The sequence below is a fragment of the Panthera leo genome, chromosome D2 (assembly GCF_018350215.1).
Source record: "Panthera leo isolate Ple1 chromosome D2, P.leo_Ple1_pat1.1, whole genome shotgun sequence".
Classification (NCBI taxonomy): domain Eukaryota; kingdom Metazoa; phylum Chordata; class Mammalia; order Carnivora; family Felidae; genus Panthera; species Panthera leo.
Window position 1 is genome coordinate 30,004,230 of NC_056689.1, and position 141,878 is coordinate 30,146,107.

General features: G+C 49.3%; 3 protein-coding genes and 1 long non-coding RNA gene across 7 annotated transcripts; 2 read left to right on the forward strand and 2 right to left on the reverse strand.

Moving 5' to 3' along the window:
* Positions 1–4,236: 4,236 nt before the first annotated feature.
* Positions 4,237–55,915, forward strand: TSPAN15 (tetraspanin 15). 2 transcript variants are annotated; one of them, XM_042908453.1, is made up of 9 exons: positions 4,237–4,457; positions 31,391–31,576; positions 32,844–32,918; positions 43,520–43,615; positions 45,813–45,929; positions 51,046–51,093; positions 52,462–52,578; positions 53,104–54,611; positions 55,500–55,915. In XM_042908453.1, exons 1-8 carry the CDS (start codon positions 4,362–4,364, stop codon positions 53,251–53,253), a joined length of 885 nt encoding a protein of 294 aa, XP_042764387.1. In that variant the 5' UTR covers positions 4,237–4,361; the 3' UTR covers positions 53,254–54,611; positions 55,500–55,915. The 2 variants fall into 2 exon arrangements, with proteins under 2 accessions (XP_042764387.1, XP_042764388.1); XM_042908454.1 differs by lacking the exon at positions 32,844–32,918.
* LOC122202178 lies at positions 21,901–22,592 on the reverse strand. Its single transcript, XR_006194500.1, has 2 exons — positions 22,395–22,592; positions 21,901–22,177 (listed from the first exon to the last, which is right to left on the reverse strand). It is a non-coding gene; the product is annotated as an uncharacterized LOC122202178 (long non-coding RNA).
* Positions 55,916–97,505: 41,590 nt separating the features above from the next.
* NEUROG3 (neurogenin 3) lies at positions 97,506–98,153 on the reverse strand. Its single transcript, XM_042908021.1, has one exon. The coding sequence runs from the start codon at positions 98,151–98,153 to the stop codon at positions 97,506–97,508; it is 648 nt and encodes a 215-aa protein (XP_042763955.1).
* Positions 98,154–138,411: 40,258 nt separating this feature from the next.
* Positions 138,412–141,748, forward strand: FAM241B (family with sequence similarity 241 member B). Of its 3 annotated transcripts, none has more exons than XM_042908573.1 (3): positions 138,412–138,452; positions 140,130–140,269; positions 140,970–141,748. In XM_042908573.1, exons 2-3 carry the CDS (start codon positions 140,177–140,179, stop codon positions 141,237–141,239), a joined length of 363 nt encoding a protein of 120 aa, XP_042764507.1. In that variant the 5' UTR covers positions 138,412–138,452; positions 140,130–140,176; the 3' UTR covers positions 141,240–141,748. The 3 variants fall into 3 exon arrangements, with proteins under 3 accessions (XP_042764507.1, XP_042764506.1, XP_042764505.1); XM_042908572.1 differs by lacking the exon at positions 138,412–138,452 and adding an exon at positions 138,738–138,824; XM_042908571.1 differs by lacking the exon at positions 138,412–138,452 and adding an exon at positions 139,348–139,401.
* The last annotated feature ends 130 nt before the right edge of the window (positions 141,749–141,878 follow it).

Sequence of the window (141,878 nt, forward strand, 5' to 3'; positions counted from 1 at the left end):
CACCTGGATTTCAAAAAGATATCTCAAAAAATTAAATGGCCAAACAAAGTAATGGATTTCCAACCCAACCTCCTCCTACCCCTACTCCCCCTGAGCTTCCTCACCTTTGTAAAGGACAGCAGCATTTACCTAGCTGCTCAAGGCAAAAACCCTTGGGATCATCCTTGATTCCTCTTTTCTTCACATTCCACAGCCAATTCCTGTTGGCTCTACGTCCAAGATGCATCCCCGCTGCCAACACTGGTCACCGTTTCCACTGCTGTGCCCCAGCCCAGCCACAACCTTTTTGCTCTGAGATTGCTACAATGACTTCCTCACCAGCCTTCCTCCCTCCCAATGCCGACACCCTCCTGTCCTCGCTCCGTGCAGCAGCCTTCTAAAGCATAAATCGCATATATTTTGTATCACAGCCCTGTTGAAAACCTCCCGGTGGTCCTCAGTGAAACTGGAAATAAGTCTAAACTCCTTACCAAAGCTGCAAGGTCCCTTCCTATATCTGACGTCACCCCGTCTAGCCTCCTGAGGTCCCTTGCTCGAGCCCCAGGGAGCTCTCCAAGCCAAGACCCTCTCTTACAGTCCTCACACTTGCTGTCTTTTCCATTAGGAAGCTTTTCTTCCAGATCTTTAGCACATACCAGTGCCTGAAATTTCCCTTTCGTGTGTTTGTTCATCTGTGCGATATGTCCCCACAACTCCCTCCCCAAGATAAGAGAACAGAGATTCTTATCTGTCTTGTTTCCAGATGTATCCTCAGAGCCTGGGGCAGGACCTGACTCACGGGAGAGGCTCAGTTTACATTTGCTCGCCAGTTTGACTCTGAGGACTATAGCAAAGGTTGTTAGAGCTAGAAGAGAAGCCTATGGTTTCACAGATGGGGAACCAGAGGCACAGACAATCATTTGGCCAGTGGCATGAATGTAACCTTGTTCAGGCCAGGTTGGTCATGCATATCCTTAGGTTCTTTTTCGTAAACAGTAGGAGCCACAAAAGGTGAGGGTTAGTTATTTCCTCCTACGCTCTCCCTGCCAGGTTATCATGACAACAGATCTCAGAACAAATTGTGACATCCGCACGAATATCAATAAAACAAACACTTATTACCAAGTAGCCGCAAAATTGTTTCGTACGGTGCGTTCTGTAAACTCAGTGAAGGCCCAGCTCTCTGTGCTCTATCACCTCGATGAAGGGTCCACTCAAGGAAGACAAAACATTCTAGGGACAGGATCACCTAGACTGATGGTCCCATCAGGCAACCAGATATCTTGGGACATGGGCTCCTCAAGGACTGAGCCCTGTGCATCATCCCTAAGTGAAATTCCTTCACTCTGAACAAGAAATGGGTGGGGTCTCACTTTAGATAATCTACGCATCTTACAGGCTGCTAATTTCACCCAAGGAGAGCTCATTTCTAATGCCTGTCATGTTAACTGATGAGCCGTGAATTTCACGGATGCATTCTGTCATTATGGGAGGGGTTCTCTGTGCTAATCGGTAAAGCTTCAGGAGTGCACCGAGGGGCGGACAGCTACAGAGGTGTTAGGAGCTATTTGTGTGATCGAGTCTCTTCTTAATGGCCCAGGTCCACGGGTGGAAGTATTTACACACTGGAAACCGGCACTAGGAGTCCTCCCATCCACCCCCCAGCAATAGACACTTATTAGACCTTTACCAGCACCTCCCTGGAAAGCCGAGTGACCTCTGGAGTGTGGCCTATCTGATGAAATGACCACCTCGCCCGCATGATTACCGCTAGGCCGGCGATTCTCCATCCCGGCTGCACTTTAGAAATCACTTGGGACTTTAAAGATAGTACCGATTCCCGGGTTGCTGTTGGTGGAGATTCTGACTTAACTGAACCAGGGTGAGGCCTGGATATAAGCATACATTTAAACCTCACCAGGGGGTTGTAAACTGCAGCCAGGGCCACACTCACATTTGTACGTTACACAATCTACGCCCCACATTCTAACAGTTTTGCAAAAAGTTCACAGCAAAACCAGGATGAGCCTTAGGCCTGCTGACCCCCCAGCCCAGAGCTCCTGGCAAAAGGATGGAAAAGTTACAAAGTAAGGGGTCACTTCTTCGGGGGTCTCAGTGTTCACAAATGTGGCTGCGGGCAGCCCACAGTACTTGGGGCAGGTTAGAGGTGGGGAAGGACAACGAAAGAGCTTAGGAGCCCAGGAAAGGGTGTGTTAGTCCCAAAGAGCTCCAGGCTCCCTGGGTGGTGTTGTCATAGTCTCATCACTGAGTGCGCTACTTATAGGGGCTCAGGGAGAGCCCAGAGGGGCTGCAGACACGCATGTCCCGAAGGAAGACTTAAAATAGGAGACAGAGTGCAGCTAGCTAGATGCCAGAACAGAGGCCAGGGGCAACCGGAAAGAACACCCCAGTGGGGAGGCTAACCCTCTGGGAGAGAGAGACAGACAATCCCTCAGGGGGGTAGGGGATGAGACCAGGACCTCAAAGAGAGGGTATAAGGCTAGCTCTCCAGGGCTGGGTGGGGGAGGCTGGTTCCCCCAAAGAAGTTTCCTCTTCCTTAAAGGACAACTTTTTAAAAGACGTCTTTGTAGCCCCTGGCTATTCCTTCCTGGTTCCACGTCCCTACCCATCACAAACACCCTTGACTGACTCGCTCCCATTGTACCAGGAAACTGAATTCCTTTTACTTCTCTGGGCAAGGCATTGCCTTCCACCTGTAGGGGCCAAGGGCTGGCTGCCCCAAGATAGGCCACTTTGGCATGAAAATTATTTTGAATTAAAAAGCATCGCAGCCCAGCAGGTTCAGGAAAAGCTCTTTACCTCCCCCTCAACTGCCTAAAAAGAATGTGGATGGAGAATCGGCTCCAGGAAGACACAGGTAACTAACTACATTATGACATAAACTAGGTACGGCAGACAGGGAGGAACTTAGCAAGGCCTGTTTGATCCAAGTCCTCTTTGTCCCTGAGGCACCCTGAAAACATTTGTTTATCAAACATTTACTCTTTTTCATCTTCCTGTGAATTGCATTTCTTCTCTTTGAAGTCCCAGACCCCTGCCCCCTTGTCCTTAGTTCAGAACGACACCTATATCTCATTTTGCCTGTCTTTGGAATTTTCATGTCTATGTGGGTTCTCTATACGAATGTGATTTTCACCTGTTTATCTGTGTCATGTCAGTTTGATTCTTAGTCTGGCTAGCAGGACCTTGAAGGGGACAGGACCTTCCTGCTCCCCAACACTTCTGCACCCCAGTCTTACTTTCTTCCTTCTAGGGCAGAGCCTGGGGGGCTGGGGCTGGGGCTGGCTCTGGCTTGGTGTCTCTCTCTGGGTGGGGTGTAAAAAAGGGACCTGGACTAGGGTGCCATTCCTACAGTCACCACCAGGGACCCCATCCAGCACTGCCTTGAGCTCGTGACCTCTGGGCCACACATTTAATTACCGAATGCCACAAACGGTTGTCTGACTCCCGAGCCCCAGGCTGAGCTTGGCAATGAAACAGCGATGAGACAAGATGGGGCCATGGGAGACAGATTCTGACCCCAGGCAGAGGAAACGCAGGGAGGGAAGAGGCTGGGTCAGCTCGGGGGCCAAGCTTGCGCTAGGGGTCTCGGACCTGGCCGGAGGATGGATGGGGGAGCGCTTCCCAGAGGAGGGGGGCCCTCGGGGCAAGGTTGGGAACTCCACCGGCCTCAGAGAAGGTGGTTCCCGGAGGCTTGCTGGAAAAAGGCTGGTGGAGATCTGTGACAAAGGTGAACTCGTGGCCCCAGCTCCAAGAGGACCCCTCAGTCCCACCCTGGTTTTGCCGCACCTTCCCAACTAATTTCTGTCCTCCGCCCCACTCAGGCTGAGCGCCTCCACTGCCTTATTCCATTCACGTTTTGCACATTCATCTGCACACTTTTAACACCTTCGCGGTTAGTTCCTGCCCTCTTCGTACAGTCTTCTCTCCTGACAACATTGGGAAGCACGCATTTCTTTGTACCCCGAATTAGGTACGCCTGGTCTCTCCCCAGCGTCCAACCGTGCACGCTCTCCTACGGCCCCCTCCGCTCACTTCGCACAGGCTTCACCCGAGTTGCACGGGACCCGGTTGGCCTAACCCTTGTCCCCTCCGCTCCCTTTTCCTCGGGTGGGCCCCGGCCTCAGCCCCGCCCCCTGCCCGCCCCCTTCCAGAGGGCGGGGCCGGGGCCTCGCGCCCATTGGCCGCTGGGCCGGCTGGTCCCAGCCGGGGCTGTGATTGCGGCTAGCAGATGTCAGTCCCGGAGCGAGCGCCGGTGGCGGGGCGCGCGGCCCGGCTGGCAGCCGCAGGTGGGGCTGCTCACGGCGAGGGACCTAACTCGGGAGCCCCGGAGCCCCGCAGCCCCGCGGACAGTATCCAGGATGCCCCGCGGGGACTCAGAGCAGGTGCGCTACTGCGCGCGCCTCTCCTACCTCTGGCTCAAGTTCTCGCTGGTCATCTACTCCACGGTGTTCTGGGTGAGTGACCCCACAGGGGTCCTGAGATGGAGGAGGGGTTGCCGACACTCCCTGGATCGCTCCCACGCCGAATCGGGGTTGGGTCCAGACTTGGCTGCTCCAGGGAGGGCGCGGGGAGGGCACGCCTAGTTTCTCGTCTCACTTTCACTGGGAACCAGGAAATTCTGGCACCCGGCTCAGCCTGAATTTCAGCAGCCGGTGGGACCAGAGCAATAGAGACAGTTGACTACAACGAAGGAGCGCTACCTGGCTCACCTGTGTGCACCTGCCCAGAGCGTTGGTTTTCCGCGTCTGTTGCGCATGGGGTGCGCTAGGCCTGGGTTAGCTGGTTGGCCGCGCCCACCCGCCCGGCCAGTGTTAGACTTTGCCTCCCGATCAGCTTGTGGTCCGGATTGGGCGGGAAACCTGGACTCCCCGTCCTGTCCGCACTAGCTTCTTGCAGATGCCTCAGAGCGAGATGCTTCCCCACTGTGCCTCGGTTTCCTTTTTCGGTGGAAGTAGAATGGGCGTGACTTGTCCTTGGTGAGGAGTGGTTAGGAGGATTCCACCAGACCACGTCTGGGGAGGTCTCCAGCAGCTCCTGGATGCTGGGTAACTTCTCGCAGCCACTGAGTTTTACCTCCTCTTGTGTATTGCTGGGAGGCAGGGTGTTAGTGGTCGGACATGAATCAGGCTTCAAACCCTGCCACTATCACTTTCTGGCTGAGTGATCTTGGGGAAGTTACTTAAACTCCCTAGGCCATAGTTTCTTCATCTGCAAACAGACACAGTAATTATATTTAACTTTTAGGATGGGCGTGGAGATTAAATGAAATAGGCCAAGTTATAGTGCTGAGCCCAGGGACCAGTGAAAAGCTCAAGTGTGAGCCATGATTACTCTTGTGGCCTGGGAAGCTGGGCCCTCCTGGTAAGTTGTCCCCAGAGACTGATTTCTTCATGAAGATTTCAGACTAAGCTGGACCCTCACCTAGAATCGAGGACCTCTTTCTAGAGGCCAGCTTGAACCTTGCCTTTCTAGGATAGTCTCCTGCCCCCCCCCCCCCCACACTATGCTACAGGGATTGCAGGGGAGATCGCTCACTCCCATCCCTCCTGAAATATATGCACACCCCATTCTCCTCTTGGGGCCCCTCGCTGGATCTATTCTGCTAGCAGGAACAGCTAGATCTGCCTGATAGCAAACAGGTCTGGCTTTCCACTTGACCCCTCAATGGATATGATGATGCCTGGTGGTCAAGAGATCCAGATTCTAGTCTTGCTCTGTTATTGACTCACTGGGAGATCTTAGGCAAGTCACTTCCTTGCTTGGGGTCTCAGCTGTTCAATACTTGCCTGTCTGGAGGACGAGGCTCAGCCCAATTCCCAATCTGGTTCCCTGGTTCTAGGTAATGTGGAAGAGAGATGAGCAGTACATTTGGGGGCCAGAGGATGGAGCAGAGGAAGATAGAAGCTCCAGGGAGGCAGAAGGTTGTATGTGGGATTGGGGTGGGGGTCATTCTCTCCCAAAGGTGCATCAGCACCAACCAGAGGTTTTTAAAAACTCTACGGATACCTGGGCCATGGCACAGATATTTATTTAAACTTATTTAAGCTCCCCAGGTAATTCTGATTTGTAGTCAGGGTTATAAACTGCGGGGCCAGATGGTCTCATAGGCCCCTTGGTTCTGATTCTTGGATTCTTTGCCTGCTCCTTGCTTGTCAGGCCACAGGAGCTCTACTCTCTGAAGGTCACATTTGAGAGAAGGCTAAGGTCGATGGTGGGGGGGAGGTGGGAAGATCAGAAGCCAGAAGGTGGGGACTGTGTTTCTGGCTTCACTGCCACCCTCCCGATGTAATCATTGACCAGTCTCTTACTCTTAACCTCCTTTGCACCTCCATGTTCCTATCTATAAAATGGGCAATTGATACCCTGCCCCACACCTCATTGGATTGTTTTTAGGATTCGTGATATGGGAGATAGTGACATGTGGGTGTGACTAGTGCTGTACAAAAGAAAGTTACACAGGTACAACTGAACTCGAATTTTCTTTAAAAAAATTTTTTTTAATGTTTATTTTTGAGAGAGAGAGAGAGTGCAAGCAGGGGAGGGGCAGAGAGAGAGGGAGACACAGAATCCCAAGCAGGCTCCAGGCTCTGAGCTGTCAGCACAGAGCCCAACGCAGGGCTGGAACTCAACAAGCTGCAAGCTCATGACCTGGACCAAAGTCAGATGCTTAACCAACTGAGCCACCCAGGCGCTCCAGAACTCGAATTTTCAAGGCCTTGTTCTGTCTCTGTCCCTGTAGCCTGGAGAGAAGACCACTCAATGGCCCTTGCTTTGCTTCTCTTGGGGCCAGCTGGGACTCAGAACTCAGAATCTTTCCTCTCTAGTCAACTGAGATTGCCTTACTAAATCCTTGACTTCCCATTCCTGGAAGTGTTTCTGCTTAAAAACCTCCCCGACCCATGCCAAGAGGTCAGCCACCTGCCGGCTGTGCCAGGGCAGCTCCAGGTGCCAGATTTTCTCTGCAGGGCAGAGGCCAGTGTGAGTGAGTAATTTGTCCTAGACTGGCCTTGCTGTTAATCGGAGACCCATTTAGGAAGGCCCATTAGCTCTGGTACCATCCCTTGGGATGTGGGTGGGGTCAGGGGTTACTTGTTTTATAAGCTCAAAGTAGTAACACTTTCAACTCAGTCTTTAGGTCTAGAAGGGACCATAAGTTTCACCAGAGGCAGGCACCTTCTGTAAGACTTTTTGCTTTAGAACTTATTATCAGATAAGAAATGCAAGGGCACTGTGCAAAATTTTATACTATCAAAGAGCAGTCATTGGTGATAAGCCTCTCTCCCGCCCCTCTCCCCTGTTCTGCCCTGGTCAGTTTCCTGTCACTTTCTTCTAAGATAATACTCTAGCCATGGGATGCCCTAGGCATGAACATGTGCATGTATTATATATTCTTTTTCCCCCGTACAAGGTAGCACATTATACACAGTTTTGCCCTTCCCTTCTCACTTAAATTGAAGTCTATGCGAATTCGGGAGCGAATTCGGGAGTGGTTGCCTCATTCGGTCTGATGACGAGATAGAATTCACTGTAGGCTGTGCCCAAACTCATTCAATCAGTTCTCAGCTGGGGAACTCGGGGTGTTTCCAATCTTTGGTTACTGCAAACAGCAGTGCAATGAGCAGCTTTGAATGTGTCATTTTGCACCCGTGTGTGTCTATCTGCAGGGTAGTTTCTAGAAGGAGAACTGGCCTGAGGTATATGTGAACGTACAATCGACGTACAGAAATGCACCGATGATAAGTGGACACAGCCTGATGGATTTTTACTAAGTGAACACACATGTATCATCAGCCCCCAGGTCAACCGCTAGAACCGGAAGCAGAAGCCAGAAGCCCCTCACTTGCTCCCACCCCCGTCACCACCCCTTCCCTCCGGCGGTAATCACAGTCAGAATATCAAATAGCCTAGAACCGCTTTGCCTGTTTTTGTATGTGTGTTTAAAATTTTGATGTTTGTTAAATTGCCCTACATAGAGTTCATACCAATTATGGTGTTATCTACAATATTACTTTAAACTGACTCACTTTTTAATGTTAAAATTTTTTCCAAAGGAGGCTTTATGTATGTCATCACTGCCAATGGGAAACCAAAATGCATCATCAAAAATAGCATGTAACTGTAATGGTAAATAGTGCAGGGAAAACAAAACGTTATTAAATCCTGGCTGGGTATTTCGGGTGATGTAGGCTGTGGACCTGAGTTCTGTGTTCAAAAGGCAGGCTGGCAAGTGTTTGAGAGGCGGAAAGACAAACTGACACCAAGACAGATTTGCTCCTGGATGCGGCGGGCAGGATGGGCAGGGCAGTGAGCCATGAAGACGTTTCTCGGCCTATGAGTCAAGGTGAATATGACCTTGATCACTTATAGGAGCTCCTGTCCCACACCTGGGGTCCCCCTTGTTTTCAGATGGGGACCTCGGGGCCCAGGGCGTGTTTCAGGGTCCCTCCGCAAAGCTGGTGTGAGTCCCCACATCTCCATATCCCCAGTTCAGTGCTCCTTCCTGTAGGTCTCTGAGCATGTCTCCGTGAGGAATGAGCTCACCCAGAGGCACTTTGGAGCCTCCTCTTCCGACCATGCAGTGTGAATCATTCTGACACATGTGCCCTCAACCCACTGGGGACACATCTCTAATTTTAGCGTTGACCACAGGGTATCCTAGAGATCCATTTACACGACTGTTTTTCCTTGTTGGACTGTGGGCTCGTAGAGGTCAGGGACGCAGCTCATTCATATCCTTTTCCGTATGCTGGTCTTGGGGCTGGGGACACAGGAAGTACTCGGGAAAAGCTTGTTGCATTAAGGTGGTCAGGTCCGAACTTGTGTCTTGTAAGGACCTGAGGTGAGGGCACCTGGATCAGGGGCTGAGCTGGGTGTGTAGCCAGCGGTGGTCAGAATTGCTGAGGCTTTGAATCTGCAGAGTGGGCTGGGCTGATCATGGAGACACGGGCCATCTAGAAAGCATGAGCCTGTTGCCTTGACAATGCGGTAGAATTTCCAGTCGGGTACAAAAGGGTGTCAGGGCTGGGGAATGTTGACTAACCAGGAAGAAAAGGAGTTGGGGGGTGAGTGGGAAGGAAGTGGGCATGGCTAAGTGGGGGAGGTAAGAAGTGCCACGGGCAGTATTAATTCTTTGCCTTCTCCAAGGATGGATGCCGTTATCATAGCTTGGCTTGTGATTCTTTATATTTCCTATAGTTTTTTTTTTTAATTTTTTTCCCGTTTTTTAATGTTTATTTATTTTTGACAGAGAAAGAGAGAGAGAGAGAGAGTGAGAGAGAGAGAGACAGAGCATGAGCGGGGGAGGGGCAGAGAGAGAGAGGGAGACACAGAATCCGAAGCAGGCTCCAGGCTCCAAGCTGTCAGCACAGAGCCCGATGCGGGGCTCGAACTCACAAACCGCGAGATCATGACCTGAGCCGAAGTCGGATGCTCAGCTGACTGAGCCACCCAGGCGCCCCTATATTTCCTATAGTTTAATGTTTGAGAGTGTGGACTCTATATCAGGCTGCATGGGTTCAAATCCCAATTCTAGCATTTATAATTTGAGTGACTTGGGCACTAATTTCTATGTGCCTCAATTGCTTTATCTGTAAAATGGGTGATAGTAGAGAGTTGCTGGGACCATGAAATGGATGAATATGTAGGAAGAGCTTAGAACAATGCCTGGCACGTGATAAACATGATGTCAACTACTTAAGGATTAGCCAATCTTTTCCCATCTCTGTTTTCTTAGGTACTCAAAAGCCAAAGACTGAGCATAGAAGGGTCCTTAAAGGCACCTCTAGAGTGAGCTTTTCACTTTACTGAGGAAAACAGGGGCATAGAGAGAGGATGTAGGTTGCTTTAGACCCCATAGCAAGTTCGTGACAGACCAAGAACAGGACCGGAGTTGCCTGATTGAAGTTTCTTCATTGGGTCACCATGACCTTCACCAGCCACCCCCCTTCCCCCCATACCCGTGGTCTCCCCCTGCTGTCAGGGCTCGGGGTGTGGGTGGAGGGTAGCATTTCTGGAAGGAGCCGTGTACCTGGCCTCCCAGTTATGCATTAGATGAAGCCAGATGAAGAAGAAAGTAGATTTAGTTTCCAGCAGGAATTTCCAACTTTGGAAAAGAGCCGTATTGTTTTTGTGAAAATAATATGTGCATATAGTTAAAAACCTTTCAGGCAATTCAGGTAAGTGCACCGAAGACAGTAAAAGTCACCTTTGTTCTGTCACTGGGAGAGAACCACTGTTACGTGCTGGCAAACACTCATTTGGACATCTCCTTGTACGCATGTGTACCTACTTTATTTCCTGAATTATTACTTATCATTGTGCTTGAATCCTCAGGCAGGTCCATTTTCCTCTTGTTCTAGGCAAGCATTTCAAAGAGAAAATAGTGAAATTCAAGCAGAAAGTGACTTCACCCTGGAGAAGCAGCCACCATGCCTAAGAGGCTGTCAGAGAAGACCCGGAAGCAATGGGACTGGGGTCCCCTCCCCCAGCCTGGCCGAGGGGCCTTAAAAATCCAGAGAATCAAGAAAGCAGACCTGGAAGGGATTTGGAGAGCCTTCCAATGCACTCCTTTTACCGATGAGCAAACTAAGGCCTCGAGAAAGTTCCTTTGCTCTTAGCTCAGGCTTCTGTGCACCAGCCCTTCTCTCGCTGTAGGAGAGGCATTGTTTTAAATTGGGGGACTGGACTGGGACCTCGCCATCTTTGGTTGTTTGTTCCCGAGAAGCTGAGAAGCAGGAGTAACCACCCGCCCTCCTCCGTGCCCCTGCCTGGCGCCTCTTCTCTCCAGGTGACTCACAATGCCAACCTGGGGTGGGGCTCAGAGTAAACCAGATAAGAGACTGATAATGAAATTTCTGTACCCAACTGGCTCCACAGACAGGGGAAAGACGTCTTCTGGGTTAGCCCAGGACACACAAGATTGCGAAGATTAACCTTTTCCAGAGAGAACCTGTGGCTGTGAGTGGGTTTGAACCTCCATCTTAGTGGCAGGTGGGAGAGTCTGGTCCTGACCTGCCATTCTCTCCAGGGTGAAGAAGGTTCTTTGCTTATTCAGTCAACAAATAGTTACTTGATGCCTAGTGTCTATGCCAGGCACTGTGATGTTTACTGGAAAACAGCTATGAACAAGACAGACTTAGTCCAGGCCTTGGAAGACAGACAAACCAGTAAATAAGTGTAGCTTGTGACTGGTACTAAAAAGGAAATTAGGGAGCAAGTGGGGGGAGATGGGAGTTCCTACTTGGGATGGTATGGTCAAGGAAGGCCTTTGTGAGGAGCTGACATTTCAGCTGACGCCCAAGGAATGAGATGGAGCCAGCCATTAGAAAAGGCCTATAGAGAACGTCGCCGACAGAGGGAGTAGTATGCACAAAGGCCCTGAGGTAGGCAAGTATGGCTGAAGCAGATGGGGAAGCTTAAGAAGGGCCATGTTGTGAGTGGAGAGGGTGGCTCCTGGTTCTCTAAGGAGTATGGGGTCTGAGTGACTGAAAGGGAGGTTTCATTGTCAGGACCCAATGGCAGGGCCAGTTGGAGACAGATCAAGTGCTCGTTCTGCTGTGTGACCCTAGCTAGAGAGGACTGACTCTCTGAGCCTCTAGACTTCTCATCTGTGGATACCCGAGAGGCCTTGGGGAGGCTTCTGCAAGAGGAGAGATGCCAAGGCACCATGCACACTGTCGGGCCTGGTGTCCACTGGGGCCTTGCAGAGCTCAGGGGGGCTGGGATAGAAGATGTGAGAACTTCCGGAGTCTGTCTTATTAGAGGAGGCCACTTCCTGCTGGTGATGCGCTGTCTGCTTAGAGCAGATGGACCTGGCCATACTCTTAGGTGGAGAAGTCTGACCCCTTGGGAGTGCAGATGGCCTTTTACAGGAACCCGGTCCTTCCCACCCCTTAGTTCTTGGGCTGTAGTGGTGTACCTATCGGCAGAAGCTGTGTGCCACCTGATGGGCACGTGGGTCCAGGCAGGCCGTCATAGAAGTGTCCCGCAAGGCTGAGAGCTGGACAAGTGGGGCTGGGAGAAGCACTTCCAGGAGCCCAGGTGCAGGGCGTTCCTCCGCCCGGGAATGTCAGGCAGGTGGCAGATAGAACTCAGGTTCACAGCCTATATAAACCACACTACCCAGCTAGGATTTAATAAAGTCCCCCAACAACTCCTGTCTTCATCTTTTTTCTGCCCTGATCATGAGTCCCCCACTCTTGGGGATGGAAAGAGTCAAGTGGCCACTGCCACCCCTTTGGGAGCCCAACTGTTTGTCCACCCCTAAGTGTCCCCGCCAGAGCCTCCTGGGAGCCGCTGGCCGGCCCCGCCCCCATCACAGGCTGTCTGCAGCTGCCCTGAGCTCTCTGCTAGGACTCCATGAGTGACAGCCTCTCAAGGGACACGGACAGTGCTGGCTCATCTCTCCCCCCAGCCCAGCGCAGGGCCAGCCAAACAGTGAGCCTGGGCCAGAGGCTGGGCAGAACCAAAGTCAGAGGCCTGAGTTCCAGGCGGCTGCCTGAGTTCTCTCTGGCCCTGCAGGGACCAGCCTTCCCTGCTACACACAAGGCCACACATCAGACCTCTGTCCCCGGGCACAGCAGCAGTCCCGTTTACGGTGTGGACACCGGTACCCCAGATGGAAAGGGTAATACCGAGTGAAATCACCGACTGGTGCCCATCGTCCCCCCTGAACGCTCAATGGAGGTTGTCCCATTGGCCGCAGAGTTTTAGCACCAGAAGCTGTTGCTGTGTGGTCTGGTGTATTTCCTCCCCTTTGAAAGGCAGGGGTTGCATCAGATGCCCTCCACGGTCCTTGGAAGTTTGGCCCAAATGGCAGTCCAAGTCACCTTCTAACTGCCAAGTAACAGGTGACACTCCTGTTCTGAAAGTCTGTAAGAGAATCCTAAATGTTTTACAGCCCCGCTTGGCAATTTCGATTAAACTGCTTTTACAACCAGGAAGTCCTTCCTGAGAGCTAACTCACATTCCTTTCCCCTGTTTTCCCCTCTTTCCATCAGGGCTTTCCTTGAAGACCGGAATCCCCTAAGAAAGCAGATGTAGAGCCCAGCCATTGGCCTGTGGGGCAGGCAGGGACCTGGAGGGGGCGGGGCCGAGGGAGGGGCGGGGCCAAAGGCCTCACCCCAAGCCGGCCTTGCTCCTCCCCCAAACCCTATCCGGGTCTTCTCAGGCTTCAGCACAGCCCACTAGAAGGGAAAGAGATTTTGTCTGCTCAGTTGGGCCTCTCCCTAGTGAGACCGCCTGGTGCAGCCGAAAGAAGGGGCTTGTGTTTTGTTTCCACAAATCACAAGTTCCCCGGGACTGCCGTAACAACTGGGTGGCTTACGGCAACAGAAATATGTGCTCTCGCCATCCTGGAGGTCTGAAGTCTAAATCCAGCGTGTCACAAGGCGCCTCTACCTCCAGAGGCTGTGGGGGAAATCCTTCCCCGCCTCTACAGGCTTCTGGTGGCTTGCCTGCCTCTGCCTCCACTTTTACGTGGTCTTTCCCTCTGTGCCTGTGTCTTTCTTCTGTCTCGAAGCTCCCTCTGCCTTTTCTTGCAAGGACGCTTGTCATTCGACTTAAGGCACACCCAGGTGATCAGGATGGTTTCATCTCAAGATTCAGAACCTAATTATACCTGCCAGGACCCCTTTTCCAAATAAGGTTACGTTCACAAACATGAACCTATCTTGTTTGGGGAGGGGGCATTCAATCCACAGCAGAGCTCAGTGGTCAGAGTCAGAAATGGAGTCCCCATCCTTTCACTAACTAAAATCACCATGACCCCAACCAAGTACATCGCGCCTATCTGGAATTGTTTCCCCATCTGGAAAATGGGGCTAGGCCACCCCCTGCCACATCTCTCCTCCTGGGGACAGAGCTGCAGGTCAGCGAGATCACAACCGGTGTTCCAACATGATGCCCGGGTGTCAGTAGTTCTCAAGCTGAGGACATAATTTAAGGGGGGAAAAATCATAGCTCGACTCCCCAAGTGTGAATTCCCGACTCAGAAAGACCCCTCAAGTCTGGTTCTGTAGAAACTTCTTTAAGTTACAAAGTTAACTACAGAGAAGGGTTACCTTTAGAACAGATAAAAGAACGTTGTAAAGATAACCAAAAGGAAAACAAAATTCTAGAGCTCAGCCACCCCCACTCCCTGGGCACATCCCAGTCCCCTGGAGAAGCCTGGCCTCGCAGGTGATCTCCTACATCCCCTAGCTCTCCCTTCACCATTTGAAGAAGCAAGCCTCTCCCGCGTGGTGCGCTAACTTCCCAGACGCTGTCCAGATGGTCCAGGAGGCTGGGGAAGGCTCAGCGCGTCACTCTGGATTCACACGGAGAGAGTGTTGGCTTGGAAACCTAGCTGGTTTCATCAGAATTCCCTCGCGGGCACCATCAGAGCAGCATCTTCCACGCCAACCTGCATGCTTGAATCACCTGGGGAGGTTTAAAAAGGATAGGTGCCTGGGTCCCCCCCATACCCACTGCATCAACTCTGAAGATGGGGCCTGGTGTGTACTCGTAAAATCCTCCAGGATCAGAAGCCTCCAGACACAGTCAATGAGGCCCACTGATCGACAAGGTCCTTTTGACCTCAGGAAGTGACCCAGGCTCAGAATTTGGCACCAGCCCCAGAAGCCAGCACCCGACTCCACTCGAGCAGGGGATTTGGCCCCTGTCTGCAGTGGGAGGGCCTGGGGGCTGGCCTCTGCCCTCTGCCAAGCACACTGCACCCAGCACAGCACCCAGCTCACTGTGGGTGCGCAGGAACTGACTGCGGGACCCCAAGCACCTCTGTGGCCCCACTGTGCTGCAACCAGCACAGCCCATCCGTTGGTAAGGGACAGGAAGGAGCACAGAAAGCCGATGTGACTTGTCCAAGGCCACACATGGCATCCTGGGAGGGGCTTCCAGCAGTGGGGAGAGTAGGTGGTTCCGGCTCTCCCAGCAGGAAGGAGGAGGGCTCTGAGCCCCCGGAGTCCTGACCAGGCCAAAGCTGTTTCCCTTCTACCCTCCAAGCAAATGTTTATTTCCTGCAGGCCAAGATGCAAATGCCTGCGTTGATGAGAAAGTCCCCTTTGGGAAAAACGAAAGAAAACACAGCAGGCACTTTTCCACAGTGAAATAGTCTGGTGGGGAAGGGGGGCGATTTGCAAATGGTAGGTTGTGCCGGTCACTTCCCTCATGGGGGCCTGAGTCTCCTCAGCTCTAGAACGGGACAAGTGCCCCTGTCTGCCAGGCTCACAGCAGTTGTTCTGAAGATCCAAAGAGGTAAAACAGTGTTGGTGAGGCAGGGCGCATGATGGCACCCCTCCCTCTGGGCCACATCCTGTGAGCGCAGGGCTCCTGCCCAGGGACGCCTGCTCCGGGCACCTGTGCTGATGCCCGGTGCATGAGACGCTCGGAGCCCAGTGGGCACCGCCCCACCTGCTAGGCCCCTGTGGGAGGTACAACGGTGTCCGCTTCCCACCGACAAGGAATCTGAAGCACAGAGAGTCGAGGGTGACGTGTCCGTGGTCATGCAGCCAATCAGACTCTCTCCTCTCCCATCCATCGAGAAGCGCTCTTCCCCCAACGTGCTGCCTCCAGGCCCAGCCTTTGCAGAGGGGGTGTCCGACCTCCACGTCCAGGCCCAGCAGTCACCCTCTGCAGGGACCCGCCCTCCCTCCTGTGAGCTCCCTTCTGCACTCCTCTCTGCCCAGCCCCCTCCTGGTCCTTCAGGCCCCTTTCCTACCTCCTCAAGGTTATCCCCGAAGCTCCTCTACAGTCCAGGCCATCCAGTGGGACAGGAAACCACACATCACTTCTGGCTGTGTCTGCGGGAGGTCAGCTCCATCTCTGTCAAGGGCTGACCCTCTAGGTGGAAAAATGACACCTTAGTCTTCTCTGTTTCCCCCCTCGGGGCCCAGGCCAGAGAGGACATCTGGTGCGACCTGCTCTTTTCAAAGGGGAGGAAATACACCAGACCACACAGCAACGGCTTCTGGTGCTAAAACTCTGCGGCCAATGGGACAACCTCCATTGAGCGTTCAGAGGGGACGATGGCCACCAGTCGGTGATTTCACTCGGTATTACCCTTTCCATCTGGGGTACCGGTGTCCACACCGTAAACGGGACTGCTGCTGTGCCCGGGGACAGAGGCCTGATGTGTGGCCTTGTGTGTAGCAGGGAAGGCTGGTCCCTGCAGGGCCAGAGAGAACTCAGGCAGCCGCCTGGAACTCAGGCCTCTGACTTGGTTCTGCCCAGCCTCTGGCCCAGGCTCACTGTTTGGCTGGCCCTGCGCTGGGCTGGGGGGAGAGATGAGCCAGCACTGTCCGTGTCCCTTGAGAGGCTGTCACTCATGGAGTCCTAGCAGAGAGCTCAGGGCAGCTGCAGACAGCCTGTGATGGGGGCGGGGCCGGCCAGCGGCTCCCAGGAGGCTCTGGCGGGGACGCTTAGGGGTGGACAAACAGTTGGGCTCCCAAAGGGGTGGCAGTGGCCACTTGACTCTTTCCATCCCCAAGAGTGGGGGACTCATGATCAGGGCAGAAAGAAGATGAAGACAGGGGTTGTTCAGCGACCTACAGTCCCTGTGGTAGGAGTAGGGCCTGTTTCTGTCTTCTGTCTCCACTGTGGTCTCCTCTGGTGCTGGCCTCTCTTAGAACTAAACTTTCCTTTTTGCAGTCGGGAAGTCCCCCCATGCTGCCCGCTGTCTAATCTGGTCATCTCTTCTGGATCCTACTGTTTTGTCTTTTTAAAGCTAACAATCGGGGCTCCTGGGTGGCTCGGTTGGTTGAGTGCCCCACTCTTGATTTAGGCTCAGGTCATGATTGGTTATGGAAGTGCAGGAAGGCAGAAATGGAGCTGGCATCACTATCCTTCAGTGTCCATCCCTGTCCTTTTAACTTTTCCATCGGGAGAGGGTAGGCCAGAGCGTGAGAACTCTTTCCTGACAAGAGAGGCCAGCTTGTGGTGGTGAGAGCACTGGCTTGGGAGTCTGGAGACCCGGGTCACAGCTGCCGTCCAGCGGCTAATATGCTGTGCGACCTCATGGGAGTGATAACCTCTCTGTGGGCCTCAGATTCCCATCTGCAAAATAAGGCGGTTCGGCCAGAACAGCGTCCATCTGCTTATTCCTGGTGGTTCACAAGAGGTTTTTAGGTGGTCCCTGGGGGAACATTTTGAAGTGTAATATGTGCGTAAGAAAATAATTTGTATCTCAAGTCTATGATTTCATGCATGTCGGTAGGTTAGGTCAGGATCGTGTTTATTTTAATAAGAAACGGCAGTTGTTTGAAAGAAATATAGTAGGTACCTCCTGGTCAGGTGAAGGCACTTAACACGGTCTTTGTATCTGCTGACTTTTAAAGAAAAAATGGGGGTTCTCATGTTGTGTTATAGCACCTTACAGTTTACAGAGGAGTTTCTCTTTCTCCTGGGGTCCTCTGAGTGACCGTTGGTGTTAGCATTCCTGTTTAGCGCTCAGAGAGGGAAGTGGCCTGTCCAAGGTCACACAGCTCCTGAGTGGCCGAGGGCCTCCGGCTGGCTGCACTCTTTGCCGGGTGGCCCCAGGCCAGCCTCATCGAGTGGTGAGCGACCTTCACCTCCTCCCTCAGCTGGCAGTTGGAGCGCCAGGATTGCGTCGCGATGGTTTGTTGTGTGTGTTCTCTGGTCCTAATTTTTTTCAAGCAGAGGAGGAGGAACTGAAGATGAAGAGTGACCCCCTTCTCCCTTCCTCCAGGCCTCTCTTCCTACATAGGCAGGAGCTTGTCCCGGAGCCCACGGGGGCCTGTTTTCTAGTCAGCTTTCTTGGAGGGATAATAGGTAGGTTCCTGTTATAGCCTATATTTAGCCCTGGTTAGCAGTTACTGATACATTTGGTTAGGGCATTCATTCCAGGCCAGAGAAGGCTCTTGCCCGCTTTCTCAACGGTTTATAGTGAAAAGATTAAAACATTAGAGATGGTGAAAGAACGATACAAAGAACTGCATTAAAAATAATCAGGCTACAGCACCACAGTTCGTGCATTGCATCAAATCTCATTTTGGCAAAAAAAAAAAAAAAAAAAGTTTCCCGGTGCACCTGAAACATGAGGGTAAGTACCTCTGAATCCCTGAAGGTTGTATGTTCTGGAATCCCGGCAGGACGATCGTGAGTTACTTGCCCGCCCCATCCACCAAGACCTACTGGGGCCTTGCTCTCTGCTTGTTTAGGGAAATTCACAACGCAGCTAGGGCAAGGCTTGCTGGGCCTGGGTAGTGATGTGGAATGCAGGGGTGGAGGGGGCCTGCGTGAGCCCTCTTCCTGTTGGAAGCCGTGCTGGGGACTCCCTGAGCGTTCACCCTTAATCACCAGCTGCACATGCTGGGCCCTGCGCCAGGCACTGGGGGAGGGGCTCCAAGTTGCTGCAAACCCCGGGGCTGGCTGTCCACAGTCCGCTTGGGCAGACCCGACATGGCCTGGCGTTGCTACATCACTGGGCACTCCGCAAACAACCAGTGCCTACAGCAGGTTTTCAGGAAGTCCGCGTGCCCAGGGGCATGTAGGGCGCACTCTTTTGTTCCCTGGTTCTGATGCCTGGGGCGTGGTTGGGTGGGGTCAGGAGAGGCCCTTTCTCCCTTGCAAGCTGGAGAACCCTGGTTGCTAGAGAAGCCTCAGATCAGTAGTCCCACAATCGAGTTGTGAAAGGGGAAATGAACTTAAACATTTATTTATTTATTTTGAAGTTTACTTATTTACTTTTTAGAGCGAGAGCGAGAGCGAGAGCGAGAGCGAGAGCGAGAGAGCATGAGCCGGGGAGGGGCAGACAGAGGGAGACACAGAATCTGAAGCAGGCTCCAGGCTCTGAGCTCTCAGAACGCAGGGCTCGAACTCAAAAACTGCGAGACCTTGACCTGGACGAAGGCGGATGCTCAACCGACTGAGCCATCCAGCCACCCCACCCCCCGCCCCAATTTTTTTAAACCCACAGAAAAGTTGAAAGAGTTTCAAGAACACCTGCATGCCTTTGGTTACCAATCGTTAACATCTTGTCTTAACATTTCTCTCTCTCTCCCTCATCTCTCTCTCTCTCTCTCTCCGTGCAATGCTTTTTTGCCAACCCAGCTGAAAGGAAGCTGCAGCCTTGTGACCTCACTCTTAGATACTCCAGCGTTCAGCTTTCCAAAAAAGGCATTCTCCCACACGCTGCCACTCTCCATCTGAAAAAAAAAAAATCACTGTAAAATAAAACCTCATCTAATCTGCGGGTCATATCCACAAATGTCCCAGTTCCTCAAATGTCCTTTGGGACAGATATTTGACTCGACCAGGATGCACTCAAGGTTCACACATTATCTTGGCTGTGGCGTGTCTCTGGAATCCCCCAATCTAGTTCAACCCCACTGCTTTTGATTTTTTGATGCCTTCCAGGCTGGTGATCTGCAGAACACCAGCGTTCTGGATTCGTTTCACAGGTTCCTTGTCGTTGGGCTCAGGCCACACACATTTCCCGTATAAGCGCCGCACAGGGGATGTGGCAGAAGGTCCGGGATGCTGCGTTCAGAGGCATATGATGTCTGGCCGCCGCACTGCCAGCCGTGCCAAGCCAGACCGCCAGCCCCCCTCTATTGCTAACGCGCATTTCCCCCTCGATGGCAAATGGGCCATGTGAATGTTCTGTTCGGTGAGAGAACTTCTGAAAGCAAATCTGAGCATGTGACTCCTCGTTTAAGTTATTTCAGCTATTTCCCTATTGCAACTTCAAAATCTATCTTGAGTCTGCCTGCTTCTCGCCACCTCCCCCTGCCCACCGTGGTCCCGGCCACTGCCGCCTGGCATCTGGGTGACTGCAGGAGATTCCTGACTGTTCTCCCTCTGCACCTCCACCCCTCCCCCCACTCCCCCCAATCCCCACCCCTACCTACCCTGTCTCTTCCCAGCCCAGCAGTCAGTTAGAGTAACTCATTTAAAAATCAAAGTCAGGGAGTGCCTGCGTGGCTCAGACTCAGAGCCCCACATCCGGCTCTCTCCTGTCAGCACAGGGTCAGCTTTGGATCTTCTGTCCCCACCTCTCTCTGCCCCTCCTCCCCCTCACTCCCCCCATCTCAAAAATAAATAATCATTCAAAAAAAATCAAAGTCAGACCTTCCTCTAGAAACCTGTGTGCCTCCCACCTACTCAGAGCAAAAGTCAGAGTCCTCTTAGGGGCTTCAAAGACTCCCAGCAGCTGCTTTGCCCCACCCCTGCCCTCTGACCTCCTCTCCCACACTCTCCCCCTCTGTCACCCCGTGGCTGCTCTTCTGTGAGCACAGGAGCATATTCCAAGGTGTTGGTAGCTGCTTGACCGTTCATCCATACATCCCCGTGGATGGCAGAGAGCCCTCCACCTATGTCAAGTCTTTGCTCAAATGTCACTTTCCCTGACTAAGCTATTTAAACTGGCAGTCTCCCCCTCCCCCTCTCCCCCCATCCCCCCAGCCTCCCTGGCCTTTCCTGTTTTCTTCTCCATAGCACTTATAACCATGGCATACTGCGTTTTTCTTATTTGTCTCTCCCCAGCTAGAATGTGAACCCCCACCCCCAAGAGCGGGGACTTTAGTGTTTGGGTCGCTGCTATAGCTGTGTCCCCCACCGCCTCTCGTTCCCCAAATAGCTGCTCTCAGAGTGTGCGCCTCCAGCCATCCTTGCGGGGACCCTTTCTAGGGGTCCGCGAAGTCAGAACCATTTTTATAGTGACGCTGAGATGTTGCTGGCCTCCCACACCTTCATCCTGGGGGGTGTTCCGCGGAGCGTTTCAGGGCACAGCGTGGTGACGTGGCGGCGGACTGAGTGGGGAGCAGCCGTCTTCCCATCAGCCCCCGTTGTTTGCAAAAATGTAAAGCGCGTGCCCCTCTTCTCCCTCCGTGGTTTTTGGAAAATCTTTTATAAAAAGCATGCTATGTATGTTAATATGTAAATCTATTGATATTTCTAAACAAGTTAATACATATTTAAAATGTGTGTTTTAATTTCTTAGGTAGTAACTGATTGATAGATTTTTATGGACATAAAAATAAAAGCCCTGGGAGCCTCCACTCCAAAAAGAGTGAAAAGGAGTCCTGAGATGAAAAATGTTGAGAACCGCTGGCTTACAAATCCTCTCAGTGAAGAGATGTTGAGTGAATGGACATTTGGGTTTAATCCGAGAGGCCTGGCCTTGGTGGCCTGGTGGCTGCGGGCTTGCCTGGCCTCCTCTGTTCCTCCATCTACCCGTGCTTGACTCCAGCTGTGCCGACCTGCTGTTTCCATGGCACCTTCATGGGTATCTGAAACCCCTCATCCACTTCAGAAATCTTTGCTTGTCTATTACATGCCTTATGTGGACTCAGTCCATTAACATCACCTTCTCCGGAAGCCTTCCTAGATTTCACCGGTCTTGCCTGTGATTTAGCATCTGCTCCTCCCTGGCCCCTCTGCACACTCGACTCCCGCATTGTATTTCCCTAACTCCGCTACATTTATTGGTGAGCAGGTGTCTTGAGGGCAGGAACTACGTCTTCTCTTTTTATTCCCAGGGCTTGGTACATAATAGGTACTTAAGAAATGTATGTTGAATCAGTGAATGCTGCCTTGGAATTCAGAATAGGGACACCCCTTTCCCTGAATTATCCGTGAACCAAAGTGTCTCTAAAAGGGGAAATGGTTTCTGGCATCTGATTCGAGTTTTGAAACGTCAGTGTTAGACGAGTACTATATCTTTGGGGAGCCTGGGTGGCTCAGTCGGTTAAGAGGCTGACTCGATTTCAGCTCAGGTTATGATCTCACGGTTGGTGGGATTGAGCCCCTCCCCTTGCCTTGGACTGGGCTTTAACAGTCAGGAGCCTGCTTGGGATTCTCTCTCTCTCCCTCTTTCTGCCCCTCCCTCTCTCTCTCTCAAAATAAATAAACTTAAAAAAAAAACAAACAAAACAACCAAAGAACAGTCCTATATCTTTAGTGTGGAAGGAGAAATAACATTGGTTGAACACCTGCTGGGTGTCAGGAGCTTCAGGGACATTGTGGCTCATCAGGCCACCGTGAGCCGGTGTGGGCCCTACCCGCTTGTCATGTGGCTTCTGTGGGGAGGGTGTGGTCTGGGAGCTAAGCCACCACACGTCCTGCGAACCTGTGGAACTGATCCGGCGTAGTCTGTGAAGCCTCTGAAGTTGTCGAGGTCAAAGACGGCATGGGTGCTGCGGGGTCCTGCCATCGTGGCCTGTGTGCAGTAGGGAATAAACAGCTGGAATTATTTGTTCAATGGGCATCATTAATACTGTAAATATCAGGACTAGTGAGGGCTTCCCATTGTTGGTTTCACAGGGGATCGGGAGTGGAGAGAGATCCCTATTGCTGGGGTGATCCAGAAAGGCTTCCCAGGGGAGGAGGGCTTTGAGCTGAGTTTTGGAGGATGGGTGTTAATTAGCCCCTTACACCTTTACTATTTCCAAACAACTCTTCATCTCCTTTCCATTGCTGCTGTAGGAGACAGCCCTGGGGTGCGTGTCTCGGTGGAGGCTGGGGTGGGGGGACCTCTGTCCCCTGCAGGGCTTTTTCTCATGCCGAATGTGACATCCTGGACCAGGTAGAGAGCAGGGGACCCCAGGAGAGGAGACTTCGGGCCACATTCTATCTGCTAGTGGCCGGGATTCTAGGCGGGGCTATTCTCTTGTGAGTTTTCATGGACTTCTAGAGCAGTGAAGGGATTCTAGAGCTTGTAGCCAACGCCCTCCCTTTTGGAGCAGGGAAACTGAGGCCCAGAGATAGGAAGGGGCTTGCCCAAAGTCACATGGGAGTCAGCGGCAGAGCTGGGATTATAGTCTCCCCTTACCCCCAGTGCTCCTTTCAGTGTGTGACGCTCTCCCCTTTTCTCCTCGTGTCTCTGGAGTCACGAGCCCTTGGCGTGGAGGCAGTTCTGAAGGCCCCGCACACACCCAGCACTGACACTTGTGTTCTGAATGCCTCCTCCACCTTCCAACTCTAGTTCAGGGGCAGAGGGGGAGAGAACGAGCCGAGGGCCACGTATATATAAAAAGCAATTCGATTCATTTTTTTTTTCTTCGATATAAAACTATACCTCACATTAAAAATAAGAAGCATGAAACACTTAGCGTAGAGACAACGCTGAATTTGTATACGCCCAACCCAGCCAGGTGACCCTTGGGAGGTGGTAGCCTGGCTGTGGGGCCTCAATGCCCTCTGCGCTGATGCTGGGAAGCCCTTCTTCTCTTCCTTCCCCTACCACTGCCCTGCCCTGCCCTGCCCAGTCCTTTCCAGGCAGCTGCCTCCTTTACTGGAGCTTCTCCTTCCAGCAGCCTGGAGAGTCAGGGAGAAGTGAGGTCACAGGAGACCCCCGCCTACTCCCCGACCCCATCCCTGAAGTTCCTCTTGCCTTCGCTTCAGGTTCTGAGGGATGATTCCCATGCTGTCTCTGGGAAAAGCCCCAGGCCAGTGGAAGAATCGGGGATGCCTGGCCCAACACCTGGTAGACATGTGTATGCTCTGAAAGGCTGCTGGGGCCTGTTGTCTGGGACAAAGCCCCTTCGTCACCTCTGTGAGCCCGTGTGTCCTTTTAAAAGGTCTGAGAGGTGGGGCGGCCTGGGCCACCTGACCCACTCCCGCCAACAGCCACAGCCCTGAGCCCAGGGTGCTGCTTGCAGAGGCCAGAGCTGGGGGGCTTCCTGTCCCCACTGCCAGGCCCACCTGTCCAGGGTGCATTCCAGGGCTCAGTGGCTTCTGTTCAGATTGGCTTCTGCTAATGAGCCCGCCTGGCTGGGGCCCACCTGGGGCTGAGATAATCACTCAGATGTCATGGGAACACAGCCCTGGGAGGATGTGGCTTCTGGCTCTCTTGGTTCTGACACAGTGAAGGCATGGTGGGGGGGGGGGGGGGGTGTGGAGAGGGAAAAAGGAAACCAGGGAGAGGAGTGTGTTGGGTGGAGGGGATCTGCCCTGGACTCTCCTTTTTTTGCCTTGGCTCTTTCCCCGGGTTTCAGATTAACCATAAATCACTCTGATCCATAAGCCGTGGAACGTTCTGTTCTAGAATGGGATCCCCAGGGTTTCTTCTTTGGGTTTCTGGGCATCCGAAGCAAGGTCATTTCTCAGATTCATCCCTCGGACAGGTGCATTGGGCCAGTGGTCCCTGCCCTCGTAGAGGGTCCAGGAGTGGGAACCCCCAATGGGCCTTTCCTGACTTCCCAGGAGGACCTGATTGCTGTGCCTGTTGTCTCAGAACATCCTTATTGGTTATCTGTTTTGCCACTCCCCACATGTCTGCCCCCCAGCTTTTCCTAAGGAGAGGCCCAGCCGAGTCGGCTCTTACCCACAGTGCTCAGTACATGTGGGGGTTCTTAATTAGAAATTCCACTCTCAGCCATGGCTGCCTCTAGTAGCTGGGGCTGCCAGACCTCCCAGCTTAGCTCCCTCGTAGCCTGGAACGTTCTGTGTCCATGGAGGGGTCTTCTAAATCGAGCCTCTACCTGACTGCTGGGGACGGGAGGGGGCACAAAACAGACTGATGTGCCCACCTTGCTTCCCAGAGGTTTGTTTTCTGTGTTTTCCACCCCTGGACCTAGCTGGCGGGCCCTCCAGCCTTCTAGAGGCCTTTCCCCATTTCTGCCTGGAGGAGGATGGAGAGCACTGTTTATAGAGAAGTCATAATAAAGAAGACACAAAGAAGGAATACACCACGCCCATGGGCCAGAAGCCCTGACAGAGTAAAGATGTCAGTCCTCCCCAAAGAGATCTATGGAGTCAATGTGGTCCAGTCAAACCTCAGCAGGGTTTTTTTTGTTTTTTTTTTCATGGAATTTGACAAAGTGATTCTCAAATGTGTATGGAAGAATTGATGTCCAAAGATATCTGGCCACTTGGGAAGAAGACATAAATGAGGCAATTGGCCTACCAGATGCCCAGATGTGTTACCAATCGGGAGTCGCTGGGACAGGGAGGTTTGTTTGCAGATAGCCAGGTTGACCGATGGACCGGATAAGGAGCCAGAAACAGACCTAAGCATATGTGGAACCTTAATGTATGACAACAGGGTCGTGCCAAATCAGCGGGGACAGGAGAACTGGATAAGAAGTGGTGCTTATTACATTACAAGCAAAAGCGGGCTGTGTCAGAGAATGTCATGGACCAAGGATTGCAATTAACCAGGTTCTCTGCACTTGATGTCTCGTTTTTTTGTTTTAAAGAAGTCCTGTCCAGGGTCAAGGCAGAGCTGTCAGCAAAGTCCGGTGATGAAGACCAGAGACTGGATCCTTCGCCGGCAGGAGGGGACAGCCACTGCTGCTTCCCCAAGGGCTGGCTTTGGTTTGGTTTCCCCAAGCCCGGGCTGACTGTGGGTAGGGCTGGGGCCAGGGCGGGACACCGGGTCGAGCACCCAAGGGCGGGGAATACTGCTCAGTGGTCCTGGGGTGGGGCTGCCAGTCTTCCGGAGGAGACAGAATGGGCCCTATGTCAGCTTGGGTTGGGGACGCTGCCAGGACCTTCTGGATCCTGCTTGTCCTGCTTTCCTTAGGGGCAGGAGGAGTGGGCCAGCACGAGCTGAGCTCTCTTGGGGCAACTGGGCAAAGAGACTGTTTTCTGCTGAGTGAGGTCAGTGAATATTAACTGAACCTTCTCTAGCTAGTGGCTGGATGGTTAGGGCACATGGTTTTTAAATAAGGCTGGCCTCTGTGACTTCAGAAAGGACCCCTGCGGGGGAGTGGTGAGGGGCACACTCTAGGGCTGTGCTGTCCACTATGGTGGCCACGAGCTTCACGTGGTCAAATTCAAATCAAGCCCAACGAAATAAAATGAAAAATTTGTTCCTCAGGCACACGAGTCACACTTCGAGAGCGTGACAAGTGGCTACGATCTTGGACAGTAGCATCATCCTAGAACGCAGCGCTGTTCCGCTATGGGTGCCGGTGTATTTTGCGAGGACATCTCAGACCAGCCTTCTTGACCTGGTATAGCGCATGCAGGCTGCTGGTAAGCGTAACTGCTCTGTACGCGGCAGCAGGCTTCACTATTTTACCAGTGGAAAATGAGGCTTAAAGAGGAGACATGACATGGCCAGGAGCACCGAGCTGGTAACGGAGGCCCAGAACGCCAGCTCCCACCTCTTGTCTCCCCTCTGCCGCTCCTTCCGGCACCCCCGTCTGTCTGTACGGGAGAGAAGCTGGTACGAAGCCTGTGGAGGAGGGGGCTGTCTGGCCAGGGCCAGGCAGGATTGACCCGGGGCAGAAGGGCTGGTACATGTGAGGTTCAGGGTTGCTTGGCCGGATGCAGGGGCCCTGCTCACCCCATCTTATCTAAAATCTCTCTTGGGCCTTGGGGTTTAGCTACCCTTCACATCCTTTCAAAGCCGGAAACGCAGAAAAGTGCTTTGTTTGGGCCCAACAGAGAACTCTGGAGCCTTGAGTGCCTCATGAAACAGTTCCAGAATGGAGCCGTTCTTGGGACCTTCCAGGAAACACTCACTGACTCCTCCAGGAAGTCCATCCTGATTTCCTGACATTCTGTTTCTCCCCATTACTTTCTATGGAATTCCCAGAGCCCCCTGTGCCTCTCCATGGTAAGAATCGCAGCTCGCTTCCCATGGACCAGGGAGGGAATCGTCAACTATTTTTGTGCCAGGAACATTTCAGCTAGAGGTTAACAAAAGTAAAGGTATGACCTTTTCTCCAACCCCAGTTCAAAGACCCGCTGAATTCCATCCAGTGGACTGTAGAGGTCAATTCCCACCCCTCTGACCCCTATCTGACCCCTATCTGGTCTTGTGACCCCTGTGACCTCAGGACCTGGGACATACTAGGTGCCTGGTATGTGCCTTTGGGGGTGAAACGGGTCTGTAAGTGCAGACATGCGTCAGCTGGGAGTGAGCTGGCAGACTGGTGACCAGATGCTTCCTGAAGGAGGAGACGCCGGGGCTGGAATGTCACAGGGCCTCCTGCTTCCCGGCAGCTGTGTGAAGCTGGGTTTCTCCTTGCCGAGAAGGAAACTGGTTCCAAGCTGCAGGGCTCAGCGGGAACCTTCAGGCCCAGTTGATGCTGGACCACGGGGCTCCTGCACAGCCTGTTGATGATGCCACAGGGCTTGCAAAGCCTGGGCCTTTGGGCCTGGCCTGTGGCTGCCAGCAGCATCCCCCCCGCTTTGGGCGCCACATGGGCATGGCCATGTGGTCACCCCCCCCCCCCCCCAGCTGTCTGTAGCTGAAGATGTCCTGCATGACAGATGGGCCATTTGCTTCTGGCTGGAGCTGGAATGGTCCCCCAGCAGCCTTGGGGGAAAGGCTATAATTAGCAGAGAGGACTGGATGGGATCGCATGTTCACAATGACAGTTAGTTTTATACTCAAATGCAAACATAAACCGATGTCATTGGATATGTAAATATCACTGGAAATCTTAAAGTTCCTGGAAAGGGGGTGTGGCTGCCTCTCCCCAGGCCCACTGCCCCTTGATCACTTGAATGAGGAAACCAGAGCGGCCTGTGCTGAGTTGGGAGCCGCCTCAGGGGTTGTCTGCCAGGCCGCTAGGGGGGCTGGGGTGGCAGGAGAAGCGGGTGGGCCAGGAGAAGTATGCGTGTGACGACTCAGTGCACAGTGCTCGTGGAGCCAGGAGGCTTGGGTTAAGTTTGCCACAGGAGTTTTTCCTAGGGCTTTGGTGGTCTGGAAATGTTGTAAGGCTGACCCGCAGGGAAAATGCGATGCTTTGCAACAGGAGGGAGCTCAGACCAAAGGAAGTTTTGTTTCCTGCCGGCAAGGCTGTTCTGGAGTGGGTCCCGGGGCTCTAGGGAGCTTGTAAAAATAGAAGAAGCCACTGACTGCCTTTATGGAGAGGGCTGGGGTCAGTTCTGCTCTGCTGTTTTGGAGATGGTTTCCAAAGCAGGCTACCTTAACCCAGAAGCATAGCCTTAGGCAGGAATGAGGGACAGCCCAGATGTCAGGGCCTGGGTCCCCCCAGCCCAGAAGAGTCTGTTTTCTTTTAAAACAGGAAACAGTGGCATGTCTGGGTGGCTCAGTTGGTTAGGTGTCCGACACTTGGTTTCGGTTCCGGAAACGATCTTGCGGGTCATGAGTTCAAGCCCCGCATCGGGCTCTGCGCAGAGCCTGCTTGGGATTCTCTCTCTCTCTGTCTCTCTCCCTCCCCTGCTCGTGTGCTCTCTCCCTCTCTCTCAAAATAAATAAATAAACTTAAAAAAATCTTTAAAACAGGAAACACAAAATTCGCAGAAGTATATGGAAGCAATTCTGAAAATACTTAGATGTTATCTTGTTGGGTCAGCCACAGTGGAAGAATTTCACTTTTCATCAAGACAGAGGATAAAACCCCACCTCTGAAGCCCTCAAGTACACTGTGGTCCTTGCATATTTAATTCACTCCCTGTCTGGGCTGTGAAGACTTCCCTCCTGTGCAGTCTTCTTTAAGCATGATCTTCATCAGCTTTGGGGTGGAGGGATCTCCGGGCTCTGGGTCTGATTCAGGGTTAGGGTTCAGTGGGCGATTCCTTAGCAGTCCAGCAATTCAGAAGGGGGAGACTAGGTTTTTTAAAGTGATTGTTCTTGTCCCCAGAGGACCCACAGGGCTCAGAACGGCCTTGAACAATCATTTTACCTTGTTCTGGCTTTTGGAGCGTGAACTGACCAGACAATCTTGCTCTGTTAAAGGTAGATTTTATTTCTTATAGAAGTTTTTCTGTGTGTGTGTGTGTGTGTGTGTGTGTGTGTGTGTGTTCTGCCTTATAAATGTAAACATTTACCCAAGTGGGTACTTTCGATGACATCGTTTCACTCATGGTTTTCCTGATATGGTCAACTTGTTAATAAGTAACTCCTGGCTGAGCCTGTCAGCTGGGTTAGCACCTCCTGTGCTGGAAAGTTCTTCCTTTCAGGCTGGGGGGAAGTGGGTCTCAGTAATCCCGGATTATCTTTTCAAATACAGTGGACCCCCAGGGGGAGATGGCTTCCTGGCAATCCTCCGTGATGGGGGGGGGGGGGGTGTTCTAAATAAGCTTGGTCTGTTTGACTTTTGGCATCCTCAACTACTTGTCAAAAGTTAGGGGAAAACAGGCACCTCCCTTTACCCAGGATGCAGTCTTAGTGCTCTTTAGAAGGAAGTCACGGAGATCTATTTTGAAGGCACATTGAGCCAATTTAAGAGCAGTGAGTAACTGGAGGGGCAGCCTCCTCAGGGTTCTGGATGTGACTCTAGGGTAGCTATGTTCGTGGCATATCTCGCCAACACCCCGTCTGTATTATCCCTCACTTCCTTTTCAGGGACCTTAGCTGGCTGCACCTCAGCTCTGGTTACTCTCTCACACCACCTTCTCCTTGGAGGGGAAGTGCAGCATAGCTAATGATGTGTCCTTGCCCCCAGCAGTGTGTAGCATGGAATGTCAGGGTCCTTGGACACACAGGAGATTGGGTAGACAGCGTTGGCCTCAAACCCAAGGGGGTTGGTTGGAAAGTCTGGTTCCCATCCATTTAATGCACATGGATTGTAAACACTGGTGGTACCTAAATGTCAGGACTGTTCTGGGTGCTGGGGATGCCCAAAAGAGTCGGAAAATCCCTCCTGACCTGGAGCTTATAGTCTTACGGGGGAAGACAAGCAATTAAAAAGTAACAGAAAAAAGTTGCCTGTTACATACTGGTAAGTGCAAAGGAGGAAAATAAAAGGGAGGATGGTGTCAGGACTTTCAGGGGGAGGGATTTTCTCCTTCTAGATCAGATGGCCCGGAAAGGCCTCACAAAGCAGCTGACAATTGAGCAAAGACAAGAGGGAGGTGAGGGAGTGAGCCATGTGGATGTCAGGAGGCAGAGCATTCTAGGGAGGGGGAACAGCCTGGGCAAAGGCCCTGGGATTATACACTAGCGTGTTTTACCCAGTGCTGCTAAAGCAGAGAGAAGAAGGAGGAGAGGGAGTGGTGAGCTCAGACAGGTCATGTGGGCCTATCGTCTGTGATCGAGGTTGATGTTTTTATTCTTACAGAGAACCAGCCTGCTCTGATGAGGGTTTGCCTGGTCACTCTGGTGTGGAGAATGGGCTGGAGGGGGTCAGTCAGGACACTGCTACGGGATCCCGGGCGAGGGAGCCCCAGACTTGTCTGAGGGTTGGGAGTGGTGTCAGCTGATGAAACTCCCCGACAATTTAGGGGTGCCCAGGTGACTCAGTCGGTTAAGTGCCCGACTCTCGGTTTCGGCTCAGGTCACGATCTCACGGTTCCAGCGTTCAAGCCCTGCATCGGGTGCTGTGCTGACCACGTGGAGCCTGCTTGGTATTCTCTCTCCCTCTTTCTCTCTGTCCCTCCCCCACTCGTGCTCTCTCTCTCTTTCAAAATAAATAAAAAAGAAAAAAAATTTAGTATGCGAGTTTTCGGGCTGAGAGAATGGAGGAGCCTTCCAAGGGGGCTTTGTCACCTGAATTTTCCTGATGGAGTGCTGTAAGAGTCGTCTTTCCACTGTTGGGAAAGTTGATAACAAGGAATTTGACTTAAAAATCCTCTCAAAACTCCTCCTGCTCCAACCTTCGGCCCTCCTGACGGTCCTTCTGCAAATACAGTCCATATTTACGGTGCTTGCGCAGCGCCCGTCCCCCTGAGCAGCTCTGAAACGTCCTCGGGGTGACCTGCCCGGGTAGTAGTCCTTAGAGCGGCCCCGAGCGTTTCGGTTTCTGTTTCTCCACTTTCCTTATCTCACGAAAGCCTTGCGGAAACTTGGGGCGTGAGCAGGGCAGACACAAGTGTCATTCTGCCGCTTTTCAGATGGCAACACGGAACCGTGGGCTCAAATACCTGTCTAAGGCCCACGGTTAGCAACGGCGGAGCTGGGACTCAAACCCAGGCCCTCTGACCCTCCAACCAGTGGCCCTTCTCCCGACTCACCAGTATTTGCCTCTAACGCGGCATTTCCAAACAGAGCCCGTATCAGCGTGCTACGGCCGCTGTAACAAAACGCCACAGACCGTGTGGCTTCAACCACAGGAGTCTATTTCCTCACATCTCTGGAGGCTAGAAGTCCAAGGTGAAGGTTTCACAGGGTTGGTTTCCTCTGAGGTCTGTCTCCCTGGTTTGTACGTGGCTGCCTTCTCCCTGTGGCCTCACGTGGTCTTCCCTCTGTGTGTGTCCGTCCCTCATCTCTTCTTTTTACAAGGACAACAGTCATACTGGGTTAAGACCCACCCGTATAACCCCATTTTAACTTAATTACCTCTTTCAAGGCTCTGTCTCCAAATATAGTCACATTCTGAGGCCCTGGGGGTTAGCAGTGCCCCGTATGAACTTTGGGGGAATACGGTCCAGCCCATAGCGCGTTCCCTCATCTGTGGTCATCCGGGGTGAGCCCCCCAGTGACGGGCACCATAACCCCCAGACGAACTCTTTGTAGGAAAATCAAGTGACTGCCAGTCCTTCGCTCTCACTCCTTGCTTTCTTGCTGCAGCTGATCGGGGGCCTGATCCTGTCGGTGGGGATCTACGCAGAAGTTGAGCGGCAGAAATATAAAACCCTCGAAAGTGCCTTTCTGGCCCCAGCCATTATCCTCATCCTCCTGGGGGTCATCATGTTCATCGTGTCCTTCATCGGAGTGTTGGCTTCCCTCCGCGACAACCTGTGCCTTCTCCAAGCGGTGAGTTGGCCCCACGCACCCCTCAGCCAGTGGGTGGGGGTTGGTCCTTGGAGTCCCTAGAGAACTGGGGAGACTGCCCTTGGGCCTTTGGGCAGCCCAGTTTTTTTTTTTTTCAGTCCTTGCCTCAAACCACACTTTCTAGAGGGTTTCCTGGATCAACCTCTCTGTTACGTTGGCCCAAGAGAGACCAGGCCACCTCCACTTTTGTATATAAAGGCTGACTTGAATATTCTTCTTACTTAAACCCTGTGTTGGTCTAGACTCTCTGCTGCGAGTGGGAGAAACCACACTCAAACGAGAGCAAGCAAACCCCAAAGATGTTGGTGGTGAGTCCTTGGCTCACGTAATCAGCAAGCCCACACTGAGACCAGGGCTTTAGATGGTACCCCTGGGCTCCTGCTCTTTCGCCACCTCCCAGCTGGATGCCAGGCTGGGTCCTCAGGCTCCCTTTGCAATTGTCACTAGGCACCTCAGGCCAATAGAGGGTTTATGGCCCTTGATCCCAGAGAGCGTTTCCTGGTAACCTATGGCCAAAGTCCCAGGTCTCTGATGGGCCTGCCCGGGCCAAGTAAGTGCCTGCCATGACACCAGCCTTACCTGCCCCACTTTCTGCGCAGTGAGGGATGGCTCCCCAAAGCTGGGGGTACTGGGTAGGCAGATCCATTCACTCTGTACCCACGTGTGTGTTTGACCTCACTGTCACCTCTCACGTGGGAAGGTCCGAAAAGCCCTGATAAGCAGTGTGTTGGTGCTGCCTGAGGCTGGAAGTTGCTGGCATCAGTTTGGACAATACCTGCTTTGTGATGGGGCAGGGGTGGGGGGATATATCCTTCAAGCCTCAGACATTCTCTCACCCACTCTGCCAGGGGGCTGGGAAGCCACTTCTGAGGGGCTCTGCGGGCAGAGCTGGAAATGCTGTGGCGGCTGCCCATCTAGCCAGGCCTGCCCACTCTGGGTCAGCTCTCCTGGTGGCGGTGGCGGTAGGAGGGGTGTTTTTCTGCCTGGACTCTGCTGAGGACCGTGGGATAAACCTCAATAACAATCTGGCCTGGACAGCTGAGTCACAGTTCCTGACCATGACTGGCCCCAGAGATGGGTTTTCCCGGGGAATATCTGTCCACATCCCGTGCCCTCACAGGAGGAAGGAGGAAAAGGCCCGGGAGCCAGTAAGAGCTCCAACAGAGAGGATTCTCCTTATCGCACTGACCTTGGGGCAAAGGATGCTTCTCTTGTCCCTCTAAGTGAATCTCTGAATTTTGTTTTTCAGTTTATGTATATCCTTGGGATTTGCCTCATAATTGAGCTCATTGGTGGTGTGGTGGCCTTGATCTTCCGGAACCAGGTGGGCCTCTGATGCATGTATCAGCCACGTGTATGCTGAGCTCCCATCGTGGGTGCCCTGGGCTGTAAACTAGGGGTGTGCAGAGAGTAGGGTAGATAATTCCTTGTGGAGCGTCCATTCTGCTGGGAAGACGGGCACTGAACAAGTAAACCAGAGAACAAGAAAACAGAACAGGTGACAGGTGAGTGCCTGGGGTAGGCAAGGCTCAGGGGGAACAGAAGTCCAGACAGAGGGAACCACTGAAGCAGAAAGGAGCTTGGCAGGTTTGTGGACCAGTGTGCGGGCCACTGGGCTGAAGCGGGTAACTGTTGGGGAGGCATGGAAGGAAAAGTCGCAAGGGCCACCAAGACAGACCCCCTAGGTCCTCGTAGGCCATGGTTTAGGGGCCACTTTACACGGGCTGTGTGACCTTGGGCAAGTCACTTAGCCTCTCAGATCCTGAGGATCTCAAAGCGTTATCATTCCTAGCTCTTGGGATTTGGGGTGAGGAGTTGATGAGAGAATGCATGTGAGAACCTGGCGTGGCAATGACCCCCCCCGGTTGGACTCTTGCTACACATTAGCTCTTCTGTCCTGAAGCCTGGAGAAGAGAAGGGACTGGCCCACGGTCCCACAAGAAGCTGGTGGCTGTGCAGGGCTGATTTCCAGCTCAAGGCTCTGTCATTTCTCCCATAGCCCATTCCTTTGTCTTCATCCTGGCCTTGGTGTCGGAAGTGGGACTTGAGGAGCAGGGCAAGTTTGCACAACCTCTGCCCTGTCTGTCCACCCCCTGCCTCCACCCTCCCCACCCAGACAGCTTGGGCCCTGGTGCTCCTGGGCATTGCTGCGGGGCAGTTGCATCAGGACTGCGGCCAGGTTGTCGCTCTTATCAGAAGTTGAGCCCAAGGCAGCATCACTATCCCAGAGCCCTCAAATGACCCGGTGTTTGACTCCTACCAAGCTCCTCATGCGCGCAGTTGGATCCTGGCCCGGGTGGGAGCAGGGATGGGCCTTAAACACAGGCTTGTCTCCACCCCCGGAATCCAGGGGCCTTCTTTCCATTTTATGGACTCCAGGAGAGGGGAGGGGAGATTCCCATCTCAGTGGAGTCAGTGAGGCACAGAGAGGTTGGGAAAACTGAGAGCACACAGCAAGATCGAGTCGGCTCAGTCTTCTTTTTCAGTTCTCTGTTCCTCCCCGACCCCAGCTTCACTGAGGTATAGGAGACAAGTAAAATTGTAATATACTCAAACTGTGCAATGTGAAGTGATTACCACAATCCAGTTAAATAACACATCCATCACCTCAGACAGTAATTTTTTTTTTCTTTAGTGAGAATACTCAAGACCTATTCTCAGCAGATCTCACATATAGAATATGCTGTTGTTAATTATAGTCACCACGACACGCATTAGATCCCGAGAACTTATTCGTCATATAACTCAGAGTTCATACCCCTGACCAACGTCTCCCTCTTTCACCACTCCTACCTAGGCCTTGGTAACTCCTTTTCTACTCCCTGGTTCTATGGGATTCCCTTTCTTAAAAAGATTATTTATTTATTTGTTTGTTTATTTGCTTATTTTGAGAGAGAGAGAGAGAGAGAGAGCATGAGCAGGGAAGGGGAAGAGAGAGAGAAAGCATGAGCAGGGAAGGGGAAGAGAGAGAGGAGACAGCAAGAATCCTAAGCAGGCTTTGCACTGCCAGCACGGAGCCCAACATGGAGCTCAAACTCACGAACCATAAGATCATGACCTGAGCTGAAGTCAGACTCTTAACCGACTGAGGCACCCAGGCTCCACTACCCGCCCCCCCCGCCCCCTGCCCCCCGCCCCCCGCCCAACTTTTTTGTAGATTCCACGTATAAGTGATACCAATACAGTATTTGTCTTTCTCTGTCTGGCTTATTTCACTCAGCATAATGCTCTCTAGGTCCATCCATGTTGTTACAAATGGAAGATTTCCTTCTTTTTTTTTATGGCTAAAGAATATTTCATTGTGTGTATATGCAATGGATGAATATATGTACGATACAATATAAAAATAAAAATATATAGGGGCTCTTGGGTGGCTCAGTTGGTTAAGCATCTGACTCTTGATTTCAGCTCAGGTCATGATCTCACAGTTTGTGAGATCAAGCCCCGTGTCAGGCTCTGCACTGACAGCTGGGAGCTTGCTTGGGATTCTCTGTCTCCTTCTCTCTCTGCCCTCCCCCGACTCATGCTTGTTCACTGTCTCTCTCTCAAAAATCAATAAATAAACTGTAAAAAAATAAAATAAAAATATATGAATTAAAAAATGTATACATATATATCTCCATCATCCGTCAATGGGTACTTAGGTTGTTTCCATAGTTTGGCTATTGTGAACAATGCTGTACTATATATAGCCAAAGGATATATTGCACCATTATTTTTAATTTTTGGAGGAACTGTCATACTGTTTTCCATAATGGTTGTGCCAATTTACATCCCCACCTACAGCGTACAAAGGTTTCCTTTTCTCCCCTCCAATATTTGTTACCTCCTGTCTTTTTTATAATAGCCATTCAAATAGGCATGAGGTGGTATCTCATTGAGGTTTCAGTTCGCATTTCCCTGATGATGAGTGATGTTGAGCATCTCTTCATATACCCGTTGGCCATCTGGATGTCTTCTTTACGAAAACATCTATTTAGTTCCTCTGCCCATTTTTAATCAGATCATAATTGTTGTTGTCATAGTTGTTTGCAATTTAGTTATAAGGTTTCCTTATACATTTTGGATATTAACTTCTTATCAGATATATGGTTTACAAATATTTTCTCCCATTCTGTTGGTTGTCTTTGCATTTTTTTTGATTATTTCTTTTGTTGAAACTTAAAAAAAAAGGTTATTGATTTTGAAAGAGAGAGAGTGTGAGCAGGGGAGGGACAGAGAGAGAGGGGGGGAGACAGAGAGAATCCCAAGCAGGCTCCATGCTGTCAGCGCAGAGCCTGATGTGAAGCTTGAACCCACAAGCCGTGAGATCATGACCTGAGCTGAAATCAAGAGTCAGATTTTAACCAATGGAACCACTCAGGTGCCCTGAAACCTTTTAGTGTAATGTAGTCCCGCTTCTTTATTTTTGCCTTTGTTGCTTGTGCATTTGATGTCGGATCCAAAAAATCACTGTCATGACCGACGTGCAGGACTTTTTCCCCTATGTTTTCTTTTAAGAGTTTTGTAATTTCAGGTCTTATGTTTAGGTCTTTTATCCATTTTGAATTGACTTTTGTGTATGATGTAAGCTGATGGTCAAATTCATTCTTTTGCATGTGGATATCTAGTTTTCTCAGCACCATTTAAGAGACTATCTTTTTGCCGTTGTGTATTCTTGGTGCTTTTATCAAAAGTTAGTGGGTATGACTGGGTTTATTTCTAGGCTCTCTATCCTGTTTTGTCGATCTGTATGTCTTGTCTTTTTTTTTTTTTTTTTTGCCGATACCATACTATTTTGATACCTATAGCTTTGTAATATAGTTTGAAATCAGAACGTGTGATGCCTCCAGCTTACTTTTTGTGCTCAAGGTTGCTTTAGCTGTTTGAGGTCTGTTATGGTTCCATACAAATTTTAAGATTATTTTTTCTATTTCTGTGAAAAAAGGCCATTGGAATTTTGATAGGTATTGCATTAAATCTGTAGATCACCTTGGGTAGTGTGAATAGTTTAGAATATTAATTCTCCCAATCCAAGAACAAGGGATAACTTTCCATTTATTTGTGTTGTCTTCAATTTCTTTCATCAGTGTTTTATGATTTTCAGTATACAGATCTTCCACTTCCTTGGTTAAATTTCTCCCTAAATAGTTTATTCAACTTGATGCTATTGTAAATGGGTTTGTTAATTTCTTTTTTTTTTTTTTTGGATAGTTCATTGTTAGTGTATAGAAATGCAAATGATTTTTGTATGTTGATTTTTGTATCTTGCAACTTTACTGGATTCATTTATTAATTTTGACAGATCTTTGCTGGAGTCTTGAAGATTTGTATATGTAAGATCATGTCGTGTGCAAACAGAAAATTTTACTTCTTCGTTTCTGATTTAGATGACTTTTATTTCTTTTTCTTGCCTAATTTCTTTGCTCTGGCTTAGGACTTCCAGGACTGTGTTGAATAGAAGTAGTGAGAGTAGACATTTGTCTCTTCCTGATCTTAGAGGAGAAGCTTTTACTTTTCACCATTGAGTATGATGTCAGCTGTGGGCTTATTATGTATGGTGTTTGTTATGTTGAGGTACATTCTTTCTATACCTAATTTGTTGAGTGTTTTTTTGATCAGAAAAGGATGTCGAATTTTGTCAAATACTTTTTCTGCATCTGTTAAAATGATCATGTGACTTTTATCCTTCATTGTTAATGTGGTTATCACACGGATTGATTTGCAGATGTTGAACCATTCTTGCATCCCAGGGATGAATCCCATTTGATCATGGTGTATGATCCTTTTAATGTACTGTTGAATTTGGTTTGCTGGTATTTTTCTGAGGATTTTTGCAGCTATGTTCATCAGAGATATTAGCCCATATTTGTCTTTTCCTATAGTCTCCTTGCTTGGCATTGGTATCAGAGGAATGCTGGCCTCGTAATGACTTCAAAGTGTTTCCTCCTCTTCAATATCTTGGAAGAATTTGAGAAAGATTAGTATTAATTATTCCTTAAGTGTTTGGTAGAGTTCACCAGTGAAGCGTCTGGCCCTGGACATTTACTAGTTTACTAGTTCCTGACCCGTGATTGGTCTGTTCAGATTTTCTATTTCTTTTTTAACTTTTAATTTTATTTTTTCATTTTTTTGTCTTTTTATTAATTTTTTTAATGTTTATTTTATTTTTGAGAAAGGGAGAGAGAGCAGAGAGGGAGAGGGAGATACAGAATCCAGAGCAGGCTCCAGCCCCTGAGCTGTCAGCACAGAGCCCGATGCAAGGTTTGAACCCACTAGCTGTGAGATCATGACCTGAGCTGAAGTCAGACGCTTAACTGACTGAGCCCCCAGGCGCCCCTGTAGATATTTTTTTTATTGACTTTCTAGTCTCTACTTCATTTATTTCTGCTCAGATCTTTGTTACTACCTTCCCTCTCTACTAACTTGGGGCTTGGTTCGCTCCTCTCCTTCTGCGTCCTGGAGGTGTAAAGTTAGATTTTTTATTGGACATTGTTCTCTTTTTTTCTTAAGGTAGATGTTTATCACTATAAACTTCCTTCTCGTGACTGTTTCCGCTGCATCCCCAAAGTCTTGGTATGTCGTGTTTCCATTTTCGTTTGTCTCAAAATATTCTTTTATTTCCCTTTTTCTTTGCCTCATCAGTTATCTTTTCCATCTGGTGTCACTACCTGCTCCTCCCTTTTCCCCTTTTCTGCTCTTCAGACTGTCTGCTCAGAGCTGGAAGATCGGGGTGTTGGTTCATTTCTCAGTAGCCTGAGGGGCGAGAGGTTTATTCCATTCGTCCGTGGGGATGTGTTTCTGTGCAGCCGCCGGGCTCCCAGCCAGCCTGTGGCTTTCCAGAGGTTACGGAATAGTGCTTTCCTGGCTAGAGCCAGGTCCAGGTTGTGGTCAGCAGCATCGACTGTTTTCATAAACGGTACCCTAAGTGAGCAGCAGTTCTGGTTTCCAGAGCACTCTCACAAAGGCGGCCCGATCAGCCATCTTCCCAGTGCCCTGTAGCTCAGCAGCGGCCATGACACCCACCACTCCTTCTTCCACCGAAGGACCTCCACCCCCTAGACCTCACAGCTGAGGACACCGTGGGTCAAGGTCAGGGCTGAGAGTTTCTCATTATCTCATTATCCCCAAACCCTGAGGATTGGATGGTGTGTCCCTTCATGGGGCCTGTCAGGGGAGGGTCTCTGTGTGCAACCCAGGAAGGACCCTCACCGTCAGGGCTCTCAGCTCTTTGGAGGCTCATCGTGGGCCACGTTCTCATATGCCTGTGACGCAGAATTCAAAATCATTGAAAAATGAGATAGGAAATTATAAATGCGGTCAGATCTCCACCATGAAAAAACTAGGTCTGGAAAAATCTGGAAGATAATAGAAATATTATCATATTAACTCTTATATCCTCTGAGGGGTAGGGCTAGGGTGATTTTTATTTCTTCTTTGTATTTTTTCCCTAGCTCCCAAATATTCTTTTTCTTAAAATCATGGGGAAAAATACCACCTAAAAAAAACAATGTCCCTTCCAACCCAAATGTAAAATATGAGACTGGCCGATGGTGAGGATAGGGAAACAGCCTGGCTGTTGATGGCAGTAGGAAGGGGCGGTGTAAGGTGGAGAAAAAGGTGAGGAGCCATGAAGGTCTACTTCCAGGAGGAGGTGAGTTCGCGATTCCATTTCTCCTCACCAAGAGGAGAAGACATATTTCTCTGAGACACACTGTTAACAAGCCTGGCCCCACGGGCTACCAGTCAAGTCTAAGTCGCTCTTGGTGACAAATGAGGACAAATTAGGCTAACGACCTCACGCTGGGTTCCCAGGAAGGTGCATGGGCCATGGCCCCAGCCAGGCAGCAATATATAAACATGCTCCTGGATATAAGGAAGAAAGTCTCCATCCCTGACCCTGGGTGGGGTTTCTGCTGTCAGGCATGACCTGGTGGTCAGACTGAAGTGGCTTCTCTGTTTGTACAGAGCCTAGTGGCACCGAGACCCGAGGGCCCGGGCATCTGAAGTGCAGTGTCCTGACCCCAGCCATGGGAGGAGAGTCTGAGTGACCTCCACAATGGTTCGCGTCTCACCTTGACCTCCTAGTACTCCAGCTTGCTCCAGGACCTCTCCCGAGGGTGTAGGGGTGTGGGAGGAGGGCAGCTCCTGCCCATGTGTTCCCAGTCAGGCAGAGCTGAGCGGGACACCCAGAGGGTGCCGGGCTGTAGCTGGTACACCTGTATGCCCGTCGCAGGCCTCCTTGCCTCTACCTTCCTTCTGCTACCAAGGCAGGGGTGAAGAGTGGCCTCTTTCCTGGCCTTGACCAGAGGGTGCTGTGGTCACACCCAACACCAGGCCAGGGAACAGTGGACAGCACCCAGCCTGTTTTTTTTTATCACGGCCCTGGCACTAGCTGGTTCTGGACATGCCCTTGAAGTTCAGGGGCAGGGAGAAAGGAGAAGGCACGGTGGCCCGCTTGGCTGAGCACGCAAACGTATGTATCTTTCCCATCTGGAGCCAAGTAGAGAAGGTTCTGCTGAGATCTGGCCAGACCCTCACAGCCGGGGTGTCCCGCTGTGGACAGAGTGTGGGAGGGACAGCTGGAGCCCCAAACACCTGCGAAGCTGAAGCATGGCCTCCTCTCCCTCGGGATTAAACCCGTGACGTCCGGCCAGGTCTGAGGAAGGGTCTAGCACATGTTCCGGAGAACCTTGTAGCTTTCTCTGCTCCTTTTTTCTTGCTTCCTGGGTTCTCTTCTGGTCTTGCTTGTTAGATTTGGGCCCGCTCTCAGGACTGGAGGCAAGAGGACAAGTCCCCACAGTCTGGGGCACTGAGGGAAACCCGGAGGTGCTGGCTCAGCCCAGGTGCAAGGGAAGGAAGTCCTAGGCCAAGCACCTGCTTCCACACTGTGGGAACCGGGCTGGTACTGGTGGCAGTGGGGCCGCAGCCTGGGGTCTCGGGAGCTGAGGAGAAGGCAGCGGAAGCTCCATCCCCAGAGGCCAGGCAGGAGGCTCCTGCTAACGAGCTGCCCCTCCTCCCTTCTCCGCCTGCTCCCAACCTCCCAGCCCCGGGTTGCGGCTGCCACGGGTCCCACTCCCTTGATTCCTCATTCAGTTTTTTAAAGTTTATTTATTTATTTTGAAAGAGAGAGAGAGAGAGAAAGCACAAGCAGGGGAGGGGCAGAAAGAAGGAGACACAGAACCCCAAGCAGGCTCCACGCTGTCAGTGCAGAGCCTGATGTGGGGCTGGAACTCACGAACCAGGAGCTCATGACCTGAGCCGAGATCATGACTTGAGCTAAGACCAAGAGTCGGTCGCTTAACCAACTGAGCGGCCCAGGCTCCCCGATTCCTCGGGCTCCCCAGTTCCATTTAAAGGCAGAAAGCACCTCTACTGGGAAAGCTGCTGTGGAGGCTTTGGATAACTTTAAGACTAGATTTAAAAGAAAGAACTAGAAAGGACAGCTCTTTGTAGCTTGCCTCTGGTGGTTTAAACACCGTGCTCTGAAAATCTTGTGGCCTTTGATGTTTGCTTACTTTTTGCTTAGTTTAGCCCGGGGCCATGTGGCCCCTGAGGCCACATATTCACGGTGCCACAGGCAGCGCGAGGAACTGGGGACGGTCCACGCAGCCTGGGACATCTGTTCCTCCTGCCCATTCCACGGACCTCTGGCGGGGCCTCCCTTCCCTGCAGGGGCCCGGCTCAGCTTACCAGATGGGAGGCCTGATTTCCACAGAGGCCTTTTTCGGAGTCAGCATGTTTGGAAAGTGCCCAGAGACTGAGACGGTTTGGAGAGAAAGGTCAGAGCGGCTCACCAAAGAGGGAGGGAGAGGCTTCTCCCCTCGGCTGACCCTGTCCTGGGCCTCCTGCCCTCATCCCCTGCCCCCCAGCTCTAGCCCCGGGGGAGTCCCAACAGTATGTGACCCAGTAGAGGGGCGAGGAGGTGGCCACTGGACTGGGGTAGGTCCAGGGGGACATGGGGGACTGTGTCTGCAATGCCTCGAGAGTTGACTGAAACAGGCCCTGACCCTGGCATCACCCCTGCATCTCCGCTCACCCAGGGGCCCCCTGCAGCGTGCCGTTCAATGCCATGAGCTCATTCCCTTGCCCTACCCTGGGTGGCAGACCGGCCCCACCCTAGTGTCCTGTTTCTAAGGTGCCCCCAACAGTGTCCCAGCTGGCTGGCCTGTCCCTTCATCACCCAGAGGAGCGGGCACCCAAGGTTGGAAAGGTTTCATGGCCTGGGGCCTCTGAGAAGCGTGGGCCTGAGGCCAGGCGGGTCCCTGCTCTGCACGGGTTGTGTGGCCAGCCGGCCCCTGCCCCGGGATCCACGCAGGGGCTGAGGGCTGGTGAGAGCACGGTCGTTGGCGCGCCCGTGAGTGGACTTGCCCCACGTCCCCCGCAGGCCACCGTCAAGGTCGTCGGCTCCTAGGTCTGCTTCTGAGCAGCTGGCCTTCATCAGCAGAGGGTTTTCCTTCTGGCCACAGAGATAGGCTTCCCCGAGCCGGTCTCCTTTATTGTCTTGGCTTTGAGCAGTGAGTGTCGGGAAGCACGCGGCTGATGTACCCTTTGTTCCTCTCTTCCTGGTACTGGAGATGATGTGGGGAGATGACCCCAAACTGAACCTTGAGTTCTTATTTTGGCTTCTTAGTGTTGTCAGGCTGGGGGTTCGCCACCTTGGTTCTAGCGTCTCTCTGCCAGTGACCAGTGAGGTGACTGTGGTCAGATGGCCTCCCTGGGCTGCAGGGTGTTTGTGGGGTCCCAGGCTAGCCGCCGGCTTTTGTTCTGGAGGCTGTCTACACTCACATCTCTACAAGGCAGAGGACCGTCCTCCCCATTTTGCAGGTGAGGAACTGGAAGCTCGGGTATTAAATGCGGCGTCCGCGGCCTGGCTGGCTGCGGGACCTGTTCTTGACTCTGAGCCTCGACAGCATCTCTCAGCTTAGTCTTTGGTCCTCGGAACTGGAAGTTACCTTAAAGACGGGCCTGCAGGTTTGGTTCACCAGTGGGTAACTCAGGCTCAGAGAGGAGAAGTGGCTGTGGTGGGGCCTGCAGCCCAGGACCAGGCCTGGGACCCAGGGCCCGGTTTTCCCAGGGGCGCCCACAGGCGCCTCCCCCGGGGATCGTCTGGCTCCAGAGCCAAGAATGCCCCCTTTGTGCCAGCACGATCTCTGGTGATATGCGGGCCTCCCAGCTCTGAAAGCCCTGATTGTTGCTCTGAGCTTGGGGTTGGGCTGCCCACACTCCTGCCCCCACCCCTGCCCGCTGTGGGGCCTTTTGTGCTCCTGGATTTCAGCACAACAGCCGAGCTGTTGATCCAGGAGGCCCAGTGTGACCGGGAGAGGGCGATGTGCCAGCACCCCTCCCGGTCCGAGCTAGGGGGTGGGCCCTTTGTTCAGGCCAGAGCCCCGCAGCGCAGCGATGAACCGCTGGGGAAGTGGGGAGAGCTGATTTCCAGTCCTGGCCAGGCCCCTAGCCTGCCTGCTCTGCGCCCTGGCAGAGTCAGGCCCCTCTTTGGGCCTCAGTTTCCTTATCTATAACACAAGAGCTTGGGTAGCAGCTGAGAGTGGAGAGGAGGTCTGGAGGACAAAAGGAAGACTCACTTCAGGCCTGTCTTTGGACAGTGGAAGGAGCACCAGACAGGCACCAGGGCCAGCCCAGTCCCAGCCTGGCGTGGCTGCTTCCCTGGGGAAGGGCCCCATCTCTTGGGTCCTGGCCTATCTGATCTGTATGGGAAAGCGTGTGAATCACTCCTGCTTAGACATGGCAGAGGGACTAAGGCATCAGATGGGCACGGGGGGCATGGAGAGGGTGTGGGCAGGGATGTGGTGGGGCGTTCGTGCAGGCGGGGTGGGAGCTACTTGGGCACGTGGGCACTCTGTTCCAATCCCGAGTCCTGGGAGACCTCGGGCTGGGCTCAGGGAGGGGAGGTCTGTCTCTTTCATACTGTCTCCATCTAAATAGACCATCGACTTTCTGAATGACAACATTCGAAGAGGAATCGAGAACTACTATGACGATCTGGACTTCAAAAACATCATGGACTTTGTTCAGAAGGAGGTGAGCCAGGCGCCGTGGGTCAGAGACACAGCTGCCGTGCCCTTTGCCCCCCGACTCGGGACCCTGCTCAAGAGGGTGAGGGTGACGGAGTAGCGGCTTGTCCGCTCCCAAAGCAAGTAGCTGGCCACGTTGGGAGGCAACGGTGTGCCATAGACAGCCACCAAGTGTAGGGCCTGACCTTCTCAACCAGTCCTCTGCCCACATGCCTGGCCCAGAATGTCCTTACTCTTCTTGTCTCTCCTTAGTTACCACCCTCCCCTCCCCCCAAAAAGAATAAGGTCAGGTAAAGCTACAAGCCACCTTGCAGGGTCCCAGGGTACCCTTCTCTAATGGGCAAAGACCATCCTTCCTTGAGGTGGGAGTGACCTCCAAGCCACCCAGTTCAGAGTCCGTTCAGTGACGGGGAGCTCACTCCCTGTCAAGTCAGGGACAGCCCTGATGTGGAAAGAGCTCGTCCCTGATCCCACATCCTCCGCATTGGGGAACAGAACACGACATCCCCTTTTCCCCCATAGCACTTCTGTGAACGTGACGATTGTCATTTTGGGACACTGTCCTTCTCCCCACAACGTCTACCCAAGTCTGTCGATGCAATGATAAGCCCTCAGTGGCTTCTACACCTCGGTCTCATTTAGTCCTGAGCCTCAGGTTCCTCATCTGCATCGGGGGGGGGGGGGAATACGGACAGCCCCTCGCTCTTGATGTCCTGATGTCATTGTGCCTTGACGTTGCACTTCTGGGGACATGGCCTTGGGACCTGGTTCCCATGCTAGCCGTCAGTGAGAACCAAATCTCACCGCACCCAGGGCCACCCGCAGTGGCCACTCCCTTGGCTCAGGCCTTCACTGTGGTCACAACAGGTGCAGCCTCCGGGAGGCCCCTCTCTGCCAGGGGTGTGTCGGCCAGCTCTGACCGTTGGGTGAAGCATGATGTTTTTATTGGAACCAGCCTTCAACTGGCTTGGGGATTTCATTTCTCCCCGGGTGGGGCGGGGTGGGGGTGACTCATGCTCAGTGCCAGGCCCCACGCTGAGTGCTTCGTGTATGGCCTGGCTCTGTCACCCTCAGCTCAGCTGTGCAGAGCTGGCATTGCTCTTCCTGCTTTGCGGATGAGGATCCGAGGCCCAGAGAGGCTGGTCAGCCTGCCCAAAGTCACACAGCTAGGAGGGGTAGCCTGAGGATTTGAACTCTGGTCTCTTGGACTGCAAAGCAAATGTCCTTTAACTGCACCCTGGGGAGGCACTTCCAGGTCTTAAAAACTGCCGGAAGGGCTCCCTGGGGGGGCTGCGGAAGGGTGTCTGCTTTGTGTCTCTCTGGCATCATCACTCCCCTAGTCAACCCTGCAGCGACTCCCCATCACTCAGAATATGATCTCAGCTCCCTACTCTTTCTGGCTCAGTAGGCTCTGTGTGGTGCGGCCCAGGCCGGCCTCTCCCCTTCATCCCTCCCCTCTCACTCCCCCTGCTCCTGACAGGCCTCTGTGCCCGCTGCCCACATACCACTGGCTCATTCTGTGGGGCCTATGCACTGGTGACTGGCTCTTCCCTGCTGTTCGTGTTTCAGATTAAATGTCATGTCTTCAGAGGGGCCTCCCTGACCTCCCAACGGACGGCCGCTCCTCCCCCGTTCCCCCTCCTCCACTCGCTCCTCCTCCTCCTCCTCCAGGGAGCCACTGCCTCCCCGGATCTGTGCCAGTGCAGGGGCTGGTGCCCGGAGAAGCTAAGCCAGGTGGAAAGGAGGCCCGCCCTGTCCCCACCCTCGGTCCGGAGCCCACATGGCAGGCCGTGTGTGTGTCCCTTTGCTGAGGGACACCCCCAGGCCGAGCTGGGGTGGCTGTGGCATAACGCCACTGGGCTGTGGGGACGTCCATGGAGCCCTAGTCTCTGGGACCTTCAGGGTTGAGCAGCTGCACTGGGGACGTGAAGGTGGGGGTCGAAGAGAACTTTCCCTCCAGTGTTTGGTACCCTCCCCATACCCACCCTGGGAGGCTGCCCAGCCTTGGCCTGCGTGCCCCTCCGGCGATGGGGTGCTCACTGCCTCCCGGGAGAGCACAGGACAACCTGCCGACCGCGGCCCCGGGTGCTCCCTCTACCAGGAGACCCATCATAAGCTGCAGGGTCTCCCGGCAGGGCCCCTTCCTGGTCCGTGCCTGGGGCCTCGGCGGTGACACGGCACCCCTCTGCTTGCCTCTCTCTCAGTTTAAGTGCTGCGGCGGGGAAGACTACCGGGATTGGAGCAAAAACCAGTACCACGCCTGCGACGCCCCCGGACCCCTGGCCTGCGGGGTGCCTTACACCTGCTGCGTCAGAAACACGGTACCCGCTGCTCCTGGCCTCCCGGGCTGGCCCGGCGCCTCTCGTCTTTCAGGAAGGGGGTGGGGGTGGGGCAGGAGGTGGTGGTCATTGCCACGGCTTCCCGAGTCCCCAGGGCCACTGACAGGGGTGCATCTGGGGGTGGGGGCGTGGAAGGCTGGTCTTTAAGAGCAGTGGTCGCGAACAGCTAGGGAACACTTCTCACGTGCAGGCCCGACCTAGGCTCTCTTGGATTATTCAGCCCTTTCCCCAACCTTTATTATTCCCCAACCCTGGGGAATAGGAATTCAGCCCTATTCCCCAACCTTGGATTATTCAGCCCTTTCCCCACCTTGGGGTGAGTCCTGTTATTTTACCCACTGTACAGATGAAGAAATTGAGGCACCCAAACATCAGGGGCCTGCCTTCGTGGGAGGCTGTCCTGTGTAGTCGCCACTTATAAACGAAGGGCTTCTTCAATCCTGTGTTTGACTAACGTGTCCCCCAACTGCTCGGTTTCTGGATTGGAATGAGGTGGAGAGCTTTGCAATTACTCATGCCTGAACAGTCATGGAAAATGTCTTTTCGAACATCTCTACCATTCTGTGCCCACTGCTTGGATTCTGTAAACCAAGCAGCTGCCGGTGGGCGTGGGGGGGGGGGTGGGGGTGGGGCCTCACCCTTGAGTCAGGGAGTCAGTGCCAAGTGCATCGGCCCTAAAAAGAGCCTGGACCAGGAGAGAAGGTTTGTTTGGAAATTTTAGCTGCCGTTTTAGGGTAGCTTTCTGGGAAGGGGGAGCACTGGAGAAGAGCCCAGCATTTTCAGAGAAGCCTGTGTTTGTGTGTGTGTGTGGGGGGGGGGGGGGGCGGTGATCCTGAACTTCGTCACATAGGGCAGTGGCACCTGAATGTCCGCGTCAAGCTCTGGAAGTCCTACATGTGTTCATTCATTCAGCATATATTTGTTGAGGACCCGCTATGTGCCAGATGTGATTCGAGGTCCTGGGAGTCTGTAGACACATGGAGAACTGCCTGCACGGTACTGACGTTCTAGACCAACAAAGTATGGGCCAGATTGTACCCTCAAAGGTGGTAAATGCTAAGGAGAAAAATAAATCAGGGGCATGAAAGATTGTGATTTTAGATACTGAGAAGGTAGTTCTCATAACACCCTGAAGGAAGTGAAGGAGTAAGCCATGCATATGTGGAGGATGCACTTCCTGGCAGGGAAGTGCACATGCAAAGGCCCTGGGGTGGGAATTGCCCCGGTGCATTTGAGAAACAGCACAGAAACCACTGTGGCTGGAGCAGAGTGAGCGTGGGGGAGAACAGTAGCAGATCAAGTTGGGGAGGTCATGGGTGCCCTAAAGACCATGGTCAGGACTTTGGTTTTCCCTGGAGGGACAAGGGGTCAAATGGAGGGCTTGAGTGGCAGATCTGACTTCAGGTTTACTAGGATCATGCTGACTGCTGGGAGGGCAGAGGTGAACATGGGGAGTCTGATTAGGGGCGGTCCGTGTGTCACAGGTCAGGCTGTCCAGGAAGCAGGCTCTGCGTTGCTGGTTAGCGAGAGCAAGGTCTGCAGGACGAGTCAGCAAGCTGGGTATCCAGGAGAGCCAATGGTTTAGCTCCAGTCTGAGTCCAACAGCTTGAGAAGCAGGAGAGCTGACGGGGTAGTTCCTGTCCGAGGGCTGGAGGCTCAAGAGCCAGGAAGAGCCAGTATCTCACTTCAGGTGGGCAGTTCGTCGGGCAGGAAGAATTCTCGGTTACTTGGGGGAGGGCAGCCTTTTTGTTCTGTGCAGGCCTTCCACTGATCGGATGAGGCCCACCCACATTAGGGAGAGCAATCTGTCTTACTCCATGTACTGATTTAAATATTAATCTCACTGAAAAACACCCTCAGGGAAACACCCAGAATAATGTATGACTAAATACCTGGGCACCCCACCCCGGGCCCGGTCAAGCTGACACATAAAATTAACGACACGTAATAATCATCACAAGGGCTGACAGCTAAGGCTCCTGCCGATTGTGCTCCCAGTGTTTCGGGGGTTCCGGGAAGCATCCACCCCACCAGGTGGGAGAAGACAGAGGCTCAGAGTCAGGCGATGGTAGCAGAGGTGATAAAACCTGGTCAGCTTCTGGCTTTGCTTTGCACGTAATTGCACAAGATTTGCCGACAGTTCAGATATGGGAGGTGGGGGAAAGGGAGAAATAAGGAGGACTCCCGGATTTTGGCTTGAGCCACACGAAAGACGGGGCTACTGTTGCCTGAGAGGGGAGGACAGCAGTGAGGCAGGTTTGGGGGATCAGGGGTTCAGTGTGACAGGCGGAGCTTGGGAGCTGGGTGACATTCCAGCAGGGATGTCCAAGAGGCAGGTGGATATAGGCGTCTGGAGTGTGGGGAAAAGTCCAGGCTGGGCATATCAACATGGACCCTGCAGAGAAGTGAAGTGTCAAGTCCGCATCTGGACGGGAACAGTGAGGTGGGGAGGTGACACTCACCCAGCTGGGCTATCTCTGGTCCTGTATTACAGAACCACTGGTGGGCTCACCTTGTGTCTCCCACGTGATTTTCCTCTCGCGATAGAAAAGAGGGTGTTTCCTTCCTTCCTAGAATCTGCGTGTGAACTCGTGTATGGATCTTTTTATTTTACCCTATTTCATTTAGCCACGGGTCTGAATGGACACACAGGAAATACATAGAAAAAAACTCAAACTGAAAATAATCAGAAACCAGAGCCTTATGCTTGGTGGTTGAGAGCTTCCTGGCAGCCAAAGGAAAAGGGGAGACGTGAACATAATATACATTGTTAGATTCAATGGAGGAAAGCAAGCTGCTTCTTCAGGGAAAGTCACTTTCCCCCCTCCTAGCTCTCAGCATTAAAAGAAATGTCTTATACCAGGCTTCCTACAGGAGACTGGAAACAGCAACAGGGATCACTCAGGTAAAATTTGGTTATGCTGTGATGTCCCCAAGGCTTGGGTTGGCGTAGAGGGCACTCTGCCTCTACGTTAAATGGCCTCAGACTGCCGTGCCTGTTGAGCTCTTGGGCCCATGTTTATACATATCCACCCTCTCGGTTTTGGCTATCCTTCGGGGGCCTGTCCCCCAAGGCCTCTCTCCCTCATCTCCCTGGCCTCTCAGACCCCAGGTACCCCAGCTCATCAGCCCTGTGCCAGAGTGAGAGGCAGCACTTGGGAAGAACCCTTGTGAACTTTGCTGTGTTCATTTCTGGGCTGCTCAGAAGCCCCCTTCGTGACCTCCTCTCTGTGGCCCTGTGCCAGATGGAAAAGGCCACCAAGTACTGGTCTCGGGGCCTGCGAACCTTCAGCAGAGGCTCTGGAGAATACTGGTTCTGTGCTCAAACCTAGACAGGCTTTACCTTTGGAAAGAGCCATGGAAACCTGTTACTCCCCAACCCTTGGAGGGGGCTCTCCTGGCAGGGGAGGCGTGTCCAGAGGAGGGGTCTGGGCTGTGGGTGCAAAAGAGGCCTTGCCAGGTGCATGTCTGCTCCCTGAGGGCAGGGGCAATGCCTCCAGGGCTGGGAGCACTGTGCAAAGTGTTAATTGCTGTCTTCCATATACCATGCAGATGACCTACTTATTATGTTAATCTTGTTGCCTTCCATATACCATGCAGATGACCTACTTATTATGTTCATTGTGGGTCCCCCTTTCTAGAATATAAGTTCCATGAAGGCAAGGACTTTCCTTTGTTTTTCTACATTCCCGACACCTAGACCATTGATTGGTACATAATAGGTGCTCAGTTAATATTTGTTCAGTGGATGAATGAACAAGTAAGGTGTTTTCTACCATTTTCTATCATTCCCATCATTCTATCATTCACCTGCTTCCCAGGCCTGACCCTCTCCATGGGGGTCGTGTTCACCCCCTGGAGGAGCCACAAATGCTGACCTGTGTTAAGTGGATGTTGGCCAGTTTGGGATCAGAGGGCACCTGGGGTACAGTCTAGACTGAGGGAGGTTATTTTGCCCACGAACCAGGTCCTGACATCTGAGATGAGGCCTGTGGTCCAACCTGCTCTTTTGGAAGGGGAGTTGACAGCCTTCCTTGCCTTCCAGGGCTGGGATCGTGTCCAAAGTCACTCCAGCCAGCATCCCTTTGTTCTTCCACGTGGCTGGCCCTGGGATAAGCCGTTGACAGGTGTACCTCACTTTATGGTCAAAACAGCCCCGTGAGGTGGGTTTACTGATCACCATTGCTTCATCGAAGATGCCAAGGAATCTCATTCATTCATTCATTCATTCATTCAACAAATACTGATTGAGTGCCATCTAAGACGGGTCACAGAGCTCATAAGTAGCAGAGCAAGACCCGGACCAGGTAGCATGATGCCAGAGGCTGCCCAGGCCACTCTCCTGCTCTCACTGCTGCCACCTGCAGTGCCCTGAGCGACAGCAGCTCTCAGTTGGATGTCACAGGGTGGGGCCGGGGCATCTAGCTTTCTGCCACTTTGTAGAATGAGAAGGAGGCCGCACGGGGCATAGACAGTGCTGGAATGTGCCCCTGCCAGTCCTGACGCTGAGAAGGGGCTTGAGGGGGTCCAGGGACGACCCCAGCTTTCCCTGTCCTGAGAGCAACTCTCTTCCCGGAAGAACACCCGGGTGGTGCCTTGGCTGGTGGGTTGGCGGTCTGCAGGGGCAGGGAAGTGTGTGTTCAGCGGCCTCAGCCTTGTCCTCAGGTAAACCACAGCTGGCCAGGGTCCTGGCTGCCATCTGAGGTTTTGCCTCGTAAGAGTCCGCGGAGCAAGAACAGCCCAGCCCTCATCTCTGAGACCGAGTATGGCCATGTCGCAAAGCCGTGGCCCTGGGGCGGCAAGGGAGCCTGGGACAGCACGCTTTTCTCCGGGTTCCTGGGCTGCCCCTGGTGGAGGAGTCGTCCTCTTCCCCAAATGCCGCAGAACTAACCTTCCTGTCCCTCCTCCTGGGCATCTCTTGGCAGGCGCGGGGGGTTGGGGAGGCTAGGATGCAGACTTTAGCCAGATGGCCTGGGAGGGAATCTCAGCTCCATTCATACGGACTCTGTGCCTCCGTCCTTTCACCAGTAAAAGGGGAGAATGATAGCGTCTTGTACAGTAAGCATTATGTGTCAGCTAATACACATTTCTGTTTCAGACAGAAGTTGTCAACACCATGTGCGGCTACAGAACTATTGACAAGGAGGTAATGTCTTTGGAATCTCTTTCCTTGAGAAAGGTTGCTCTTCCTGTCCCCTCCGCGGGGTGACTGGAAGGGTTCCTGGGGGTGGGGCTCCTGGCTGTGAATAGGAGTCAGGTGCTGCCAGGATTTTCCGCCTGTGGCCAGATACAGAAGGACTCAGGGAGCCGAGAACCCCCCAGGCTGGAAGGGGCTGCCTGCCTGTGTTTACTGAGCACCTACTGTGGATTTTCGGTGTGAGGTCAGCGTGCCTTTGCCAGTGCCCCCCGCACGCCCGTGTGCCCAGCCGTGCTCAGCACCGGTCTGCCTTGCAACTCCGGGGACTAAGAGAGACACTGGGGTGGTGGTGGGAGGGAGCTAAAAATCATGATGGCTTGAGGTGCCTGTGAGGAGTGAGTTCCCTGGGCCAGCAGTGACAGCAGCCTTGGGAACTTGCCAGAAACACACATTCTTGGGGCAGAGCCCAGCAGGTGCTTCTGACACACATTTCAGCTGGAGAGCCATAGACTAGCAGAGGTTCTCAAGCCATCAGACCCGATGCCCAGGTATTATAAAATCATGTGGGAATGCCCTTGTTATTATCTCAAAATGAAATCCACAGATAATATAATCTACCGACACACCCAATTTCAGAACGAGGGATGGATCCGAGATAAAAGGAGAAATAGAACAACTTACAATCCTATAGCATACTTCACATGGAAATGCTCAGGCATTAGATACAACAGAAGACGCAAAAAAAAGCAGTCACGGGTTTGTACCACAGGGGCAGCTGACACCCCCGGCAGGGCGAGCGGGAACGTGTATACCACAGGCATTATTTTTCCAATATGGCGAACAATTCTTGATAAAATTCCAGACAAAATACCGTATGATCATTCTGTAATTTACATAGTAGTATTTATGCAAAGTTATATATAGCATACGTGTGTGTGTGTGTGTGTATGTATACTATGTATTTGTGCACAGTAAAACCACACAGAAAACACTGTGGTTTTTATAAGTACCTGAAGTTGGGCTTTTGGCTCAGATAATTATGGATGGGTTTCCAGCCGTCTAGATGCCCCTGGGGGACTTCTGAGAGGCAGGTAGACAGGGCCGTTGTTTGTGGGATAGGATCGCCCTTAGCTCCGTAGTCCCTCAGCCCCCAACCCCAGCTGCGTGACACCCAGAAGTGCCACCAGAATGTCCTCGGTGCTCTCTAAGGAACACTGCTGCCCACTGAGACCCGCCGGTTAGAGCCACCTGCTCGTAGTGCATGTGAGAAACTGAGGCTCACCGAGGTGGAGGGACTTGCCTGGACGTCGAGTGAGCAGCAGAGTGGGGGCTGGGGCTCTGCCGGGTCAGGTGTCAGCCAGGCTCCTCCCTGTGCAGCGCCTCAGCGTGCAGGATGTCATCTACGTGCGAGGCTGCACCAACGCCGTGATCATCTGGTTCATGGACAACTACACCATCATGGCGGGCCTCCTGCTGGGCATCCTGCTCCCCCAGGTGGGCTGGTCCCCCCTCCACCCAGGGAGGGGAGCTGGAAGTAGGGTGGCGGGCAAGGTGTCGGTTCGGAGAAAGCATGGCTTGGTGGTGACAGAGAGCAGAAAAGGTACAACGGGGTGTGGTGAAGAACGCTCTTGTGCCATCAGTCTGGGCTCACCTGGAGGGCGGAAAGGGCTGGAAGGGAGGGCGAATGGCAGTAGCTCTGCTTATAAAGCTCTTCCAAGTGCTTCGGCGACACTGCCTTCTTCAATTCTGTGAGGTAGATGCTGTTATCATGCCCACTTTACAGAGGAGGAAACTGAGGCTTGGCAAGGTTGAGTGACCTGCCCGAGGTCCCCTAGATAGTGAGCGGCATGGCCGGGGTGGAGACAGGGGTCCCAGAGCGGAGGGGCCTCTGCTGATGGGGCTCACGGAGGGTCTCTGGGATTTTCTGGGAGGGGGAGAGGAGGGCCCGGGTTGGGGGCTGCCAGAGAGGGCCATACAGATCCCCCGCATGCTCTCGCCCACCCTGCCCTTTCTCTTCAGTTCCTGGGGGTGCTGCTGACAGTCCTGTACATCACCCGGGTAGAGGACATCATCATGGAGCACTCTGTCACCGACGGGCTCTTGGGACCTGGTGCCAAGGCCAGCGTGGAGGCGGCAGGCACAGGATGCTGCATGTGCTACCCCAACTAGCACCCCAGCCTGGGGCAGCAGCTCCCGCAGGACCGTGCCGCGACAGCACCACTCAGGCCACGCCGCAGTGGCCGGACAGGACCGTGGGTCCTCTCCGCAGACTTGGCACTGTCCAAAGCCCCGGCTGTGTTTTGCTCTGGTGGCCTGCTCGGACCTCCCACGGCCACTGCCTCTCTGGGGAGCAGAGCCCCTCCCCAGGCCCGGGATCCCGTGCCTGCCCGCACTCTTAGGCGCGGACAAGAGCGTCCCTTCTCCAGGCCTGGGCCACCGGGCAAGGGGGTGCCCAGCGCCCAGCTCAGGGCCCGTGGCATTTCTGGCAGTGCCTTGGCCTGTGGTGTTTATGCCCATTTGAAGGCGATTTCGTAGCAATTTGTACAGGAGGAGGGAGGAGAGCATGGGTGCCTGGTGGTGGAGAGGGCGTGTGGCCCCCAGGCGCCCCCAGTCCCACGGCCACACCCCGGAGGCCAGGCTGGGCCCATTTCTCAGCCTCCCAGGAACCTTGAGCCCTCCCTAAGGCTGCTGCTTTGCTGACCCTCTTTTTTACGTGATTTTTGTAACATTTTGTACACAGTTAACAGGAGTTTCTGACTAATCAAAGCTGGGTGTGTCCCCACACACCCCACTTTTGCCCCTCCAATCCAGTTTATTAATCAAACAATAAAAATTTGATTTTTTTTTTTTTTTTTTGGTGTTTCATTTGTGCTGTTTGGATCAGGAGGGGGTCGGGAAGTCCTCAACTCGGGCTTAGAAGCCCCTCCCTGGTGCAAGGATTGACGCGGGGAAAGGGGGTGGGGTGGGGCGCGCGGGGAAGGGCAGGGCACTATGGGGCCAAGATCTGGGACAGTTGGGGACACTGCAGCTGGTGCATCAGCAGCTGGCTGGAGGCCGCCTGCTCCGGGTTTGGGACAGCCTCTCCCATTCTCTGGTGTTGCTTCTTAGGGAAATGGCTTCTCCCAGCTGTGTTTGTGGGCTGGCCCCGGAGCCTCCCGGACCTGCCCTTCCTGCTAGCGATTCATTCACATGCGGGAAACCTCGGAGGAGGCAGAGATGACAACCCCTGTTTTACACACTGGGAAACTGAGGCAAAGCCACCCATGGCAAGAGGCTCCTCCTCCGGAAAGCAGGGACAGATGGGAACTAGGAAAGCCAGGGGTCTGGGGAGGTGCTGTGCCCTCAAACCCACCCGCAGCTTTCGAACCTGGGCCGCTCTCCCTCCAACAGTAATCAGCGAGTCGTTCCCGCCCCCGGGTCGGGAGGAACAACGCTCGAGGCCCAGCAAAGCTTGGTGCCGATCGCCCCCTGCTGGAGATGGCAGGACCTGCACGGATCAGCCCGCCCAGGCCTCCCTGCCCCAAGACGTGGGTTCCAGGTTTCCTGTGCGGTTCTTAGTAGCCAGAGCGGTAGATATAAACAGCAAGAGCCCCAGACCTGAAGAACTCGGTCTAAGTGTGTTAGGGAACTTCCCACCACACCCAGAAGTGAAGCGGTCGGATGTTTGGTCGGCCATGTACACGGGCCTGAGTTCCGATGGGTGTAGAAAAGGGCAGGAGAGGGGTGTGTAAAAGGATAGAATGACGCAACAATAGCAAACGCGTCAGCAAGCGTGCCCTGTGTCAGGAGCCCGTCTAGACCTTGGGCAGCTACTAGCTCCTTTAAGTCTTGCAACTGTGTTGTCTCCATTTTATTGATGGAGAGACTGGGGCATGTCAAGTAACTTGCCCAAAGCACAGGGCTGGTAAGTGACCAAGCCGTGATGTGAGGCCAGGTACAATCTCCCCCGCGGTGTGGACGCATGCATGGTCCTGGGTGTGCAAAGCACGGATGGCCGATACTGCAGCTGTCCCCAAGGGGTGGTCACAGCAGCTGTTGCTGGAACCTCCACCCGGTCCCCATCTTGACCTACGCATGCAAGGCCAGGTCACCCCCTGTATCTGGCTGGTGGCCTCCTGGCTCTGGCTATTCTCTGAGGATTCTCTCTGTGCTGAGTGGGAGGCAGCTGTCTTTGGGGCAACAAGATAGCAGAGGCATTGAGCGAGTTTGGGACTCCCCTGAGTGTGTCTATCCAAAGTCATGTAACCTGAAAACCTCTGGTCACCTTGTCTTCCTTCTCTCTGCCACCACGCGCAGGCGCAAAGACGCCCCTCTACGTGACACTGCTGCTTACGGGGACCAGGGGGCGGGGTGGGTGGCCACAGAGGGCTGAGCTCCAGCTGGCACTTCACTCTTCTTTTCCTTCCAAACCGCAGCCACTCACCTCTCTAGAAAGCAAAACGGGACACAAGGAGGGGACTTTTTCAGTCCTGAGGTTGGGATGCTTCTGCTCGTGCCCTCTTTTGGTGCTCAAAGCGACAACATCCTCTCGACCCCTCATCTCACAAGAATGGAAGCATGACCTTCAAGACTAATCCTGTTGCCTCACCATGGCTCATACAGAAAATGACCATGTTATTGCAGCCCGCGATAGCTGCAGAGATGGGAGAGGTGTGTAGGCTTTAATGTTGGGCTTTTTTGTTGTTGTTCTATAATTCCAAGAGAAACAAAACAATCATGTGTCCCAGAAGACTGACTTGGAATACAAATTCCAAATACGATATTCGCCAAACTTATTTTTTAACAGTTTATTGAGGTGTACTTGAGGTAAAATAAACCACATGTTTTTTAAGTTTGTTTATTTTGAGAGGGAGAGGAAGGGGCAGAGAGAGAGAGGGGGAGAGAGAGTGTCAAGCAGGCTCCGTGCTGTCAGGGCAGAGCCCGACATGGGGCTCAGTTTCATGAGCTGTGAGGTCAGGACCTGGGTGGAAATCAAGAGTCAGACGCTTAACAGACTGAGCCACCCGGGGTGGGGGTGGGGGGCTCACACCTATTTAAAGCGACAAACATCACTAAGGAAACCATCACCACAATCAGGATAATGAACATTTCCATCATGCTAAGAAAAAATTTCCTCTTGCCCCTTGAGAATCCCTCCTTAATGTTTTTTTAAAATGTATTTTTGGGAGAGAGAGAGAGAGAGACACAGACAGAGTGTGAACAGGGGAGGGGCAGAGAGAGAGACAGAGACACAGAATCTGAAGCAGACTCCAGGCTCTGAGCCATCAGCACAGAGCCCAACGCGGGGCTCAGACCCGTGAACCGCGAGATCATGACCTGAGCTGAAGTCAGCCGCTTAACCCACTGAGCCACCCAGGCGCCCTGCCTTGGGAATCCCTTCTTTACCGGCCTCCCCACCACACCCCTGCTCCATCTCCAGGCAACCGTGAATCTGCTGTCCATTTCTATACATGACTTTGTATTTTCTAACATTTTATATCTGTGGGTTTATACAGCATGTACTCTTCTTTTTGTTGGGCTGCTTTCATTCAACATGATTAATTTGAGGTTTGCTCATTTTGTAGCATGTATCAGTAGCACGTTCCTTTTTACTGCTCAGCGATATTCCTCTGAATGGATATACCATAGCTTACTTATCCATTCACCTACTGATGGGCGCTCGTCTTACTTCCAGGTTTCTGTTGTTGTTATTACAAACAAAGCCGCTATGAACATTCATGTACATGCCTTCATATGGACACACACTTGCATTTCTCCTGGGCAAATACTCGGGGGTGGAAAGCTGTAAGTGTATGTTCAGCTTTATAAGAAACTGCCAGCGTATTTTCCCAAGTGGTTGCATGATTCTACACCTCCACCAGCCATGTAGGGTCTCCCACGTTCTTCCATGTCCTTGCCAGGACTTGGTGTGGGTGTGTGGTGATACCTCATCGTGGTTTTACTTTGCACTTCCTCAATAATTAACCACGTTGGATACCTTTTCACGGCTGTGTTCACCACACACTAATTTCTGTGAAGTATCTGTTCAAATCTTTCTCAAAAAATTGTCTTGCTCATTTTCTTACTGAGGCTTGAGAATTCTTCCCATAGTCTAGATATAAGTCCTTTATCACATATCGGATTTCCAAGTCTTTTCTCCCCATCTATGGCTTGTCTTTCCATTCTCTCACCAGTGTTTTTCACAAAGCAGAAGATTTTAACTCGAAATCCGGTTTATCACTTTTTTTCTTTTGTGCATTGTGTTTTTGGTATCCCATTTAAGAAACCCTTGGGCTGCAAGGTTTTCTCTTTTATTTTCTTTTTGAAGCTTTATAATGATGTAAGGCTTTTCCATTTAGGGCAATGGCCCATTTTGAGTTAATTTTTTTTTTGTATGGTGTGAGGTAGGGATCGAAATTCGGTTATTTTGTAAATGAATATCCAGTTGCACTTGCATCATTTGTTGAGAGGCAGCTCTTTCTCCACCAACTTGCCTTTGCGCCTTTGCTGAAAATCAGTTCACATACGTGTGAGTTTATTCTGGATTTTCTATTCTGTTTCATTCAATGTTGAACAGAAAGTGTGAGAATAGATGCCTTTGGCTTACTTCTTTATTTAAAAAAAATTTTAACATTTATTTATTATTGAGAGAAAGAGAGAGACAGAGCATGAGCAGGGGAGGGGCAGACAGAGAGAGGGAGACACAGATTCCAAAGTAGGCTCCAGACTCTGGGCTGTCAGCACAGAGCCCGATGTGGGGCTCGAACTCACAAACCGCAAGATCATGACCTGAGCTGAAGTTGGATGCCTAACTGACTGAGCCACCCAGGCACCTTGTCCTTAGCTTACTTCTGATCTAGTGTGGAAAGCATTCAGTCTTTCATCCTTAAATATAATGTTAGATGTGCGTTTTTCATTGATGTCCTTTATCAGTTTGAGGCAGTTCTGTTGTGTTTCTACTTAACTGAGAATTTTTATCAAGAATGGATGTTGGGTTTTGTTAAATGCTTTCTCGACATCTTTTAAAATTTCTAAACATGGCTAATTACATTGATTGATTTTCAAGTGTTAAGTCAACCTCACGTTCCTCAAATAAGCTCCACTCATTTTGTTTTTATTTTTGAGAGAGAGAGAGCATGCGTGTAGCAGGGGAGAGGAGCAGAGGGACGGGGGGAGAGAGAGGGAGAATCTCAAGCCTGACATGGTGCCTGACATGGGGCTCCACCTCACAGCCCTGGGACCATGACCTGAGCTGAAATCAAGAGTCATACACTCAACTGACAGAGCCATCCCGGTGCCCCTCACTTTTTTTTTTTTTTTAACAATAATTTGTTCGGTTTGATTTGCTAGAATTTTGTTTAGGATGTTTGCACTAATGTTCAGGAGGGATTTGGGGCTGTAGTTTTCTTGTAATGTCTTGGCTTCATAGAATTCATTGGGAAGTATTCCTTCCTTTTCAATTTTCTGGGAGAGTTTGTGTGGAGTTGTAATTTCTTCCCTAAAAGTTTGATAGGATTCACCAGTGGAGCTACTTGGACTTGGAGGTTTCTTTGTAGGAAGATTTTGCACAATAATTCCAATTTCTTTACTGAATATTAGGCTAATCAGGCTCTTTCTTCTTGAGAGCTTGGCAGCTTAATCCTGCAAGGCATTTGCCCATTTCATGTAAGATGTCAAATTTATGGGCACAAAATTGCTCAGAACTTTCTCTTATAATCCTTTTAATATCTGCAGAATGTGTACTGATCACATTTTTCTTATTCCTGATATTAATAATCTGACTTTTCTCTATTTTTGCTACTGAGTCTGGCCAGGGGGTTAGCAATTGTATTGATCCCTTCAAAGAACCAGCTGGGTCATTCTCATGAGGATACAAACAAGCTTTGCTATTCCCATCTGGAAACAAGCGCTCCTCTCTTGATCCTACTTTCTCCATAGCCTCCTGTCCCGCACCCGATATCTTGCCTTCCTTCCACTGCAACCATTTTGAAAGAGTGTCCATACTCTGTCTCTGATTCCTCTCCTCTGATTCACTCTTTCTTTTCAGATTCACTTAATTATTTTTTCATTCTATGAATAACTTCACTTCCCAACATTACTGACAAAATTATGTGTTTGAAGTGTACAATGTGACGATACACACTGTGAAAGGATCCCCACTGTTGAGTTCATTAACACGTCCATCACCACTTATTTATCTTTTTCAAAAATGAGATATAATTGGCACACAACATTTATTCCATATATACAAATAGCAGTACATAACATTATTTTCAGAGGTACAAGATGATTTGCTATTTGTACATATCGCAAAATGATCACCTCAGTAAGTCCAGTTAACATCCATCACAACACATAGTTACATTTTTTTTTCTTGTAATGAGAACTTTTAAGATCTACTCTTTTAGCAACTTTCAAATATGCAATACAGTACCGTTAACTGTCGTCACTGTGCTCTACAGGACGTCCCTAGGACTTACTCGTTTTAACTGGAGTTTATACCTTTTGATCCTCTGCACTCATTTTGCCCACTCCCACCTTCCCCTTGGTCAACCACCAATCTCTTCTCTGTGTCTTTTTAAAATATGTTCATCTATTTATTGAGAGACATTATTATGAGCGGGGGAGGAGGAGAGAGAAGGAAGGGGAGAGAGAATCTCAAGCAGGCTCCACACTCGGCGAGAAGCCCAATGTGGGGCTCAATCCCACATTGAAATCCCAACCATGAGATCCTGACCTGAACCAAAATCAAAAGTTGAACGCTTAACCGACTGAGCCACCCAGATGCACGCCCCCCTTTTCTAAAGTTTTTATTTTTTTTAATAAAAAACCCCACCCAATGTGGGGCTCAAACTCACAACTCTAAATCAAGAGTTGCAACGCTCTACTGAATGAGCCAGACAGGTGCCCCCCCACCACCGCTTTTTATGGCTGTTTCAAAAACAGGCATTTCAGACCCTCGGCCTCAGAGGAGCCCACGGCAGGCTGGAGGTAAGGCAGTCCTGGACAGAATGCAGCATAGAGGTGTCTGGTCCCCTCTGTGTTCCCAGCACCCAGCCCAGTGCCTGACACACAGGAGCAGCTCAGACTGGTTGAATGAAGGGCAAGAAAGGATGAGCTGGGGAGATACGCTCTGTGGGGAAATCAGCTCCAAGCAGCCCCTGTTCCCACACATTGTGCCAGCCTGGCCCTGGAAGGCCTATCGACCGCCCCAACCTCACCCCTGGACCCTGGCTCAGTCAGTAGGTCCCTGGACTTACCCAGTTCATTCCTAGGTCACACGGTACTACCCATCATCTCATGAGAAAGATCTAGCCAACTCTTCCACGTTTCCCTTTCCCATCTCCTCCTGGCCTCGCTTCCATTCTGGGTGTGGAGGGACGTATTTTACTATCACGCACTTCGCAGAGGAAGGAAACCAAGACCAGACTAGTTGGTAAGTTGTATGCCAAGAAGCCCTGCCAGCAACCCCAGAGCCTGGCTCCTTCCAAGCCCCTGCTCTGCCTGCCACCCTCCTGGAGCCTGGGAAGCGCCCAGAAATATTATGGGGTCGCTGGCTCTGGCACCGAGTCCTGGCTCCCCTCGGTCTGTGAGCCCTTGAAGGGAGCCTGATTGTCGTCTTTGAGAGCCCGGAAAGACAGAAGGCACAAGTCTTCTGGCATGGCTGCCTGTCGCCACTAGGTGGCGCTGTGGACCGCTGATTGGAGTCCAGCATGCCACCTCCAACCTCTCCTCCCCTCCGAGCCTGCACCCCCCACCCCCACCCCGCGTCTGGGGTGCTGGGGCTGCAGTTGCAGTGAGCCTCCCACCCCCTACCCCCTAGGAGTGAGACACAGGGTGAGGGAGCCCAAAACACCATAAATGCCTGCATATGCAGGCGCTCAATAAATGGTCGTTAAACCAGTGACCATTCTATGAAGCTGGCGTAGGCGAGACTTTCCGACCCGACTTTATAGACTAGGAAGCTGAGGCCAGATGCCAACACTATTGCTATCCACGTGCTTAGTGTATTTTCTTCTCCATCCTGTTTAGCTGTCACTTGAGCAATGAGGCAGGTGCTCCATTATGTGCGTTTTTGCAGGTGAGGACGCCGGGGCTTGGAGAGGCCAGTTAGAGGAACGAAGGGAAGAACCGGGGCTTGGAGCGGCCTGCATCTGAACAGGGTCGCCAGTTAGTTCCGGTGCCTCCCCTCCCCCACCCCCAACAGGACCCCGGGTGAAGAGCCCCTCCCCCGCTCGGGCGGCGAGGCCTTAGCACCCACGGCATCCAGCAACTGCAAAGCCTCCACCTTTACACGGCCACGGAGGGGCCTGGAATGAGCCAGGGGAGGGTGGCGGGGACTTACCTGTCAGAATGAGACTGTGCGGGCACCTGGGCTCTGGAGGGCAGTTTCTTGGTCTGTGAAAAAAGGATAAGCACCTCCAGCTGGCCAGGTCACTGGGTGGGGGGGCGGGGGGGGGGTGTGTGTGACTGAGACCACCGTGTAGAGCCATGGTCCTGTGAGGGCTCAACACCCCACCCCACCCCACCCCACCCCACCCCCTGCCCCTTGCACCTAGCAGGCCATGCTAACAAGCAACGATCGGAACATAGAGGTCACTGAGCGTATTGCCTCTTTTACGGATCTGAGTGTTTTCAGTCTCCTCGTCTGACAGGCAGGACTTGGCTTCATGTGCTTCTGTCGCCCCCAGTGCTAAGCTAATGGTGCGTGGTCCTGGTGGGTGCTCCCTAGGAGGTGCTGACTGAGGGGATGGAAATGGCCAGGAGCTCCCCTGGGACTCAGTGGGCGCATGGCATTCCACCCGCGAGCCCCAAAGGGCCAAGGGCTGTCAGCCTGGTCAAAGCCATGTCCCCCTTAGGGCTTCTCTCTCCTCTCCAGAGGGAACATCCTAAGGGTTTCCACATGTGGTGGCTCGGGGAGCAGCCATGCCAGATGTAAGCATGCTCTTTAACACCACCGGTCACCCTGCCAATGGCTGCACTGTCCCCTGACACTCCCTGCTCCTGTATCCCTTCCTCCATCTCTAAAGTAAATGTGTCACGGCTGCCTTTCCCCTTCCCAATATCTCATGAAAAACCCGGGTTTGCTGCAAATAAGAACAGTATCTGTATCAGCTTAAGAGACCAAGCCTGTGCCGGGGCAGATCTTGCGGCAGCTTCTAGCAAGGGCCCAGACTAAGATGCTGTTGGTGAGGGGTGGGTGGGGGCTGGGCGTCCTGGATGGGGTTCTATGACTGGCTTGGCTGTCCTGACGCTGACCTGGGCGATGCCGGGGGGCCTCCGGAGCAAGGCAGGAGAGGTCCCTTCAGGCCCATGTGGACCCTGTGGCAGCAAACGTGGGTCTCAGAATTCCAACGAGGAGAGCTGCCCAGTCAGAGAGGGGGGCGGTAGGAGCAGGAGACAGATCCCACCCAAGGGCCCATGGCCCCCGTTGCCTGGAGGATTAGCACAGGGTCTCACACCCGGAAGGGGAGCCAGCATGTGAAGAATACTGGCCAGGGCCTGGCCAAGTACCACATACCCCAACGTCTTCCACCTTAGATCCGTGAGGAAGATTCCATCGGAGCTGAGGGTTCTATGCGGACGCTGTGGCAATCCGTGCATCCGACAAAGGGCCAGAGAAAGAACTCTTCATGAGAGGAGGGGTCCTCGGGAGAAAAGTATGGGCCAGTGGGGAACAGTACAGCAAAGGGGGAAGGAGGACACGAGGGCGAGGGCCGCATCTCATGATCACCGTCGCTGTAGCACCTCACAAACACATAGTAGGTTTCTACTACACATTGCTTCTATGAAAGAAGGGCAATTCATGGTAAGAGACAGCGATGAACAAAAAATACAGTGGCTGATGTACCTTCCCCTCGGAGGCAATAGAGAGTTGAACGGAAAGTGTAAATTTCCACTGAAAGATACAAATGGAGAAACATTTCCAGGATGCAAAGGAAAAGCGTAAGGGCAGCAGCTTCACTGAGAACAGACAATCTGAGGGCCACAGAAGGCTCGCCCGTGCGACAGGCATTCCCTGCCTTCCACCAGATGCACACACGCACACATATACGTAACACATGCATGCGCACACACACAGTTGGGAAAAGGAGATAGGCAGTAAAGTTATGAAAGAAGTAAACTCGTGATTGAAAAAAGAAAAAATCCAGTAGAGTTAAAAATGTGTAAGCCTTGGGGCACCTGGGTGGCTCAGTAAGTTAAGCGCCGGACTTCGGCTCAGGTCACCATCTCACGGTTTGTGAGCTTGCGCCCCTCATCGGGCTCCATGCTGACAGTGCGGAGCCTGCTTGGGATTCTCTGTCCCCCCTCTCGTCCCGTCTCTCTGCCCGTCTCTCACTGGTGCTCTCTCTCTCTCTCTCTCTCGAAAATAAATAGTTAAAACAAATGTGTAAGCCTTATGACAATTCTTCCCAATTCTCTTCAGTGTTTCTTCTTCAATATTAATAGTGATAATATTTATGAGTTTCCTGAGTAAAGAGTAAGGACACCCAGGTGCTGGGCTTCGGGCACCAGAATCTCAAAGGCCAGTGGTCTGCTCACAACACGCGGGCGAGCCCTGGAGACACTCACATAGGTGCTCTGGGAGTGGTTACAAGGATATTCCTTGCAGCACGGTTTGTAATAGTGAAAATGGGAAAACTCCTAGGTGTCCACCACGAGACAGCGAGAGGACACCTGATGATGTCTTCCTGCTGTGGGATATATACCACAGGGCACTCAACAGGAAGGAACCAAAGCTCATGTATCAGGGTTCAAGATGGCTTCACTTGATGGTCCGGTGTTAGGAGATTCCGTTCCCACGTGTCAGCAGATCAAATTCAACACGCGCTTCTAAAAGAGAAATTCCTTTCTCATGAAGAACGTAAAACAGTTGGAAACCTTTATGTGCTGAACCACACGGCAGTTAAATAAGCACAGCAAAAACTTCTAGAGATACACACAGAACTGAAAAATAAGGAACTGACAAGGCCCCACAGTCACGCTGGTGATCCAAATACAAAGCTTTTGGAATTGGACAATTCAGTAGACACAACTAGGCAAGGAAGCGGAGGGTCTGAATAATTAAAACACCAAGATCATATATAAATGCACCTTATATGTACATATATATGCATCTCGCATTATTGTGTCTCGTGTAAAACTATACGAAACACTAACAAAAATGTATTCCTTACTTGGTCACAAAGATACACAATAAATTTCCAAAAGTAGAGATTTTATAGGCCAAATTCACGTGATCTAAATTCGTTTGGATGATAATTAAACGATGAAAATATTATTTTTATTAAAAAAATGTTTTTAAGAATTTTTAAGAAGTAATTTTTTCACATCCAATGTGGGGCTTGAACTCACAACCCTGAGATCAAGAGTCATATGCTCCACTGAGTCAGCCAGGTGTCTCAAAAATGGAAAGATTATTGTAATTTTTTTTAATGTTTATTCATTTTTGAGAGAGCATGAGCGGGTAGAGGGGGTAGAGAGAGGGGCACAGAGGATCCGAAGCGGGCTGTGCCTGACAGCAACGAGCCCAATCCGGGGCTCGACGTCACCAACTGTGAGATCATGACCTGAGCTGAAGTCAGATGCTCAACTGAACCACCCAGGCGCCCCCAGAGAGAAGGCGAGGGAGAAAGAAAGAAAGGGAGGGAGGGAGAGAGAGAGAGAGAGAGAGAGAGAGAGAGAGAGAATCTTAAACAGGCTTTATGCTCAGCACAGACCCTGACGTGGGGCTCAGTCTCACGACCCTGGGATCACGACCTGAGCTGAAATCAGGAGTCAGAGGCTCAACTGACCAAGCCACCTAGATGCTCCCAATCACTTTTAAAATAAACACTGTGTCAAAGACGAAATCAAAACTCAAAGTTTAAATTATTAACAAATTATCTAAAACTTACCAGACACATTCAAGACTCTTCACAAGAGAAAATGCACAGACTTAACATTTTTGTTTTTCAGAATAAAAGACTTAAAACAAGATAAATAACCATAAAAGAAATAAAATAGAAAGACAGTATTGGGGATATCTACAAAGTCAAGAGGGAATAAATAAGTAAGAAGAAAAACAGTAAACAATTAATGAAACAAAACTTTAGCTTTTAACAAAGATAAAAAAGCTAACCTCTAACAAGCCTGACTCAGATTGGGGGAGAAGCTCAAACGCATATTAGGAGCAAGGAAGGTGATAGAGCCACACACATGAAAGAGATGAAAAGAATTACAAGTGAATATGATCCACAACTGTATGGCAATAAATTTAAAGAACTAGAGAAACGCATAGTTTTTTAGAAGATAAATCACCCAACTCATCCCCTCCCCCAAATTAAATAGACCCATAACAATACGCAAAATTAAAAGGTAATGAATATCTATGACTTAGCACAACTCAATAATAAAAAGATAAATCATCTAATTTAAAAATGGCCAAGGGACACCTGGGTGGCTCAGTGTTGGCGAGGATATGGAGAAACTGGAACATGTACGCACTCCTGGTGGGGGTGTAAAATGCTTCAGCCACTTTGGAAAATAGTGTGGCAGTTCCCCTCGCATGATTAAACACAGAGTTACCATACGACCCAGCGATGCTACTCCGCGCATGAACCCAAGAGAAATGAAAACATGTGTCTACGCAAAAACTTGTACACGAATATTTACGGCAGCGCTATTCCTAATGGCCGACAGGTGGAAACACCCCAAATGCCCATCAGTGGATGAATGGATGAATAAAATGTGTTACAGCCATGCGATAGAATGTTATTTGGCCATAAAACATAATGAAAGTCTGGCGCAGGCTACAGTATGGATAAACCTTTAAAGCATCACATTAAATGAAAGAAGCCAGGGGCACCTGAGTGGCTCCGTCGGTTGAGCATCGGACTCCTGATTTTGGCTCAGCTCACGATCTCCCGATTGGTGAGTTTAAGCCTTGCGTCGGGCTCCGCGCTGACAGCACGAAGCCTGCTTGGGATTCTCTCTCCCTCGCTCTCTGCCCCTCCTCCTCCTCAAAAATAAATAAGTAAACATTAAAAATACACTTGATCTTAGCCAAAAGGCCGAGAAGCGATAGTAAACATTAAAAATAAATAAATAAATGAAAGAAGCCGGTCCCAGAAGACCACATAATTATGTGATTTGATTAATATGGAATGTCCAGAATAGGAAAATCTATACAGACAGAAAGTAGATTAATCATTGCTGAGAATTAGGGGTGAGGGCAGAGGAATTAGGGGGGTGATAGCTAAGGGGTAGGAGGTTTCTTTATGAGGTGACAAACATGTTCTAAATTGACTGTGATAATGGTTGCCCCTGTGACTATACAGAAAACAACTGAATCATGCGCTTTAAATGAGTGATTTGTATAGTGTGTGAATTATATCTCAATAAAGCTCTTAGGGGCACCTGCCTGGCTCAATCAGAGGAGCATGAAACTCTTGATTTCGGAGTTGTGAGTTCGAGCCCCACATTGGGTGTAGAGATTGCTTAAAAATAAAAACTTTTTAAAAAGCTGTTAAAAGATGTATGATTAGAAATGCATCAGATCAAGATAATTTTACTGTTGGGGCTCCTGGGTGGCTCAGTCGATTAAGTGTCCAACTCTTGATTTCGGCTCAGGTCACGATCTCACAGTCCGTGACTTCGGGCACCACATGGGGCTCCACACTGTCAGCCTGCTTGGGATTCTCTCTCTCCCCCTCTCTCTGCCCCTCCCTCGCTTGTGCTCTCTCTCTCTAAAAATAAATTTACAAATAAACTTACAAAAAGATAATTTGACTGTTAGTTACAAGATTAAAAGCAATACTACCTGTTGTAACCTCCCTCCTTAAATCCCAGGGGCTGAATGCAATAGGAGTCTATGTTTTACTCACATGGAGACCCCAACAGATGCTCCTCATTGGTGGGTGGCTGCCTCCCACTGGAACTTGAAGTTGCACGTCCCTTCCATCCTGTGTCTCCACCGTCCACCACAGATTATGGGGCAGGAGGAGAAATATGAGTGCGTATGCAGAGATATTTTAAACCACTTTCAATAATCATATGGGTGGTGGTAACATAAATATCACTATTCTGATACTGTTGTATATGAGAGTGTGGTAAAGCAAATGTTTATGGGATATTCTAATTCTTCGTCTCCCAAGTACTGGGAACTAGGAATCCTGATATGGAAAAAGGAGACACAGGTGTAATACAGTAGAGGCTAAAATAACAGCTCTGTAATATTGGATTTGGATTTGGAAGACCCAGTATGAAACGGTTGCAGTATTTGATCTTAAAGTATTTATGTATTTCTCATTTACATTTTCTATCTCTGGCCACTGAAAACGTCTGGGAACAATGGCTAACCCAGCAGCAATGACTATCCCTAGGGCCCAGATTACACTATCTTTCCTACTTCCCGTGAAAAGAAACCAGGGTTTTGGAGAAATAGAAGATTCCTAGTTTGGGACAGGAAGCGGCTCAGATGAGTCTGGAACATCTTGCTATATTAGATAGAGAGAAATTTATCAAGCTGCTAAGGTTATGTCAAAGGGACCCAAGAGCCAGCTGAGAGAGGCCTCCACTGGCCAAAATGGGACAATCTGAGTTTCAATGAGGTTGATAATGATAATGGATTGCGATCTATTGGATGTTTGACCCATGAGTTCATAATGATACTGAACAACAACAACAACAACGACAAAACCCACACAATTAATTGGTTTCTTTTGAAGGATGACAGAAAAGCAATTCACTGTCTTAAAGCCTGATCAATCAATGGAAACAATCAAGCATTTATGGCAATTTTCTTATATGAATCCTACCATGGAGTAACCAAATAATAAATGAAAGGAACTATTGCTTTCTAAACTTACTCCAGCCGATAAAATAGAATATCTGGTATGATGTAAGGGCTTCTATTTTCCCCATGAGCCTGGCATGGCGCCTGTCCCACAGGATCCACAGGTCTAGAGATACCCAGCATATGGTCCCCAGAGGAGAAAGTCTTGAGCTTACGTGAATATGGTGGACTGGGCTCAGTAAGGGAAATTATGGGAAGCTCAGGGCATCATGGTAGCCAGTGAGGGTGGGAGTGACCTTGAAACCAACTTCCACTTTGGAAGAAGATAACTCCAGCTGTTTGGCATCTAGCATCAAGGCATCAACTCTCCAGTCAAACCCATATCAAGAGAACCACCTTCACCAGGGTACATTTTCCGATTCCACATTTCTCTTCTTTTGGCTTCTTGCACCTGTCCCCAAGAGCACACATGGTGTAGATGACAGCCATGAGGATTCTAGGATAAGTGGCAATGAACCAACACGTTCAGTGCTTACTGTGGGCCAGATGCCGTTCTCAGCACACTACTTGCTTAACTCTGCTTTGGTTCTTTTCAGCTGTGTGACAAACCATCTGAGAATTTAGTGGCTTAATGATCCTTCACAGTTCCATGGGATGAGCGGGCTCAGCTGGACAGTTCTCCTTCTGGTCTTCCTTGGAGTGTCTCATGCAGGTGCTATCAAGTGACAGTTGGACCTGAGGTCGTTTGGAGTGTGGCTCTTGAATGTTGGCATGGCTGGTCCTCACTCCTTCTCCACGAAGTCTTAGGACTTCTTCTCAATGACCTGGTCAGGTGGCCTCTGCTCCATCAGGACATCTAGACCTCTTCTGTGGCAGCTCACAGCCACGCCTTGCAAGAAGGAAAAAGCAGGGGCTGCTAGTTACCTTGAAGACTAGGCTCAGAACTGGCACAGAAACACTCCTTCCATGTTCTCTTAGTCCCAGGCCAGCCCAGGTTCAATGTTGGGGGAGACTGCCTAGAACATGGATCATCGGCAGCTATCTTGGGAGACCAGCTACCATCAACTCATTGGATCCTCCAACAATCCCTTTGAGGTAACAGCTATTGTTAGCCCCACTTTACAGATGAGACTGAGACATAGAGAAAGGGAAAATAAACTGCCCGAGCCACAGTTAGCAAGTGTCAGAGCTGCAGATAACTTCCAAGGTCACTGCTCAGACAGAGAAGGGAGTCTGGGAGAGTTTCACTAGACCACTGAGCAGGCATCTTTCAGGAGAACGAGTGGGCTGGGCAGAGAAGGAACACTCCAGCACAGCAGACAGTGAGAAATACCAGGACAGGGGAGTCTGGGTGGCTCAGTCGGTTGAGCATCCGACTTCAGCTCAGGTCATGATCTCATGGTTTGTGGGTTCAAGCCCCGCGTCGGGCTCTGTGCTGACAGCTCGGAGCCTGGAGCCTGCTTTGGATTCTGTGTCTCCCTGTCTCTCTGCCCCTCCCCCATTTTCACACTCTGTCTTTCTCTCTCTCAAAAATAAATAAACATTAAAAAAAAATAAAAAAAGAAATACCAGAACATATTCAGAGTTTGTGGGTGGTTGAGGCATAGGATGGAAGGAAGGGGCAACAGTGGACAGGCTGGAGCAGGACGCAGGGCTAGGTCACGCCTCGGAATTTGCACTGGAGGGTGATGGGAACCACTGATGGCTTTTGAAGCAGGAGGGTGACCGGTCAGGTCTCTATTGTTGCCACACCCCCCCCCCCCAATAGTCCCGTCATGACCTGATGAAAGGGGCAGTGTGGCTCCTGGGATGGGGAAGGGAAGGTCAATGCCATCCAAAATTGGGTTTGCTTTTTGAACAGTAGGCTTAAAAATGGGACAGATGCAGGTTTGAACCCCTCTCTGCCATTTGTCGTCTCTGCCCTTTTGAGCACGTTACTCAGGCAGTATGGACCTCGGTTTCCACACTTAACAGTGACGGTGAGGGTGGGGGATTTATCTCTTCCTTTGGGGGAACAGGTTACAGATTCATATGACTGCCTTTTGCATCTCATTTCCGTCTGGTTTTTCACTTTGTCCGCAAGCTCTGGGGGAAGGACCAGCAGGTGCCTGGATGGGGTGTGAGCCATTTCCCCTGCTTATGTTTCCAACTAGGAGCCCTGAGGGCGAGGAGTGAGGGCTGTGTCCAAGGAACTTCCAGTTGAGGTCAGGTAGCTCCACCGTGGCCTTTGGATTGGTTGGCTCTGGCGTGGTCTGTCGAACTTCTGGAATTTTCCCCCTAGCCCCTTCCCTTTCTCTTGCCCCCTCCCAAGTGCCCACACTTAAGGGTGGGGAATACTCTTAAAATCAAATTCCTCCAGCACCTACTTGCTGGAAGTGGGTGGTGGTGACCTAGGAACCTCAGACTGTAGCGTCCCAAGCCCTGGCCCTGTCAAGGCCACTCCCTGGTGGGCTGGGTACACTGGTAGGGGTGGAGGGGAAGGGGGGCATTGTCAGGGAAGCAGCCAGCTGCCCGACTGGGAGGCAGGGAGTTCCTGAATAGCTTCACAGCTCAGCCAGGCTAGCTGAATGGTGGCTTGGCCCCTCCTCGGCGGCGGTGGCCTGGAATAGATGACATTTTCATTGCAAACTAACAAGGGGAGAAATCCAATTACCTTACAAAGGGGCTCCCGGAGGGGCCTCACAGCCTAGGGAGAGAAGGGGAGGGGAAGATGGGGAGAAGGGTGTGTGTGTGTGTGTGTGTGTGTGTGTGTGTGTGTAGGGAGGCTCCCATCCAAGCCTGGAAGAAACAAAGCCCTCAGCCCTAGGAGGCATGGGGTATAGGGGCAAGCAGGCAGGAAAGTGGAACTGGGGGCTTTTAATTGATTCCGATCCGCCAGGGGACCTGCCTCGGAAGCTTCAGGTCCCTGGAGTCACTGAGCAGCTAGGCCTCCATTTTGTAGCTGCATGGGTGGTGCAAGAGCCCGACTCCCCCACCCCCACCCAGCTCCTTCCGGGGAAGGCCCCAGCCTCTCTGAACCCTGCTCTCCGCCCCTCACTCCTGGGGCTCCCCGAATGGAGTTATCACGGACCCACTGCACACTTTTTGCCTTCACCACGTCCACCTAAACTTTTAATCCTTTCTCTTTAATGTTACTTAAAGCACATAAAAGGAAAAGTTTATATCCTAACTGCAAATAGAGAAAGAAGTTAATTCTAAGAAGAACGGCATTCAAATATCCCGATGTTGTTAGCACCTCAGCTAGGGCAGCCCAGGGCTTTGGAGCTAGAAACCCCCAGGCTCTCTTGGGGCGGGTGTGAGCGAGGGTTTGCAACAATCCCAGACTTTTCCTGGGCCTAATCCAGGAGGATCAAAAGGATTGAAAAAGAACACCTCTCTCCCCAGTGGCTAGGCTGTGGTGGCTTCAGCCTGGCTGCCCTGAACCTTCCTTTGCCCAACTGCTGGGCTGGAAATAGGGGCAAAGCGGGGCTACTACATAGAGATAGAACTGCTTTCGGTGCTCACTGGGGTCTCAGAGGGTGTGAGGAGCCTGGGGTTGTGGAGGATGATGTTGGTCCCAGGGCAGCGAGAAAGTCCTCCCGGAGAAAATCCTCCCCGTCTCCCTCCCCTTTGGACTAGGGAGAAAGGAAAGCAGACCCTCTTCTGGAAGACATTAGCATTTGGTTCCTCTAGCCCAGCCAGAGGAAATCAGCTTGCAGACGCCAGCCAACCTCCAGTCCACACAGTGCGCCCCTTTGTGGCTCTCCCCCTGTCCACTTTCCCCCCCATTCCCGGCTAATTGAACTCGTTTGCCCAGGACACGTGGATGGGAGTCTCCTGAGGCACGGGGACTCGGAAGCGCGCAGGATTCAGGATTTTAGACGTGTCCTTGCCAATGCCCGCTCCAAACAGGAAACACTGCTTGCTTCTCCTAATCCATGGGGACATTTTGAAAAGTTTTGGCCCCAGAAGAGCTCAGAACACAAGGACCCTGGGAAAAATCCTGCAAACTGGGAAGGCTGGGGGAGGGGCAGCTCATGCTAAGGGTGTGGCTTAGACAACGCCCTGCCCACTGGCCACTGACCAATCAGGGAGCACTCTGGGCTTTGGCGACTTCCTGTTCCCATCTGCTCCTCTAGGCCATCTCTACCTTCAGAATGATAGGCAGAGTGGAGACTGGGGAGATAAGGTCTGAATGAGAGACCCAGGGGCACCCCCGAAGTCTTCAAGGAGATCTCCAGTCACGTGGGATGCTTGGAGAGGGAGGCAGGGAGGGAGGTCCAAGATGGGGGTGGTTTGCACAGGCTGAAGCAGTCAAGGAAACTTAGGGAAGGTGAAAAGAGAACAACCATAACCAATAAGGCAGGCACCGGCATTTCCTCAGCACGTACCAGGCATTTCCGAGGGCTCAGCTCATTTACCTGCTCTAGGAGGTAGTTGAGGCCAGGGGGCTGGCTCCAGAATACCAGCTAGTCAGGGCAGAGCTTGCCCTGTGTTTCTTTTCCATCTACCCATTTCTAGTCTCTATTCATCATCTTTTTGTGGCATTTGATCCCGTGGAAAGCCCTGCCTTTTTATACTGTCTTCTTGGTTTCCAGGAAATCGCTGTCTCCCTGGCCTCTTCCTACTTCTCTGAGCATGCCGTGTGCATCTTCCTATGGACCTTGCCCAGGCCTCTGCTGTCAAGGTGTGTGTGTGTGTGTGTGTGTGTGTGTGTGTGTGTGTGTAATATATAGAGTCTCAAGACTATACCTTCTGGAGTGAGGTAATTTTGCAGTATTGGTCTCATGCATTGAATGTGCCTTGGGTTCTTTCCTTAGGCTTCTCATTGTTTTAATATTATCTCTTCCCTGACAACCCCCAAATTTATTTCCATGCCCCACAAATCCCATGGCCTCTAGGACACATCCACCTGGATGTCCCAGCTCAAAACCACAAGACACTGTCAACCAAACTCATGCTCCTTCTAACCTGTCTTCTCACCGTGAAACTTGCTGTCTCAGGCTCCCAAAGTGGAACCTCCTGGGTCTTCATTGATCCACCTCTGTCCTGACACCTCTGACCTCCCTGTCTGACCCACACCTACCCCAGCCCATTGTCGTACAGCCCCAACATCCAGGCACCAGGGTGGGTCTGCCTCTTAAGTCTCTCTGGAATCAGCACCCCATTCCCGACATCTCCCTCATCTCACACCTGACTGAGGCAGGCTCCTAACGAGGGTCACTGCTCAGTCTTTCTCCTGCAAAGAGATGCCTCTAACCCAAATCTTAGCATCGACCTCTCCCTGCTAACGATTTCTGTGCCCTTCCGTCACCAAACCTTACCTTTGTTCTTCACCTACCACGTGCTCTTGCCTCTGTAGCCTACACCCCACTACAAGCACTTGTCTAAATGCCACTTGTCTCTGCATATTTATTCATTTGTTTACCCTGCAGATATTCATTCATTCATTCATTCATTCATTCCTTTTAGAAATTTTATTTTCCGTTGATCATATTTCCCTTTTCTGTTTAAGCGTCTGTAGAACAGCTTAAGAGCACTCCGGTTGTTCCTCCCCATTCAGTGGCCTGAGCAGTGGGAGCTGCAGAGCCGTCATCAGTGGAAGGCTGAGTGCTCCAGTGTTTCTCAGGGTGGATGGGTGCACAGGGCACCCGCACGCCTTCAGACCAGTCTGAGACCTTAGGCTGGACAGCAGTGAATTCGGGAGCTAGGGAAGCCCCTTCACCCTGAAATTCCTCCCTGGTCACAGCCTTTTTTTTTTTTTAAGTTTATTTATTTATTCTGAGATGGAGAGAGAGAGAGAGAGAAGGGGGTGGGGCAGAGGAAGAAGGAGAGAGAGAGAATTCTAAGCAGGCTCTGAGCTGTCAGTGCTATGTGAAGCCGGACGTGGGGCTCAAACTCACGAACCATGAGATTGTGACCTGAGCTGAAATCAAGAGTTGGATGCTTAACCCGCTGAGCCACCCAGGCGCCCCAGGTCACAGCCTTTTCAGTAGTGGCCTGCTCTTCCTTTTCAGGATCTTCAGGCTGCCTGTAGAAGGAGAGATCAGGCAGACCTCCCATGGGCGTTCACGGGAGATGGTGCCACGTGTGTGAAGAACTTTCCGGGCTGGTATCTACCACATCCTACCCACTGAGTGAGCTTTCTTGTTGTTGCGAGGGAAGGCAATGTCCACACAGTGCAGAGGAGAGTCTGTGTTACCCAGAGGGGTGGTAGGTGGGTTAACAGAAGACGCTCCTGAAAGAGGCTGATGGTCAACACTGGGATCAGTAACCATCAGAAGACACCGGGGAGGCTGCCTGCATCTGGTTAGTGAAGGTTCCAGGAGTGAAGCGGCCCACGATAGGAGTGGCTCTGGTGGCAGCAGCAAACTTCAGCACAGCTCACGGACTGGTATTCCTGGAGGGTATGATGCTCACATCACCACCATTTTTCAATGGCAGAAATGGCATGAGCTGCCCGCAGAAGCTTCTGCCAGGTTCTCTTCAGATTTATGTTGTAGATGCCATCACTTTTCCTTCTGCAGATGTACTGTTCCATCTGGAGGTCAAGGTTGGTGCCAGTGAGTGGGTTCCTGCTGCAAGGAGTTTGAGGACATCCTCCTCCTTCATTTGCAAGTTGTCAAGGGCTCTGGACCTTGTGAAATTGCTCTTTAAGTTATGATAGGACGCCAAAACAATGCTGTATGGACCTCTCTCTGGGTATTATGGAAAGGTCAGCAAATATTTATTTGATGTCAATTATCAGCCAGGCCCTGTGCTCAGTGCTGGGAAACACAAAGATGAGAGATCCTGGCCCTGCCTTCATGGAGGATGGAATCTAGTTTTCATGCTCACACATGCTATTCTGCCATGCTGATGTCCCCTTTTCCATCTGGAAAATCCCTACTCATCAGTGGATCTATATTTTCTTCCCATACACCAATGGATCATCTTGTGCACTCCTTAGAATATTTATAGTGCACTTTGAAGACACCTGGGACAAGACCTCAAACAGGATGTAAACAGTCAGATTTGGGGGGGTGGCGGGTCGAATGTGACAGAAAATGAATCAAACCAGTAGAAAAGGGAATTTATTGGTTCATATAAACAGGAAGTGCAGAGGTGCAGCTGGCCTCTGGGATTACATGGACATCACTCGTGTGGCCAGGACTCCCTCTGCTCTTTTTAGGCCTTCTGCCTTGAGGTCTTCTACTGTGGAAATGAAGAGAGGAGTAAGATGTGTCCACAGGAAACTATAGGCTTATATCAATCTAGACTAGCAATATCTCAGGGAAAATCTATCTCTCTTAGCGTCTATGTAAAAATCTTAGGGAAGGGTTGTGATTGGCCCAGCTTGGATCATGTACTCATCCCTAAACCAATGACTGAAGAAGGGAGATTAAGAGCTCTGGTTGGCCCGGAATGGGTCACAGACTCATCACTGTTGCCTGGAGGGGAAGGCACTGTGATTGCCAGCCCAAATGGAACCATAGAAAATAGGGGAGGAGCAGTTCTCCAAAGGAAGGCAGATGTCATGATCAGGAGAAGGGCATGATGTGGAACAGACCAAAATAAAATGCACTACAGTGAAGGGGAAGAACTGTATCCCCCGCCCATGATTCTGTCCACTGCACCACACCCCCTGGTAGCTAGATGATCAAATAGAACATCCCTCAGAGCACAGGTATGATCCTAAAATTGTCCAGGTCCTCATTGCTGTGCACCCTTGTATGGGAACTGTTAATGGAAAGATATTTCCTTGCTCCAAATGTTTCTCTCTAGACTTTTCTCAGTCATAAGGGAGTACCAGGGGTGGCCTTACCTAGAAAACTGGACAAAATATATGATATAACAAGGGCACCTGGGTGGCTCAGTTGGCTGAGCATCTAATTTCGTCTCAGGTCATGATGTCGTGGTTTGTGAGTTTGAGCCCCACATCAGGCTTACTGATGTCAGTGCAGAGCCCACTTCGGAACCTCTGTCCCCCTCTCTCTCTGCCCTTCTCCTGCTCATGCTTTCTCTCTCTCTCTCTCTCTCTCCCTCTCTCTCTCTCAAAAATAATAAACTTTAAAAAAAGAATAAAAAATATGATATGACAGTTTTTAGACACTAGAAATCAGGCAACTCAGGATTGTGATCTTTGAGAGAAGGAAACAAATGAGGTAAGTCCTATGAGAGATACCACAGGGTCATATTTTGATATTGCAACTAAGCTAGCTGTAGAATAAAGGCTACTTACTCTAGTCTTACTGTTTAAAAGCTTTAAAACAAGCCTCTGAAAGATCATACTGGTCTTTTAATGGCATGCCAAAACAAAGTTCAGCCCTCTTTAGTGGACTATAACCAAATCCAGTACTCAACAACATAAATTTACATCGCACAGCATCCAATCAAGAATGACTAGAAGTGCAAAGAAGCAGAACAATGTCACCCTTAACAAGGAGAAAAATAAATCAATGGAAATACATTCAGAAATTCCAGAGATCTTGGAATTAGTATTCAAGGATTACTAAAATAACTCTGACAGATACACTTATGCTCAATGATTTGGGAAGAAACATAAACATAATGAGGAAAGAAGTAGATGATAAAAAGACCCAGATAGGCTACTAGAGATGAGAAATATAGTACCTGAAATGAAAATTTCACTGATAGGATGAACAGCTGATTAGACACTGCAGAAGGTGAGCTCAGTGAACTTGAAGGCAGACTTAGAAACTGTCCAAAATGAAGCAAACAAAAAAAGTGATCAAGAAAAATATCAACGGAATCTCAGCGACCTGTGGGGCAAAATCAAGCAGTCTGACATACATGAAACTAGAGCTCCAGAAGGAGAGAGTGGAGACAGAAAAAACACTGAAAAAATAATGGGCCCTGAGCCGCGTGGCTGCCTCAGTCAGTACAGCATGCAACTCATGATCTTGAAGTTGTGAGTTCAAGCCCCATGTTGGGGCATAGAGCTCACTTCAAAAAATAAGAATAAAAATAATGGGCAAAAGTTTCAAATTTGCAGTAAACTATAAATCCAAAGACGAATGAAGCTCAATGAACCCCAAGCAGGATAAACACCAGTAAAATCAGACTGAAGAATATTACAATCAAATTGCTGAAAGCCAGCAATAAAGACAAAACCTTGAAAGTGGTCAGAGAAATGAAAAAACAAAAACCACAACAAAACATGCACCCAGGGACAGAGATAGTTTTCTCATCAGAAACTATGCAAGCTGAGAGGCAGTGACTCAGTATCTTTAAACTGCAGGGGGTGGGGGTGTGGGGGGGGGGAAAGCCTGTTTATTTAGAATTCTACTCCCAGGGAAAATACTTTCAAAAAATGAAGATGAAATTTTTTTTTCATACAAATTAAAGGTGACAGAATTTGTTGCCAGATCTGCTCTATAAGAAATGTTATAGGGGGCACCTGGGTGACTCAGTCAGTTGAGTGTCCACCTCTTGATTTTGGCTCAGGTCAATGATCCCAGGGTCATGGGATTGAGCCCCATGTCAAGCTCCACATTGAGCATAGAACCTGCTTAAGATTCTCTCTCTCTGTCTCTCTCTCTGTCTCTCTCTCTCTCTCTCTTTCTCTCTCATTCTCTCCCTCCTCCTCTCCCTCACTCATGCTCTCTCCCTCTCTCAGAAAGAAAAAGAAAGAAAGAAAGAAAGAAAGAAAGAAAGAAAGAAAGAAAGAAAGGTTACAGGAAACTCCTTAGGATTAGGAAAATGATACCAGGTAGAAACTTGGATCTACACAAAGGAATGAAGAAAACAAGAGTTGATAAACACGTGGATAAGTATAAAATATTCTGAAGAAGATAGTTGGCTGTATAAAACAAAAATAATAATGCTATATTTGGAGGGTTAGACTATCAGAAAACATATGACAACAATGGCCTAAAGGATACCAGGGGAGAAGAGAAGTGTATGGTTTGTAAAGTTCTTAGGTTATCCATGAGATGGTATCATATCATTGATGGCCGACTGTGATAAGTGCTATGAAGCAAGCCTATTGTAAGTCCTTAAGTGATCACCACCCCACCCCTCTGCGCCCCTCGCCCCCGCCATATACCACAGTGGGTAGCTTGTCAGTCAAGTCCCTGACAGGGCAAGGGTGCTAGACCCTTCCCCTACCTGCCTTGTGTATTTGACCACAGGGTCTTGAACACAGAGTTCTGGAACAGAGAGGGAGTGATGGTGGATCTGGGTGCCGGATCCCTGGGCTCATAGTGGACTGAAGTGAGCCTGGCACAGAAGGAGGAGCTCAGCTTTCCTCCCTTCACTCCCTGCTCAGAACCCCCAGTGTCTCCCCACTGGCCCCTCAGCCAGGCAAGTTATGGCAAAGGCACAGGCCAGGGGCAGACGGCCTGGATTCCTTGCCCAGCAGGGCCACTAATTCACTATGTGACTTTAATCAAGTTATGCCTCTCTTGGCCAATCTGGCCTCAGTTTCTCCATCTAAAACAAGAGGGTTATGCTAGACAATATCTAATGGCGGCTCCTCTGGCCTTTATTGTTTCTGTGTCTAGGCCAAAGATTTTTAGCTTAAGGCTACACTGGGAATTTTTTTTTTTTTTGTCCTCTACTGTGTTTGAATATTTTTCCAGTTGGTTGGCAACATTGGAAAGATTCCACAACACAAATCTGAATTTCCAGCTCTCTTGAAAAATTCTAAGTCTTCACTGTTGCATAGAAATAGTAAGCTGGACTTAGGTACCAGCTGGCCCCTTTAGGGGTATGTGGCCTCTCCAGGTGACCACAGTCTCCGCTTGGTCACTACCATTCATACATGTTGCCTGCCTGTCCTAAGCGCACTTGCCCTGGGGCCGCTGCACAGACAATAGGGAAGCTGTGATATGAACCCATGTCTCTGGATTCCCTTGCCAATGTGATTTCTGCTATTTTCTATAGCCAGTCAGGCTCTCTGTACGTGAGAAGGAGAGGAGAGTGACAATATTTCAGAGCTGCCTGGGGTTGCACTAAGGAAAGCTGGACTTAGGGTGGGGGAAGAGACAGAGAACTGCACAGGCTCAGTGGCTCCCTGGTGGACCCATGGAGGAAATGCAGGCAGAACACCAGGTCCCCTGGCCTCTCCCTGGGTCCTCGTTCTCCCACCCCCAACTTGCAGCTGAGCCAAGAGGCTGGGGTTCAAGCCCCTCCCCTATTGACGGCTTTACAGATCTCCCCCCAACCCCCACTAATGTGGTTAAATCATTGTCAGAGGCACAAGGTCAGGGCACCAGCTGGCTGCCCCCTGCAGAGGAGGCCAGTGGTGGTGGTGTTAGCGGGTGGGGGAGCCTGTAGGAGGCCCTGCCTTCTATCTCCACAGCCTCAGATCCCACACTCCCCAGCCCCCGACGACCCCAGTCATATTCCAAAGGGCTCCTACCCTGATGCTGAAAAGTAATCAGCTCTGGTGGCAACCTGGCCCAGGGAAGGCTCATGAGCCACAGGCCAGACAGACCTGGAGTTGAGTCCTGGCTGCCCACCAGCTGTGTCCACCAAGGTCAATTACTGGATAGTCTGAGCCTCGGTTTTTTCACCTGTCAGAAATTTTGCCTACTCCGGGAAGCCTTCTCTGACTTCATGTCCCCTTAAGATTTCCTCCTTCTCCAATCTGATTTCTGGGCTGGACCTAGGGGCTCATTCCCAAGCCTACGAAGCTCCTTACCTGCTCCTTCAAGGACTTCTCTCCCCGGTGCGGGAGGCTGGACCAGAAACCCCTGGACAGTGGGGTGCATGCTAGATTGGCCTCATTTCCAACCTCTGCCTAACAGGCTGCCTTCCTCCTGCATTTCCCCCTCAACCCGATGCGGGAGGCACCATCCACAAGCTCCAGTAAACACAGGCACAACCCTTTAGCAGTACCCACCAAAGGCATTAAAAAGCACATACCCTCTGGCATAACAGTTGTACTTCTGGGACATTTTCCTAAAGAAATAATAAAAATGTTCACCTCAATGTTATTTATAAAGGGGAAAAATCGGATATGACCTAAATATCCAGCTGGGGATTTTTGATTGAATATATTGTGATACTTTACCTGAACACTCAGGTAGCAAATAGAGTTTAGCCATTAAAACAATGAAATAGACTTATATTTCTTTGGCACCAAAAGATGTGCATAATATATTAAGTATAAAAAGAAGATTCAAGGACAAAAGCTGGAGTGCATTCTCTGTGTCTCTCTTTGTGTGTGTGTGTGTGCGTGTGTAGAGATAGAGATATAATATCAACTAAATGCTAACAGGGTTATCTCTGGGTGGTGAGATTAATGGGTGATTTATAGCATTTTGCTAATCTACACTTTTTTTTTTTTTGCAGTGAGTTACTTGGGAAATTAAAGAAATAAGAAAAACATTTATTTTAAAGCCGAGTGCCACAGGGTGGGCTCCAGGCGCCTCTCCAGGCCCCCATGTTGGAGACTGAATGAGGCTACCTGAGGTCAGTTGAGACGGGGGTGGGGAGGGGTGGGGGGGAAGGGATGGGCGGCAGCATAGCTGGCTCCAGCCCACCTCCCTGAAAGCTCAAGCCAGACCGAATGGCATTGGCTTTGGTTCTTGGCCTGTGTCAGGCACTCAATCTCCAGGGGGGACCTTGTCCGGCCAGGTGATTGTCCCACCCCAGCCTGCACCTGCTCCATTAATCTTCCCTGTCCTCACCTGGCCGACAGAGCCCACTCTGTCTGTTGACCTAAGAGGAGGGTGCCAAGGGCCCAGGGAGGGGCTCCGGCTCCATACCTGCCGTTGCCCAGCAGCTGAGGCCGGAGCCCTCAGGGGGCCGGGTTTGTCAGTGCTGATGGACGAGCTGCAGGAAGACTGCTGTCCTGCCATTGACGCCCCACCTCCCCTGGCCCGTGCAGTTCCTCGGAGCAGCCTGGCTGACAAATGTCCGGGAACCACACACAGACCCCTCTTCCAACGCACATCTGCGGTACTGCAAGTTTTCTCGTTCAAACCTCCCCTAAGCCCGAGAACAGAGCAAGGCGGGTAATCACCATTTGATAGATGAGAAAATGGAAGCAATTCAACTGACAAGGTAGATCTGTATTTCACCAAGACTGAGAGGTGTTCGTAATATAGTAAGCACAGTATGACAAAAGTAGAGTAAACGTAGTATTTATATGCTCTTATATACTACTCTATACTAATTATAATCTATTATAGACTACTTTCTCTCTATTCTTCATATATAGGTAAAATATCCACCAATTGCTAACAGTGACTGGGCTGGGATTCGATCCAGGGCTTTGGGCTCAAATCCCATGCTTATTTCACTGTCTTTGCCTCTTTGTCCTGAGGTCCTTTTCTCCTTCAAATTCCCACCACCTCTAGGTGGCCTTCTGGGACTCCTCTCCAAATCTGTCTTGTGCCGTCTCAGTCATTCTAGAAACCCTGCCCTCTGACAAGCCCTTAAGGCCAGCGCCATGCCCACCTTAGCAAGTGTGCATTCATACCAATTAGCTACACTTCTGAGAGCCCCCAGCTGGTACCCTGGGGTCTTTGCCCCACCCACTAGATGATGCCATCCTGTGGCATCATCCCGATGACATCAAGTCCAAAACCCAAAGCTCATGCGTGCCATTCAAAGGAAAGTTCCATGGCTCTGCACTTGGATACCATTTATCCTTCTTTTCATGCGGTCCCACTAAGCTTGGATAACTGGCTCCCCAGCCATAGGTGACAGGGGCAGCAAGCTAGAAAATGGGTGGCCAGCTGCCAGAGCCAGGCAACCTAAAACAGTAGAAACCAGGACAGCGAAGAGAAGAGCTCAGTCCTCCCAGCAGCCTGGGGCCGCGTGACAGAGGCTGGGCACATTTGAGGAGTTCCGGGAGTGCCCAGAGCTGGACCGCAGCTCCCTGACCATCACGACAGGTGAGGTGGAAGCCAACACTTTCTGAACTTTTCTGTTTGCCACACACTTGGCATGGGGTGTGAGCTCTGGGTAAAGAGGTACAGAAAAATGCAATTTTTTTTTTTTTAAAAAAACCTATTAGTTCCCTGGGGCTGCCGTAACAAATGACCACACACAGGTGGCTTAAAACAACAGAAATTTATTCTCCCACAGTTCTGGAGATTCTCTCTCTCTCTCTCTCAAAAATAAATACACTTAAAAAAAAAAGAAGCCATTTTTGCCATCCCACCAAAGGCTTTTTTTAAAAAATCACAGTACCGCTGCATTCATTAATTCAAGCTTTAAAATTATCGATAATGTTCCCCTCTCATTAGAAAATAATACAAGCTCCGTGCAAAAAACTACCAAAATTTGGAAATGAAAGCAAGTCCTATAATGTCATTGTCTAGTCAAGAAATCAGTGGATGTCTTTCCAGATTCTTTCCTAAGCATAAACATGCATGTACCTTTTGTGTGAACAGCTTCATATTATGCCTCTGAAATAATGCTTATTAGCTCTTCTCCAGAGTTTCTAGATATTTTGTCGTGGAGAAGTTTGCAAGTTGCCTCGCCTGCCATCTTGCTTAAAAGCCAGTTTGTGTTTTCCACTTGGCAATATGTTGTGAACACTTCCTCATGTTAACAAGTATTTTTTTCAGCACAGTTTTCAATGGGGCACAGACCCACTGGATATACATAATGATCTAATCTGCCCTCTATGGTTGGACATTTCTTTTATATCTCAATTTTTGAGATAGATATATATATATAATGTAATTTTAGATATAAATATTAATCTACTAATCTAATATATAATAATCTAATATAAATATATAATATATAATTAATACAACTAACATATAATAATCGACTCTGTCTTCTATGGTTGGACATTTCTTTTGTGTCTTATTTTCACTGTTATAAAAGATGCTGTTATGAATACCTCTGTTTACACATTCTGATGTAATTTCTGATGATTTCTCTAGGAAGAATTTCTGGGCCAAGAAGTTGGCTATTTTAAGGCATTTGATAATACAACCAAGAAGAAAGGATGGGTCAATTTAAAAAAAATTTTTTTTAATGTTTATTTATTTTTGAGAGAGAGACAGAGTGTGAGTGGGGGAGGAGCAGAGAGAGAAGGAGACACAGAATCTGAAACAGGCTCCGGGCTCTGAGCTGTCAGCACAGAGCTCGATGCGGGACTCGAACTCACAAACCGTGAGATCATGACCTGAGCTGAAGTCGGACGCTCAACCAACTGAGCCACCCAGGCGCCCCAGGATGGGTCAATTTTTTAAATAATTGAAGTAATATATGGGCATAATAAAAATTGTTTTAGTCCAGAAGGACAATAATCATGATAATAGCAACAACTGACACTCATTGATGGTCTCATGTAGTCTCCTACTTTTATAGATTATTATATTGTATATAGTGTATACTTAATATATTATACTGTAGATCCTATATTTAACGTTTATAACCACCCTATGGGAGAGGTACTATACTTAGCTCTATTTCACAAATGACATTGGGGCTTAAAGAGGTTGCTTAAGGTCACCAAGCTGGCAGGTGGCAGATCTGTAATCTGAACCCAGGGAGACTCACCCTTATGCCATGCCCTTGACCACCACAACCTACTGAAGATGTGAGCAGCTCTCTCTCCTCCATGGCTGTGGTGGGCTGGACCAAGAGAGGTGACAAGGAGGCTCCAGGCAGGTGCCTCTGTGTGTCTAGGGCAACAGTGCAGTCAAGAGCCAGAGACGAGAGCTGGGAGGGACAGGCCAGGGTGGGTTCCACAGGGCTGAAGTGAGGCTGGCACCTAGGTTTCCAGCTTGGGCAGGTGGGGGGCTAAGCAGAGCTGTTGCAGTGGAGGCTCAAGGAAGAGGAGTGGGCAAGGTCACAGAGAAGAGGCCGTGCTCTACTGATGATGAGCTGTCAAGCCTGACCTTCCCGTCCTTCAAAGGCCCATGTGGCTCCACAGCCAGCCTCTTTTCTTATCGCTTACGGGGTCTGGCACGTAGATGACACTCATGGAGACTGGCAGAGCCAGACCCTCTCTTAACTGCTGTCAGTACATAACCCACTGTCAGATTGCTCTTAGGAGGGGAAATGGCTGGGAAACATACACCGTTTTCTTGAGTGTTCTCACCCTCTCATCTCCCCTGGGCCCAGGGGCACACCCTGAGCCTGGCAACAAAGCCACAGCCCAGAAGGTGGCTGATAAGAGATCCAAAGCACAGGAAGCAGCCTGGCACTCACATTCCTTCAGTTGAATTTCATCAGAAACACCACGGCTGGGGCAGAGTGCTTGGGTGGTTCGGTCGGTTAAGCGTCAAGACTCTTGGTTTTGGCTGGGGTCATGATCTCACGGTTTGGGAGATGCAGGGCACAGAGCCTGCCTGCATGGGATTCTCTTTCTCCCTCTCTTTCTCTCTCTTAAAATAAATAAATAAACATAAAAACAAACACACACACATACACCACTGCCACCACCAAACACCTATCACATGCTAGGCATTCAAGGGGCATGGTGATGCCCTGGACATGGCCCTGGCCTTCAAGCTATGCCCCTAGGCCCAGACAGCTAACAGTCATAAAATAAAAGGGGAATAAATTCAGAGCCATGGGGACAGAGGAGTAGCCATCAATTCTGCATGGAGGAGTCCAGGTGGAGAAGCTGGGACACTTGGCTCTGGGCCCTGCTTTGCAATTAGCTCTGGATGTGACCTTGGGCCAGTCTATTCCCCTCCCTGAGCTTTGGTTTTCACAGCTGTGAAGCCAAAGGTCAGCACTCAGGGGTCCTTGAGGCCATTTCCAGCCAGAGCATGAGGCAATTCTGTTCCTGGATCCTGAACCCTTTGAGCTACTGCTGGTTTTTGGCTCCCACTTTTTCAAAGCAGGGAGGGAGGAGAGGCCGGGTTGGGGGTGGGGGCACGGGGACTGTAAAGAAATTCTCAGACTGGTCTGTTGCCTTTTTTGTGTGGACAGAGGAACTGGGGAACGCCGGGGGAGGGTGGAGGGGAAGGGCCGGGATGGAGTGAGGAGGGGGAGAGGAGGGCGTAGGAGGAGACAGGAGAATGAAATAAAGGCGAACTCACAAAAGGACGTGGAAAGTGAGTGACAAGTTTGAGGCTGCAGGCTTGAGGCCGGCCAGGCCTTTAGGGTGAAGAATGGAGACAAACGAGCTGGATTTTCATGCTTGGTGGACGGTGAATGAAGAGCATCTTTTAAAACCCTATCAGGAACTCTTTGGATTGTCATTAGATCTGGAGAGGGGAAAAAGACGGAGGGAGGAGACTGCTGAATTTGGCCCCCTGGGTATGAAAAGATCCTGATTCTCTGCTGGCGACAGGGGGGCTTGGGGCCCTCTCCTCAAAGGTTTCAGTAAATTATTTGTTATTTTGAGGGCCCTTGAAATTCAGTGGCAGGCTCCCCCTGCTCTCGGTGGTAACACCACGCTGGAGCTAGGAGTGGGAGGGAGGGTTGGGGTGGGCACCAGGTTTCCAGCTCCTTATGGGGTGACCAACCATCTGGGTTTGCCAGGGACTCGCAGTGCACAAACTGGGAAAGTCCTGGTCAAACCAGGATGGCTGGTCACCAAACTTTCAGGTGGGGCTGCTTGGGAGGAGGGGGGAAGGAATCGACTTACCCAGGGCCAGTCCTACCAAGCCATGGAGTAGGGCTGGCCTGGTCTTGGCCTTGGCCCTAGTCCTGGCCTCCAGCGGGCCACCCGGCTCATTTGCTCAAGCTGGCAGAGAGGAGAATCCAAAATGGGAGGTTCTTAGGGCGCCTGGGTGGCTCAGTCGGTTGGGCATCTGACTCTTGATTTCGGCTCAGGTCATGATCTCACGGTTTGTGGGTTTGAGCCCCGTGTCTGACTTCACGCTGACAGTGCAGAGCCTGCTTGGGGTTCTCTCTTTCCCTCTCTCTCTGTCCCTTCCCTGCTCATGCTCTATCTTTCTCTCTAAATAAATAAACATTTTAAAAAATGGTGGGAGGTTCTTTGTACATTTGTGAAAGAGCTGATTGGAAGTATTTGAATATGACTGGATATTAGATCATATTACAGAATTGTTAATTTCATCGAGTATAAAAATGGCTCAGTGGTTCTGTTTTTTTTTTAAAATGTCCTATCATAGAGCACCTGGGTGGCTCAGTCGATTAAACCTCTGGCTCTTGATTCGGCTCAGGTCATGATCTCATGGTTCGTGGGTTTGAGACCCAGGTGGGGCTCTGCACTGATAGCATGGAGCCTGCTTGGGATTCTCTTTCTCTCTCTCTCTTTCTCTCTGAAACCACTCCCCCCCCCCCGTGCTCTCTTTCTCTCTCAAAATAAAATAAAAACATAAACTTTTTAAATGGATATTGAAGAATTTACAAGTGGGATGATAGCTATCTGGGATGTGTTTAGAAATACTCCATATTCCACACACGAAATAAAAATGAGTTTGCAGGGTTGGGGTTGATAAGGTTGGTGCAAGTAGATGAAACAAGGTTGGCTCTGAATTGGTGGCTATGGAAGCTGAGTGACTGCATGCATATTCTCTCTCTCCACTTTGTACATGGTTGAAAATATCTAAAGTCACAATTTAAAGAAAGGAAAGGGAATGCACATCAGTGACGCAACGTAGCAGCGGTCAAGACCTCCAGCTCTAGGTCAGAAGAGCCTGGGTTCAGTCCAACTCCACTTCTTAACGTGTAATATGTCCCTGAGTTGCCCTCAGCCTCAATTTCATCATCTGTAAAATGGGAATATCAATTCTGCTCTCGTAGGCTAACTAACAGAAAGCGCTAGGACTGTGATTCAACTGTGTAAACACTCAACAGAAGTTAATTGCCATTAAAAAAGGGAGCTATGGGGGGGGGGACACATCCTTTCATGCTTCAGAGCTTTGATTCCCTGGGGGGGTATGTGTGATTTCCCGGAATCAACCTTCCCTGGAGAAGTCCACTACTGGCGCTAGGCCTTACCTAAGCAATGAACCCAGATGGGCTGCCTCCTTTCCCATGCCCTCAGCCTCCCTGGAGCCCCCTGCCTACCCCTCTCTTCTGTTTTCAACCTTATGTGTTTGGCAGAGATTGGTTTTTTCCTCACCTCCTCCAGGTCTTAGTGTCTATGCTTGTGTCTTCATGCCTTTGTGTGAATGGTTTCTCTTGTCAGTCAACCGTGAACTGCAAGAGGGCAGGTCTTACTCTCCTTCTGGGGTCTCCCTCACAGGCTGAGCCCCAGAAAGTGTGAGAATATGGTAGTTCACATGTGGGGACAGCACACACTCTCAGTCACACATGCACACACATACGCAGAAGCGTGTGCACATGTGTGCACACACATGCAACCTTTAAGCTGGTATATTAGCATCTACTTCACAAGTGGGACCAGCAGCAAAGAGGTCAGAAGCCCCTGCGTGACTCCGTTGGTTAAGTGCCTCTCTATTTCAGCTCAAGTCATGTTGTCACGGTCGTGAGATGGAGCCCCCAGTCGGACTCTGCACTGACAGCACGGAGCCTGCCTGGGATTCTGTCTCTGCCCCTCCCCTGCACTATCTCTCTCTCTCTCTCTCAAAACAGATAAATATTTTAAATAAATATTTTAAAATGTGCAAAAAAAGGCCTAAAGATGCAAGGAGAAGGGAAGGGGGGGTGTCGCTGGCCTTGCTGGTCAGGGGCAGGGGTTCATGCTGCAGGGCTGAGCAGGGCTGTGAGCAGCAGCGTCTGGGGCCCATCAGCACCTGGAGCCAGGCTCACTGTTGAGACCTGTTCTCAGAGTCCAGCGTCCGGCAGAGAGTAATGACAAGGCACTTGCCTCCATGCCAGGAGATTTTACCAAGAGACCTGGATTTTGGAGGCCAAAAGCCAAACTTCTGCCCAGTGACGGCCACTGCTGCTGTTACAGTAGTAACAAGAATGGAAACAGTAAAAGCCACCGCTTTCTCTGCATCTGGCCCAGGTGCTGAGCACGTGTCTTGATTTCTTTCGTCCAATCCTGACAATTGTCCTCTGAGAAAGGTAACGGTGCATCATTTTACAGTTGAGACAACGGAGGCTCAGAGATATTTGTTCACTGGTTGAAGGTCACGCAGCTGGGAAGGGACAGAGCTTGGATTTGAACCCAGGGTTTTTGTTTTCAGAGTCAACGCCCTCAGCTGCTACACTCTAGTATGCAATTTATGCTGAGCAAAAAGGATACCGGAGAAGGACTCGTGGTTAAAGTTGTGTGATGTTTACAATTTGCTTCAAAATAATCTACAGAGGCAGTGCTGGGGGGAGTGGGTAAATATATGGGTAAAACGTACTTGGGCTCTGAGTTGGAAATTGTTGAGTCTGGGTGATAGATAAGATGAGAATTCATTATACTCTTCTTTCTAGTTTTGAAATTTTCCATGATCAATTTTCTTAGCTCTGGGTTCTACCCTGGCTATCCCATCACTGGGTGACCTTGAACTTGCTGAACCTCTGTCTGCCTCGGTTTCCCCACTGGGCCTTGCCCCATCTGTTTCAGGATCACAACGCTGCTCCCTCTGTGCCCAGGAAATAAAGAGCGTAATAACACCTGGATCTGCTGAGACACAAGTTCCCTTTCTGAGGACAGCCACGGACCCCTTCTCACTCAAGATCACTTTTTGCCTCCCACTCTCCAGGAAGAAAAACGCCTGGCAGGGCTGCCTGTGTGTTTGGTCTGTGTCTGGACTCCTGGTGTGGAAAACAGAAGTGTGTGTGGGAGGGACGTGCGGTGTACCGCTAACTCCACCTGTGTGGGTCTCCTCTTCTTTTCCAAGTCGCCACCTGTTCATTCCTCATTCAAAAGGGGCCTGGGGGCCCCAGGCAGAAGGGTGGTGCCCAGACCCTGGGGGAGGCAAATGAGGCTTTGGGCCTCCCAAACACTGGGGATGATAAATGGGGTCCGAGTCTTTCAGGCTTCATTATAGAGTCGCCATGGGTTTGCCCAAACCATGGCAACCGATTCAAGCAATGATTAACCTAATAAAGCAGAGGCAAAGGGGAAAAAGATGCATTCAAGACCCCAAGTCAGGCCCTGGTTTTCTAGAAGCAGTAAATTTCCCTTCAGTGGGTACGATGTCCAGGCCCCAGACGTCCTAAATCTCTGCCTGCAGGAGTGGGGGGTGGGGAGGCCTGTGAAAGTAAATGGATGTCAGAGATCAGCTGGGGTGGCTCAAATGTGCACTTAGTGGGCCCCCCCCATCCCTCGGCCCTTGGAAGCCAACCTAGCACTAGAGACATCTGCTTTAGCTCCAGGAGTTAAATCACCTGAGCTTTCTTCTTTTGAATCCTGGTGTATTTGGCCCTGAGGAGGTGAGTGTGTGTGTGTGTGTGTGTGTGTGTGTGTGTGTGTGTGTGTGTGACATGCACATGTGTCTGTCTGACTCTGGCGTGTGAAAAGTGGGCAGCAAAATTTTGCTACTGCCAGTATGATGGGCAGCCTCTGAGAGGGCCCCCAATGACTCCTGCCTTCTGGTATCTATGTCCTGTGTAATCTCTTCCCCTTGGCTTTGGGCTGGATTGAATCATTTCTTTCTAGTAAATAAAACGTGACGGAGGTAATGGGATGTCACTTTTGAGATTAGATTACAACAGATTGTGACTTTGGTCTTGGTATCTTCTTGCTTACTTGCATTGAAGACAGCCAGTTGCCATGTTGTAAGCTGCCCTATGGAGAGCCCACATGACAAGGAACTGAGGAAGGCTCTGGTCCAGAGCCACTGAAGAACTGAGGCCCTTAGTCCAATGGCCTTGAAGGAATTGAGTCCTGCCAACAGCCCAAATGAATGAGCTTGGAAGTGAAGTGAGACCATATTCCTGGTTGACACACCATGACTACGGTCATGAGACACTTTGAGCCAGGGGCATCCAGCCAAACCATGCCTGCGTTCCTTACCCACAGAAGGCCTGCATAATGAATGTTTCTTTTTTAAGTAGTTAAATTTTTTGTGTGATTCGTATGGGGAATAGCTAAGTAGTACAATAGAGGTAGCATAGCTGGTGATAATGTTAGGGTAGCAGGAGCCTCAGTTTGTCTCCATAATTAACAGGGCTTGAGCACGTCATATAACCTTTCCCTAGTCAATGTGGGAAAAGCAATGCCTTCTTGGCTAATCATCTGTAGGAATAAGATAAAGATGGAGTGGGTACTATAACGAGTTCTTCTTCAAATTGCTGGCAGGCACATGAAGGGTATGGACACATCTGTCATCTCATTTGAATCCTCATAAAGCCTTCTGTGATAGGTGTGCTTTTCTCCATTTTTACAGATGGGGAAACTGAGGATTGGAGAAGCTAAGAAACTTGCTCAAGGCGATAGAATTAGGAAGTACTGAGGTTGCGGTAGACATCAAGCCCTATGCTCTAATGGACTCTCTCAGGAGGGATCTCCCACACCTGACCAACGGCATTGTTACTAGTGAACTCAGAAATAATCATACCATTGTGATAATCCAGTCTCATCTAATCCGATGGGGCATCTTCTAAAATAGACCCAGAAGCAATGAAGGACAGGTTATTTTGGTGCTGAGGAGGGTATGACACAGGAAGGATAATGGGTCTCCGTATAATCTATTTATTTACTCAAATATTCATTGGCCTTATGTGGTAGCTAGTCTGGGGAAGGGTAGAAATTTCCAAACAAATAATTGAAATGCCTTTCATTCAATAGTCAATTCACTTACTCATTAATGAGTTCTAACTCATGAATTCATTCTAAAAACATGCGGCATATGGTTGAGAGTGGGCACTTATCAGAGCCATGAAGGACAGTTCCTGCCCTTGTGAAGATCCCACAAACCGGTGGAAGGCACAGATGAACACACAGGTAATTACAAGGATATTCATATGCACAGGGTATTATGGGAGAAGGACCAAAGACGGAGGAATAGTCCAGAGAAAATTTCTTGGAGAAGGTGATGTCTGTGTTGGAGATTTGGTGGGGGCTGGAGAGTTTGGGCAGAGAGAGCAGTGTGGGGTGGGAGAGGCATGGAAGGGATATCTGAGTATGTGAAAGGGAAACCTTCAAGTAGGGCAGTATCTCTGGATGGTAAATGTCAAGGCAGATAAAACATTGTGAAAAAGAGGCTGGTGGAGCAGTACCCTGGCCATAAGCGTAAGTGATTTGTGATGATTACAAACAAATAATAATAGCATATATAATCCAAATGAATCCTGACAACAACCCTGTGGTGCAGAATGCTAATTAACCACCAGAATCCATTCTTCACTTCTTCCTAGGCATACAACTACTCTTTCAGTTGGGTGCAATGATATGACCATCTTCTCCCTGTGGAATATGAGTAGAAGTGCAATGTGCTACTTCTGAGTCTCAGCTTTAGGACTGTGGGCGAGGTTTCTCCATGCCATATTTCCCCTTCCATGACAATTCAGCCTCAACCATGTGGATGGAAAGGACTTAGGAACCGGTGGAGGAAGACGATGGAAGGAACGTAGGTCCCCAAATGATGTTATGGAGCAGAGCTTCTACCCACCTGGAGTACTCGCCTCAGTTTGAACTACTGGTGACTGACTTTAACTTAAGCCCTATAAAGCAATGTTGTCTTCACTTTACAGATGAAGAAATTGAGAGAAATGTTAAGGAATATGTTCATGGTCATACTGATAGTTAGTAAACCAGCTGAGAACGAACACAGATTCATATCACTTCACAACTCACATTATACCATCATTCCTTATTGGAAATGAGCTTTATCCCAGGGATGATTGAAAACCACTTGAAGATTTTAAATAGGAGAGTGACAATGTTGTATTTGCATGTTACTCTGGCTGTAGCATGGATGATAGAGTGACAAGTGTTGAGATTAGAGATAGGGAGATCAGGGGTGCCTGGGTGACTCAGTCAATTGAGCATTTCACTCTCGATTTCAGCTCAGGTCGTGATCTCATGGTTCATGGGATCGAGCCCCAAGTTGAGCCCCACTGAGGCCCCCTATTAGTCTCTGCCCTTGGGATTTTCTCCCTCCTCTCTGCCCCTCCTCCTGTTTGTGCACATGCATGCACACTGTCTCTCAAAATAAATAAATAAACTTTTAAAAATAGAGATATGGAGATCAGTTAGGCAGTCTCTCCATGGGAAGGATGAAAGCCTAAACAAAGCAGTGGTCATAAGGAAGTAAAGGCAAGGCCAGATTCAAGAAATACTGAGAAGGACAAATCAGCAGGGTGAGAGAGAAAAGTCAAGATGAAACCTAGATTTCCAGTGTGGATGCCTAGGTGGTGATACTTAATGAGATCAGGAACAGAAGGCTGCGTTCGTTTGGAGTTAGGGGAGAGGAATTCTATTTTGGACATGTCTCATTTGGGGTGCCCAAGGGACATTCAGATATATAATCCTGGAACTCAGAAAGGAACTCAGAAAGCTGAGGAGGGTCACCAGGAAGGGGTAAGTGGCCTCTGGCCTTTGTACCAATTTGCACTGTACAGGGGTGGAGAGGAAATTCAACCTCCTACAAAAGCACCTCCTCCTAAAAAGTCCTGGGAGAATAAGAAGGTTTTGAGACAGTTGAAGATGCTACCGATAATACTTGCCATTTAAAGCAGCCTAGACTGTACTAAAAGCAAGCACGTTAATCAGTCCAATTAGGTACTACTATTTATTGTCCCAACTTCACAGTTACTGAAAACCACTAGCTAATGGAAGTGCCAGGCTGCAAACCAATGTCTGTGTAGTTCTGAAGTAACTGTTCTCAACCATTCTGCCATCCTGTGTATGCATTTTGAGGGTTTCCTTAAGCATTTGTTCTTGCAATAACTAAAAGTTCTTTGTAACCCAAAGAAAACAAGACCCGTATTGATGGCCAAGTTCCAAACCAGTTTCCCCAGTTAGGGGTGCTGCAGCCTAAACTTCCAATGTTGCTCCTCTTCAGACTTCTCAGATGCTGTCCGAAGTTCCTAACGTGGTCACTCAATTCTAGCTCCATCATTTACAAAGGATAGTCTTTTGGCCTAGACAAAATATGGCCTTTCTGAAGTCACACGGTCAGTAAACAGCAACAGAGTCCATGCTTTCCCCACTACACCAGGGAAACCTGACATTCTTCTGGATCTACACATCCACAGGGGGTCTTCCTAGGGACTACGCTCTAGAAACGTGGGCAGAGCAGATGGATGTTGGTTTTCCGTGTTGAGAACACTAAATTCCCAGGAACGTCTCTCGCTCTGAACCAACACGGTACTTTCAGCACCATGGTCAGGGGCGCGCCGGCGCTTTCAGGTCGTCTGAGCCCAACAGGGTTAGCCAGGCAGCCGCCCTCAGCTTCAGCCTTGGCCCTCAAGATCTCTGAAGCAGAGAGGGCAGAGAGCAGCCTGGGACCTCTTCAGAGAAGGGGGTGGGGCGGCCAAAGGCAATGGCGCTAGGCAGTGTTTGGCCTCGCCAGACACAGAAGACCCAGCTACAGCCAAAGCAGGAACAACTACAAACTGTCCCAGCACAGAGCAAAGAGCTCTAACCTGCGAGTCCAGCGCCAGGTCACAATCCTAGCTTGTTTGCTCCAGTAATTCACCAAGTGACAGAGGCCCTTGTGTAAGTCACCTACTTCCAAGACTTTGGGTCTCAGTTTCCATGAGTGTGAACATCATTGCCCTCGTTGCCTGCTGTAGGAAGGGACCTAAGACAAGAAGGGCCAGCCTCAGAGTACCTGGGTGGCTCAGTTGGTTGGTTTCCGTGTCCAATTCTTGATTTTGACTCAGGTCATGATCTCCCAGTTTGTGGGATCGAGCCCCACATTGGGCTATACGCTGACAGTGTGGATCTTACTTGGGGTCCTCTCTCTGCCCCTCCCCTGCTCATGCTCTTTCTGTCTCTCAAAATAAATAAATAAACTTTAAAAAAAAAAAGTGTCCAGTCTCAAGTGTCCCACCGTCTGTAATCTTGGCCCCTTGGAGGCAGAGCAGACAGGGATGGTTAGTGAATGCCCCCTTCCTTTTCTTGAGCACAGCCTGCAGATATTTAAAAAGGAAGAGGAGGGAGAAATAAACTCAACAGAGAGTATCAATTACATATATGTAAAATTGTAATTATAATATACTCAGCACTTATTCTGTGCCACATTCTCATCCAAATCCCCTTATACCCTCCCGGCACTGTCCCCACTACTAAGGCCTGAGGGTCTTCTCCGCCGCTTCTGGTTGGGGGGGGGGGGGTTATAACTGGGTCCACGGCAAGCATGGCCTTCTCGTAGGCACCCAGAAATCTAGTGAAAGGGTATTAAGGACTTCCTCCATATTCTCCAGTGAATTAGCTGAGGTTCAGGGACTGGTCCAAGGTCACACAGCCAGGTAGAGTGGCCCTTGGGGGAGAGGAGGGGCAGAGTGCGCCCCCGCCCCACCAGCCTTTGTGCCAGCCCAGCAGCCAGGCTCCCAGACATTAGCATTCCAATGGCCCCGGGACGCTTTGTCTTTCGACCAAGGCCGGCTTGGGAATGGAGTGGGATGGGGGCAGGGCACCATAAATCTACCTGCTAGTGTGAGCTGATGGGGGTGGGGTGGTGGCGCAAGATTCATGTGCTGTTTTTCTGGAAGTCAAGCTTGGGCTCAGACAAAGGCAGAAGAGGGGGAAGAGTCTTTCGACCCGAGGGTCTTTCCTGGCCCCGCTTGGGACCCTGTCCGGATTTCAGAGAGCTGGGGCACAGGCGACGACTTCAGACTGCGGGAGGCCCTGCTGCGGTAGGAGCTGAGGCTTAGTCCGCCGGCGCGGCCTTCCAGCCGAGACTGAGAGCAGCCTGAGTGATTTTCAAAGCCTCTGAAAGCAATATGCCCGTGGCGGGTGGGAGGCGTGGTGACGGTGAGGCTGGGCTAGTTAGTTGTATCTGCCACTCACAGAGATGTTTCCAAGCTCTTCTAGATGAGTGGCTCCTTGGAAAGAGGTGTGGACGAGGTTTCTTACCTCAGAGCAACTCCATACAGGGTGATGGAGCTCACCCCGGCCAAGGGAGCCCTAAACTTTGCAGTGATTCTGGCAAACCCTAAACCTTTCTTGGCTTCCTTTTGACTTGGAATGTAGAGTTGACAGACAGCTCTGGGGTCAAATCCCCCACCCCACCCCCACCCGGACCCAAGGTGGCCGCCCAGCAGTCAAGTTGGTTAAACCGTCCTTTTTTTTTTTTCTTTTTAATTCATGGGGCGGAGGACCAGTCTGTGTGCGTTTAGTGACTAATGGCTCCTTAATGAGCACCCTCAAAAGCAGGAGGGGGATTGGGCAGTGCGTCCATCCACCTAGAACATGGAGTCAACACTTTTGCTGTCTCAGGGAGTCTTTTGCACCTGAGGGAGTCCCCCGCCTATTTGAACACTAGTTTCCAGAGCCTTTCACAAGAAGAATGATCTTCCTGCTTCAGGACTTCTCTAAATCTGTAGTCCTGGGCCCAAACACCACCTCTCTCGCAAGTCTCCCAATCCAGCCCCAGGCACCAGCTATCCTACCTCCATCCTGTGCCTTGTACCTTTACCCAGCACCCAATATTTTTGGCCTTGAATAATATTGTCTGTATACTTGCTGCTTTCCTGCAAAGACAGAGATGGACCTTCCTGCTTTTTGTCTGTCCACGCTCTTCCCCCCAAAACGCCCAGCAAGTAGCAGGCACTGGTTTGGTCCCTGCAACTAGGAGCTGCAGACACCTGTCCCTGGGTGGTGCCCCAGGTGGAAAGTTGGCTGCTGCAGAAGTCACCAATAACCCATTAATCTTCTCCCAGATTAAAGCCGTGAAATGAAACAACACCTTCATTCATTCTTTTGTTTGGGGCCCTTCTCCCCGCCCCCAATTCCGGTCCCTGGTAACTGAGACCTATCTCCTCAGAGCTACCTTTACTGGGATTAGAGGAAAAATTCATCTGAAAGTGGGGATGGCAAAAGAGAAACAAAAGAGGCGTTGACTCCGATGACGCTGCCACTTTTGCACTCTAACGGGAAAGCTACCTACCTGCCTTCCGGCTGTCAGCCCCTAACGGGTGCCTCGCCTCTCTGGGGTTGGCCGGCTTCTTCCCCTGGCCAATCCAAGGAGGCCTCTGGGGTTCAATTCACAGGGTAGGGTGCCCGCCCTCCATTTTCCCGTTCCTGAGCACCTGGCAGACTCCTCGGATTCTTACAGCTCAACCTGCTTCCGGAGGCCTGGGGGTCCCGCAAGGCACGTAGAGGTGCTCCAGTAGTGCCCGCCCGGATCATCTTCGGTCCCGCTGCTCACCAGCCCAACTCTACCTTGGGAGTAACAGAGAATGCATGGCTGGAGACCTTGAACAGTTCCTTGGTAAGTTTTCAATCAAGACTGCTGGGTGTCCAGGGTGTCAGAGATTTCAGCAGGAACCTCCACCCTCTCTGCTCCTCGCTGCTCAGTTCTGAGCCGCGACGCCACCGCCCCTGAACCGGCTCTGTGAAATGAGCTCAGAAGATGTGCGAGATCTCTAAGCACTTTGGGAACATTCCTGGGATGCCCAGTCCGGGTTCCGTGTCTCCAAGGGCTCTGACCTTGTGGCCAGGCTATTACTTGTCCTCACCAAATGCAGCAGTCACTCTAAATCCAGGTTAGTGGTGTTGGGGAAAAGGCCGGCAAGAGGCCCTAGTTGGAGTCTTTGATCTAAACCACTGTCTAGAATAAGACAAGTCACTGCCCCATAAATAAAATAGGGAACTGGACCAATGATTTCTTAAGAGCTTTCCAGCTCTTACTTTCCAAATGGGTTTACCTGACTTGCCCTCAGGACTCAGTCTTCTCTGCCTTTGAGCACAGTGTCACAATCTTTTAGCCCAAACTAGAGGAGAGGCCCAGATCCCCAGAAAGTATCATCCCTCTCCTTGGAGTGAGCCCCCCCTCCCCCGGCCGCACCCCAGCGGCTGTGGTCCTCCCTCCTGCACAATCCAGTTACTTAGCTGAGGCTTTTTGAGGGTACTTTTTTTTTTTTATTGGCTCAAAATCTCATTCACCAGTCTCTAAATAATCTTATGTACAAAATATAGACTCCGCCCCCCCCCCCCGCTGTGAAATCTTATCAATAAATACAAACGTGTAAAGGAGGGGAGGGGGGTATATAATTTACCATACCAAAATTCATTTCAAAAGATATCATATAATTTACAAACTGATTTTTTTCTTCTCTCTTCTTCTTTTTCTTTTCTTTCTTTCTTTCTTTCTTTCTTTCTTCTTTTTTTTTTTTTTTTTAGACAAGGGAGCTTCAGTCGCAGGGAAGCGGGAGAGACATTCCTGAGCCAGGCGGTCTCTGCCGCAGTTCACAGCCCGGTCTCCCTCCCCCGGGAGGGCAATGGCTCTGAAAAGTGCACCGAGAGAAGGCGGAGGATCGCCTTCGTGGATTAAGGCAGCGGACCGGCCAGAAACCAGGACTTAATACGGAGAGGGTCAGCGGCGTCTTTCCAGAAGAGACGCTGGGCGAGGAGAGCAAACCGGAAGAGATCAAATACTGGATTAGGTCACCTTGGTTGGAAGGTTGGTAAGAGACAGACTGGCACACTTGAGTGAGGGTACGATGGCTGGAGACAGTGAGTGTCTCCGGCTGCGTAGTGCTACCATTCTCGTCGTCTTTGCGGGAGACTTGGGGTGGTTGCAGGGAGGGGAACCCCCGAAGCCTGCAACGCCCACCTGCTTGCGCAGCAACCTGCGTGCGGTGGTCTGAAGTTAGCGCGACGCAGAGGACGGGGGGTTGAATCCAGCCTGTCACCCTCCTAGGCGCCTGGGCTCATCGGGTGTCAGCGAGCCAGAGACTGGAAGGGCAAGTTCGCATGAAGGCCCCCGTAACCGCCCCCTCCCTCTCTCCCGAGCACCCACCGCCCAGAGACCCGCAGGCCCCTTCATAGAAAGTCTGAGAAAGCTAGGGCGCCGGGGCGCAGACCGGTAGGGGAGGCAGGCATCTGCAGCCCCGGACGCTCCTCCAGCGAGGCGGCGGGACTCAGGCTGCCCGCCTGGGAGACAGGAGAGTAGAGGGAGCCCCATTCTCCCGGGGAGCCGCCGTCCTGGCTGCCCAGCTCTTCGCAGGGCGGCGCGGGCGGCTCCAGCCCGTAGAGGTTGTGGTCTGCTATGCGCAGCGCCTGCGTCAGCGCCCAGATGTAGTTGTGCGCGAAGCGTAGCGTCTCGATCTTGGTGAGCTTGGCATCGTCGGGAAAGGTGGGCAGGACACCGCGAAGCGCGTCCAGCGCGGAGTTGAGGTTGTGCATCCGATTGCGCTCGCGGTCGTTGGCCTTCTTGCGCCGGCTCCGCCGCTGCTTGCTCAGAGCCAACTCGCTCTTGGGCCGGCTGCGCCCCCCGCGCCTCGGCCGGAGCTTCCTCGAGGCTCCTCGGCAGCCGCCCCCTTCCTCCTCCGCGCAGCCCCCCTGCACGCGAGCCGGGCTGGGCGGAGCGGACGCAACGCAGGTCACTTCGGCGTCCGAGGCGCCCTGGAAGGGCTGTTCTGTGTCATGGGTCGCTTGGACAGCTGGCACGCCGGAGGGATGCGGCGCCATCCTGAGGCTGGGGTGAGAGGTCCGGGTAAGAGTGGGTGGGCCACCCGCGCGCAATTCCCGGTCCCAGGGTCAAGTGAGGGGGGAAAAATGACGAGAAAGAGCCACCCCTCCGCTCCCGCCGGATCACAGGACCCCTTTCCCCCCTCCACCCGTCGCTCTGTGACCTGCAGGTGTTACCTTGTTCCCGCGCGCAAAAGGGTAGAAGCGGCGAGCAACGAGAGCAATGGTGAGCTTAGCTGGCCTTTTCGTCTGTTAAGTCCAGCCAGGATGCAGGAGCCGCAGCCTGGAAGTTTCCCCAGCCCAAGAGAAGCGAAGAGCAAAGGGGGTCCCGGGCCACTGTTGCTGTCTTTGGCGCGGCTGCGAGACCAATCGGAATTTTTTCTGCGCCTCAAGTCGTGTGCCCCTTGGCACGCTTTATCTGCTCGGCCCGGGCCAGGAGCGTGCCTGCCCCGTTGCTGCCCGAGCCGCCGGCCAATCAGCGCCGGGGCCAGGGGGCCGCGCCACGCGAGCCCGCTCCTCCCCCGCGGGGCACAGCTGGATTCCGGACAAAGGGCCCGGGTCGGGGGAGGGGAGCGCCGCTCTGTTTGCTTTCTCCCCGCGGGCTCGGTCCCAGCAACTCTCGGTTCCTCAAAGAGCCTCGCCCAGGGAGAGGAGCCTCGTCTGGCTCGCGTCTGGCCGCCCCAGACCGCTTTGCTCGTATTCAGTTTTTCCTTGGCATCTGTCCAGCCCCTCTTTTGGCACCTCGAAGAGGGCTTTGGGAAGCCCACGGGGACATTTAGGCTCAGAGAAGGAGGTGGCTCGCCCCAAATCACGCGGCGAGACATGGGACCAGGTGCAAGGTGCCCTGACTACCAGCTTGGAGGAGCGTCCACGAACTCCTGAAGCCACCTTGCTCTTCTGCGCTCCGGGTCAGGCTAGGAAACATACATGGAGCGATGTTTCACGGACCCTCTCCATTCTGGAAGGAGGGGCGGGGCGACCACAGAGACAGATCCTGCCTAGGTCCCTGCCACGTAGAGACCTTCCCTGGAGGTGAGGAGCCCCCCTACCTCCCACCACAGTGCTCTGAGACGAGGCTCCACACTCCTCAGAGGGAGGCGCTTAGAACCTCTCCTCCCCATCCATCCCCCATCAGGAACCTAAGACGTTTCCATCGTGTCCCAGAGGCGGAGGGTGGTTATGGTGGGACCTCCAGGGGACATTCGACCACTACCAATCGCGGACAGTCCCCTAGCATTCGGGCCAGGGTCTCTGGGGAAGAGCTCAGGTGAGAAGGGGTCAGGAGAGGGCCGGGAGTTCGCAGCAAGGCTTTGTCTTTTAAATGCCCGTGGTGCGCTGGCGCTGCGAGACACAGGCGACTTCTTTCTTCCCTTCGTCCCCCTGTCCAATCACAGCCAGGGGCTGCCAGCACTACCTGGCCCAGCTCTAGCCGGGTGTGAGGCGGGGGACCTGCCCTGAGCACCGCTCAGGGACTCCGCGGGCCCCTGTTAGCGCCGGCTGGAAATCTTTCCAAAGTCAGTCTGAACACATCATCCCTCTTTTCTTCCCTGCCCTTCCCTTTTGTCCCCGCCTCGGACACCCCGTGGTCTTCTGCTTCCGGTCACTCTGGGTGAGGGGTCGCGGCTTCCGCTCCTCTCTCTTGACCGCGACGTGTCCGGTGGGGGCAGAGGCGGGGGGGAAGCCGAGGGTGGGAAGACTGGGGCCCCGGTTACGTCTCCGCAGGCTGAGAAAGCTGTGCTTCCTAGCAGGTCCAGTGCCTCCCGGAAGCTGGAGGGGTGGGGCTGGACCCGGCTGGGAAACCGAGGGGATGGGGTGAAGGGAGGAGGTAGGTCTGCGTATCTGCCCCAGTGACCGCCTCTCCACACCCGCCCAGGCTGCTTCGGGGGCGCAGTTACCTCCAAGGCAGAAGAGGATGGATATGCTTGGGCGCCAGAGAGAGAGGGCTCTAGGACTGGATGGGGGTGGGGGCGCTGTCCTTCCGATCTCAGCCGGTGCGCGGTTAGCAGAGGTTCCTTCCCTTTCTGCTTTCCAACTGAAGCTAGGGGTCAGGCTCCCGAGGAGCAAAGGGAAGAGACTCCTGGATTGCATTTTCCTGCTGCTGCTCCCTCAGGTCAGGATTGCTCCAAATTTGTTTCCTAGTCATAAGAATGAGAACCAGAGGCCCGTTTTACAGATGGAGACGTCAAGGCCCAGAAGGGGGAGTGATTCACCTAAGGTCACACAGCAAGTTCTGCCAGAACCACGTAGAACTCAGGTCCTAAGACTCGGACTTCTAGATTCTCCCCTTGCACCTGCTGCCTCTCCCTGATTGGGGGAAAATATTTTTTTCCCCAAGGCAAAACCAGACACCCCAAAGTGTAGAAGGTAGGAGAAGTCCTGTATCTGTGGGGGAGACAGGGTCAGAGTGGAAACGGGACCGATGCTTCAACTTGCTACTTTCCTGCCCTATACCCGAACCTTGCTTGGTTTCTATCATCCTGCAAATTATGAACAGACAGGAAATCCGAAGCATGCTTCCCTAGGGCTCTGGGACCCAGCCCCACTCGGGGGAGCCTGCCCTGGCGATAAGGGATCCAAACATCCCTGTGGGTCCCGGGAGGCCTGAAGAGCAGCTCCAAACCAGGACTCTCACCCGGCAGTGGCTCTCAGATAAAGGGCAAAGGAGGGACTCACTTGGCTCAGTTTTGCCTCAAGCGGCGGATAGATACTGGTAAGAGCCGCAGGGCGAGTTTCCTGCACCAGGCAAGATTCTGGGCATTCTTGGGAACCTTCTTAACCGGGAGAGAATTCTGGCATCCACGTGGGATTCTTATCCAGATCCCCCAGAGCAGCTCTGGCCCAGGGCTCTTCGGGGATTCCAGGCCGCCACCACTACGGCTTTGCGCAAAACATAGGGCGAGGAGCGCGCAGCGGCCAGGAGTAGCGGTCTCCTTGAGGAGAGCCCACAACTCTCCGCAGCCCTTCTTCTGGCCAGGAGGGCGGGGTCCGAGGTCAAAGAGTCCTGGGGGATTGGAGATCCAGGGTCCACGTCCTCCCTTTCCGCTGTAGGGGACGCACAGACCTCTCTCCAAAGTTAATCCCTGTGCTTTTGGTGGCGGAGGCGCAAAGCAGTGGTAACTCAGTGCGCGCCGGCGGTTTTTGTGAAACGGCTCTTCCAGCGGGGAGCAGAGCCTGTTCCTGAAGCCCCCGGCCAGCCACCGCCTCTAAGGCCTCCAAGACGCGCGCGCCTCTACTCTCTGAGGCCTACGCACGTCTGGAGGCTGAGGGGGCCCAGGAGACGGGCGACAGCCTGACGCCCGGAGACCGCGGGCAGATTGGAAAAGAAGGAAGGCAGCGGTCCGCCCTGCCGCCTTCCTGTCGGCGGGGGGAATCTTAGCAGTGCCTGGGGGCTCTTTGAGAAACAAGCGGGAGGGAGGGGGGCCATAGGAAGCTGAATAGCTAATGGCTTGCCGGAGGAGGGGGCTTCTTTCTCTCGCCTTCGCCTCGGCCCTGAAAGAGGGGAAGACAAAAATCTGGCGAGCGAGCTGCCTGGGCCGAGACTGGCCACTTCAAACAGCCCTTCAAACAAAAGGAGACGATGAAAAGAAAGCCCCACCTGTCTCCAGTGTTTGCTAAAATAATAATAAATAGATTTCGTTTAATAAATAATTACAAGAGATTGTAAAGTGGAGTGCTTTGGAAAACATCTACCGCGGGAGTCCCGCAGCCAGCCGTCACCTGCTCCCAAGGCGGACAACTTTATTGTTAAGCCACCCCCCAACTAGTTTGCCTCTGATAAACTCTCCCTCGTTTTCACAATGACTGTTTACTCATAGTTAGCACAATATTACCTTTGCCGTGATAAACCCAGAAGGGGGGAGACGTGGCCCCTGGCCCCTGGGCACACCTGTCCCAGAAGCTGCCACATGGATTTGGCAACGAGCAGGCCTCCCCCCGGGGGCCCTGCCTCCGTGTACATTGGCCCAATTGCCACCCATTTATAACAGGTTGGCTGCAAGGCCTATCTCGGTCCTATTTGTCTTCTTTTATTGAAAGCATATGGTCTCCAGGGGCTCACCAGCCCCATATTTCATCTGCCGGGAGCTGGGGCGCTTCCGCAGGCTGGTGCTGCCCAGCGCGCGGCTCCCCACTCAACGGCTGCCGCGCCAGCTGAGGGGATGGCGGAGGTGGGGTGGGGAGAGATAAGGCGGGCTCCTCATTCGCTTTGGGAGAGAAACCATTCCCTCAGAGACTCCCCCTCCCCGGGCGCAGAGACCTCGTGCGCTCTTGAGTGGGTGGCTGGTTCTTTTTCTTGGGTAGGTGAGAGGGCGCCATATGCCACCCCCCAGGGCGTAGGAGGGAACTCCAGCCCAGGGAGTCCTCGAACAAAGGGAAGAGAGGGCCCCGGACCTCTGGAGCGCCCGAGGTCTTTATTTCCAGATCCCCCTCCCTGTCCAGGGCCACCTCCCCCCGGATGTCCGTAGTTGGCGCGCAGCGCCTGGAAACAAAGTGTCCACATTATCCCAGCCGCCAGCCGAGACAGTGAATGCGTGAAAAGGTGCATTGCGCACCAAGACACCTGTTGAAGCGGCGCCTCTTCTCAGCGCCTCTCGGTTCTGCCCTCGGTCAGCAGCGAGTGGGGGGTGGGAGGAGGGAGAGATACTGTGATTTGTGGCGACATATGTTGAGCAGATTGGTGTGTACTCTTCACAGGGCCACACGCACCCTCGCTCCCATACACACCCCGCGAGAAAGAGCAGCTGCTGTCCTCACCTTCTCCCGACATAATACCTGGGCCAGGCGCCTTGGCGTCGCCTTTTGAGACTCCATCTCTCCCCCACCCTCTCTGCTTTCCGCCCCCACCTGCCGTCCCAATCTTGGCAGCTTCGCTGTAGGACGTTATTGTCAAATTTAACAGATGCACGTTTGTTCCCAGCGCCTGGTCTCAAACACACACACACACACACACACACACACGCACGCACACACACGCAGGCATCCACAGAAAACGCGACCGATGACACAGATGCGGAGCGCAAGATGTCCATATGCCCGGCTCCGCGCCCGCCAGGGCTGGGGAAACAAACAGGACTGTGTGATTTTCTCTCCCCAGCCCAGAATAAACGGAAACTGCCGCGGGCGGGGAGGCCACCTCCAGGCGCCTCTCGCTTAGCGCTTGCCCTTTGGCGCGAGGGCGCACGGCACCTCTGGGCGCAGCGCTAGAGCCAGGGGAGCGCACGGCTGTGGACGCAGAGCGCCGACCATGAGGCGGCGGGAAAGGGGCCCCTGGCAGGAGCATTGAGGGCCCGTAGCTCTGGAGGTGCGGGTCACTGCCTGACCTCTCTGGTCCTTGCTTGACCTCTGGACTTCTCAGTTCCCGAGTGGTGAAGTTGCCCCAGTCTTCCCAGGATTCCCAGGAGTGGACATCCACCTGAGGCCCACTAGGGGCAGGCCCGGACCCCTCTTTTTTGACACTCCTCTGCCCACTTATCTCCTTGTCTGGGCTTTCCTAACACAACGGTGATGAGAAGGGCACTGGGGGTGGGGGTGGGGGGCTGGCTCTGCCACTGTCCTTGTGCTGCCCTGAGAAAATTATTTCACCTGGCCCCCCTTCCCATCTATTAAGGGAAAAAGCTGTAAAGGAAATACATTTTCAAAATTTCAAATTTGCAAAACTTGGAAACCTTGGATATCAACAGGTCTTAGGGGAGAGAGGAGGAAACCCAGAGAGAGAGAGAGAGAGAGAGAGAGAGAGAGAGAGAGAGAGAGGGCAGTCCCCTCCTCCAATACCCACACTCAGTTTGCCAGATCTGAGTTTCTGGCCAAGAAAGACAGACAGTTTCTGGCCAAGAAAGACAGTTTCTGGGGGAAAGACAGGCATGGGGGGTGTAGGAAGCTATCCTCTGTCCCCTGTGTCTTTCGACTCCTGGAGCACAGGCAACGATTGGGCCACGGTGACCCTCAGTGACAGCATACCTGCCTGCTGCTACCAGGCTTTCAGCCCTTCATTTCTTCCAGTGCTGGGGTGGAGCTGGGAAGCTGGGGGGTGGGTGTGTGGCTCTGAAGCCTCTTCCTCTTTCCAGGCCTGATTTTGGAGAAAAAACATGTTCCTCCTACCCTCGGCGTGACTTTGGATGAGCTGTGCTCCTTCCGCCGTCCTTGCACAAGTTGTTTCGACTTTCCCTGTGGTTTTTGGTTTTGACGGAACGTGGTCCTGACATTTCTGAGATGCGCTGGCCCAGGGCAGAGGACATCCTCCTTTGGGAGAAGTCTTTCTCCGTACAAGTCAGGGGAGCCCTCTGCCGGGGGGTGCCTCTGTTCCCTAGCCCTGATGTCCCCTTCCCACCCATTCCCGGTGCCACGGGGATTGTGCCTAGGCAACAGCGGGAAGAACCAAAGGGTGTCGGGATTGCTGTGAGTTGGGGGGTGAGAGCAGGAGAAATCTATCCTCCTCACCTTTTTTAGGTCACCTTGGATACAATACTCACCCTGCCTCCACTTGTCAGTTTGGGAAGGCAGGAAGGGGACAGGGGTGGAAGGCGAGGAGGGTCGAGAATTAATTCTAGACTAACTCAGTGCAGAAGCAATAGAAGGTCATGCAGTGTACTTTCCCACACAGTACTTAGTAACTTTTTTTTAAATGTTTTTTTGTTATTTATTTGAGAGAGAGAGAGACAGAGTGCAAACAGGGGAGGTGCAGAGAGAGAGAGAGAGGGAGACGCAGAATCCGAAGCAGGCTCCAGGCTCTGAGCCGTCAGCATAGAGCCCAATGAGGGGCTCGAACCCACGAACCGTGAGATCATGTCCTGAGACCAAGTCGGATGCTTAACCGACTGAGCCACCCAGTTGTCCCAGTACTTTAATATCCATGTAGAACTTTGAGGAGGCAGATCACCCTCTCCTATCACTGGCAGGGGTGGTGGTGGAAGGGATTTTCCTTGTTCCCAATTTACTCCTGAGCATTCTGGGACTCAAGGTCACAGAGCTGAGTACTGGAACCCCTCTTTCCTTGTGTCCACTCCAGTGCTGGCACCTTCTGTCACCTTCCTGGCCCCCTACCCACTGCCCATGCTCCAGGAACCCTTTGGAGGTGAGCAGGTCTGTCAGAGTTTTGGGGGTCCAGAAGCTGAAGGATTTGGAAGCAATAAACAATGGAGACAGCCCCTTCTCTCTCAGTTTTCTCTTCCTATCGCTTCCACAAGCTTCTCCTAGCTCCCCACTAATGCTATCAAGGCAGGGCCAGATTTACGGGGTATTGAGGGTGAGTACCTTCTGAAATTTGGTGCCCGAGGCACCCCACCTGCCTCACTCCAGCCCCAGCTCTCCTTTGAAGGCAACGAGCTTCATATTCCCCCTTGCTGAGACCTCAAAGCCAGGTGGTCCTAATTTTTTTTTTCCTGTGGCATTATCCGAAAATTCTTTTAGGCACACCCTTCAAAGATAGAATGATATGTTATTATATATAATAGTATGTTATTATAGCTATTCATTATGGTTCACATATTATATGCAATATAAAACATATGCAAAATAGGATTTGTTATACATTATAGACGTCTTTCTGTACTGGGCAGCCAAAGTAGTGGAGATGGAAATGTGATTTTCCAATCACAGACCCAGACACCCTGGGTTCCAATTTGGACTTTTGCGCCTAATAGCTCTGTAACCTCGGCCTATTGACGCAACCTCTCTGAAGCACCTCTGTTTTCTCACATATAAAATGGGGAGAATGATGGAGTATCTACCTCATGGGGCTTAAATGATTTTAATTCATGTAACATGATCACCATTAACTTGTAATGGATGTTCACTCATTTATGAATACAATCATTGATTATATCTACATCATAAAACATACCTCCAGATACATTTGCACCCAGGACATGAAAATAAGATATAACCAGAAGTTCTAATCTGTGACTCTTCTTGTGCTCTCCTCTCCAGGCAACCTGATTTGAATCCTGCTGTCGTAAGCAACTGCTATGACAGCATCATTAACAGTTAAGACGCAGGTTTGGGCTTGTTGAGCACATTCTCACCCATTAAAATTTCTCCTCAAACCAGTGAGGCAGCGTGGCCAGAGACCAGCGTCCCATTTTACAGACGAGGAAACCGAGGCTTTAGAGAGCTGATTCGACTCCCCCAGCTTGTATGGGGGAGTGGGAGTAAGAATCTAGGTCTTCTGACCCCGAGTCTGTGCCTCATCCGCCCTCGCTCTCTGTTATGTCGTGGGTCCTACAACTTGTGAGCTGATTGTCACACCCATCCAGTTGGAGTCTCGTTGAGCAACTACCAAAAAAGGGGATGTGGACTGATCCATGAAGCCAGCTGGTGGTGTGTGCATGTGGCTCATTTACTCTTGTCCACCAGAAACCATAGCAGGCTTGGAGGCAACCTGGCAGGTAACCTTATTTGATGGGTGGGGTCCACTTTGTAGGCGCAAGTGTGGAAGACGGCACTTTTACGCAGAGCTTCAGGTCTGCACAGGAAACTACAAATCAAATTCCTGTCAATGCAATTGCCCAGATACCAAGATGGCGCGGGGTCAGTTGGGCACACCTCACCTCTGTCTCGTAAATGTTTATGAAGGGTCATTATGAGAAGGTGGTGACAAGCTGTTCCCCATAGTCACAGAGATTAGACTGGGGGAAGTGGTTTGAATTGATAAAGCAGGGATTTAGGCTCTTTAGGGTTTAGAATGGCTGTTCAGTTGTATAGAACACACTTGGGGAGTCACCTGCCCCAGAAGCCCTTCGAGACCATGGGTAGAATTCATTGCTCCAGTTTTTAACCCGAGTGAATTGAAATTAACACCAGTCCCCTTCTAAAGAATTATAGCACAGTAGCACAAACCCATGTCATGCTAGGTGTTGTGAGAAATACCAAGAACCGGGGTTTAGGGCTGAGTAAGACCTTCCCTGGCATGTAGTCCCTAACACTAAGTTAACACATGATTGGGAACTGAGGCTCAGAAAGGAAATGTGCCTTGTTCAGGCCACACTGCAAGGGCGGCCAAGTCAGAAGAACCCACATCTCTTTCCATTAGTCCATGATGGAGCCCCAGAGCCCTTGCTCGGAGTTGCTCTCATTCGGCACCCATTTTTCTCTGCCTTGTATGTGGAGGCTCTTTGTCTTGTGTGTCCCTCAGAAGAGGATGAAGTCCTTCAGATCAACAGCTGTGTCGTTTTGAGAATTTAGCAGGGATATTGTATCTGATGGGTCTCTGATAGGGATTGGCTTAATGGTCCCAGGAAGGTGAAGGTTATGTGAGGCCTGGGTATCTGGGCAGCCAGAAGGATGTTGGCAGGATGGGGAACAAGTGGAAGGGACCGATAAGACCCATATGCTGTAAACTCTGATGCAGGTGATGGAGTCAAGACCGTAGGGATAATGGGAGCAGAAAAGGGGAAGCACATCCTTCCCTTTGGGGACACAACCCGGAAGTTGTACATATACATCAGCACATTGACCAGTGTAAGTGCCACATGGCTTCATTTAGCTGCAAGGGAGGCTGGGAAATGGAGTCTGAAGTCTGTATGGCCATATGCCCAGTTATCAATTGGAAAAATCTATTATCAATGGTCCTTGTCATGCTTACTTATTAGAAAATATAAACTTTTCCTACTTGGACTGCAATGTAGTGTCTGTCCCCACCCCCATCACTCCAGTTTAGGGGCTGGATGGTGAACCCCAGAGGGTGGTAGGCAACATTCTATGTGAGCATACATCTTTCTGAGGAGAAGATTCAGTTTCATTAGGTCATCTAAGGGGTTCGTGGCGCCCTTCCCTAAATACTGAGAATTAGTGGTCTGAAGGTTGCTGAGCCATTTGGAGCAAGTCATAACAATCTTCTGGGTCCCCCCCCTCCCCCCGGAGAATTCTTTTCTTTTCTATAGAGATGTGTGGAGGCTTTGAGTGAATGCAAAATTCTGAGTAAACGTTGTGACAAAACACAATGAAGGCCTTTCAGCCATTTAGCATGTATTTCCTGACGTCTGAAGTGGGCCAAGCACCTTAGTCAGCACTGGGATTAAATCCAGTCCTTGCCTCAAGAGTTCAGAGTCTGGTGGTGAGACAGGTACAGTGATGTTTACAGGAATTACAGAACCCTTCTGAGCCCACTGTTCCAGAGTAGGCCCTCTGGTAGCCTAGGAGTCTGTACATTTAACAAATCCCTCAGGTGCTTTTGATCCGAAGCCAGAGTAAGGACATTGCGGGGAGGGCGGTGGCCAGAAAGGGACAGGGACCACCAGGAGGTGTCCTATTCTGAAGGCCAAGGGAAAGATCTCTCAATTCTGCTGTAGTAGGACATCATGTGTGAAGTAGGTTGATGGGGAGAGTTGGATTATACAGACGTAAGAAAGCAGTGTCATTTCTAAGGTAGCATATGGGTGAAAGTGGTCTACGAACAGCAGAGGGTTCTGTAAATGAGACTTAGATTTTACTCCCCACCTGGAGTGGTTGGTGGGAACTCAGAGTGCAGGGCAGGGAAACCCTATGGAATTCATCACTGATCTTATTTTTCAGCTGTCCCTGATGGTCCATATTTTACACTCCAGCGATGCTGCAAGGACATTAGCTGCTGGCTTAAGAGAGCCTTGGAAGAGCCAGCTGAAGGCACCGCAAAATCAGCAAGGATGGCACACCATCTTCTGGACCATTGTATACATACTAAAATCAACATTCCATATGGTGCTGTGAACTCAGTAGGGTAGAGTCCAGGAATCGAGAGAGAGGAAGCAAGAGTAGCCCCATTTTCTATCGCTCTCAATGACCCACTTGAGGAATGTAGCCCTCTGTCCTTACCGTGTTGGGTTTGGAGACCCTATGAGCCCAAAGGCACCCAGAGTTCAGACAGACTCACATGGCAGAGTGGTTGATTCGGTGATCTCAACATCAGGCAAGATGGAGGGTGGGCTAGGTTTCCAAGTATATCAGACTTAGGTATGCTTGGAGACTCAACAGTTTGTTGTGTGAAGAGGGATTATAGGATGAGGAAGAGAGTCCAGACTTGCAGCAAGAGGCCCTCCAGAGTTGAGATAGCAAGAAGATGTGGCTGGACCACCATGAACTGCCCTGGCTGTGATGGGCCAAGCCCTCCGTCTTCTGCCAAGAGATATGGGAGATTTCCCAGCAGGCAGCAGTGTCTCTGGATGCTGTTCCTGTTTTCCCTCAGATCTCCTCTTTGCCTTTCCCTGGCTCTGCTCTGAGTTGCAGGGAACTAATTCCCATGGGTTGTTTCTGGGGCTCTCAGAAGAACTTGTTTCTGCTTGGGATCAGCCAATAGGACACACTGGCGGGAGATAAAAGGGTGGGAGGAAGAGAAATTAGTCTCTTTCGCACCTTTCCTGTCTATCTAAGGTGGCGTCTCCAGCAGCAAATTTACCAGTTAAGTTTTTTAACTTCTCTTCCATGGCTCTAGTTTCACCACCATGCATAATGTCGTTGATGGCCTCTTCTGTGTAATCGTCTTCTGTGTTTGGTTCACTTAGAGTTTAAATCATGAGTGAGTGTTAAATTTTGTTAAATGCTTGTGCAGCTGTGTAATTTTCCTCTTGTATTCTTTAATGTGGTGAATTACACTGATCAATTTTTAAGTGTTAAGCCAACTTTGCCTTGTTGGGATAAGCTCCATGTACTCTGATGTGTCGTCATTTTAATACACGGCTGTCATTGGTTTGCTAATGTTTTGTTAAGGACTTTTTTATATCTATGTCCAGGAAGGATATTGGTCTGTAATTTTCTTGCGTGGTCTTTGTCAGGTTTTATCAGAGTCTTTCCGGTCACATGAAATGAATGGGGAGGCTGTGCCTGTTATCAATGTATTGCTTCTCCACTCTAAAACCATTCTTCGCCTACTCCGTGATAAAGGAGATGGCGGCGTATTTCCCTTTATCAGTGGGCACCATGTTAAGCCTTGTCAGTAGAGGGTGCTGGAGGGACACTGGAGGAGCAGAGGATTTTCTTTTCCTGCATCGTGAGCTTTCTCTAGTGCTTAGCTAGATCAGCATGGTGGCTCCTTCAGTTCCTGTTCCTGCAGCATGTGGCTGTCAGCAGCTCTCCTGGGTCCCTCCTCAGGTGGACCAGTGGGCTGTACAATGCTGCTGGTGAGGCACCGCCCCATGAATGGCCACCCCAGCAAAGATGTAGCAGGTTCTACCGCATCCCACCTCACTGTGGAGGACTTCCCTCTGCATCTCAGAGGGCACGTTTCCCTCAAGTCACGCTAGCATGGCACCTCAGGTACCTCAGTAATCTCTCCACCTTCCAATGAATCATGTCCTGTCTTCTTCAGTGAGGTCTGGATCTCCACCCAAGGAGGGGTATCTTTATGATCACTTCTATTTGCTACTTTTTTTTTTTTGTGGTGAATATACTGTAATTTTTTTTCAATATATGAAATTTATTGTCAAATTGGTTTCCATACAACACCCAGTGCTCATCCCAAAAGGTGCCCTCCTCAATGCCCATCACCCACCCTCCCCTCCCTCCCAGCCCCCATCAACCCTCAGTTTGTTCTCAGTTTTTAAGAGTCTTTCATGCTTTGGCTCTCTCCCACTCTAACCTCTTTTTTTTTCCTTCCCCTCTGCCATGGGTTTCTGTTCAGTTTCTCAGGATCCACATAAGAGTGAAACCGTTTAGTATCTGTCTTTCTCTGTATGGCTTATTTCACTTAGCATCACACTCTCCAGTTCCATCCACGTTGCTACAAAGGGCCATATTTCATTCTTTCTCATTGCCCTGTAGTACTCCATTGTGTATATAAACCACAATTTCTTTATCCATTCATCAGTTGATGGACATTTAGGCTCTTTCCATCATTTGGCTATTGTTGAAAGCACTGCTATAAACATAGGGGACATGTACCCCTATGCATCAGCACTCCTGTATCCCTTGGGTAAATTCCTAGCAGTGCTATTGCTGGGTCATAGGGTAGGTCTATTTTTAATTTTCTGAGGAACCTCCACACTGTTTTCCAGAGCGGCTGCACCAGTTTGCTTTCCCACCAACAGTGCAAGAGGGTTCCCGTTTCTCCATCTGTTTGCTACTTGTACTATATTCTTCAGGGCTCTTGTTGACTCTTACTAGACAATTCCCTTTTTTCCCAATCTCCTGTCAATACTTCTTTATCCTAAACTTCAAGTTACCATTTGAATTATTGGGTAGTTTCTGTCTCCTGATTGGACTCTGGATGATAACAGAAGTGCTTCCTCCCCTTCTATTTTCTGAAGGAGGATTTAAGATTGATACTATTACATCTTTTTTTTTTTTTTTTTTAGTTTTACGTATTTCTATTTTTGAGAAAGAGAGAGCGTGAGCGGGGAAGGGACAGAGAGAGAGGGGGATAGAAGATCTGAAACAGGCTCTGTGATGGCAGTAAGGAGCCCAATGGGGGGCTCGAACTCATGAACCGTGAGATCATGACCTGAGCCACAGGCAGATGGTTAACTGACTGAGCCACTGAGGCACCTGGAAACTACTTAATCTTTAATAGTTGTTCACAGAATTTCTTTAATGTTCTTTTTTTTTAAACTTTTAATGTTTATTTATTTTTGAGAGAGAGAGAGAGAGTGGGAGAGGGGCAGAGAGAGAGGGAGACACAGAATCCAAATCAGGCTCCAGGCTCTGAGCTGTCAGCACAGAGCCCAACACAGGGCTTGAACTCACGAACCAGTGAGATCATGACCTGAGCCAAAGTCAGACACTTAACTGACTGAGCCCCCCAGGAGCCTCTCCTTAATATTCTTTCAAAGTCTGCAGGATCTCCAGTGATACCACCCATTTCATTTCTGATACTGGTATTTTGTGTTCTCTCTTTCTTCTTGATGAGTCCAGCTAGAGATTTATCAATTTTATTAATCTTTTCAAAGAACAGACTTTTGTCTTTATTCATTTTCTTCTCCATCTTTTTCCATTTCATTGAATTCTGCTCTTAATTATTATTTTTTTCTCTATTAGCACAGGGTTCCGTTTCTTCCATTTACTTTTTCTAGCTTTTTAAAGTGAGAATCTAGATAATTATTTTATGATAGTTTTTTTCTTTTGGCTCATGAGTTATATGGAAGTCTGCTATTTAGTTTTTACTAATATCTTATTAGTAGATATTATCTAAACTATTTAAATCTATTTAGTTCCCTCCTGATATCTTATTATTTATTGATTTCTAACTTAATTCCTTCATGACCAGAGAAATAGTCCATAAATTTTCAACTTTTTGAAATCTATTAAAACTTATTTTATGGTCTAAAATATGATCTTTCTTGAATGTTCCACAGGACTTGAAATTAATTTGTATTTTGTGATTGTTGGATGTAACAGTCTACAAATGTCAGTTTGGCCTAATTGGGCAATAGTGTTGTTCAGATCTTCCATAGTCTTACTTTTTTTTGGCTTACTTCTTCAGTCCATGAATGAGAGAGGGTGTTAAATATGTAGGTATGATTGTGGACTTGGCTATTTCTTTCTTTGTTCTGCCAGTTTGACTTCACAACTGTTGAAATGCTGTTATTAAGTTCATACATTTTAGGAATTGTTGTTTCTTTTTAACTAATTGTCCTTTTTTACATTATGAAATGGCCTTCTGTATCTCCTGTAATAAGTTCTGTCTTGAAGTCTATATTGTCTGACATTAATACAGTAAAACCTTGGATTGCGAGTAACTTGTTCTGTGAGTGTTCCACAAGATGAAAAAAAAAATTCTAATAAATTTTAACTTGATAAATGAACGCTGTCTTGCAATTTGAGTAGAATGTGATACCAGACATCACATGATCACAACAGAGCCAATGGTTCTTCTCTCTCTCTCTCTATCTCTCTTTCTTGCTGTGGGATTGTGGGTTATCATCTCCCATGCTCCAATGCTCCATCTCAGGCTGTGACATTTGGCAGAAATCAGCAATTTTTCAGAATGTTGGCAGGTGCCCCCAACTGGCACTAGTGTATTTTTTGTCACTTCAAAGCACCTAGGGACAGTCTTTGATTTTCCATGCAAGAATAAGCTTAGGAATGCTTTGCTTCATTCTAGGTCATTGACTAGTTTCCTCATTTAACTTACACAAAAGTGAAAAGATTCCATTGTGCAGTGGATTCTGTTAGTGATAGTGAAAATTGTCCTGCACAATAACCTTCCTCTCTCTTGTCTCCCTCACACCAGCCAGGAAGGTTTTCAAAGGTAAGCGCAGGTTAATTTGTTTATTTTTCTTTATATTTTGTGTTTTCTTTATTGTTTTGTTATATTACAGTATCGTAATCATTTCTATATGAATATTTTTGGGTGGTGGAATGAATCATCTGAGTTTCCATTATTTCTTATGGGGAAATTTGCTTTGATATACAAGTGTTTTGGATTACAAGCATGTTTCCAGAACAAATTATGCTCACAAACCGAGGTTTTAATGTACAGCTACACCAGGTTTTCTGTGTTTAGTGTTTGCATTGTATATTTCTCCATCAATTTAATTTCCATATATCTGTGTTTTTAAATTTAAATTGTCTTATAGACAGTATATAGTTGGGCTTAAAAAATAATCTAATCTCTTCTGACAATCTCTGCCTTTTCATTGGAGTGTGTAATACATTTACCTCTAGTGTAATTAATGATATAGTTGGGTGTAAGTTTACCATTTTGCTATGTATTTTTCATTTTTTCTTTCAAGTTTTTGTTACTCCATTTCTCTTTTTCTGCCTTCTTTTGGGTCACATATTTTTAGTATTCCACTTAATTTCCTCTCTTTGCTTCTTAATTCTACACCTTTTTATTATTTTTATTATTTCCTCCCAATAATATGAAATCATTTACCTGCCCACTCCATTCTTTGTGCTATGTTTGTGACATGTGTTATAAACCTATCTTGCATTAGTATCATTTTTGCTTTTCTTACATTATTATTGTTTTTGTTTTAAACAGTCTATTCTCTTTTAAGGAAATCACAAGAATAAAAAATAACATAGCTTTTTATATGTGCCTATTTATTTACAACTTTTGGTGTTCTTCATTTCTTCCTGTAGATTTGAGTATTAGGTATCATTTTCCTTTAGCTTGAAGAGCTTCCATTAACATTTCTTAGAGCCCAGGTTCACCGGAGACAAATTATCTCAAATTTCACTTATTGAATATCTTTATTTCACATTCAACTTGAAGGATGTTTTTGGTGGATGTGGAAATGCCTTCACTCTGGGGTTTAGGGAATTAACACGTGAATTGGGGATGGAAGTGGGGGTACAAAAACAATCGGTCCATAGCAGCATCCTTGAAAGCTGCATTGTACCTTTAGTGAACTGGCTATGTCAGTGTACTCAGTGAGTGACACTTCCAGTTCGATTGATTGCATACCTACTATTTGCTGTCCTTTTTCCCTTGTAGAATCTAGGGATAAAAGGACTTTCTAAAAGCCTAATCCAATCTTGTTTTTCTTTGGCCAGAAAATTCTTGGGAAAAAAAAATAAAAGAATGGATTTCTAATACTTAAACAATAGGAGATCTCTCTTAAAAATATAAATTTTAAGTTTCTTTTGAAGAATTAATAGTGATAGCAATGCTGGGCTGCTATTCTTACATGCCACAATTGGCTGGAGCCCTCTATAGACTTGCTTTCCGTGGGTTGTCACAGGTCCACTTTCACTCATTTATCTTTCCTTCTTGGCTGCTGCTGGTGTGGCACAATATCCTCAAACAGAGGAAATATCTGGCCACTCTTGGCAAAAGTTGTCACCTGCATGTAATTACAGTCACATTTTTTCATGTCCCAGGACATTAAATAAGTAAAAAAAGAAAACTACAAACCACACCACGAGCAAGGAAAACAATAACTTCAATGAGAAAAGACAATCAATTGATGACAACACCAAAATGAATCAGATGCTGGAGTTATCTGATGATTTCTAAAGCAATCACTATAAAAATGATTCAACAAGCAATTGTAAATGATCTTGAAACAAGTTGGAAAAACCTCAGAAAAGAAGCAGAGGAAACAGCTAGAAATTATAGAACTGAAAAAATACAATAACAGAAAATAAAAACTCAATGGATAGGTTTAATAGTATAGTGAAGAGGACAGAATCAGTGAACTTGAGAACAGCTCAATAGAATTTACATAATATGAACAACAGGTACAAAATAGCATTAAAAAGAGAGAGAGAGAGAGAGAAAGTAGTCTCAGGAACCTGTGAGACAAAAACAAGTGATCTAACATTCATAACATTCGACTCACAGGTAAGAAGAGGAAGAGAGTGGGACTAAAAGAATATTCAAAGAAATAATGGCTGAAGATCCCCCCAATCTGGTAGAAGACATAAACCCACAGGTTAAAGAAGCTGGGCTAACTCCAAATAGGATAAATACAAGGAAATCTATGCCAAGACACATCATGACTAAACTTCTGAAAACTAAAGACAAAGAAGAAATCTTGAAAACAGCCAGGGAGAAACAACAAATTAACCTATATGAAACAGAAATTCTAATGAAAGCAGGTTTCTTATTTGAAATGTGGAGGCCAGAAAAAAGTGGCACATTTTTCAACTGCTGAAGGAAAAACTCAAATATAATTTCCGTGTCCAGTAGAATTATCTTTCATGAATAAAAGATAAAGGGAAACCAAAACAATTCATCACTTGTAGACCTATTCTTAAAGAATGGGTAAAATAAATTCCTCGAACAGAAGGGAAATGATATAAGTTCTTTAGAGCATTAGGAAATAAGAAAAAAAAAAACCCAAGAAAGCAGAAATATGGGTTCATCCAATAGATTACCCTTCTTATGAGTTTTATAAATCATATATAAGGATTGAAATAAAAATCATAAGAACATCTGATATTTGAGGCAATTATATTTAAAAGTGGGGAAGTTAAAGACATCTAAATGGAAGTAAGGTTTCTATACTGCACTTGAAGTGGGAAAATGTCGATACTAGTAGACTGAGGTGAGTCACATATATATTATAAATCAAGGGAAATCACTAAGAAAACTATACAAAGTGATGTCCTCACAAACACTGTAAGTTAAGGTGGGATCCTAAAAAATGTTCAAGTAACCCCTTGGAAGGCAAGGAAAGAGAAACATAGCCTCCTTTGAGAAGTTGTAGCAGCCTGCCTAGTAGAAGAGTTTCTTCCCTCAGTTCACCAAAGGCAACTGGTTGGTACTACATCATATATTTTGTACCAAAATTGCCTAGAACAGAAATTGAGGTTCAAAAATGAACATTTTTTTAAAAAAAGAAAGAAACAAGCAGAAAAAAATTTAATGACAGAGTAAAACCTAGTATGTCCATAATTCCCTTAAATATAAATGCCCTACATATACTATTACCATTTACATTTAATGCTTTAAGTGTAAATGGTTTAGATATACTACTGGGCAGATGTTCAGAAAGTGGACAAGAAAGAGAAGACCCAACCACATGTAGTTTACAAAGACCTCACTATTCAACAACATAGGTGGGTCAAAAGTAAAGTGATGAAAAGAGATATGCTATCCAAAAATTAATTTTTACAAAGTAGAAGTGGGAATATTACTATCAGATAAAGGAGACTTTAGAGCAATGAAAATTACTCAAGACAAAAATGGACATTACTCAATGATAAAAGGATCAATCTATCAAGAAGACATAATGATTCTAAATGTGTACTCACCAAACAACAGAACCTCAAAACACATAAAATAAAAACTGATAAAGCTTAAAGGAGAAGCAGACAAATCCGTGTTCAGAATTGGGAATTTCAAAACTCCACTCTGAGCAACAGATATAACTACTAGACAGAAACTCAGCAAGGATCTAAGCAACATAGACCCGTAAGAAAATGTCCAACACGTGGAAATTAACAACACACTTCTAAATAATCCATGGATTAAAGAGGAAGTAGCAAAGGAAATAAAAGTACATAGAACTGAATGAAAGTGAAAATATTACATATCAAAATATGTGGGATACAGCTAAAGCAATGCTTGGAGGTAAATTTATAACATTAAATATTTATATTGGAAAAGAGTAAAAGGTCACAAATCAATAATCTAAACTCCTACCTCATAAACTATTAAAACAAAATAAAAGTAAACCCAAAACAAGAAGAGAAGAAATAATAAAGATCAGAGCAGAAAACAATAAAATTGAAAAAGGAAAACAATAGGGAAAATAAAACAAAAATCTGGTTCTTTGGAAAAAATCAATAAAACTGATAGACATCTAGCAATACTGACAAAGGTAAGAGGAGAGAAGAGTATAATAACTAATGTGAGAAATGTAAAAAGATGTGACTGTCCATGCTACATCCATTAAAAGTTAATAAAGGAATATCACAATGTTATGCTTATGTACTCAAATAGAAGAAATAGATCAATCTTTAAAAACAAGCTACCAAAACTCAGCCAAGAGGAATACATAATCTGAATAGGTCTCCAATAATTTTAAAAACTGAATCCATAAATAAAAACCTTCTGAAAATGAAATCTCTAAGTTCAATAGTTTCACTAGAGAATTCCATCAAACATTTTGAGAATTAAGACCAACTTAACACAATTTTTTCTTGAGGATACAAAGGGGAATATTTCCCAACTCATGTACAGGTCAGCATTACTCTGATAACAGAGCCAGGCAAAGATTATAGAACAAAACAAAACTACAGACCAATATCACTCATGACTTAGAGTCAAACATCCTCAAAAATATTGGGAAATTAATTCCAACAATGTACAAAAAAGTATACACCATGACCAGTTATGTAAAAGTGGTTTAGCATTTGTAAATCAATCAATATAATCCACCATACCAACAGACTGAAGGATAAAAATCATATGATATCAGTCAAGGCAGAAAAAGCATTTGACAAAATCCAATTCCCAATCATGATAATAACTTTTAGCAAACTAAGATGGAAGGGAACTTCATTAAGTTAAAAAAGGGCGTCTATGAAAAACCTCCAGATAATGGTGAAAAATTAAATGATGAAAGATATAATGGTGATAGACTAAATGCTTTCCCTTTAATATTGGAAACTAGGCAAGGATATCTGTTTTCACCACTCTATATAGTACTGGAAGTTATGCAATAAGGCAAGGGAGAAAAAGCATGCAGATTGGAGAGGAAAAATAAAGCTGTCCTTGTTTGCAGATGACATGACTATCTGCAGAGAAAATCCCAAGAAATATACAAAAACCTCCTAGAGCTAACATGTGAATTCAGCAAGGTTGCAGGATACAAGATAAACATACAAAGTCAATTGTATTTCTATATACTAGCAATGAACATGTGGGTACTGAAATTAAAAAAACAACACCATTTACAATGACACACACCACACAAATAAGATACTTAGGAATAAATCTAACTGAATGTGTGCAAGACTTGTATGTTGAAAACTGCAAAATGCCAATGAAAGTAATCAAAGAAGATCTAAATAAATGTAGAGACATACCATGTTTATGGACTCAAAATTCATCATAGTAAAGATGGCAAGTCTTCTCCAATTGACTTACAGGCTTAACACAATTCCTATCAAAACCCCAGCAAGGGATGCCTGACAGGCTTAGTTGGTAGAGCATGCAACTTTTGACCTTGGTGTTGTAAGTTTGAGCTCCACATCAGGTGTAGAGATTACTTAAAGAAATAAAATCTTTTTTTAAATTTTTTTAATTAGAAATTTTTTTTAACGTTTATTTATTATTGAGAGACAGAGAGACACAGAGTGTGAGCAGGGGAGGGGTAGAGAGAGGGGGAAACACAGAATCTGAAGTAGGCTCCAAGCTCTGAGCTGTCAGCACAGAGCCCGATGCAGGCTCGAACTCACAAACTGTGAGATCATGACCTGAGCCGAAGTCGGTCGCTTAACCAACTGAGCCACCCAGGCGCCCCAAAATCTTTTTTTTAAAAGAAAGATTTTTTTGCAGGTATAGACAAGATTATTCTAAAATCTTGAAAGGGCAAAGGAACTGGAATTGCTGAAACAGTTTTGAAAAGGGAGATTGATATTAAGTCTACTTGATTTCCAGATTTATTATATAGCTGCAGTAACCAAGTCTGTACAGTATGGGTGGAGGGACAGACACACAGATCAGAGACACATGGAACAGAATAGAGAACCGAGAAGGTAGACCCACACAAATACGCTGAGCTGATTTTTGATAAAGTGTAAAGACAATTCAAGAGAGGAAAGATAGCCTTTTGAACAAAGGGTGTTGGTGCAAGTAGACATCCATAGGCAAAACAAAACAAAGCAAGCAAACAAACAAAAGCTCTCCACCTAAATCTCATGTGTCATACAGAAATTAATTCAAGATGAATTCTGGACATAAGTGTAAACATTGAATTATAAGACCTATAGAAAAAAATTCCTCAGGATCTAGGTTCAGGATCCAGACAAAAAGCTGACACTAAAAGCAAGACTCATAAGAGAAAAAAAAATGGATAAATTGGACTTTATCAAAATTTAAAACTTCTGTTCTGTAAAAGATTCTGTTAAAAAGATGAAAAGACAAGCTATAGAGTGAGGAAATATTTACAAAGCACATATCCATCTAAAGACTAGAATCTAGAATATATATAGCACTTAGAAACAGTAAAAAAAAAAAAGCAAACAATCCAATTAGAAAATGGACAGGAGACATGAACAGATATTTTACTGAAGAAGATATGTAGATGGCACATAAGATATAAAAAGATGTTCAACATCGTTGACCATCAGGAAATGCAAATTAAAACCACAATGAAATATACCTACACATATGGCAGAATGGCTAAATGAAAATAGCAACAATGTTAAATTTCTGTGAGCATGTGGAGAACCTAGTCTCTCATACATTGCTGATGGGAGTGTAAAATGGTATTTCTACTTTGGAAAACAGTTTGGCAGTTTCCTATAAAGCTAACATACAAGTACAATGCAATTCAGCAGTTGCTGTCCTGGCATTTCTCCCAGAGAAATGAAGACTTATGTTTACACAAAAATCTGTACATGAATGCTTATCGCAGTGTATGGGAAAATTTCTCTGTTTTCTGTCAACCCACAGAATACCCTCCTCCACATCTGATACTTCTGGTCACCAAATGTGGGGGTGGGGGGCGGTTTCCCACACCAAGAAATTCAGTGACACTAGTTCAGTGTCCTACAATTCAATTCAGTCCTGACACTATCTGGCTAGTGTTAGCATCAGATGCCACAGGTTAAGGATTCAGTCCCACAGACTGCCCCCTGACACTTCTGATGCCAATCAGGCATCCAGGCTGTTACCTGTGCTTCTGACTGACTGGTTCTTGGTTCCATTAATTTGCTATAGTGGCCCTATAACTCAGGAAAAATAGTTTCCTTGGTAGATTACTGGTTTATAATAAAAGAATATGACCCAGGAACAGCCAGATGAAAGACATACATGAGGCAAGGTAGATGGGAAGGGGCATGGAGCTTCCACGCCCCTCCTGGGTGTTGCACCCTTCCAGCATTTCCATGTGTTCACCCACCCAGGAGCTCTCCAAATCCTGTCCTTTGAATTTTTAAGAAAGCTCTATTACGTGAGACCCATTGATCAAATCATTGGCCATTGGAGATTGGTTGATTCAACCTCCATTCCCTCTTCCCTCCCTGGAGGTCAAGGGGTTGGGGCCAGTGTTTCAATCCTCTAATCACATGGTGGGTTCCACTGGCAACTAGCCCTGATCCTTAGGAGATTTTCAAAAGTCACCTATTAACATAAACTCAGATGTGGTTGAAAGGAGATTGGTATGGGTAACACAAGACATCTTTACCTCTCTTATCACTGAGGAAATTCCAAGGGTTTTAGGAGCTCTGTATCAGAAAAGAATATGAAGACTAAATACACGTTTCTTTTTGTAAATCACAATATCACAAATAGCTTTATTCCTAAAAGCCCGAACTGGAAACAATAGAATTGTCCTTCAATGGGTGAATGGTTAAACAGACGGTGGTATGTCCATACAATGGGATATTATTTAGTAATGAAAAGGAATGAACCACTGATAGACACAACAACCTGGATGAACCTACAGATAATTCTCTGGAGCGAAAAATGTCAATTCCAAAAAGATTACGCACTATACGATTCTGATTATACAATATTTCAACGACAAAATTATGGACGTGGAAAATAGATTAGTGGTTCCTAGGGATGAAGAGGGAGGTGTGGCTCTAAAAGGGCAACATCAGAAATTCCTGTGGTGATGTAAGTGTTTTGTATCTTGACTGTGTCAATGTCAGTATCCTGATGCGATCTTGTACCAGAGTTTGGCAAATATGTTACCATCAGAGGAAACTGGATGAAGTATATAAGAGCTCTCTTTGCATTATTTCTTACTACAGAATATTAATCTACTATTATTTTAAAATATAAGGTTTAATTAAAAAAGCACAACGTGTGCTTGAATTTACTGGAGATCTAGCAGGGTAGTTATGGTAGATCGTAAAATCACTACAAATTCCTCCCATGCACATTTTTTAACATGGTGAAAGTAATAAATCCTTTATTGTAAATATCTCCTGATGGGTTCTGCCTATCTGATTGAATTCTGACAGACAGACCTAGCAAACACCAAAGTAATCAATAACTTGTTTTAAAAAAAAAAAATAGCCCATGAATTTATGGATGGAACTTCTCATTTCAGTTTCAACATATAAAGGGGTTGGAAGTCATTTCATACACACGATGAGAAAAAGGTGGACAAACTGAAAATTAACCACTTTTCTTAGATCCATGGGAGAACTGAGGTCTCAGGGCACACCATCACCCTGGAATCTGGAGACACAGGTGAATAGAAAGAACCACAGTCAGAGTCAGCTACCTGGAATAGAAGCTTCTAGAACTACAAACTGGTAGTTACATTTAAGTGGTCATTTTGACCGATTGCTGGCGTCTGTGTATGGATTAGCTTGACAGTGAGGCACCCCAGGCGGCTGGGGGTGGAGTTGATGATTAGGGGAGTCCAGAGGATTCTCCATTCCAAAGGCCTGCATTTTTGTCCCTGTTACGTAATTCTGTGCTTTAAAACCGCTTGAAATAATTCTCTGTGGTTATGCTACAACCTTGATAGTTAAGTTCATATGCTTCATTCTGTTATTTTTAGCCATTACCTTTAAATGTATTGATTTAATTTTGTTTTATAATTATGTAAGACATTTAGATGGCTCCAGACTCAGAACTATAAAACAAGGTCCTTTTAGTGAAGTCTATTTTCCAATCCTGTCTCTCCTCCTTTCCCTTATTGGAAATCACTTTTATTAGTTTTTGGTTTATCCTTTCATTGCTTAAAACATAAGCAAATTTATTTATTTACTTGTTTGTATTAATACTCTTCCTTTCTGAGATAGAAGACACCGTATTATGCATTGTTTTGTACTTTGCTTTTTGCACCTGGCAATCATCATTCCATAGCTGTGTGCCTGAAACAAGATTTTGTTTTTTAATTTTTTTTAACGTTTATTCATTTTTGAGGTGACGTGGGTGCACAAGGGGGAGAGGGGCAGAGAGAGAGGGAGACACAGAATCTGAAGCAGTCCAGGCTCTGAGCTATCAGTACAGAGCCTGTCGCGGGGCTTGAACTCACGAACCATGAGATCGTGACCTGAGCTGAAATCAGACACCTAGCTGACTGAGCCACCCAGGCGCCCCTGTAACCGGATTTTGAATGAGCTGCATGTGTTACAATACAACCGGAATGTAGCTATATCATTTTCCCCCACTGCCCCTTCACACTGGCTCTCCCATCGTATTCTCCGTTTCCCCGGGGTGAAATCTCTGGCCACTCTCGGGGCTTTCCCAATCACTGACAGCTAAGGAATAGCGCGTCCTTTTCCAGTGGAATATAAAGACTCCAACTTTGTTTAGGGTGTCTCCCTTCCTGCAGCTCAGACCCCTGGGTCTCGGGAGCCCTCCATGGGACAAGTGTGCTTGTGGGAGGTATGATCAGCTTCTCTCTTCTTTCCCTTCTCCTGCCCACCTGCCTCGCTGCCAGTTTGGATCCCCGGGTGGGGAGAATCAGAGTAGTTCTGGCTTGACTGCGGTAGTTGTAACTGGGTGCTGATGCTTCCTGGGCGCGGCTCTTTCCAAATGATCATCCTTCTCTAGGAATAGCTTGATGGGTTCTGTGACACCCTCCCTATCCCTAAGGATTTCTCACCTATCTTTACCTTGGCACAGAGGTTGTCTCCTTTTGCTGTTTCTGTGTAAGTTCCTTCTCTGCCCCTCAGTTTCTAGGGAGTCACCTAGTCTCTCCACACTCTTAAGGTGACTCAGCCTGGCTTCCTCTTTCAGGCACTAGATCTCACCCTGGGAAACTCACGGACCCTTCGCGTGTACGCATTCCACTTTCCTTCTCTTGACGGGTTCCCTTGGGACTGAGGCCCACTCATGGACTGAGATTTAATTATAAGGTTGTAGAGATGCCCCGAGTCCTGGCTTGACTTCAGGCTTGTGTTTTACATTCTGACCCAAACAGCACTCAAAACGTTCTGTCCCACCACTCCCTAACAGGATCTCCAACCAGCCAGGTCAACCTGCTCACTCCTTAAACAAGGTGCTCAGACCCCTCTGCAATGCCACACTCCTGCTCAAGGCCACCCGGCCCTCTACCTGCTGCATTTTTACGAGACCTTCAGCCCTCCCATCTACAGAGTTCACTCTTCATCTTGAGCTCCTGTGGCCTGGGTGGACTCTTCTACGGTCACCTCTGTGGCCATACGGCCACGCTCTGTTTCTTCACTCTACTGAGCGTGCTCATGGGCTTGTGTCAGGACTCCGGGAGGGGAAGGTTCACCACCCCGACGACGGGCTGTTGAAAACAGTAAGCACCCGCCAGACACTATGTGCTAAGGGCTGGACGCAGATCGCCCTCGTTAATTCCCGTTGCAAACATGGAGAATGGGCGTTTTCACGCCAGTTTCCCAGAGGGATAGCTTCAGAGAGATGAGTCACTTGGCCAAGAGGACCCCGTTGGTGAGCAACAAAGTGAGCCTTCAAATGGAAGTTTGATAGGCCGTCTGCTCAAGTCCTTCACCACTGGGCTGTCTGGCCGCTGGGGGAATCCTCCTGCTCACGGCAGTGGCAGATGCTGGTAGTCACCGCCCTGGCCAGCCTCGTCTGAATGGCACACATTGGGAAACTGAGGCTCACCGAAAGTCACACGGCCTGCTAACGTGAAGATAACTCTGACCCACCCCGCGGGCATTTCCCTACACTAGAGCTGCTGGTGGGGCTGCGGGGAGGCTCTCCTACGCTTTCTGGTTGTTTTATCTCCTGCTCCGGTGGAAGGTGACTCTGGGAGATGGTATCGTTTCTGGCAGGGCTTAGGGACAGTTCCGCAGCCCCCCCCCCCCAACCCTGCTGCCTCTCCTAGACTCCCTCCCCGGCAGGCCATAGTGCCCAGCACCATTGAAATTTCATCCCCAAACCTCAGCCAGGCCCTGAACATATGTTTCACCATGAAAGGAACAATAGGACCTCCAGGCTTAATTAAGACCCCACAAAAAGCGCGGCGGAGCAGGCCCCATTCTCTGCTTTTGGTTCCTTTTTCCGCTCACCCCGCCCCCACACTTCTTTCTGCTGCTCCCTCTGTGGAAGGGATGAAAAGCGTCCCAGGCCGTTGGCTCCTGCTCTCTCCCGCTCCTCTTTTCTCATCATCTGACCTCCCTCTACTCTCCTGAGCCCCGGAGGAGAAGAGGCTGCCCCGGTTCTGGTACCAAACTGCCCGAAGGCCCCGTGTCCGACTGTAGAAGCAGGCGACCAGCAAGAGCCTGTGTGGCTTCTGGTCCCCCCAGGGCTGCAGCAAGGTGGGGGGGCCCCCCTGGTTCACCTGTGGGCTCAGCCTAGCCTAGGCTTGCAGTCCAGCCAGGATTTTAGTGGGAGGTGACTGCTTTGACTCTAAGGGGGACCCCCGGTTCTGAGAGCTCTGTAGTTCACCCTTGGACCCGAGTCCACTGGCTTGTGAAGGCATATCGAAGGACCCGACACAGTACAGGTCCTCGGAGAATTTTTGTGTTGAATCAATCTATGAGTTTTCACGTATTTCACAAAGCTCGTGTACCATTTACTGTATGCCTAGGAGCGACTAATCTTCACATTAGGTAGTATTATCTACTTCACAGATGAGACCATCGAGGCACAGAAAGGTTAAGTAAATTGCATGAGGTCACACAGCAAGTAGGTAGCAGGGCCAGAGAATTCAAACCAAAGGCAACTGGCCCCAGAGGCCACACACGTAATCCCCCTGGGCTGCCTCTAATGAAAGAAGAGACCCATTTGACCACTGCCCGGAGAAGCAAACTCCTTCTTCAGTTCTGCTTCTCCCTCTTCCCTGTGCAGGTTAACAAATCATCATAAAGTGAACATCCATGAAACCACCAACCACGTCAAGAAATAGAATATTGCCAGGACCTCATAGCCTCTGCTGCCTACTGCGTGCCTTCCTCCCTGCCAGACCCAATTCCTTCCTCTCTGTTAGAGCTAAGCCCTACCTTTTGGCAATGATTTCCTTGCGTCTCTTGACATTTTTGCTGCACAAGTATGTATCTCTAAATAATATAATTCAACTTTACCTTCTTTTGATCCTCATAGAAATGGACTAGGCAGTAAGATTTATTTTGCTCTGGCTTCTTTTGTTCAGTAGTAGTATTATTTTTGTAATGTTTATTTATGTTTGGGGGTGGGGAGGGGCAGAGAGAGGGAGACACAGAATTGGAAGCAGGCTCCAGGCTCCCAGCCGTCAGTACAGAGCCCGATGTGGGGGCTCCATCCCGCGACCCTGTGATCATGACCTGAGCTGAAATCAAGAGTTGGATGCTCAACTGATTGATCCACCCAGTCGCCCCTTCAGTATGGTATTTTTAAGATTTAATTACACTACATTGTATTCCACTGCATGACTCTATTACAATTAACTTATCCATTTTAGTTTGATAGACATTTGAATGATTTCCAGTTCCTACCATGAAAGATGCTCATACACATGTCCTGGTGCGTATGAGCTTGCATTTTGTGCCCTGGATCATAAAGAACACAAACATTCACCTTTCTGAGGCAACTCCAAGTGGTTTTTCCAAAGTGGCTGTACCACCTTGCAAATCCCAAACCGTGCGTGAGAACTTTCACTGCTGTGCATCATCACAAACACTTGTCAGACTTTTCAACCACAGTTTATTTGATGAGTTTGTGGTAGCGTCTCCTGATGGTTTTCATTTATATTTCCCTGAGTATTAAGGATACTGAGAACTCTTGCAAAAGTTTATAGGCCATTTGGATTTCTTCTTTTGTAATTCAGTCAATCAAGTCCTTGGCCCACATTTTTATTGATTATCTTATTATTCATTTGTAAAGGCTCTTTATATATTATGGAAGGGAGTCCTTTGTTGGCTCTATGTATTGCAGACAGCTTTTCTGGCATACTTGACGTTTTATTTTGTTTTTTAAGTTTATTTTTGAGAGAGAGAGAGAGAGGGAGTGAGTGGAGGGACAGAGATAGAGGGAGAGAGAGAGAGAATCCCAAGCAGGCTCCATGCTGTCAGCACAGAGCCCAACACAGGGCTTGAACTCGAGAACCATGAGATCATGACCTGAACTGAAATCAAGAGTCAGACACTTAACTGACTGAGCCACCCAGGCTCCCCCTTGACATTTATTTTTTTAAAAATAGTATCTTGAGGAATAGGAGTTCTTACTTTTAATGCAAATCTAATGTAGTAAAATTTATCAATCACTTCCTTTATTGTTGTTACTTTTTATGACACATTAAGAAAATTTCCACTACTGAGGTCTAGGACATCTCTCTCTCTCTCTCTCTCTCTCTCTCTCTCTATATATATATATATATATATATATATATATATATAATATGTAATGTGGTTTACATTCTTAATTCTTTATTGTTTTACCTTTCATAATTAGATCTATAATACGCTTAGAATTTATTTGTGGTACATGTATAAATATGTGAGGTAAGGGTCCAATTTCATTTTATTCTGCTATGGATACCCAATTACCACACCATCACTTACTAAAAAGATTATCTTTTCCTTACTGTTCTGCAGTAATGTTACCACAAATCCCTATGTTACCACAAATCCCAATTTATGGATTTGTCCCTAGATTCTGTTTATCCATTGGTCACTTTATTATGCTTATATCTAGATCACAATGTCTTCATTTCCAGAACTTTAAAATCGGTCTTGGATGCCTGCTATTGAGATTATGGGTAAATATGTTTTCCCCCTATTCTCCTATTAAGTACAACTAATGACCTTGGTTATTATGTATAAAATCAACATAAGGAGACTTTGAAAGGTGGAGACGAGCAGGCAGACTCGTTGGGGATTGGGGGATCTGAGGAATGACACAACACAGAAGTAAATTCCCTGAATTTCTCATTAGTCTTGTGTATCCCAGATTAGGAACTGAAGAAGCTGGAAATGGCCAAGGGTACAGACCATAAAAGCCTTGAAGAAGCCTGCTCTCTGTAGCAAAGTACTAGGAAAGGTACCTAGCAAGACAGGAAACTTTTAGACAAAAACTGCACTATTCTAGCCAAACACCACAGAAAAAACTGTGGTCTCATCCATACCTGCAAGGGCCAAGCAAGGAGCTTAGACTTCTGCCCTCATGATGCTGTAAAAAAGAGAAATCCAAGTAGGGAATCACTTTCATCCTCCTTAGCTCGTAATGAGTCCCCCTAGCTCCCACCCATCATATCAGTGGAGACCATTGGGGACTAGAAACTCCCATCCCCACTTAACAGTAACTAAGAATGTCTCCCTTCCACCCTCAGGCCCCTCCTTGGGTGCCATTGGAGGATGAGTGGGAAACCGGCACTTTCCACTTCCCACCTGTCATTGATGAGGCAGTTTCCTTCCATCCCTTACTGGAGCAGTGTCAGAAAATGCCAGCTAAAACAGAAGGTTTAAATAAGAGGCAGAGTCTCATACCATAATAGGAAAATGTCCAGATTTCGTTTGAAAATCACTCATTAAAACCCAAAACCAGGAAGGGATCAAAGAATGAAAACAAAAAGATTATTAACAGAATCCAACACTGCGATGTCAGAGATGCTAGAATCACCTGACAAAATTTTTAACTCAACCATGAAAAAAACGCATCCGTGAGCAAATAATGAAAACACTGGTGACAAATGACGACATAGAAAGCCTCAACAAAGAAATAGAAAACCTAAAGAAAAATCAAATGGAAACTTTAGACTCGAGGAAAACAATAACGGAAAGAAAAGACATTTAGATGGGTTTAACAGCAGAATGGAATCAGTAACCTGGAAGGCAGAGAAATAGAAATTACCCAATCTGAACAATAGAGAGAAACTATGGGGGGGAGGGTGGGAAGGAAAGAATAGAGCCTCAGGGACTCTGGGAATTATAATAAAAGATATATTATATATATCAATGAAGTCCCAGAAGGAGAAAAGAAAGAAAGTGGGGCTGCAAAAGTACTTGAAGAAAAAATGGCTGAAAATTCCCCAAATTTGGCAAGAGATGTAAATCTAAAGATTAAAGAAGCAGATGAATTCCAAAGAAGATAAATCCAAAGAAGTCCATCTAAGACACATCATAATTAAACTTCTGAAAACTAAAGATAAAGCAAAAAAAATCTTGAATGCAGCCAGAAGTAAAACAATACCTCAACCAACAGTTGAGGGCACAACAGCTCTAATGACAGCAGATTTCTTGCTAGAAAACCATAAGGGCAGGAAGAAAAGGCACAATATTTTTTTAAGCATTGAAAGAAAGACCTGTCAACCCAGAATCCTATATCCTTCAGGAATCAAGAGGATATAAAGACACTCTCTGGAAAGAAAACTAAAATAAATTGTCACCAGGAAACTGATTCTAAAAGAATGACTATAAGAAGTTCTCCAAAGAGAAAGGAAAAAGTAAAAGAAACTTGAAATACCAAGAGGAAGAAATAACATGGCAAGAAAAAATATGGGTAAATAAAATAGACTTTTCTTCTTCCCTTGAGTTTTCTAAATTATGTTTGACAGTTGAAACTAAAATAATAACACTGTCTGATGTGGTTCTAAATATATGTAGAGGGAATATTTAAGACAATTACACCACAATTGGGAGATTAAAGGGACATGAAGGGAAGTAGGTTCTTATACTCCACTCAAATTAGTAAAACTGTGAGTGAAGTATAAGTATAGTAGGCTGTGATAAATTATGTATGTGTAATGTAATACTTGCAGTAACCACTAGGTAAGCTATATAAAGAGATATAAGAAAAAGTAGTACAAATAAATAAAAATGGAATTCTAAAAAATGTGCAAGTAACCTATAGGAAGGCAGGAAAACAAAAACAGAGAAATGAAAAACAGAGAAAACAAACAGAAAACAAAATAAAATTGTCAGGCATCAGCCCTAACATATTATTACATTAAATGTAAGTGGTCTAAATATACCATATAAAAGATCAGGAGAGTAGGTTTAAAATTATGCCATCTATAAGAAACTCACTTCAAATATAACAATATGGGCAAGCTGAAAGTAAAATTATGTAAAAAAGATGTATTATGTAAACATTAATGAAAACAAAGCAGGATAAAGTAGACGTCAGAGCAAGGAATATTACCAGAATGACCTTATATACGACAAAATAGTCAATCTACCAAAGAAATATAGCACACCTAAAAATGTGTGCACCAAATAACAGAGCTTCTAAATATGTGAAACAAAAACTGGCAGAACTGAAAGGAGAAGTAGACAAATCCACAATTATAGTTAGGAACTTCAACACCTCTCTCTCAGTGACTGATAGACCTGGAAGCAGCAGAACACACATTCTTTTCAGTCACCTATGGAATATCCACCAAGATAGCTTCTCTGGCAGAAAAGCTGGGGATCAGCGTCATCATCTCCCTGGAGGGCAAGCCTTTGTGAACCTCCTTTACCCCCTACCTAAACCATCTGACCAGCCCATGGGAGTTTTGGCCTTCCCCCTGCCTGCCAGACCAGAAAGGCTAATGGGGATCCCAGCAGGGAGAGAGCAATCTCTTCACCCTAGTTGTTAAACGTCCCTTTCACCCCTGAACCTTCCTCTTTCCTCCATCCCTGACAGTTCTAGTCTTCCCAAACCACTTTTGATCTTCTGATTCCTCTTGGATTGAGGCAGTTCTAGTTCTCCCCAGGCACCCCAGTTTTAGGGGTCCTGTATTTTTTAATGACACCCCAAATCTCTACCTGGTCCTCCCCTTTCTCATGCTGCCAACTTCTAACCACAATAGTGGTGGAAAAAAAAAAAAAGATTTATTTTGGACCATAAAACAAACCTCAACAAATTGTGAAGAGCTGAACTCATACAGAGAGTGTTCTCTGACCACAGTGGAATTAAACTAAAAATCAATAACAGAAAGATAGAAGGAAAATTTCCAAACACCTGAAGATTAAAAACACTCTATTTGGATAATCCATGGGTCAAGGGGGAAATGACAAAGGAATTTAAAACTTCATTGAACTACATGAAAATGAAAATGCAACATATCAAAATTTATAGGGCACTGCTAAAGCTGAGAGGGAAATTTATACCAGCAAATGTTTACATTAGAAAACAGGAAAAGTCTCGAACAAATCATCTAAGCTCTTACCTTAAGAACTTAGAAAAGTAAGAACAAAATACATCCAAAGCAAGCAGAAGGAAGGAAATAACAAAGCGCAGAAATTAGTGAAATTGAAAACAAAAAAACCAATAGAGGAATCAACGAAATAAAAGCAGTTTTTTTGAAAAGAACAATAAAATGGGGGTGCCTGGGTGGCTCAGTCAATTGAGTGTCAGACTTCGGCTCAGGTCATGATCTCGCAGTTCATGAATTCAAGCCCCACATCAGGCTCACTGTCTAATGTCAGCAAGGAGCCAGTTAGGATCCTCTGTCCCCCTCTCTCTGCCCCTCCCCCACTCGTGCTCTCCCCAAAATAATAAAATACTTTAAAAAAAAGAACAATAAAATAGACAAATCTCTAGCAAGAGTGAAAGGAAAAACAAAGACACAAATACCAATATCAGGAATGAAACATGGCATACCACTGCAGACCCTGCAGATATGAAAAAGATAATACAGGAATATCACAAACAATTCTACAAATGTATATTTGACAATTTAGACAAACAGACCAATTCCTCAGAAACCACACTACTGCAACTCACTCAATAGGAAATAGATCATTTGAACAGCTCTATAACCATTAAAGAAATCGAATTCAGAATTTTAAAACTACTCAAATAAATCTTCATGCCCAGATGGTTTCACTGGTGAATTCTACCAAACATTTAAAGAATTAACACTAATTCTGTATCGCCTATTTCAGAAAATAGGAGGGGACACTTACTAATTCATTTTACAAAGCTGGTATTACCCTGATAACAAGATTAGACAGAGATAGTACCAAAAGAAACAAACGAACAAACAAAAACCCTGATATCCTTCATGGAAATGAATGTAAAAATCCTAAAGAAAATATTGGCAAATACAATTCAGCAATTTATAAAAAGAATTATACACCATGACTCTTCTAGGCATGCAAGTCTGATTCAATATTTGAAAATCACTCAATATACTAGGGTGCCTGGGTGGCTCAGTCGGCTAAGCGTCCGACTTCAGCTCAGGTCACGATCTCACGGTCCGTGAGTTCGAGCCCCACATCGGGCTCTGTGCTGACAGCCTGGAGCCTGTTTCGGATTCTGTGTCTCCCTCTCTCTGACCCTCCCCCGCTCATGCTCTGTCTCTCTCTGTCTCAAAAATAAATAAACGTTAAAAAAAAATTAAAAAAAAAAAAAAAGAAAATCACTCAATATAATTTGCCACATCGAGATGTTAAAGAAGGCAAATGACATAATCATATCAATCAATACAGGAGAAGCGTTTGACAGAATTATATATATATATCTATATATATCTATATATATATATATATATCTATATATAAACATTTGAAAATCACTCAATATAATTTGCCACATCGAGATGTTAAAGAAGGAAAATGACATGATCATATCAATCAATACAGGAGAAGCATTTGACAGAATTATATATATATATATATATATATATATATATATATATATATATAGCTACAGCTAATATTGGCCTACAGCTAACATTGTATTTCATGTTGAAAACTGATTTTTCCCTTAAGATTGCAACAAGCAACAATGTTTACTTTCACCATTCTTTAAAAAAATTTTTTTATGTTTATTCATATTTTGAGGGAGAGAGAGAGACAAAGCATGAGTGGGGGAAGGGCAGAGAGAGAGGGAGACACAGAATCGGAAGCAGGCTCCAGGCTCTGAGCTGTTAGCACAGAGCCCGACGTGGGGCTTGAACTCATGGACCGTGATATTGTGCTCTGAGCTGAAGTCGGACACTTAACTAACTGAGCCATCCAGGTGCCCCTGCTTTCACCCTTCTTTTTCAACACAGTATTGGAAGTTCTAGCCAGTGTATTAAGGCAAGAAAAGGAAAGAAAAGACATAAAGATTGGAAAGGAAGAAATAAAATGGTCTGTATTTGCAGATGACATGATTGTTTACATAGAAAATTCCAATAAATCTACAAAAACACCTAGTAGTAGTAAGTGAGTTCAGCTAGGTCATGGAAATATACAATAATACAATAATTAATATACAATAATATACAATATATATTGTACAAATGTACAATAATTAATTGCATTTTTATACACTAACAATTAACATATGGACAGTAAAAACTAAAATATAATATCACTTGCAATCATTTAAAAATGAAATACTTAGGTGTAAGTTTAATGAAACGTGTAGCCCTTATATGCTGAAAACTACACAATGCTGATGGAAAAAACAGAAAAATATGTAAATAAGCAGAAGGACAAACTATGTTACAGATTGGGAGATTTCACATAGTAAAAAGATGTCAATTTCCCCCAAGTTGATACACAGGTTGAACACAATTCCTACCAAAATCCCAGTTAGATTTTTCATAGATATAAAGAAGCTTATTCTAAATTTTACATGGAAAGATGAAGGAACTGTAAAAATTAAAACAATCATGAGAAAGAAGAATAAAAGGGAAAGAATCATTCTACCCGATTTCAAGAATTATAATATAACTACATAATCCAGACTGTGTGTTATTAGCAGAAGGATAAACACATAGATTAATGCAACAGAATAGAGGACCCTACGCACATCTTTTGTTAGATTAATCCTAGGTGCTTTGCATATTTCTTTAAAGTTTCATCTCATTTGGTATTATTTTCGTAATCTGATTTTCTAACTCCTTGCTGCTTGTATTTAGGAAGACAACTGATTTACAGATAATAATAATCTTACTAAAATGACTTATTGATTCTGATCATTTATTTTGGATTTTCTAGCTACCTAATCATATGGTGGATGTCTAGTTACCTGTCAAACCTTGGTGGAGGGGAGGACTCAGTAATTAAAAGCCAAAAGAGGGTGGAGCACCGGTGTGGCTCAGTTGGTTAAGCTTCTGACTTGGGTTCACATCATGATCTCACGCTTTGTGAGCTGGAGCTCTGCATGGGGCTCTCTGCTGTCAGTGCGGATCCTCTGCCCCCCCTCTTCCTCTCTCTCAAAAGTAAACATTAAAAAAAAAGGCAAAGGGGCCTATGAATCTAAAGGACATTTGGTTGTGCCTGCTATGTCAGCGGAAGGGGCTATCTCACAGTAAATGACATTAATTTTCTCCTACTCCAGCACAAGGGGGTCCTGTTCCATTTTGGGTTCTCCAGGAAGCAAACTCAGAATTTAGAGTTCAGTATATTTATTAGGGAGGCAGAGGAAACGGGGTTGGGCAGAGGGGAAACTCATGTTATGATGAAAACCTGAGGGGCGCCTGGGTGGCTCAGTAGGTTAAGCGTCCGACTTCGGCTCAGGTCACGATCTCACACTCCGTGAGTTCGAGCCCCGTGTCAGGCTCTGGGCCGATGGCTCAGAGCCTGGAGCCTGCTTCTGATTCTGTGTCTCCCTCTCTCTCTGCCCCTCCCCCGTTCATGCTCTGTCTTTCTCTGTCTCAAAAATAAATAAACGTTAAAAAAAAAAAAAAAAGAAAACGTGACACTCAGTCAAGCTTGAGAGGATCTCTGGAGCTGAAACAGCCCCGTGCATGTCTCCTGTGGCCATCCGTCGTTGAATGTGGGCAGCCTCTGGAAGGGCTTGACTTTGGGTGAAGTGTCTTTCTGCAGCCGAGCAATCTGTGAAGGGGCTGATAGCTGAAGGCTTCATGGATGTTCTCCCGGAGGTTAGAGCAACGAGTCCTTCCCTGGAGGGCGTCTGCCCCGCACATCCTCATGTTTCCTACAGTCCACCCTTCACATCATTCAGATCCACTATCCCAGGATTCTGGTGGGTCACTCTTCCTGGGAAATATTAGTGGGACAAACTAAAGTCCCCACCACTGTGGCTGCAAACGATCATCATCTCCCTCCTCCGCTATGCCTCAGCTGGCACCTCCATTGGTTTCAGTGACTTACCCGGAAGCGTGACCCAGACCGTCATTCCCGAGGCCTCTGAGCTTCTGCTCTCCAGCCCCTCTCAGGACAGAATTGCTGCATTGCCTTTTACCACTACACTCGGGTAAAGGACAATCAAGAGGCATCCAAGTGGACCACGTGGGTGCCAAATATGGTCGCCCTGTCCCCATGATGTAAGAGCAGCCCTACCTCCTCTCAGTGACAAGGACCAGTTACTTCTGCCAAGACGAAGACTCCTGATTTCCAGAAATGAGGACCCAAAGTCCTCAGACTGCACCCTTCGCTCATAGTTCAATGGGACCCTTGCTATAGTCTCTGGCACTGGTGTTCCCCTTTGGGGTGCAGGACTTCTAACTTTGCAGAGCCCAGAGTTGTGGGGATGGAAGGCACACATTCCCCAAGAGGGTCATTGGGTGTGATGGTAAGTGAGGCCATTGCTTGCTTCTACCCCTGAGTTCCTGAATCCAAGTATTTTCCAACCGGAGACCCAACAGCTTGTACAGGTCTTTGATTCAAGGTATACAATGCATCCTTGAGGATGGGACACCATTCTTGCTGAGCGTTGTCTCTGAGTGGGCCCCTGGCTGTGCCTTCAGTGGGTCATTCTAATGTTCTATTAGGCCAGTAGCTTCTTGCTGGTATAGTATGTGATGTAACCAGTGAATCGTATGGTTATGGGCACACTCTTGCACCTGCTTTGCTATAAAGGAGGCCCCTGGGTCTAATGCAATGTTATGTGGGATCCTGGACCAGTAAATTAAACACTTTGTAAGATGTGTGGTGCTAAGTGAGGCCCTTCAGGCAGGAAAGGCAAGCATATACCCAGAATGTGTGTCTCTTTCTGCTCAAATGAATTTCTGGCCCTTCTAGGGTGGAAGGGACCCAATGAAGTCAACTTGCCACCAAGTGGTCAGAGGGTTTCCTTGAGGATTGGTGTCATATTGGAGGCTCAGTGTTGGTCTTTGCTGCTGGTGTTTGGATATACAAAGGAGGCAAGCGACTGTAATTGTGACGATGTACCCTGGGCAGTGTTTCCTGTCTGGGGCTTGGAATTTGCGACACAAGCTTATATCTTTGTTGGCAAATGGAGCTTACTGCTTTGTATCTGAAGGAGCTCTATGTTTAGGGGCAGCCGTCTGGCCCAGAGGAGCATCGACTGCAATGTTTTAAAAACTGCCTATTAGTGTCTACAACCTTGTTCATAGGAGATGTCCAGGCTTCCCCTCCTAGAGGTTCTGATCCAATTGGTTTGGGCACCAATCCCCCTTTGGGGAGTCTAACGTGGAACCAGGGTGAGAACCCTGTATTAGATTAGTGCAAATTAGGTTAGTGAAACCCTATATTATGGGTAGTGAAATAAAGTGAGGTCTTGATTAGCACTTTTTCCTCCCTTAAAACATAGAAAATATCACAGTGTATCTAATGTAGAAAGGATAAACACTGTTTTGAAACTTGCGTTTCACATGCGTGAGGCTCCTAGGTTGTGATGTAAAACGTACTGCTTTCAATGTACTGTTTGCAAAGGCACGGGTCTAAAGCAGTGCTTCTCAAACTTCAGCGTGTATAAGAGTAACTGTGCAAGGACCAGGGAAACCAAAAGCACATTTTTACTGGGCACCTGCTGGGAATAAGGCACGGCCAGGGGTCCAGCCTCATGCTAATGGCATTGGGTGTGGGAGGCACAAAATAGAGAGGCAGCAGAGAGGAGACAAGCCCGAGGGGGAGGGGGAATCTGTGAATCATTTGAATCTGCCACAGACCTTGAGCTGGCCATCTAGCATCTCTCTGAGTCTCAGTGTCTTATCAGCCAAAGGGGACAATAACACCTACCCTTCCTATGTCACAATCCAAAAAAGAATGATGTGGTCTCTGGAAAAGCATGGTAAGGACTCTGCACACAGAGGGGTTACTATTACTCAGAATCAAAGTTTGTGCTGTTGGCATAAAAATTTGGGGGGGGGTGGTTAGATTGGGTGGAGAGGACCTTCGGGCAGATAGATAGACCCAAGCCAAGCAGGACTTTGGGTGATGTCCTTCAGGGACAGTGAAGGAGACCAGGTGGTTGGACCTGAGGGAAGGGGGTGGTAAGAGTGCGCTGGGGCCAGATTTAGAGGGTTGTCAGAGATTGCCAATGAGTTGGATCTTGTTGAAGCAGACAGTAGGGAGCCATTGCAGGTTCTTGAGCAGGGGAACTACCTGAAAGAAGGGGAGAGGTAGGAAAAGTGAGTCACAGCCTCCTGAGGCTGTTTTAGTTGGTAATGATAGGTCTTTTCCAAATCTAGTCAAACACTCCTACCTCCTAAAGCTGTTCTTGACCTTTCTAGAGAGATGTCCTCCTCTGGGCCCTCATGGTTATCTCTGGCTGGACTGTGTGCCTCTTTGGCAGCTGTTGTAGCAGCTCAAGACTTCCTAGAAGCGTCCCTCATTTCCTCCCCAGCTTCCCCAGCCCACTGAGGTCTCTCCCTCCTTGGGGATCTTAGGTTGTGAGTCTGATCCGTGGGGCTCTGTTCATGGAAGGCAGTGGTCCTCTGCTCGGGCTGTTCATTAGAATCGCCTAGAATTTGTTTTATAAAACGTCTCCACACGTAGGTTGCATCCAGATCAATGGCATTGTCGCCTCTGGGGTAGGACTCAGGCACTGGCATTGTTTTTAAACATTCCAGATAATTCCAATATGCGGCCAGTTTTGTGATCCACAGACCATCTCTGACAACCAGGAATCCCGCCTTGGGATCACCTCTTCCACAGGGGCACACCACGCCCTGCATCGGAGGTCAGGAAGAAAGCATCGGGACTTCAATTTTACATCTATCTGACACCTTTTTCTTGTTTCGAGTCCATGTTTTACAAATGACTTACTGCAGTGGAGCAGTGGTAATGACAATAACCGTTAGCCCCGAGCACTTGCTGGGGCCAGGCTCTCATCTAAGAGAACACTGTACAGATCGTGCATAGTGCTCCACAAACACCTGATGGCAAAGGTACTGTTATTATCCTCATTTGACATATGAAGGAACTCACACCAGAAGGGCTGAGTAACTGACCCATCGCAGCGCTAGAAAGCAGCCATGTCAAGCTTCCAACCAGGTTGGCTCGGGCAGCCACCTTTTATCCACACACAAATGATACACAAATAAGATACAGATACCAGGGGGACCTGCTCAACATTTTTTACTGATAAATCTCATAATCAAGTAATTAAACCATGATGGCAGATGCTGAGTCCTTAAGGCAAGGCCTGAATCTCACTCTTGTTCCTGTCCCTCACTAGGGGCCAGTGGGGATCTGGCTACATCTCAACAAACATCTATCTGCCTTCTCCCAGAAACATCTACTGACTGATCGTCATAACCAATGTTTATCGACAGTTGCCGTGTGCCAGGAACTGTCATTTGTAATCTTTGCCACAATCCTGTGAAGTAACTGATACGATTACCTCCATGCTGCAAATGAGGAGACTGACCGGCCCCGTTTCGGAGGCTGAAACCCAAATTGTGGGACCGCAGCGTTCATTCTCTCCCACTGGTGAAAGGGTCCACAGAGAACAGCTTATGAAAGTAGGCGGGGGGCGGGTATGAAGACATCAGGAAAGAGGCAGAGACTGATTGTTGATTGTTCACTCCTTTGACAGGTGGTACCCTTTGCCAGGAGTGGCCGTCCCTATTTATCCTACCTACACTTCTGGCCCCACCTCAAAGATCGCCTCCTCCAGGAAGCCTGCCTTCCTACAAGCTGCAGTTACTTGCACCTCCTGCCTTGTGGTTCATGCCTCGTCTTCCCCACTGGAAGCTGGAGCTCCTTGAGGGTCGGGCTGGGTCCCACTCAAGAGGCATTCCCCCGAGCCGGCTCAGCAAGCTCTTACTGGTGGGTTGAGCCTGTGCCTCCCCCAGGGCAGAGGGTCTCCCACCCTCTGGGCTTTTCCTCCACGGGCTCCACTTCCCTTTCTTGCTCTTCTTCTTCTCCCTCCTCCTTCTCCTACTTCCTCCGCTCTTTCCTCCCCACCCTCTTTTCTCCCTCCTTCTTCCCGGTGGCGCCCAGTTTCTCTCCCTCCTCCCTGCCCAGCGCCGCTCCCGGGCCCGGCAGCTGCAGTGCCCCCGGCGGCCTAAAGAGGGGGCTGCGGCGCCGCCCGCTGGCCGTGCCGCTGCGGCTCGAGCTTCCTGTGAGGTCAGGTGGGAGGAAGCGGCCTGGGAGCCGCGGGGAGTGGACGCAGCCGAGGCCCGGGAGCCGCGCCCGAAGGTGGGTGTCCGGGCCCGGGGCGCGGGCGAGCGGGCGCGCATCCCTCCCCTCCCCCGAGCCCGGGCTCGGCAGCCTGGGCGGCGCCCCCTCCCCGCAGCCCGCGTCCCCCTGTCCCCTCCCCCGCCCCGCGGCAGCCGCCCCCGCCCCCCGAGTTCCCCCCCCCCAGCTCCCGAGTCAGGTGCCCCGAGGGCCAACCGAGGCCTCCGCCCACCCAGCGGGCTCGGCGTGGCCAAGCGCCGAGGGACTGCGGGGCTCCGTGACCCGCTTGGCCTTCTCCAGGGACCGACGGGCTTCGGAAGGGGGACCCGCCTGTCCCACGCTCTGGGCCAAGGGCAACAGAACAGGGGCTCCTCACCCCCTTTGGGGCGCGTGTCACAAGTGCTTTTCAGAATTTAGGTGAAAACTGGCTCATCTCCTTAGAAAAGAATGGCCTTTACACAGACTCGGGGAGCGCCATGGAAGGACCCCACCCCCACCTCCAGCCCACGGACACCCTTGGGGGTCTGCGGAGCGGGCGCGGCTCAGAGCCCCAGCCGCATCCCCCGTCCCCTAGTTTGGGAAGGCTGGCGCCGCCCCCGTGAGCAGGGGTGGGGGGGGACTGGTGTTATCTGAGAGGTGAGGGCCAGGTGAGGGGCGTGCCCTCTGCGGGAAAGGTCTGCTCCTCCCCCAGCGCTGGCGGCCCTGTGGCCAGCAGTATGGTCTGCTGCCAGGCCGTGAACCTGAAGTAGCAACAAAGTGGGTCCAGAGCTTCTGTGGGGAGCAGGCCCGGGTCCTTGGCATTTACTCCCAACGGGCCATTTTGTAACGGATGGGAAATAGGGACACGGGGGATCTCGGTGCCCTGGACTCCATATTTAGAGCCGAGAGAACGACCTGGGGCCAGCGTTCCTGTGGCTTCCCCTTCTTTCTCTGTTGCCTCTACGTGAGTGGTCCTGGGCAGGCCGGTTAGACCTCTCTGGATCTCTAGCTGTACCTGCTCCGGAGCGTGTGGGGAGGTGTAAGTGCGGTGGGCCTCAGTGGACTTCCCACAAGGGCCTGGGCCACAGCGTGGGCTCTCATCCCTGGGGTTGCTGGAAGTGGTGGTTCCTAGAACATCCATCTCCAAGGATCGTTTTGGTAGTTTTCCCAGTGGACTCGCATGCCTGAAAGATTTTTGTCTGTCAAATAACGTGCATTTATTTCTCTCCTTGTAATTAATCAGACGCAGTGCCGGCCGGGCTCGGGGGACCGGTGTGAACACCTGCAATCTCAGCTTTTCCCACGAAGGCAAGCGTCTCTTTACCTCTGATAAGTCATTTCTTTCAGGTCTGGGGAAGGGTGCAGCCCAGCAGGGACCCATAGCTCCTGGGAGGATGGTGCGGATCTTGGCTAATGGGGAAATCGTGCAGGACGACGACCCTCGCGTCAGGAACACTATCCCTTCGCGCAGCAACACCCCTCGACAGGTAGGTGCCCAGCGCCCGTGGCAGGAGCAGCTGGCCTCCTGTCCTCTGCGCCAGTGACTCCTTAGCTCCCCGAAGCTCTCTTGCTAGTCATTAACCTTCTGTAGCCTGAAGCCCTCTTTGCAGAGCGTCGGGCTGGGGAACACAGGGTCAAGACTGGGGGAAAAAATGCAGATTTAATCCCAGCCAGGCCCCTTCCTCCCCAGTTCTTGCTCTTCTGGAAGCCTTCTCGGACTTTGAATCCAACAGCTGTCTCTCCTTTAACTTGGTTAACCCTGCTGGAGCTGGCATCTTTGTTTAAGAGCCTGCCGGCCGACAGAGAACCCGGGGAAGGTGACAAAGATGGGCCCACGGCCACACCATGATGGTGTTAAAGGAAGGAGCGATGATATGAATGCCTGCTCAGGAGCTGCGCCCTGTGGTCCCGTCCTCCTTGACCCCTTCTCTTTTCTCTGGCCTGGGCACCTTCTCCCTGGCAGGACTTGGGGAAAATAGAGTGGCATTTTCTGTGCTCTGAGAGCTTATGACTCTGTGATTGGCATCCCCGGGGGTGGCATCTGGAGATTGCTGAGGAAGGAAGGTGTGGCCCTCGGGGGCTGGAGGGGAGGGCAGAGCCCAGCTCAGAAGATTCCCTTGTTGCCTAGTACTTCGCGCCAGGGAAGCTTTCTCCAGATTCATTCGTCTCTCTGTCTTCGCCTTCCAGAGCTTTCTCAACAGGGGCCATGGTGCCCCCCTGGGGGGTTCCGGCCCTCGCCAGCAGCAGGCGGGTGCTAGGCTGGGCGCTGCTCAGTCCCCGTTCAATGACCTCAACCGGCAGCTGGTGAACATGGGCTTCCCCCAGTGGCATCTGGGCAACCATGCTGTGGAGCCGGTGACCTCCATCCTGCTTCTCTTCCTGCTCATGATGCTTGGCGTGCGTGGACTCCTGCTCGTGGGCCTCGTCTACCTGGTGTCCCACCTGAGTCAGCGGTGACCTCTGGCAGCTAGCGGGGCAGGCGTGGAGGAGAGGGAGTTTTGGGGCCTGGGGGTGAGAACAGGCACAGGGGCAGGGGTCTCAGGGTGCCTTGAAGGTGTGCTCAGAGAACACGCGTTCACGTCGCGCGAGGCGTGAGGCAGAGGAGGCCTCCGGTCCTGCCTTCCCAAAGGATTGGGTGGATCCCCTCAGTCCCTTGAGACGGTTTTAGGTAGTATTGGGCCCGCGTTAAGCACAAAGTCAGAGCAAGAAAGGGATTCCCTTTCCAGTTCTCTTCCAATCCTTTCATGCCAAGAAGAAAGCCTGAACTTGGTGCCGGCGTGTCCTCATGCCTCTGGAACTCACGCATGACTCCCCCTGTTACTAGCGAGGAGGCCTCGGGCTTAAGGCAGATGGGAAAAGTTTCCAGACTTTTATAGCCCTGTTTGGTTTTAATGGTATATTTTTAATTGGCTACTTTTGTTTATGACAAGTCTCACTGGCATCTACTTACTGTGGTGGCATTTTCAATAAAGAGATTTAAAATGGAATTCATGTAATGACATTCATAAATGATTGTTCAGCTGCCTGTAAATCTGGAAGACACGAGGAGGGTGGTTGGGAGTGACTGGGATTGGGAACAGGGCGGAGGGGGGCATT

Excerpts from the sequence above, each read along its gene's own strand:
- TSPAN15 (XM_042908453.1), top strand. The coding sequence starts at position 4,362 with ATGCCCCGCGGGGACTCAGAGCAGGTGCGCTACTGCGCGCGCCTCTCC. Across the intron at positions 45,930-51,045 it reads CCTGCTGCGTCAGAAACACG|ACAGAAGTTGTCAACACCAT; the intron begins GTACCCGCTGCT and ends TTTCTGTTTCAG. Across the intron at positions 52,579-53,103 it reads TGGGCATCCTGCTCCCCCAG|TTCCTGGGGGTGCTGCTGAC; the intron begins GTGGGCTGGTCC and ends CTTTCTCTTCAG.
- NEUROG3 (XM_042908021.1), bottom strand. The coding sequence starts at position 98,153 with ATGGCGCCGCATCCCTCCGGCGTGCCAGCTGTCCAAGCGACCCATGAC.
- FAM241B (XM_042908573.1), top strand. The coding sequence starts at position 140,177 with ATGGTGCGGATCTTGGCTAATGGGGAAATCGTGCAGGACGACGACCCT. Across the intron at positions 140,270-140,969 it reads GCAGCAACACCCCTCGACAG|AGCTTTCTCAACAGGGGCCA; the intron begins GTAGGTGCCCAG and ends TTCGCCTTCCAG.